Consider the following 144,179-nt stretch of genomic DNA (forward strand, 5'->3'; position numbering starts at 1 on the left):
TGGTGTTTAAACATACATTACAAGTTTAAAATTTGATATATTTTTATTATTAAAGTGGGGGCGCATATCTTTCTATGTATAATTCTACTGTATGTGTGTATGTAACTGAACTCCTCTTAAACGGTAGGACCGATTTTAATGATTTTTTTGTATGCGTTCTGGTGACGCCCTGGATGGTTAAGATTCAAAATCAGCAGATGGAGCTGCAGTTGGTATCTAGGTTACTTATCTATACACCAAATAACAGCTGGGATAGATAAATATTCTGTACATCTGTTCATAACTCAACTCCTAAACGGCTGGACCGATTTTTATCAATTTTTTGTGTGTCAAATGGAGTCGACAATAAAAAACAAACATTGATCGATTTTTTTTGTGTACGAAACGTGTGTACAGGACAACATTTTTTATTGTTCCAAATTAGGGCTGTCTGGAAGAAATCGCTTGTTAGCGATTGCCTGAACGATTTTAAATTGTTATTATGTGAAATGCTGATTGATTAGCTTGTTAATTTTTATTACAACAGTACAACACAGTAACTATACAGTATTTACAATTCTCTTAACCTACATACTAATAACAAATAAATAAATTAAACAAATTTTATAAGTTTTGTCCCTGTAGCAGTGTACTTTTAATTCTGGCAGCATAATATCTTCGCTGTATTGCGATACTTGTTCGTCTAGCGAAGAAATCACCAGCTCTGGGGTGGCCGGTATTATCGCGGCGCCAACTTAAATCATAGATTAGCACCAAAACTGAATGGTAAGACTAAATAAGGCATCACCACGTATAATACTTAACAAAAATTCGGGAAGAACAAAACTGTGAACTTCCACTTCTGTCCCTTCTTTCACTAAAACGACTTAGGGTCGAAAGAAAAGAGCGTAACGATGTTTAAATGGCCAGAAACGCAGTTGCAAGCTTTCTGGCAATACGAGTGTCCATTGGCGGCGTTATTTATTTAACTACTTATTATTACTATTTTAATGGATTGAAGCTATGTGTTATTGTAAACTTAAAATTATTTAAACATAATTTTAAACCGCCAGCGTGAGTCACAAAATTATGTGTAAATAATTATAAGTTTACAATAATACATAACATCAATCCGTTAAAAAATTGTTTTCTTTAAATGTGCAAAAGTTATGTTAATAAACGACATATTACCACTTAACATCAGTTGAACAATTTAGGCTTAGCGAAAGGAGGCCTTTACATAAAATTGTAAATCAGTAAACAGCATTTCTAATTCAGTTTAATATTCTTTTATTTAAAAATCAAGTACAGCTGCCCGCAATATATCTTCATAATCTTATCAGTGTTCTAATGACTGTCAAGATAATTTACATTTTAAAGCTCACAAAGCTTCACTAATGCCCATAAGGCATAAAGTTAAAAACTTGGTAACTTTATCAATATTTGATGTACAAACTTGTAAGAAAGGGTAGCCTTTGAGAGTAAATTTCCCGTAGTTTTGTTAAGTTTATTACATTGTGTGGTGATGCATTATTCATTCTTAATATTCTCTTTTGACATATGACATGACTGAACAATTACATATCAAGTCTTCGTCTTTTTCATACAGAACATTAATAATTGAGTGAAACTTCTTTAGAATTGTGTTAAAATAGTTGTGATTTCAAACCGGTTGCAACGGTGGCGGAAAAAGCGACAGTAAAATGAGACAGAAACATAAATTCATAAGATTTAAAGTGGGAGAAAATGAGATAGGAGATGATGCATTCGAACTTTTGGATTCAAATTATTTTTTGTATGTGTTGAGTGGCGCTTTGGATAGTTTAGATTCACAAATCAGTGTGGTAGATGGTGCTGCAGTCGGTATAAAGTATATACATAAAATATTTGCAAACGCACAGGCAATTTCAACCTTACAAACATATCAAATAGAGACGAGACGGGCCCCCACTAGCCCATAAATATATGTATTCGTATGGATATATATATTGGAAAATTTCTTAATGTATGTATGAATGTTTGTACAAAATATGTGTATAAAATAAAGTCCCGCACCACAAGAGTCCGGGATATTGGGAAATGTATGAATAAAAAAAAACACATCAAATAATTTTGCGTTTGATTTCAAAGCGAAACCAAATGCGTTCATAAAAAGGTTAAGTTACATCGCTTTGAAGTATGTCACTGTACATTTTAAAAAGCTCGACATACACGAAAGCGTTATCAAATTGATGGGCTATGACATTCAAGAGTCTCTTTTTATTGAAATCGCTGGCATGAGCTCAAACACTACGCTAGCAAAATTAAATTATGGCTGGACCAATTACAGTCGTTTTTGAACCGCACGATGGCTGATCGCCAATTTATCCTCTTAATGTCAGTTATAACATAACAATTCGTTTTCATTTTTATGAAAACTCTATGTTTTAACGTATAACTACATAGATAAGCTTTACTTAATAAAATTGTAGTAATTAAAAAAATGTTTGGGGTAATAATTAATCAATATGCAATAAAGAGGACAGATTTGATTGTTTCTTTGCACCAAATAGACTACAAAACTAACATACTGATTATTGATCCGTTTGAAATTACGATAAATGTGTGAAAAACACTCCTAAAGAAAAAACATTCACATATATGATGTCTTTTTGCTCCCAACTTAAAACTACACAGCTTTTACAATTGTACTTAAAGGCAATATGTAGTTTTTTGGAAACTCAGACGACGCATTACCCAATGCTTTTTCTCTTTCAGGGGACCAAAATCTTTCAAAAATCACTCTCGATTCCAAACTTTGTACTATACTCGAACTGAAACTTTACATATTATGTAGAATAAAATTATAGTAGTCTCTGCCTACATCTTCGAGAAAAAGCCGTGTATATATAAATAAAATAAATAAATAAAATATTCACGCGCGTTAAACCTACATTATTCATTGTACATACGCCACTTTTTATTTATTACCCATATATTTTAGCTCCGGCGATGACTGGGCACATGACGAGAGATAGCAGGTTGAAATGGACAATAATAATTACAGAATGGTAACCACGCGATGGAAAAAGTAAAGGAGGAAGATAGAGCAAAAGATGGGCAGACGATATAAAGAGTATAGGAGGCACAACTTGATCAAGAAGACCTACCATTAGAAAAGAATGGCAGCAGCTACGTGTCACAGGACTCGCTCATTCTCCAAAACGGGTCAAGTGGTGCATTAGAATTAAGTTTTTTTTATGTAACTTAAAAACGATGAAGGAAAACATCGTGAGGAAACCGAAATGTCTTAGACCCAAAAGAGTCGACGACGTGTGTCAGGTACTGGAGGCTGATCACCTACTTGCCTATTAGATTTAAAAATGATCATGAAACAGATTCAGAAATCTTAGGCCAGGACCGAAAGAGGTTGTAGCACCACTGATTTATTTTATTTTATGTAACTTATATAAGTGTTAGTATATTATACTGGGTGTCAGCAATAAAGATTAATAAATAAATATGTTAGGTCCATTTCAATTTTACCATAACAGTTCGGGAGGTTGATCGTTTTCATTAAATAATTTGTAGCATCATTTGTGTTTAACATAATCCGCTACAGCAAATTTTATTAATGAAAATTAGGTTTATTTGGAAAATAATGTTATGTAGAAAATACCGAATAATTTAGCCCTGTTAATGAAGCTTAACGTATTAGTGAATTAATTTGTTTAATAATATATACATGAGTTTTAATTAATATTTATTTAATTAACTAATATAGTAAATGTATTTGACTGTAATGACTATTAATAGTCTATCATACTCCTACATTCTTCTATTGGCGAACACCGTAATTGGTTCTATACTTAGGTAGAATTAAATTATGAGGGCGTCGTGAACTGTGCTTCTATGTTTGCTTTTTGTTGTTAAAACCAAAGTATTTTATATATTATCGCCTTCGTTCTCTAACACCGAGTAGATTGTGACGATAAATTCGGAGTATTTAAAAGCACCCCATCTATCGTTAATCAAATCAAGCAAATGATCCGTCGAACCGTGCCAGGACTGGGGGATTTCGACACAAAAATATTGCCGACTTACGATGATTTCCTTTCTACGTTTTTTCTCACAGAACCAATGGCGTATATAACAGGGAACATTTATCAAGCTATTTAGCCTTTATATCCATCTGTGTTGGGCTTCAAAAAAACGTACATTTCTTGTACAATAAGGCTTTATCAATACGCATGTTTCTTTATTTTTAATACTATTCCTAAAAGGCTATGTAATCTAACTTTAGGTGTGCCTAAAAACCGTTTGCTAGATTTTCTAAATATAATCACCTTTTTTATAAAAAAACGCCAGGGCCCAAACGTACCTGAAAATCCCATACATATGTGGGCTTACCTATTTTATTATTATAGGATGTTTTAAATTAATTCATTGCAACAATGTTCAAAGAAGCTGAGGCAGAAACACTGCATTTACTAAATACTTGGTCTTGTATGGTAAACATCGCGTAGCAAATACCTACTTAGCTGCATAGCCTAGGGGGTACACCACACCACAAGACGACATCTTGGGAGAAATTTCAACTATGTAAGTTATCCGTGCAAAGCTCCACTGTAAACGTAAATTATTGACACCGCTTGATGCCTGGAGAATTTCACGAATGACAAACTCTCGGTAAACGCGAACGAGGCTTCTCGCATAAGAGATAAACTATCAAATTGTTCAAACAAAGTCCGACGTTTCATAAAGTACTATAATTATTTCTAGTAAATTGCATGCATCAAAATCCGGCGCTTGTGAGATGATGTATGCTTATTGGTTATTTTGTCTCGAACGTGATCCTCTGTACAAGCACAATGTACTTAGTTACATGTAACATGGTTAAATTTATAGGAAAGTAATAATGTTTTGGGTGCAAAGCTTTAGCAGCGTTGGTGAAAAGCTAAATGAACATTGTTTAAATAGTACCCGTGTAACTATACAATTTATACGAGAAAACTTTGTGTTGAAATGGCATAATAATATTTAAACTGTTGGAATACGTCAAGGAATATCGAATGGAGTTTTTAAAAAAAGAACTTTGAAATGCGCTTAATTGTGATTGGTCAGCAGCGTTAGGTTGATCAAATACCCGAAGCATAGTTTTGTTTTCATAGTGAACTTTAAAGTGAGTTTATTATAGATTAAGATACCTTTATATCTCTCCGAGTACATTATACTACTTAATATCTCCGCAATATGCAAATTATCACATACGTAGTTTTATATTAGCTACTAGTATAATGCTGCTATGCTACATACTATACACATCACATCAAATACATTAGAACTTAAGCAATATATCAAAGGAAAAAAACTAAAGAAACGACCACAATATAAACAAAAACAAATGATGAATATAAACTAACACTAAACGATAAAAATAACAGTAATATACAAACAAACAAAATTAAAGCTTAAACCACATTAAGATTTAAGAGCCTGCAAAACAAAGTTACGGAATATTAGTAGACTGTTGTCAAACACATCAATATTTTCATCAATATTTGTAATAAAGTTGTAAGAGCGAGATAGCCTATTCAATGAACCATTAAAACTGGCAGATAAGCGAGCCGTAGGTACGTATAGTATAAAATCAATTATTTAAAACAAATCAATGATTATTTACAAGTTATTCGACGTCTCGACGCAGTTTAAATCCATTTTATAGGTTCACAGTTTCATTTTATAGGGCAGTTTTAGTCTCATATCTATAATGTCATATTGCCTGTTAAAATTTAGTTACAAACACCGATTACAATGCTAATCTAAGTGTTCGTATAGTCCCGTATGTGTATATAATATACTAGTAGATCTACAAACGTTATAAATTATGCTCTCACATCTCATCTATTTTGGCATTGGCACAAATACGATGCTTGTTGAATTAAACCTAAAAGGCAGTTTCCACAAGTTTTAAACGACTGAATGGCAAGCCGCCAATATTTGCCCCGATATCATCAACTCTCGATATATAATAATTTCGGAATTGTGTCTCAGCAATTGAATTTTAACCATTTCATATTGAATCTAGAAATACGCTCAGAATTCGTTCAAAATATTCTCTTTTACAGATATATATAATGTGTATAGAATAAGGCGTTTTACTGCATCCAGACTAAATAACGTACCTACCTACAGATTTGGATGCCGTGTCTATGGTAAGCAGCCGGTAAAACATCTATCAAGTAATCTACTATTTATAGGTGTTAAATATCAGGATATTACCCAGGTAACATTGACAATGTTTAGAAATTAGAAACGGCTTAATGTAGAAAATTGCGAATATTGTCATCTTAAAGTTCAAATCAGTTTTTTTTATTTAACAGGGGCATCGAGCAACAGGCTCACCTGAGGTTAAGTGCCGCCGGCCATTGTTACTCTTAATAACAGAGGGCTCACGAGTGCGTTACCAGCCTTTTAAGAACCTAAGCCTTTTCTAAAAGAACCTTAGTTGCATGGGTTCTGAAATACTTCAGTGGGCGGCTAAATATAATGATGGCGCGCGGTCAAACTGCCTAAAATTTTAACATATTTTGTTAAGAAGCTATTCATTGACCACATAATATACACAAATATAAGTAATACAGCATTGGAATAACACAAATGTTCGAATACCCGCTCAATACAAAGGGTGATTCATACCAAGTATAACTTATGGTCCCTCACGCCTCGGCTGACTAGTGACATAACTTGTCACTGCGCAGTCGAGATGATTGACAAACGGTTATATGGAAGGGCAAATTTCTGTTTTCAATTTCTTAGGTTCGGTAAACATTGAGATTACAAAGGGATGTTCAAACTGCTTTTATACCGCGTCGCATAACATTACAAAAAAGATATAGGAAGAGATACATAGTTACTATTTCGTAAATATTTTATGAATTCCTTGTTTATTGTTGGATATTCTATTTTAGTTTTACTATCTTGTCATTTTTTTTGGACAAGTGGGTATTTAAGAATTCTGTTAAGAAAAAGTAGTCTTAGTGTTACAACTAGTCAAACACAAGTCCTGTAAGACCTAAATATAAGTATTCGTGAATATATGAGTATGTTAATAGTATGTAACTATAATAGTATGTAAATGTATGTACGCACACACAACTGAGTGCGTTGTGTGTGCGTACATACAAATAATATGTATTTGTGATCGAGTGAGTGTGTTTGTTACTTTTATTTATGTTTAAACACTTATTGTTTATGAAGACTCAGTTTTAACTGAAAATATTATATTATTTCTATTCCCATATAGAGCAGATATAGATAAATCATTAACTAATCTAGTTTTTAAAGATGTGAGAAAAAGTCAGGTTTAAAATTTCTTGCGCAGAACTATTAACTATTTAATGGGTAAAATGGACTGTTAATTAAAATTTATCCTACCGTCTTCAGTAACTGTTAAACTAACTTTATGAAAGAAAGCTTTCATATAATTATAAAGTCAGGTAGACTGAGAGGCGAAAATAAAGCTCTTTACGTAATAAGAAGTACTTTTTCGTTCATAGAGTCATACATCTATAGGATTTTTATCGTTAGTATAAATATTTTTTTGTTATATATAATATAACCTGGAGTTAAATAAAAGCGCATCTACATTACACTCAAAACTCATAAGTACCAAATCGAAGGTCTTTTCGCGATATGAAAGGGAATAATGGTGATTTACGCACACATATGATTTCAAAATTATTTATTTTGTGATTTATGTATGAATATTATTAATGAGCATGTATGTTAATATGTTTGACATGATATTTGATCCAGCAGTTGTGGTAAGCGGGAAAATATAACTCTAATGTGTTTAATTAACAGACATTGACAGAAAAGTGACAAGTGTACATAAGTACACACACAAAAAACGTGTGTACTTATGTACATGCGTTAGAAGTTATATTTCTTGGGCGTAACAAGATAAAATTATTTTCAAAAAATTTGTTCTACGTTTGTAGAAAAAGCGTCACTAACAATAGAAAATAGGTATTTAACAAATTGAATCTTTTATTATAATGCATTATCTAGTTAAATAAAGTTTGTTAAATTTCACTAAAAAAAATAAAATATTGACTATGCCAACTTCAGGGTGTTGGCTTTTTTAGACGGTGTAATATCATACGCATCGTAAAAATATACGCTCGTCATTTTTCCCTAACGCGCCAAAAGATGTATAACTTCAACAAGTAACAATGATTTGTTGTCATAACAAAACCCGTGTCCCAGACTTCTGAGGTAACGCGAACTATCTGGAACCTGTGACATACACAGTAAAATATATACATTATGTTACATTAATTAAATAAAAACAAATGAAATAAATGTAAAATAAACTAAGTTAACACTCCCAAAATTTTTGTGTGACATTATTTTTCGTGTTTGTTATATATATAGTTTTACAACCACCTCAGTAAAACTGCATTATCACAACTTACATAAAACGAAATGCAAAATTAACAAATCGTTTGCGTAAATTACAACAAAAGTGGTCGGGTGCTTGGATCGTTGATTTTTAAGGTTCATTAATTCAGCGTTGGACTTTAAATTTATTATTCGAAATGTCACATCTTTCACCATACGCAAAAAAGACCGCAGCAACGCTCTTTTGGGACGATTTCCGATTGGTATAGTTAATATCATTATTGTTAAGATAATGAATTTCGCGGGCCCTACACTATTACTATTATTTATTATTACTACTATATATATATTTTATTATTATTATTTTTATGTATTTAATGGAACCCTTGTTTATTGAATGACAGAAAGTTTTAGCATCATCTTATAACATCTTTATTATAAACCTATCAGCGCCTTTTGTATAATACATATATAATTTATAATTTAAAGCCATGAAAAAACAAGTTGTACACTAGTAATTCAATAATTCTATTCGTCTTTGTATAACTCGTGCAAAACAATTATGTATTGATTTGTACAGTAGTACATACTACAGAGAGTAAACAAATTAACGAAAGTATATCCCACGTTTTTCTTTCAGCTTTAGCATAGTAGACATTTGTCACATAAGAACACTTATAATATGATAACGTTACAATTTTAAAAAAAACTTGGTAGAACTTAGGACTAGAACTTATTTCCGTAAATTGGGATTACTCAATAGCTGGACTAATGTCATGTCAGTAATGACTAAGAATGTAAGAACATTACAGGCGTTTATTAAAGATTTAGGTTGGCATCTGATAGCATTGCTGACCTCAGAGTTGGTGCTTTCCTCGCTCATCGAATAAGTGTTTCAATACATCGAGGAAATGCTGCAAGCAAATAAAACACTGCAGGGACAAAAATTTTAAATTTATTTTAGTGTTCTTATCTATTACTAGCTGAACTGGCAAACGTCGTTTTGCCATGTATATCATTTATGGTTATTGTGTGTGTGTGTTGACTTTTTTGTAGATATTTATAAGATCTACAATTACTTAGAATATTTTATGGTTCTATCTTTAAGAGTTTAGGCAGGGTACGCAAAATAAGTAACTTTTTCGGTTGATTTCTTACACCTTGTGTCCGAAAAACCCTAATATCTTACGGAACCCTATTTTTGTTCAAAATTAAATATAGCTTATATTACTCGTGGATAATGTAGCTTTTGAATGGTGAAAGAATTTTTAAAATCGGTCCAGTAGTTTATGAGCCTATTCATTACAATCAAACAAACAAAGTTTTCCTCTTTATAATATTAGTGTACATTATGTCATATCATACATCATAACTATTACTATGTTTGTTAGGAATATTATATACGTATTTGTATGTTTTTAAATATATTTATGCAATGTCACGTTATAGTATGTTATAAGTATTTTGTATAGTATTATCTCGGCTTACACTGCACACTGCGCCTAGAGGATAGGTGTTATACAATTACTCCATTCAATTATTTATCTATTTTAAGTACTTTTAGCAGGAAATATGTTTCTGTGTACTTCGACATCCGTCGTTCCACAACTGAGCGTTTTTTAACACAGTTAACAGACAGTTTTTGACGCACACCACCATTATAATTATGGAACCAGCTGCCCACTGATATATTCCGAACCAATTCGACTTAGAGTCCTTTAAGAAAAGAGCGTCCGAATTCTTTAAAGGCCAACAATGCGCTAGCAACCCTTCTGGCAATATGAGAATCCTTATTCGGCGATATATATAAAATAAATTTCAAAACAATAATTTTCACAGAGATATGTAGATTCTCTCCATTGGTCCATTCTTTACCAGTTAATCTGTAAGAAGGTTTAGTTCTGACACTTCTTTTGTATAAAATTAAAGGCAAAAGCTGCGAAGTTGACATTAAATAATATCTTCATAAATAAATAAGAAGAAAAGGAATTGTATAGCAAAGTAAAGATACCAAAGAAATATGAAAACCCAAAATCTTCGGATTACCCTTATACACTTTGTAAAACTCTTATTATTCCGGAGTAATTAATTTGAAAGAATGCTAATTTTTCTTTTAATCGCTTCTTTAGCGCCGCAACTTTTATCTACTTTGTTTGAATTACTTTCGGTCGAGCAGTTTGTAGAAAGTTTTCAAAGATTTTAAAAGTTACAATATTTTTTTTGTTTTGATGCCCACTGTCCCACATGATGCCTATCAATTTCTATTAGACCAGTGGCAACATTTGAGACGATAAATTTACAAAAACGCAATTTGTATCTTTATTCAAACATGAATATCTTTAATCATAGGTATAGCTTAACAAGTACATTTATGAACGTGAGGTTGACTTATGAAAATGAGGTTTTCTCGTTTTTAATTGTATTGTATTGTTGTATTATAAATAAAAATGGTCCATCGCATTTTAAGGAATTCATAATTAAATTTCACAAGGATCGTTTCTTAAACAAAATGATTACTCAAATTCAATAAATAAATTATGAAGAAAACGCATTATCCTAATAATGGGACTTTACAAAGTAGGACAGTGATTGATTTGGTTAGAGATTTTCAATATATTTTATTCTACGAGTAATATTTCACTCGGGGAAACATTGCAAGGCCAGCTGAAGCACTTCACACACTGGCTCTGCAATAGTTAATATGTTTCGGCTTTAGTTAGAGTGCACATTGTTGACTTTTAGCTATAACTGGTTCTCCTCCACTCTGCCGTTCCAGCGGTACTAGGGGCCAGAAGCTCGCTAACGTAATAATATTGTATTACGGGAAACAGGCTCAGGTGATGGTAAGTAGTACCTCCCTCCACAGACACTCACATTGTGAGAGGCCTCACAGTTGCGTACCTGCCCTTACTATCCTGCCACCCGCTTACTAGTAACTTTAATAGGGATTCAGAACTCACAGATTCCAGATATATAGCCAAAGCGCGACAAGTTAATTCTGTTTCTAGTGCGATTCCGAGAGAATATAAACGAAAAGATAAGCGAAAAGTGCGAAAAGTGAAGATACGTTGATAAAGTACTGTGTGAAGTGTGCATACTGTTAGTAATTAGTGACAGGTTTTTCTGGTTGTTAGTTTAAAATCCCTTTTAATAAAAATCTCTTGAACAAATTACTGGTGTTTTCTATCCGATCACCTGGCTCATAATAATAGATATATACATGGAGGACGGTATCCGATTTTTATTTCATTAATTTTTAAGTGAAATAAAAAAGTTTTACTTACGGTAAACATAGAAACATACAATTTTGTCTTATCTTAGTTGCTATGGAAGTTGAAACTTCGAATTGGGATCAAGAGTCAAAATATGAAATTCTATCACGTAGGTATCCTACAGCTAAACTATACATAGTGAACGGAATCATTAAACGTACGTTGGCTGTAATTCGGAATCTGAAACATGACAGGCAGATTTGATACAACAGTTTATGTTGCCTGTATGGTAATTTTGCACAGACTATATTAGGTATCACTAATTCATACAATAAGTTAACTTCATGTTTTCGTCTCATTTATTTGTTACGTGAGTAAGGACATTCATTTCTGTTTGAGTGATATAAATATAATATACGATGTGTATTAAAATAGCTAATTATTTATTTAAATTGCATGCATTCTAATAATGTTTTTCGAAACCGTATCTATGACAAAATTGTACTTATGGTCAAAAACATCTACATTTAACTACATATAACTAACCCAAAATTTATTATATCGCAGAGGATCGATCCCATAACCTCCAAGTTATCGCCAAGAGCGATGACTATTTTAGATGTCTTAAAAAAAATACATGATAATATCCCGAAAACATTTTTCCCCATATAATATTTTATATGTGATGTCAAGCGGCAATATTTATGTATTGGAAAATAAACTAGAAAACTAGAGCTTAGTGTTACGCCGTTATATAATAGATTGATCTAATTTATATCTTTATTAGCAAATATTATATATGATACAATATTACCTTCATTAAAATTATATTGTCTTAGGAAAAGATTCGACGTTAAAACCCTGAGCTTAGTAATCATAATTATAGCTTCTGTATGTCAAAAACTTTATAAATTCGAATTACACGAGTCATTCTTAACGTTTAGAATCGGCTTCATTTGGGGTTTTATCCATAAAAAGCTCAGGGCCTGCTACGATAGATGCTCTTCAGTGTCCACAGAAACGTATTAATAATCCTATCATGTATATTAAAAACAAGTAGGGTGTTCCTAGAAACATTTTTTTTTTATTTATTACATTTTTACTAAAAGTTAGTATCTAAACATAAAAACAAAGTCCTGTTAGTTACACCACTTATTACACAAGATCGGCTGGACCGATGTTAGTTATCTCTTTTTTGGTGGATTTTTCTCCGCTCCGAATATCAGAATAAGTAATAGAATATCGGATAAGTTATCGAATAACCACAAATAAATTAATTAATTATTCCAATGCAAACTGCATGTGGTGCCATCTGTTGGCAAAACTACGCGTCATTTTACATCGAATTCGTGTCAGCTCAAGAAATTCCGATCGGTGAAATTGGATGTGGAGATTCATAACCAGGGTATGATCTTGATAGAAGACATATGTTAAATCATAAAAAATGTTGTATATCAGAAAGTGCTTTAACATGCAGTATCGCAAAGAGAGAAGAAAACATTTCTGTACTGCAAAAAAGTTGTATTAAAGTTATTACCTAAATGAAATCCTTAATTAAGTTAAACAAAGTTAACACGATATTATTAGTCTGTTAGGCGGAACGAAGTTAGCCGGGTCGGCTAGTACTTTACAAATGTTAGGACCTTAACGATAACGTCTTTGACATACAGTGTACCAAGAATATTTAAGGCTCCAATGACGTCAAAAATAAAATAAAATAAATCAGTAACACTATAAACGTTTCAGTTTTGGACCTCAGATATCAATATCTGTTACATGATCATTTGTCAATCTAATAGGCAAAGTAGCTGATCGCGTTTCCTCGCGATGTTTTCCTTCACCGTTCGAGCAAATTTTAAATGCGTACATAGAAAGAAAGTCCATCTGTACACAGCCAGGGATAGAACCTACGACTTCAGGGATGTCTGGGATGAGGCTCACACTGGAGAAGCTAGGCCAACAATGCTCTCAATAATAAAATAACTATATCAATCATCGACAAATCACATACTGTTTAAGTAATAAAAAAAAGCCTTTAAATTCTGTTATAATAATTGAATAATTAATTTCTATAAAAGACAATTAGTACAAATGATACCAATGAAACGAGTGGAACCAATTTTCCAAACAAATTTTCGTTTTTCTGTTAAAACTCAATGTTCCGAAACTTAATTAACACACTTCTAGAAAATGAAAGCAAATTCGTATAATTAAACGGTTGAATCGCATGCAATTCAAGCGGAAATATACATTGAAAATTTTGGGGTTAATATTTTGTTTGGATCTTGATTGGACCTAATCTGAGTAAGAATTTAACCATTGTGTAATAATTCAATGGATGCTACTCTATGTTTGGCAGCAAATTGAAAATATTGCTTTAAATTTATTTATTTTCATGGCTACGCATTCTGTGCCTTAAACTTATAATATTTGGGTCTTAGACTAAGAATCAGAATAGAGACAGCGCTACCTATGGACTCCTTTAAATTAAAAAAGTAATACATTTGACATACGGCACTAGTTCTACAGGATCTTATCCTAAGAAATACCGAATTCTTCAAGATATAACCGTGCAAATTAATTGCGTACATGAAAAATCCTATTGTGTATGGATGTGGACAGGAAATACAATGAGCACCAATAAACAGCTTCAAACTTTAGTAAACTATTCATCTTCCAATAATTATTTATACTTAAAAAAAACTCTACGGGATATAATAATGAGTCATGTCGTCTATGTATTCACAATGCTTAAAAAGCCGGCAACGCACTCGTAAACCCTCTTACATTGAGAGTCTTCATAGGCGGCGGTATCTCTACTTTTATAATTGTTTTTACTTGTATCCTTTTTCTTTTTTGAATATGTTACCAGTCTGTGCAAAGAGTTTATTTATAGATATATAAATGTTCATGTGTATTTTCACACTTGTTACAGAAATAAAGAATCAACGACCTCATCTGTAACATAGAAGCCTTGAACCGCACTAGTTTTTACATAACAACTATATTTATTCTCTATAGCACATCAAGTTTTGCAGTCCCGATGTAGGCAATAAAAATTGTAATTTCTATATTTTTATTTAATAAAACTTCTGTGTCTTGCCTGTTGATATACATTTTACTAATGCAACATACAATTCATAGGCGTAATGTATTGTATATTTTGTCATTTAATTGAATGTTGTAATGTTCTTAATAAATTTCTTAAACCGTAAATAGATGAGAAAAAGGTCCGTAATAAATTGAATATTGTGAAATTAAAAGGTGTCTTTTAAGGAACTCAGACATAATGGTGATAGATCGAGGGTGTCTAGAGTGATATTATATTAAGGAAAATATTTATCATTTGAAACAGACGAGATAAGAATCATTACTAAATTTATTAACATTTACATTATGTGATGAGTACATATTTAGTTTTTACACTTAAATCTTCAAACGACTATTGAAGTCATGCATTCGCGGGTGAGTAGTGAGTTTTTCTTTATATGTGCGTTACTTGAAACACACTCGTTACTTGAAAGAAAACATCATGATTTAACCATTATGTCTTAGACCCGAAAATCAAAATCGTATCGTTGCTCCGCCTGGGATTGAACCTTCGACCTCAGGGATAAAGTCGTACGCTGAAGCCAACATTGCTCATTATCTTCCTTTATAGACTCATAAATCTTCGCTGTTGCGGTAGGCAAATAAGAAAAAAAGGTTGTAACTTAAATACCGATTAATCTGACAATAAATTAAGATACAATTTAGAATTTACTAAACTTTAAATGGACTGCATTCAGTTAGCCTTTAGCTAAACGACCCACTTCAGCGCAACTATCTAGCTATTCTACCTTCAAAACTAAATCTTATTTTAAGTTAAATTCTACTTGTAACCGCCTTCGAAATCCTAGTAATAAATTGTCCTTCGCCATAAAATGACTAGAATCTTATTACTGCTCTAGAATTTACTCTAACTAGATTTATAGGCAGTAGAAGCTGAAAAAGATTTTATATTAAAAGATTCTTTGTCAATATACCTTTATTTTACACAAACATTGCATGAATACATAGTTGGCAAGGCATAATTAAAGTAAACAATTTATCGATCATAACTGCTTAATACTTATTTTTGAATAAAGAAAACATTTATATAAAGATAAACAACGTTTGACAATGAACATTTAAACAATAGAACATCGTTCTATAACTAAATAATTTAATACATTACAACATTAACAACGACAGCTCTGCGCACAATAACTCAAAAAATTAAGTGTTTCCTAACCAATTCTACAAAGGATCCTTCAGGAAAAGAGCGTTCCAGCTCTTAAAGGGTTTGAAAGTGTCTATGGGCACTTAACATCAGGTGAGTACAGTTCAGTTATATGTTCTATAGTTTATTCCCAAACACAAAGCGTTGATACAATTTTCCATCTACAGTTACTACGTTAATTTTTTTACGTATTTTTTCATTCTACGGGTGTGTAGTAATCCTTACATCCTTATAAACTGGATAGGAGTCGTATACAAATGATACAACATACATCCAACTTTTTATTTAGATGTCATTATCCCTTCTGTCCCTACTGACTCAAAGTCACTCAAAAACAGTTAACAATAATTCTGTTAAGTAGTTTTCGGGTGTTTGTAGCGCCGTAGCATCATTATTAAGACATCTAACAAACGATTCTGAATACCATCTAATAAATTGCCTACGTCAAGGTGAGCTAATGAGATTCCAGGTTGAAAATAAAATTGAACATAGCGAAATCAGAATTGCTTTTCTTAATCACTTGGGGTTAAAGTTCCTTGCACTTCCGAGGCACTGTTTTCAATACACCTACAAATTGCTCCATTAAAAGTTCCCGAACTACCTTCAACTCCAATTGTTAACGGCTGAGTATACAATAACAAGAATATGACAACTGTTATGTAATTATTAAATTCTTGCCAGCAGTTTAGTTAATCTAACTACCTCACAGATAAGTTATTCACGGATAGCAATTCATTGGTTTAACTTAATCTGTTTGTATAATGGAACTTAGAATTTGTATTCTGTTTAACGAGGAATACACGTTTATTATCTGTGGTCATAGACAATGATAAGTACAATATTGCACAGTACTTATTAGTATATCGCGTGTTTCATATTTTAATAGTGCTTTCAAGATTTCATAATAATTAAATTGCTTCGTATTCTGACCTATGGCTATTTATATATCATTTTGGACTTGAAATAAAAAATCATTTTGTTTCAATAATAAATAAATATGAACTAGTTATTAAACTTTAAAGAGTTTTTCAGTGTTGGCCTACTGGATTTAGCGAGCGACTCTCACCCGATGTCGTAGGTTCGATCCCCGGCTATATATCATTGGACTTTCTTTCTATGTGTGCATTTAAGTTCATTCGAACGGTGAAGGAAAACATCGCAAGGAAACCCAAAACGTCGATGGCGTGCGTCAGGTACTGAATAGATTAACAAATTATCAAGAAACAGATACAGAAATCTGAGGCCGAGGCCTAACTATGTTGTAGAACCACTTATTTATTTCATTTAACTTTAAACTTTATCTGACTGTATTTGTGATTTGCCAACTACACTGATTTTGAAATGTCCATAGTCTGCAAGGTTCAATGCTAATTCAAACAATATACTTATACTTACTTAGACATCACTAACAATATACACGATTTTACTTAAATAATGTATAATAATAATAATAATAATTATAATTTATTTCAAGTTTGTTTCACAGGAAAAACTTATATCTAATTGCGCTAGTTATATAAACAAAATTAGTCAGGTTTATCTGACGCTGAACTAGGTGTGAACCTGTATTTCAGCATACATCGCCTAAACCCTTAAATATATTAGACAAAAACTCTTGCATCAACTACATGACTCATTGGCGAAACTTATATGTTGTAAGTTACAATCAATTCAACAAGATCTACTCATTGAGTTGTTACATTTTACTGTAAAGGTTATTTAGTCATTTGTAGCCGCATAATTAAGGTAGAATCTCCACGGAGTCCGAAAAATCATTAGGTATATACTCGATGCAGATATCCACCCCAAGCCTCAGGTCTACAAACAACCCCTGCAATATGCACAGGTTGCGTAACGAACCCACTCGAAAGCCCCTTCTTAAAAGTACTCAGCTTTCCAGAAGTCCGAAAGTGGAAAGTACTTTTCCATACTACGTTCAATTCCTAATTTGAACGTAACTCCAATTACAATCGCATTTAAAAGCTTCAACCACAAACTACTTGTTATTAAGAAGTTCTATAAAAGATTCGAGGCGTAGTGTAATCATCTAGCGGTAAACTTTAACTACGATTTGGCACACTTTCAAACATTCGTGCTCGGTACACGGCTATTTCTTTTTGTAGTTCGATTAAAACAGGCGGTGGCTCGGTCGGGTCCATTCATGTGTTCACGGAATATATTTCATAGAGTATGTGAAAATACTCTCGTTTTATTGCTATCTTTTCAAAGCCCGTGGCAATAAAATATACGTACATTTTGTCATCTTATTTTTGCGTCTGCTATCGTTGATTTAAATTTATAGGTTTGTGTTTATGCTATATAAAACGAAGTAGTTTTTGAACATTATTAGAACACACACGTCTGATTGAAAGGCACACCATGTAATTGTATATAAATATAAAAATGATCAAAGAAACGGATCCAATCTGCGGCGTATAGAATTGTAACGCCACTGGATTTTTTCTTGTTTATTTTTTATATTATATACTAAATTATATTACAGATTTTAAATAGATACTAGATTACATGAAATTTCTTCTAAATGTGGTTCAGCGTTTCGCGAATAAACGTCGCTGTTAGCTTGTTCAAGCTATTTCTAGCATACTAAGTAATGCTAAATTATAAACTTAATTGGGTATAAATTCAATATAATATAATAAGCCTAAAGGTAAACGGGTAAGATTACGAAACGAGTAAGTACGACCTATATCAAAAACGTACTGAAACATTTACACTTATATCAAAGTACGTACAATATTTTAAAAACTTCATATATACAGTATCAATAGAATATTAACTCTTTAAAACGTCCCCATACTAACTTCGAGTAAAACGTTTAGACAGTACAGTACCAACGACTTGGAATAAAATAAAGCTCAGCGAGGGAGCTTGAAGCGTGAATTGTTTATAGAAAGTTTACAGAGAAATGTTCTGCACTAAATATGTTTGTATAAATTCTACTTACCTGCCTCCATACGTTAGGTGTTTTGAATGCGAGGCCAAATTGACTCCATTAAAAGTTTTGAAAGCGTTCCGTAGCTTAGATAATTTACGGAACGAGTTATGGCTTCTATTTAAAGCAAACGGAGGTACTGAAAACTAATGAATTTATTCCCATATTCATATTTTAGCGTTGGTTCTTGGAGGCTTAATGAGTGACCGCTCGCAGACTAGACAGCCAATTACCATACATACTAATAAGCATTTAAGTTTTATTAAAATGCCTGCCTTATGGTTAAGTTTATTGGAAGCTAAAATAATTAGATTTATAAGTAATTGTTTAGTAAAGTATGTAAAATGGTCGATATTTCCGATTAGCTTAATTAAGAATTTGGTTTAGTACGATTCTATGTTATTTCAGGGTAGAAGTTTATTTATTGACTATAGATTAGAAGTGTTACTTATATAATAGTACTTCACTATTCATTTTACTAGTAAAAAGATGAATATATTATAATATAAATAATAATCAATAAATGATTAATATAAATAGAAAACATTTTGAGGTAGTTATTAAAATATTATAAGAATTACTAAAATTAAATAGATACATTGAATCAGATTGAGTTTGACTTTTAACAAAAGTTTCAAACTTTTGTCAAAGTTATCTAAGACAATAACAAAACGATTTCTTTGAAAGAAGGAATTTATAACAATTCAGAAACAAAATAACATTTAAAAAATTCTTCTAATCCCAATGGGATACTACCTTCCTTAATACTTATAATCCTAATGTTGTTCAAAATATAAGGAAAAAGGGAAAAGTTAAATTCTTTTGACATAGAATGGGTGAAGTTAACAGTTTGGAATAGGATGCGGTCGTATTACTGTGAAAGTCTTATAATTGATCAGAGACTCGCTCGGGACACAGGACGCGACAATTAAGGCAAGACAAAGTAATTAGGTCTCCATTCGATCTGTGTTACGCGTAGTTAAATTACGGGAACTAATATTATTTTAAGGAATGCTGCTTTATTAAATTATAACCAAAACAATTTTCTGAGTGTTCGTTGGATCAGTAATTATTTTATTTTGAAATAAACCTACGGCGGTGGAAATGGCATACTATGGGAGAGCAATATCTACTAAAACCACCTCAGGTCCTACAAGGCCGGGTTAGAGAGGTTCCCGGGTCCCTCTCACGTTTCTAAAAGGGTTTTGAATTGCCGCATTGCTTGCAATTTCCACTACCGGCTAGGATTATATAGATTCTGACCATGAGGTTTAGGTTTAAAGACTTTATTTCTCAAAATACCATTTATTCATGTAAGTCACCAAGTCGCCAAAAAAGAATTAATATACATTGAATGCTTCTAATTTTACATTTACTGCCAGTTCTCAAATCAAGGGCGTAGAACGGAAGAGAAGACCTGGCAATAAACTGTCCGCCACTCTTTTAAATCGCAAAGTTTTTTGCTTAACACAATCTTTATAAGGAGCTACTACCATTATACCATGTTCCATATGACATCTTAAGTAATAAAAAATAACAAAATAAATTAAAAACAAATATTTGTATCTATCAGCAGGAGGCAATAGGAGATATAGGAAATAGGAGCACGCACTTACATACTCGTGGGAACAACATGCAAATACATAGTCGAAACAACTAATATTACCGCATACACGAATTCAAGTACAAGCAAGTAGTCACCAGAAATGTCACTTAGGTACACGAGAATAATACTTTCTTATTATCATAACATTGTAGTCGTTCTTAAAATAATCACAATAAAAAGATAGCCGTAGGTACATGCAATAAACTTAAAAATAATTAGACCATTAAAAAGGCAAAGCAATAAAATATGGTTTAAACACTCGGCATCATAGTGATCATACACCCCTACCGCCGCGAAGCTGTGAGGCCCTTTACTCAGTAGGCACCTAGATCTTTTTCTTTAGCTAACCTAACTAAGGAGGTATCAACAAAGATATTTTTATGTCTCAGTCAGTCACCCGAAAGTTTATTTTTCGTATTTTATTTATTTTACGGTTTCCTGAAAGTAAACAACAGACATTTTAAAAAGAAAAAGAAGGCTTCACAAACACAATCGCAATTAAAACGGTCCGTGTAATTGAGCGCCGAAGTCGATCGCCTGTGACATTTAGAAAAATGCGGTTTGGAAACTGTTTAGACATTTCTAAAAGATTTTATACATTTTCATTCCTATTTTTATAAATCGCGCTAATGTTCCGAGCATAATGACGAGATGAACAATAATTGACGTCTTTGTTCTTGAAGCAAAAAATAAGTGTTTTGTTTTTCTAAGATTAGATAGATACTTTAACATGTTTGAAATTGTCTTATAATACGTAATCCTATTTTGATTGTTTTACCTGAATTAATGAATTTTTTTCTCTTAAGGCTAAAGTTTTATTTAAACCTAAACTAAAGTTATAATTAATTTATTGATTTGCGTGCTTATCGAACAATGAACAATTAATATTTAAAAATATAAAAGATTAAAGAAGTCATGTTATAATATTAATCTGTCAAAGCCAAATAATATGCAGACTTTGATTGGGCATTGAAGGAAAGCTCAAAGCATAGCCTTAAGTTTGACAATTAACGTTATACAGATAGGCTGCAGATAACTGTCAAAGATAATAATATTTATTATTTAAACGTTAACCGATACTGTACATTTAATTTTTCTTTTTAATAATTAACGGTGTTAAACAGATAGATATCGCCATTACTTTAACTTTTACTTGAATTTAGTATTTAATATTTCTTATTATCTTTATAAACACCTAATTAATTTACCAATAAATAATACAGGAACTAAAGTTGAATAATATGACTTATACAGATATTCATAGATTTTTATTAAGAACCATCGCTAGTGCTGGTGTAATAACGAAAGAAGATGCAGAGAAGATTGTTAGGAATCATGCTGGTAAGAATGCTCATGAAATATGTAAAACTATATTAGTAAATGTTCCCTTGCATACAATTATACATATATAATAAAAACAATTTATAAAACAATGTCTAACTTTTTTCTAGTTAATGTAAGAAGTAGGTGCTTAAATTCCCACCATTTATTTTTTCTTGAAGATGTATCAAATTGGAAATATTGCCTTGTAGACAAACTTAGTTCGTAATTTTTTTGTAAAGTTCTTTATTAAGTGTCCTGAGATAATGGCAATTCATTAGAAATTATTGTATATGTTAATTTTGATTTTCATTACACATATTATTACTTCTTATATTCTTTAGATGATCAGGAGATATCAATTCCTGCTTTAGTGGAAAAGATAAATGAAGAATTGAGACCTATAAAGCAACAAATTAAAATAACTAATGATGAACTGTCTGCTGAAGAAGTGCTTGTTTTCATGTCTCTTGGGATTGATGATGCTACAAAATCACAAAATTTGTTCCCTGCTGCTGACTTAGAGTATTTTAGGATTTTAATAGAGCAGATTGTGACAACTGAAAACCGTCAAATTGCTGGAATACAAGCTTTGAATTTAGTTGGTAATATGAAATCAACATATACTAAAACTTCTGCACAGGTGAGTCTTATTGCTTTTGTTACTAATACTAATATACTTATAAAAACCCGATAGTATAATGTTTATGAAGTTTTATGGTTTTATAGTCAAATTCAATGATAGAATCAAAATGTACACAGTCACACATAATCAGTGTTTGAAGATTGTATTGATGTTTTTTTTAATTTTGCATGAAGTTCTTTAAATAATATATTACTCGAATTTGTTTTGTTTAATGTACTATAATAGTAAAAAAATGTAACCATCTTACTTTCTATAATCCTCCCTTCAGGCTCTTATTTAAAGTTAACAATATATTTTAAAAAAAAATTTATACCAAAGTATAATTTTATTCTAGTTAATATTTTTAAAAATTACAGAAAGTGCTGGATACTTGGTGCAGAATGAAATATTTGGAGAAAGAAGACACAAATTATGTGTTAGGAGTAAGGACAATTCATGAATTTGAGGGATATCTTCGAGAAAACATGGCTGACTCTATTGAAGAATGTTGTTTGTGCAAACAAATTGTGTTACGGGTATGTATTCAATAATCTAAATTGTTTTGGCTTTACCATAAAAAATATTTGTGACCTATTAAAGCATGCATTATTTCTGTAGGCTTTCCCTATTTTTATTTCAAATAGATGAACCAGTTTCAATGTTTTTTTATACACAGGTACAATTATTTTTTTATACATAGGTACAGTTATTTTTTTTATACATAGGTATAAAGTCAATATAGAATTATACTTGTGTTCATGTTCCAGGTTGCAAGCATTGTGCAGTTACCCAACAGTCCAACAATCCCAATTTTTTTTAATTTAAACTGCGAAGATCTGAAAATATGTACTTAAATCAAACTAATAATATCTAAAACTAACTGATTATTATAATTAAATAAATAACTAAAAATCATATTACTATATATAATATGCATTATTAGAATGCATTACATAATTTATAGTTTCAAAACTGCAGAGAGGTTCAGGGTCTTCAGAGGTTTTATTAAAATATAACTTGTTATTGTAAATTCCTTATTTATACAGCTTTTGATTTATTTGGTCATACTGGCTTGCTCACTACTTCCATCACCATTATACAATTTATACACATGCATATATAAATTCATTGGAGTTTACCTACACAGTATTTTTTAAAACACAATTAAGTTTTCAATCAATGTATTTATATTGCAGAAGAATTTTGTTACGACATTTACTTTTACATTTTGTTTTGGTTTCATTCCTGTGTCTGGAAGTTTTATGTATATAAGATCACTTTTGAATATTTATCACAATTGCAAAAAAAAATAACCCTTTTTGTTGTATTTTTTTGTAACAAAACAATAAAACTGATTTTTAGTCATTTTGACAATTTGTCGTTTCAGGGATATAATTGCATTGGCTGTGGTAATGCAGTCCATACACGTTGTATAAACAAATATACGGAGAAAGTGAAGAAATGGCCTTGCTGCAAGATTGACTTCAGCCCTGATCAGTTGGATAAAATATATTCACAAAGGTAAACAAAATATCTAATACAGAGAGTTATTTTTCTTTATTTAACATAATGAAAAGATAATGTTTGTGAGATAGTGGCAATCTCTGGATCAAACAAACTGATTTTAAAACCTTTACCAATAGGAATCCTCCAACATAGACTATATTATATTAAGTCTAATAAAGATTTTTGTGGTGTGTTGAAAGGTGAATTCTCTAATAAGACCTATTATTATTACTATTATTATAAAATTTCTTTATTTAAACTAGGGGCCCGTCTTGGTTTTGCGGATGGTTTTTTTTTCATTTTAGAACTATAGTCTATGATACTTAGTTACTTCATAAAATTATTGAAGTAATTTCTTATGGAAGCCCCATCTAGTGTTAGCTAAAGTGACATAAGATACTGTTAAGATTGATATAATAGAACAATATAAAATTAAGTATTCTATCAGAAACAAAAACCATAAACAATAGATGAGGTAGGATCATGGTCGATAGTCTGTAACTTTCAATATAGAACAGAATTGAGTTTTGTAATCTCAGTTCCAGGTTATCACAGAGTCAGTCAAACACAGTGCAAGATGAAATAAATACAGATAGTTCACACGAAAATTCAGAGGAAATGACGCAAGAGATCTCCACCCAAGAGATTATACCGGAAATGTCTCAACGCGTCCCACGGAAACGTAAGAGAACAGATCAATAGATATTTGTACATATGTTATATAATTTTCATGCGATTTTGTTATTATTAAATAAAAAACAAATATACATTTATTATTTCATACTAACAGTCATTTTCACAGTTGCTAATTAAAAAATTACATAATTTGTACACACAAAATATCTCGCAGTAAAGTAAATAAATCAGATATATATATATCTCGCAGTAAAGTAAATAAATCAGAGGGTTAATTGAATCTCTAGACAGTTATTAAAGATCGATATTGAATTAAGTCGCATTCTAGCATTTTGATTTAAATAGAGCAGCGTCGAAAAATTTGAACTATCTGTCTGACCGAAAGCCAGCGTGTTGATTAATAATGTAAGGTTAGGCTAGTCTGGTTGCCTATGAACGTTTAGGAAACTCGTTAAACGTTTCATTCAGTCACTTGTGTGATGAAACTTTAGCGACTTGATTGAATATCTTTAATTAACTGTGTAGAGATTTAATTTACTCTCTGATTTAACTTCTTTACGGCGACATATATAGGCCTTGCGGTGCGGTATTAGGCGACTGCATCGCTATCAGGTATCGAACCTGACACATGCAAGGCATTGAACCCAAATCAATGCCTTGGTGAACCCCGAGATACCTAAGATATATAAGAGCTGCAGGGCTGAGGTATTTTTAGTGAGTAGTCTTGCATTTGAATTGCAAACGGCTTTAAGTCCAATTCATTCCGTGTCGTGGGCCTGCGCAAGCGCATTTTCACAGTGCCATATCTAATGAAAATAGTTTTTGGGTCAAATTAAGAAAAAAATGCATATGTTTTCTCTTTATAATATATTAGTATAGAATAAACATTAAATTGCTAAATAAACATTTTCTACTTTCCGTTGTACTAATTTCGCCGACTTTGGGTAGAAGTCTAGAAGATACTTCCATTCCTCTAACTTTAAATACACGATGTCTACTACTGTGCGCGCTCTAAATGAGAAATGGTGTGCAACTCCAACAAATAGACCCTGAAATGTTTTTTCTATTACTTTGATGCTACTCTATTGAATGTTTTTCTATAAAAACCAATGGATATTAGCGGTATTTATAAACGATTGTCACTCTGAACTTTAATGACGTCATTAAATAGTTTTTGGGGAAAATATTTTTTACTCTGAAACTTATAACAAATTCTTCACAAATGTACGTTTTCATTGTTTTAATTATACTTGACATTGAACTATGATTGAAAATAGTTCATATATTGTTTATTATAACAAATAGATTATATAGTCCTAGCTGAAAACGCGATCTTGAATTCTATTTGAAATTCATATTAAAGAAAATATTTTGTGCTTTACGAACCTGTGCGACGCCAAAACTATCTTCTGGTCCTAATATGTCATATATTGATTCCGTCAAATTGGGATGTACCGTCAATACTTCTACCTACATAATTAAAAATTAAATTAGGATTTGTTAATGGGGCAAACGGGCAGGCTCGCTTGTTGTTAAGTCATACGGCTGCCCATAGACATTCACATTACCAGAAGATTCGCAAGTACGTTGTCACGTATTAATGTGTATAGAAGAATACTGTATTAGGTCTATATTGATTATTTAATATGTGTGCAAAGAGCGAAGAGAGTGCATTCTATCCGTCACCAACAATGGATCTTCTTCATAGGGTTTGGTTATTGGGATGCTGATAGAAGATCGAGCGACTGTCACAGTCTAATCTCAGATTGTTTTCAATGTTGTGTATTCATCATTGGGCTCGCTTATTCCATTAAGGGTATAAAATCGCTTTATCAATCTTAATTGTATACTTGGAAAATTGGAATGATAATGGGACTAATAAAAGTAGACATATTCTCCAACTTATATTTTTATTGAATTCTGTGTCTAAGAGAGTACGACATACATAATACTTAACAATTATTTGGATTATATACACATATTAAAATAGAGTGGAGCACTGGCACAAATGAATAATAGTCTTATACTACACGGTCAGCTGCTGCGAACTATAGGCGCCGCCATATTGGCCTTGGCTGCTATGACGAGCGCCTTTCACTTTATCCCTACTCCGCGGTCGACCGTCACGCGACATGCGCCACACAGACCAAAAAGTTTTAGACGATGTAATGAAAGATTCACTTTAAAAGCATATTTAAAATACCCAATATCCCAATAGTTCTTACCTCTCCCCTATGGATGAAGTAGATGCATTGATCGGCATCGCCACATTGCACAATGTAGTTCCCGGGGAAAAACACACAATGCCTCAGCCACATACATAACATTCGTTTGAAGTCGTCGTCCGTTTTACTGAATATCACAGACTCTCTAATGTGGCTGCCATAGACCGCTTGCATTATTTGACAACGCAGACGAAATGGTAGTTTCGTCACTAATTTTGGCATCTAATAATAAAAATATAGTACATATATATATAAATTTTTGTATGAAAATTACCTTCTTAATAATAATTACATATTGAATTCAGTATTAAATTCAATCGAGGAAGGACACTACAATACTCGTTGTGGTACATTAACCATTAATCCGCCCTCGCTAGGTGGATGTTGAGGCTGTTCGGGGTATATGCCCCCTTCGGTTGGTTTATGGGTTCGCACCCTGCTGATACAGGGTGGTACGGGCAATATAGCCCTTGATGGGGGCTGACTCGCGCGGGGAGGTATAGGCTCGACTCGCTGCGTGCAGCGGATGGGGTCAAGTCCGGGGGGCGGGGTGTCAATCCGGTGGTGTGGGGTCAAGGAGCAATCTCAACTTGACCCTGGTGTCCTAGTCGGTGGTATCAGGCAGGCAGCTACGCGGCTCGCGGTCAAGCTCCGCCGGGTGAGACCCCCGGTAGGCCCGGGAGGCAATACATTAAAAAGTTTATCGGTAAACGATTTCTATGGCATTGTTTTGCTATCGCGTTTTATGTATCTTCAACGCCATCTGTTGCTAAATAATAGAAATGAAACGAACAATCTAGAGTCTGTCATAGATTCCTAGCAGATAAGAATTTTAGGCTTCTTCGTTTTAAACATTTTATTTGAGGCGTAGTAAAAAGGTGTACAATTATTCTTGTTCTAGCATCGTGGTTGATGCGTGATGATAAATTTCTTAACCAGCACCCAAAAATGAATATAAAATAGTATCTATTTTCTATTAATTTTTAGGTGATTTCCTTAAATGCACGAGAGTTGTTGTGCACATAGAAAAGACTATTGGTGCACAGCCGTGATTCAAACTCGCGACCTACGGTTGAGACGCTACTAGGCTTGCATATGAATAGTTAGTCATTTTTTAACAGTAGATAACTGTACGTGTAACTGACGTTCATCGTATTTTTTTTATTTAATGCAAGAATTTCTGAATACTGTTAACTTTTACAATTAATTAGTCTTTTTATTTTTTATCTGTAGCCTTCTGAATAAACTAGTCTAATCTATTTATTTCAAAAGCTATCTCTAAATAATAACGATTGCAGACATTTTACCTGTCTGCCCTGTTGCCTACTCCACAATTCTCGGACATAGTCCCACATCTTATTCATCTGGTGGTTACTCAATTCCGTATCTCTTAAACCATCTCTCAGTTCATTTATGCCTTCATCATATGCGATCCGCGATGAGGAGTGCGCCGTAATAAGTGCCGACGTTTCTGATATAAGGAGCCCTGAAATGTACGTAGTTACTCAGTTGTACCAGAGATGGCGCTGGCTTAAAAAATATTTGATTTAAAACTGGGTTATGAATGCCTTCAGCGTGTAACTCATCCCTGAGCTCGTAGATTCGAATCCAACGAACCAATAGAGGTTCGATGAGCGCATCACTCGTGCGGTGAAGGAAAACATCGTCAGGCAACTGGTGTTAGACACAAAAAAGTCGACGGTGTCACAGCAGGCCTATTTGCCTTTTAGATAAAAGAGACACAGAAATCTGAAGCCTAGACCTAAATGATTTTAGTGCCACTAGTTTTTATTTCTATTAATTTATACAGCTCGCTTATAAGAAGAAAAATACTAGAAGAAAAAAATAACAAATCTTTATAAATATAAATTTGTGCGTATGTTTCTAATTAAACTCCTCCTTAACCAACCAATTTCGATTACATTCTTCGTGTATTTATTCTAGTATTTAGGTCTGGTCCAATACCATGTATATAATTAATAATTCTATAAACGGCAAAATCATTTCAATTTAAAAAGCGCCATGATTCTGTAGACGACTTAGCGTCCTTCAAGAAAAGAGCGTACCACTTCTTAAAAGGCCGGAAACGCACTTGCGAGCCCTCTGGCATTGAGAGTGTCCATGGGCGGCGGTATCACTTCAGGTGAGCCTCCTGCCCGTTTGCCCTCTGTTATAAAAATATATATATAATTATAGTCTTTCGGTCAACACAACACCAAACAATCATAAAGTCCATACAAAAAAGCATACCTGTGCAAAATTTAATAACTATAGTGATGAAAACAGTTTCGATAACTTCGAAATCATTTTGTGACGACACATCACCCGTACCCGTGATTGTAAGCAAATTTATTATGTACCACAGTGATGCGACGTAAAGAGGGAAATAGCTTTTCTGAAAGAAAATGTAGACGAAATTCATTGCGCGTTCTGTTGTGCATTTCCTTACCAATTCGACTTATACTCCGAATTTTTATTCCGTAATTGTGACATTTCATAAATGTTGCTACTAAAAAACTTAAAGGGACAAATTTCACCCATTTGATAGCAATAAAACTAAAATGTTACGTATTTTTTATGTTTTACTCACAAAAAAGGAAATCTAAATATTTACCGACTCAAATCACCTAATACAAAAGTAATAAATGTTTCAACATCACGAACGATATATCGAATTAACGTTAATTACTTTATTTTATTCTTTAGCTGGCATCACTGCCTACTAATTTCAGGTTTCGTAAACCTTAAAAAATTATATCTTTACTTGTGTCTTTTTTACTGTTTGTGATGAAAAGGGATGTAATTATCAATGGCCGTAAAACTTTTAATGTAGAGCACTGCACTTAATTAAATAGATATATTAGCTAACAAATTAAATGCATTTATACACTCTGTTCAGACTAGTATTGAAATTGAAAAATCTGCCCGGCCAAAAAGGTTTGTTATCTCTAGCACGTCAAAAAATTAGAACAGTCAGAATTCTACAGAGATTCTAGAGTATATGGTCCTTCAAGAACAGAGTGAATCAATTTCATAATAATCCGGATACGCAATTGCGAATCTTTTGGCAGTGAGTGTGAATGGACGGTACATTAACATCGGACCAGCCTGCTTGTACCCAATAAAAAAATATCTAAAGTTTTATTTCATAATTAATTATACTACTATTTAACTACATAACTACCTCAGCATATTTAGCGCGTAGATTTAGCTCAGGCTTCGACATCCAGTTGGCTGACGTACAATGCACAGGTGTGAGGCAAGACAATTTGAAAAACAAACACGCGTTTACATGCGATAATATCGAGGCCCATATTGCAATTGTTCTGTTGAGAAAACCTCATGTTAATTCCGATTGAGGATTGATTGCTTTAGTTATTCTGATATGTATTATGATACAGCAATTGCTGCTAAGCCTGTGACTTCATCAGTGATGAAGGATATGTACGGCAGTCAAAAATGAGATCAGTTCTCGCTAATTTTATTTATGTACACTTTTGCACAAGGATTAAATAAATTGATATGAAATTAAAAAAACATGGTGCATCTGGCCTCATCGCTACTAAGAGTATTTCTTCCAGGCAAATAGCAACCCCAATTAAAAAAAACAGTATAAAATAATTATGAAGAATAAATTTAAGGTACTTTAATGTTAGGTAGAATTAAAAATAATAGTGTAGGTATATGCAGGTAGCATATAGGTAATATAAATAATGAATGAATTATGATTTATAAGTAAGATTTAGCGATATTCTTACATACGGCAAAAGCGGATTTCAACAAATGGAAACCATAACTCGTCTCAAAGAAATCTTTTTCAATTTTTAAAATTCGTATGAGTTGAGTGGTACAGTGGAATAATGTTATAGCACTTACAAGATATTTATTGTGAGTGCTTTCCCTAGTTATAGCCTGCATACCATACACGTTATACAGTTGATTAATCTAAAGTTTTAACAATTTCTAAGTTTCTTCTATAACCTATGTGATGTATCGGCAGAGCAAGTCACACAACATTATTTAAACTTTCCCGATTATGTAATCCTGCATATGTATACAACGTAAAACAATTCAGTAAAAAGTAATCTAAAACATATAAACATTAAATCGCGCTTTTTATTGAAAAATATTGATTGCGTGTGTGTGTGGGTTTGTATTCCTTATATAACGTGTGACTCACTTTGTAGCGACTATCGCCTGTGTGGGCGAGCGATTTGTCAATACTTTTCATTTACCTACAAGATTTATATGGTAAATGTGTGTTTGTTGATAAAATTTTCTTTATGTGGCCATACTTATATTATTCACTCATTAAATATATCGAAGAAGAACGACCCTTTCCCAAAGAATTAGTTTTCAGGTAGTGACAGTAAGAAAAGTTATATAAATAACGATATAAGCACATTTTATCAACAGAGCATTAATATCGCAAAAACGACATAAGAGAAATTTAAATTCGATATAGGAAGCAATAGTATATGTACTGTAAGTTAAATTGTTCATATCTAAAGTTCATATATTACTGGAAAATAATAAAAAGTTTGGTAATGTACACTGAAGGTTTAGGCCCGAATACTCCGAAGCTCCATGTGTATCGCTTTCGATGGATGTACCTATGTGTTAAAATAATAATAATAATCATTATTTATTTCTTACAAAAACATACAAAACTTCATACATGATATGTTACTAATGTATGTAAATAATTGTCATTCTTCTTTTGAGGGATAGTTATTGTTTATGTGAGACTGATGCCTCCTAAAGGTTGGTTGTGCACCTGTGTTACAGGTCATCACCAATTCGGATCGACAAAAGATAATAAGTAATAGAGAATATATATATATATATAGTAGGTTGTAACGTTAACAAAATAAGAAATACATTTTTTTACAATAGTACCTATATACATAAGGAATTACTTACTAAGGACTTATTAATATTATAAGGAAACCAAATAAGGAAAAAGGAATGTATATAAAATGTATACTCACGTCAACTTAAGTAACAGATTAGCAGTCCCAATATTTATTTTTCTATGCTGACGGTAGGTAAATAAATAGGTTATACGAAAAAGCTGTGGGGTCCTCAGATAGCAAAATAGTGCATTTTGCATAGTTGGTGTGAGATTCACTGCGAATGCTAAGTAGGATATTGGCAGATTAGCTAGAAAATCTCGCCGACGAAGGTAGACTTTTGAAAAGTACCTGGAAGGAGGCGTTAGTTTAAACGGGTCTACGGAGTTAAAATATCTCGCAAATTGCTATTGCGCTGGAACTATGTCATATTAAAAGTGGTTTATTCAAATTCTTATACGTTTGCAATATTATTATTGTCACTAAATTGTTTAGTATTATTTTAAAAATATTTTCCCACCTTAACTAAATTATACCTACTTAAACTTATACATTATTAAGTAACCCTTCGTGCTATATACGTACTTACCGATATGTATATAACTATATACAAGTATTGATCATGCGAAATTACAAAAATATGTAGTTAATAACGAAATTAACATAATTTTGAAATATATATCAATTTGCAGAAGGAATCCTATGAACACAACTGATTCAACATAAATAATTTCAATAAATAATATATTATTCTTTGGCTGTGTTTTGAGCAAAGAACTTATCTTGATCGCATTGCCTTAACCTAATCTTAAGTACCAGGATCTAAATATAACATATTATCATAAAAGCAAGGTAGGTATATAAAATTGGGGTGTATTATACATTATACATACAAATTAGCAACAACTATTTATAGTCTGAACCTTAGATTTCTGTATCTGTTGTTTGATGATGATCTTTTGTTTTTTTAATAAGCATGTACGATCAGCCTTCTATACCTGACACACGCGGTCTTCATTTAAGGTCTAAGGTTCCTCACGATATTTTTCGTCACCGTACGAGCGAGTGTTAAGCGGGTGTTAAATTCATACAGAGAGGAAGTCCATTAGTGCACAGTTAAGTTAGAATCTACGACGTTAAGAGACGCTGCCACGAACAACGCTGCTTTGTCTAGTTATACTCACATGTGACGAACCTTCCTATGATTCAAAATATATTCCCCATATCGATTCATATAACCACTGTGAATATCCAGAAAGGTTTTGTATAAGAATATAACATCGAACACCACGCAGATGTAGAAAAAATACGTGTTCGATAAAAACGCCATTTGGTATATCAATATCATGAAGTCTACGTACGCGACCATTAAGAGAAGATAATCTAAAATTAAAATTATTTTTATGCGTTTTAAGATAGACTTAATCCTAAAGTTACATTAATATACGATAGTGTAACAACCTTGCTTAATATGGTAGCTACTTATTATATTTCTTTTTACAAGTACCCCCATTTTTTAATAAATCACAAGTGTCTATAGATTTGTCTTATAGCTATAATATTATATGCAGTATGCAAGATTCAAAAACAAAAGATCAACGTGTTCAAAAACAGTGATTCCAAATTTAAATTTACTGCCAGTTCTTATCAAAATCTTGGCGTGCAAAAGAACTGGCAATAATCTCTCCGTCAATCCTTTAAATCGCCAAGTTTGTTTCTTTACAATTTTAAGGAACTGCAACCTACACCATCACATTGAAGCAGGTTACAATAATAACTGTTATATAAATAATGTTATTAATAGAAAATGCATACCAATAAAAGTAACCCATATGCTGTCGGGAATTATACTGCTCCGGAACCATCTGTAGACATTTTTATGATTTCGCTTGTAAAAATAGTTTAATTATGACGCTAAGGAATCTGGGTTAAATTTTTAATTAGTAAAGCTTAGTTTAGCTGACTTCTTTATTCAAAATACCATTAGTATATACCATATACATCTCTCCTTTCCTATAATTTACGATAATTAACCAAGTTTTCGGGCGCTTTTTATGCTTAAAATATTTACCTATGCGGCAGAAATATTAATGTAAGCGCTGATGTATAATCCGCGCTATATCCTGAAGCAATAGATCGCGAACCGTGCGATTCTGCAATGCTTTTGTCTGGACTCTGCAATTAATTAATTACAGTAATATTTTAATTAAAACTGGTTTCTTCGTTACGTAGACACAACTCCACACAGAGACAGAATACGTAAGTACTTAGTTAAGACTGATCTAGGCCCATATATTCTGAAGATATTAATATTTCTATATAATATATATTTATATAAATTATTATATCTTTGAATTTATACATATATTCTGCAAAAATTTGATTGATTGATGAAAAAAATTGCAATTTGAGATACGATTATCTCAAATTGCAATTTTATTTTGACATCTTGCAAATAGGTATATCAAATATTACGAATAAAATAATTGTCAGCTGTAGAAATGAGATTTTTTATGGTCAGGAGGCTCATGTCCTCCGACCATAAAAATCTTATTTCTTGGATACTAACACTGCTAGAAAGCTTGCACGTGCGTCAGATTTAAATTTTTTACATTCATAAATGTTCTAGAATAGTGTGTTCGACAAGGCATCTGCATCATAATTTAGGGCCTGGTGTATAAGACGGGATTTTTCAAAAGAAAAATAGAGGAAATTAAATGCCTTTAATAGTTTTCTCATAACCATAAACACACCTGGTGTTAGAGATTATTAGAAAACTCACTGTTATGAGGAAACTATGCCAAGTCTTACTTCTAAAAATATATTCGGCTCAATTCCATTCTCGTCTTCTTCTTCTTCAACTTCATACGAAAGTGGGTAAGTTTCAAGCTGAAAAAATACAAATGAGATGAAAATAGATACACTGTCCTAAGCAGAAAGAACTGGGTTCGAAAAATCGAATCAGTTCTTTGGGTAAAATGTTGTTATTGTAAATTTATCAATGTTTCTACAATTTAAATAAGGTTCAAGAAACAAATGCTTATACAATACCGATACTATTAAAATAAAACATTGTTGTACTATATCGTAAAGAAATGAATACTGCACTGATCATAGTTTTAGAAAAATAACGATTTTCCCTTAATTTGGCATTAGAAGTCATTTCTACTTATATCTGGTAGTAGTGTTATTCCATTCTTCGTATGATTCCCTCTACAACTCAATCAAAAGTACTAAAATACTTAACATGGAAACATGGTTTTTATATCGCATCGATACATTTTTAGACATGTATCTCAGGCACAGGCTTCTAGGGAAAGGTGGAAGGCACTAGACCGCGCGGTAACTTACGCTATGGACTGACCAGATCAAGTCTGCAATAGGAGGTTCACTCAATCAGTGCAGCATGACCTCTAATAGGCAACAATAATGGCGAAACGTGAAGCGCATCACATCTGCCCTTTCTAATACCACTACTACATAGCGATTACTACCTCTCTGTCAAGAGTGTACCGGATTAAAGAAGAAGAGAAGTTTTCCTTAAAAATTACCTCCTGGCTAGTCCTGGCCGATAAAATTGTTGGCAATACATAATCTTTTCGTGCTGTGTCCACAGAATACTTGACCTTTCTCAGAACATTGGGATAACTCTGGGAAAACAAATAACGAGATTTTACTGTTTTATAACCCACTGGAAATAATTGCCTCCTCTATCTTATTGTATTTCAATTTGAGCGGTCCTTAGTAACTATCTTATTAATTTATTGCATCAAATAATAAATGTCATAGATTATACATTTTATAAATTAAATGTTTACCTTTAGTAGTGTAAAGAATTCGTGTCCTTCTATGTACAATAAGTCTAAATTTCTAGAGGCCGTTATATTAGACATTGTTAGGTACTTAGAAGCGCCTTTTATATTTCCAAATATACCTCCTGGACCCATGCACGCCTCCACTTCATTATCGTCAGTTATAATATCCACCTTAATTAATTAAAAAGGGTTTATATATAAAGGACATTAGGTCATTCACCTTTAAATACAGGGCTTTATATTTGTAACTCAAGTTTATTACTGCAGCTTGTTATGGTAGTGGCGGTCACATTACCTTAGGGAATGGTCAAGTATTACGTCACGCAATTTTTGGAGTTTCTTGACCCCCTCCCCTATGTAACGCGCCCTAACGTTTTTTGTTCTCAGTAGTAAAACGTTTCGTTACCTCTTAGTGATCATAGTACCTAAAAGTTACCATTTATGTGGTGGAAAGTATCGGAAAGTCGAAAATAATATTAACAATCACGCATAATTCAACATTAACATCGTAACGTTTTACTCCAAACCAACCCCCCCCCCCATCTCCTAATTCATTTGTTAATACTTGAACACTCCCTTACCTGTTTATTGCTAAACGACAAGTGTACAAAAATCTAAGTCAAGACTAGCGTTATAATTCGTAAGTGCAATATGTATATATATATATATATATATATATTACACGCACAAAATTATGTTAAAGCAACAAATATAGCCTAACTGTCAAAGCAAGTGCGTCTTGCCGGTTAATCTCTCAAATTGGTGTATAACGTTATCAAAGGCTTACCTTCCCGCGATAAATAATGTACATATTCTTGATGACCTCATTAGATCGCATGATCATGTAGCCTTTTTGAAAATACCGCTCCCTCAACTTCTTAGCGAAAGCTCTAAAGAATGAATACTCAACAGCTTCAAATAACGGTATCTCTCGCAGTGTCTTTTCGTACATGAATAAAACCGCGTCTTCATTTAAGTTGGCATGCAGTTTGCCCAATATTTTCTGGTGCTTAATAAGGATAACGGGTTATGTTTTTGCCGTAATTGCTAAAGATACTGGTCGTTACAGTCACTAAAAATTAAGTTTTATTTCTTACCGACCATCCGCCTGTTCTTTTCCACTGGTATTTCCAATAATCAATGATTGATTTCTTCAAAATGAATGGCACCTTTTCCCTGGCCATGAACAAGTCGATGTGTTTGATATTCTCTTGAAACTTTGTTATGACCTGATCTGCCATGGCTTTGAGGGATGCAATGCGAGCATAAACGTATCTAAAAACATCCTATAGCTTAGCCCACGCGTTAACATTTAAGTCGTGACTATAATGCTATGTAAAAGAGACCGGTGATTTGGCTATGGCCAATTAAGGAAGCAAGAAGTTAATAAAAACGGCCCACCCGAAGAACAAAACTCCATGTACGTTGATGCAAATCGAAAGGAGCATGTGGGCGGTATCTTGGGCAGTGATGTCACCGAAGCCGGCGCCGGTGAAACTCGCAGCTGACCAATAGTAGCTTAATAGGTATACTTTTTTAGGTGTTAGACTTTTGTCTTTGAAAATCTTCGCACTGTCAATCCAAGAGCCTACAAACAACTATGTAAAAGTGAAAGCGTTTCACACAAACATCTTATAAAACACTTATTTGTCGAATCAAATCCAAAGGGCCTCTGTGATGCTTTTATTTATAGTATTGTCTTTTATTGCCATAACTTTTACACATTAAAAGAAACACACGCTTTCAACGGATTGAAGCTATATATTATTATAGGGAAATTTTAAGATTATGTAAAATAGTAATATCTAGAAAAAGTCTTTTCTTTAAACCTTTTATTTATAATTTTTATAGGAAGTCTGTTATAGTGCTATGCGGTCAGAAAACCGATCCGAACAATCCAGGCACTGTACTTTGTCACCCAATGGGTCAAAGGTCATTGAATCTAAAGTAATATAATCAATTATTCTATTAATAAAATAGTCTATTTCATACTTTTTATTTCATTAAATTAATATAACGCTTATAATAATCATAATTCAGGCGTTCACGATAGTGTGTTCACAGTTACATTTCAATATTTCTTACCGAAATGACAAACCATATTCCCGTCAGGATTAAAAACAGTTTCCATAAAGAGTCCAGGTAGATTTTCTAGGCGTCTGATAAAGTCTTCTTCGTCGTATGCCACTATAAATCGGCAGGACGTAGTTATAAGTATGGAAGCATATAGGTTCAAAAAGAACAGTGTTAGCAGCAGAAACTGTACTACGCTCATTAAATATGCCTGAAATTTTGATAACAATTTCAGAAACTGTGAGGTCATTACAAAATTTTGCTTTTCTTTTTTTTATAGAACAGGGGGCAAACGGGCAGGAGGCTCACCTGATGTTAAGTGATACCGCCGCCCATGGACACCCTCAATGCCAGAGGGCTCGCGAGTGCGTTGCCGGCCTTTTAAGTATTGGTACGCTCTTTTCCTTGAAGGACCCTAAGTCGAATTGGTTCGGAAATACTTCAGTTAGGAAATAATACTGATTCCACTATAATGTGAAACCATCACATGTCAGTATTGGTACTGTTTTTTTTTCAAACATAAACTCTAGGTTCATTATTTACCTCTCGTTACAAAAGTTCGTTAGAAGGAATGACGTGAATCGTAGGAAAACATAGTAGGTTCATCTCAGGGTTATATTATCGTATCTGTCAAAAACCTTGTCTAAATTAACCTAGGTTTTGGATAAAGGACACGCGGATTTTCGGTGAGGTAGCAGATATTAAAAGAAAAAAGTGGTGTCTAGATCTGAGTTCCTAAAAGGGCAGGCATCGTAGACCATGGACACTCATTTTGGTACGTTGCCACTTGCCGGCCTTTGCGAGGGAACAAAAAAAAACACTTTTTTTAAATATTATTTTCTTTATTTCGGAGATAAATTTTTTACCTCTTCTATACCGAAATATACATAGTTTCAATCCTTATAGATATATGGATAGTATTTATAAGGATCAACTTATTTGGTTCAACCGAGTACATTTATTATAATGTACATATTAGTTTCCATTGGTTCCGAAGGTCTGATAAGAGCCGGCAAGCAAACTAGGTTACCATCTAAAAGTAACAATTTTAAAAAATACTGTGACATCGGCTATATGATGCCATACGCGACTAATTTCTTAATCAATCAAATTGATGTTAATTAAGGGGCAAATAAAAGCTCACCAATCCATCTTAAGTTTTGTCATTATTTTGTGTTAATCGAATTATACAGCTCATAATTAGCACCAGCGCTAAAGACCACCTAGTGATAACTGACCAGTCATAGTTTGTATTAAAAAGATCTATCTATCTACTTTCGTTTTATATAATTAAAATAAGTATGGAATTAATTATTGAACCTTATAATTTGAAACTTTGTTGTTTTCCGTTTGTTGAAACAATAATTATTTAGAAGCCTTAGGCGCAGTTAACACGGTATACTGTGGTACAAAACGGTAAGATGGTTGTAAGTTCAACCGACCAGTTAAGCCATTAACGTTTAGCCGTTTCTTGTCGCGGTCCTGTGGTCATTTTTTTTAAACAGTTTGCGGTTGGTACAGAGAGTAGATCCTATTTGGGACTCGCCTATTTTAAAGTAATAGTCTGTGCTCAAATGTTTATCAAATAAATGACTGCCGATGCATTTGCAATCTTTATTGTTTAAAAGAAGCAACTTTTAAAATACCCTTTTTAATGCGCCAATCGATTCAGCCCAAAAAACAGCATAAAGTTTGTATATCTGTAGAATATTGACCATTCGGAAAATGCAATGGTAAAAGTGCGAATTTACGCCGTGATCTTCGTCTGTATGGCTCTCGTTATGTTTTGGAACAAATAACTTCCAACACAGATACCAAGGAAAACATGTTAAGAAGTCTATTGCAAAGGATCTCTGGAAGAAAACATAGGGTATATAAACAAGTTCTCTTTCCATTTAAATTTCGCACCAATACCACAGATTATATCAAACTTGTATCTATAGGATATGTTATCTGGCCTAGAATTATGAATAGTGTAATAGACTAAAATAAAAAAGAGTTGAAATTGATGGTCTATTATTTGCGTAATCGTGTAAAAGACTATAACTGAAATCGAGGTAACATAAAAATCTGTTACCGTATTGCAAATGCTTGTGTATTTTAATGCTTTTTTTAGAAGATTTTTTTTACGCAGGTGTTACAAAGCGATTGAAGATTAGTATCATACCGTTAAATAGTTCTTTGCAGTTAAGTATGGATGATAAATAAGCTGATTCTTTGAGCCGTAATAAGCCACATGCAGCATTATATATAAGTCTACATAGCATACTGCTTCCAGTGTTATCATAATTATATTAAAACTTCCACACGTCGGAGCCATTGATACTACAATCTGAAACAAGAGGTTTATAATTTTAAGATAATTTATTTCAAAAAAAAGGAACAAGAAGTGGAACAAATGAAGATACAGTTGTAAAAAACAATGCATATTTATTTAAAAACATTTCAAAATCTTGCATTGTTTTCGCCTTTCTCTGTACCTATTGTCATATAAAATTTATGTATATTGTATTATATAATTTAATGAAATTGTATCAAATAATCTTAATATTGAAATACATTGGAAAATTGACGAAAATAAAAGAAAAAAGATCATGCATTAGAAAATGTGCCAGAATATTGTAACTGCCGAACATTAAATGTTCGTCCCGTCAAGATGTCTACCCTCAAATTAAATAATTTATTTAAGGGCTTCGACAAGATATATCCACAATATTCTGATATTGCGTATTAGATTTAAAAATAAACAAGCAATGAAAAATAATTAGCATATGTCTTGATTGTCTTATGTTTTTTTGTATTAATTTCTTAATATTTGTTTTGTATTAATTGTATTACTTTCATAAAATCACAATTGTAGCCGGGTGAGCTAGTACAATGCACACAAATGGAAAATTAATGGTACTCCATAGGCCATCACCAGCTAACAAGCTTTGTAGCACATAACATATTCGAAAGTTCTAGTTCTTACTGGAATTAGCAAACTAAGAAGATACGCCGTTATAACTCGTATAAATGCCCAGGTTTTCAAGAAAGCGCCATCAGGTTTGATAGCAATCGGGAGCAACAGGTATGGGGAGATGTTGTTCAGTATGTGAAATTCTTGAAAAGATTTAAGATAACTTTCGTTTTTGCGTTGGTAGTATTTTTTCACGTTTATAAATGAATCTGAAAAAATTATTAAATTTGTCAAGGGCCTTTTATTGATGTTGTGTACCAGTGTGAAGTGGGGCACCTATTATTTCATTTAAAACGTACAAAATCTATATCTATATTTTCGTTCTAACTAAATACCTATATCTGAAGCAATTAGGTCAATAAAGTTCAAAATGGTGGCTAAAAATACGATTCAGCCTTTTTATTTATTGATAAAAATTCTTTATAAACAAGAAAGTTGGTGCAATATATTATATGCAACTATTAGTCGGTGATCACAGCCAAGGTTACTAAGGCATTATAAACTTTATTTATTATTATATAAAATAATATATAAACGTTATTTACTTATTCATAAAATATAAAGCCAACGTGTTGCTGTCTGTAGTACGTTAGTTCGTCTGTTTAAAATTGTGTTAACATTATGATGTCAGAAGTGAGTACATTAGTTAAAACTGAGCTTATTGATTTATTTTTTATGAATAAGAGTAGTAAAATGAAATTAATTTTTCAGAAGTTATCTTGGCTTATGCTTTATCCGCATTATCATACGAAGCAGCCATGTATACAAATGAAAGCCTACATCAAGTCATAGCCACTAATGTTTTTTTTTATCTGCGGTAATTTGCAATCAGCCCTATCTATGGCTATGAGCGAATTCTGTGGTGCTGTCATGTGGTGACTTCCCATTGGAAGCATCTACTCATGCCACTTATGTAAATTTACATTTCTCACCATTAAAGAAATCTTGCAATGCATTCGTTAGTAAACTCGACAACCGCTTTCCTACCAGCACATTGTAGTGTTTCAAATATGCGTCCGTATTCTGTGATTTCGCTTGTTGTTCTATGCTATGCAACTCGTCCGATGTCAGTAAACCCTCATGCTCCTTCATTTCAGGAAACAAATTCAGTGCTGAAGTATACGCGAAGTGGCCGATGCTAATTAACTGAAAAGGTTCAATATATCTTTAATTTATGTTTATTTATTTATTTAGTAATCCTACAGCAAACATAAATTATATATAACAACAAACAAATACACTGAAAATATAGCCAAAGATGGAATACATGATACATTTTACTAGAAAAAGATTAAGAAAAGGGAACAAACAAACAAAAAGTATTTAATAAATTGGTTGCGTTGTGTGATGATGTAAAAGTGTGGGTATGTACGTGATGGTTAGATGTTGTTAGATGTTGTGCTTAATTAAGGTTAAAGGTGATACTAGCTTTTTGGTACTAGGTACCAGGTGGGTGTTTAAAGCCCTTTTACATCGGTTTTCGTTAGATCAATAAAATGTACACACATAGTTTGTACCTCTTTGCCAATCACTATTATAATTAACCATAATTTTAAAAATTCCTTTGACGGCGAACTACGAAGAAATATTTTAAGTGCAACGATACATTAATTAGATTATTTATAGAGAGAGAGTAACTATAAAAAAACGTAACAATAATTCACGTATCTGCACCGACGTTTAATTTGTAATAATGAATAATACAAAAATTTAACAATATTTTTTTCTTCAATTCTAAAATGATATATTCATAGATAATAAATAACATTTCCTTACTTTGCAATGTGTCAAAGTTATTATGGTGCTAACAGCAGGCACTCCATACAAAAGCACAAGCAATCCCAAATGATTCCCGGGGCCGATGACACGTTCCCTTCGCGTTTCCCTCAGTTCTTTGGACGTGACGATACAGTAGCCGCTCTCAATTATATACAATTCCCTTGTAACAGTCCCGCCGTAGTACACTATCTCCCCGGGAGGTAGGATTATGTCTCTTGCGGCTGTGGGTGAAAGCGTTAATTTCCTTTGTATTATTATTTCTAAATTGAGTAAAAACCGAGCGGGTATGTTTCTAAGATATAAAGTACATAAAAAGCTTCCTAATATGCGCATAAGGAAGACTAAAAACTTGATGATTCAATACTTTACAGTACAAAAAAACTAAAAATCTCTATTTCTGCCTTCCCTAATGACGTCATTGATATTGACGTTCTGTGCTGATATATGTTTTCTGACATGTGTTGAAGTTTACACTAGGTACTTCAACTAAGTGTGGTGAAAGTGTGATGACGTCATCGACAAACGAAAAAAATTATAACACAATTTTAAAATAGTTATTATAGCGTCCCCGCCGTCAAAGTGACTGCTGTGGCGATAACAACGCTTTTTGCATGCAATTTCGATATAATTCTTTCAATATCGATAGCACTGTTTGCCTTGGAATCACGCGGTACTTAAACTCATATTGATTTCTGGCGTATACAATTTTAATGAAACTATGTTCAGATAGCTCGGGAAAGAGAAAGATGGCAAGCTTTGGAGACCTTTACCGGAGAAGGTTCCTGATACATATTTACTTTTAAAAATTGTTACTAATACAGAATAACCAGATATAAGTGAATCAGGAAATAATTTTAAGGCTAAAAATAAAATTAAAATGAATAAATGATCAGATAGAAATCTGGGTCAAAATTTGCCCCCGGCAAGTCAATCAAAAGAGGGACGGACGTACGATTCTTTTTTATAATCAGTTCAGGCCATCTTTGACCCCCTAAACCTTGTTGTAAATAACATTAGAAGCCTGCGATTGACAACTCAATGTATTTAAAGAAAAAGTAATAGTGATATAGTCTGTATAAGATGTTGTTAGGTGAGTTAAGACAGAAGATCCCTTATATAAGGACTGAATAAGTTAAATAATGATGGTATTAGATGGATCTCACAACTGTTTTGAAGACCAGCGTTGCGAGACTTGTTTTTTTACAAGTCTTTGTTGGTATAATTATCATCTCCTATATTAAAAAAATACTTATAACGCTTACATAAACTTCGTTAAACTAATAATCGCAACAGCTAACATCTTTCTTTCAACATTCGATTTTGATTCATGCGGCAGCTGGTAATTAGGTTTATAATTGACGTAAGTAGGTCGAGCGTGTAAACCGTGTTACACCCAGGCTATTAAGGCTTAATACAAACGGAACGGTTAAAAACAGATCCCATTTCTAAATAAAGACTATACCAGGTTTAAGAGATTAAATAAAAAAAACATAAGTATTGTTTTCAACCTAACGTACATTTTATTACAATTTCTAAAGTTAGAACAGCCGTGTCAAGCTAGCGAATGAAGCGAAGTGAAGCGAAGTGAAGCGAAGCGTCCGAATCACGGCTGCAACAATGTGCACTGTGTGCAATGAAAACTCACTCGTGTGGTAAAGGAAATCGTGCAGAAACCGAGACGGAAACGCCATGAAGAGAGGACTTATTAAGGTAAAAATATCACGAAACAGATGCAGTAATCTGAGGCCAAGACTCAAAGGTTGTAGTGGTACTGATTGTTTGTAATTCATTAATAAGATTAATAATGTTTTATTCAGTATAAGTTTTATAAATTAACACTTTAGTTAAGAATAGGTACACTAGTCTTTTATACAATTAAATTGTTTCGTGTATGCACATTGCACGTTTTATTTAACACATGTTAAAGAAAAGTTTTACTATACATACTTTTCTTGAACATGTGTTCAGGGTGACGTGGCATAGGCCACCTCTAAAAATATCCAGTCAGTTCTCTCATCCAGTCTTCTATGATCTTCTCATCTAATGGGTTATTATATTATTGTTAAAGTATAAATACGTTGTAACTTATTTCGGTTAACCGTAGCAACGATTTTTATTTATTTTTTGAATAAAACTCTTGTACGAAATGTTATTTGCGTTGTTATAAACTATTAACTTATTGATTAGGATCTTATTTTTCCTATTGAATTCCTTCAATCTATACCTCTCCATCTGCATAGTAGTACCACTTAAGATATCATAATACATGACATTAAATATATTAAAATTATTAATGCGTGTCAAATAACCGCCTATTTATCGCTCAGTGTATCGCATACTTACTCTCAGTTAACGTGTGTATGTAAGCTTTATTTTTCACTTGAAAGAATTGTATTGACGTCAGCGTCTTGAACCTAGCTTGATGAAGCACTTTCTTTCGTAACTCTGCTGGTACAACTGTTTTCTTGAGCCAACTTTCGTCGGTTAATTCGACTCCCTGAAAATCATTAATAAACTTTTCCTTCAAGTCTATGCAATAATTAATCAAATTCTCTTATTTCATGGTAGGAAGTAGGCAGTAGGCACTTTGAATAAAACCACTTTCCATGGACACTTGCAACGCCGGAAGGCTGGTGGGTTAGTTGTCCAACTTTGAGGTAATGGTATTCTCTTAATTGAGAACTCGTAATTCGTATCTGTTTCAGAAAGAGGAGGTGCGCAACAGAAAGTTCTAGAAAAGGCCTATATTATGAAACGCCAGGTCACGATTCAAAAGTTGGTAAAAAAAAAATATATACTTATATATAACGGTAATTCACCATATTATAAGCTGCTTGCGATTTCATTCGGAATGTAATGGACTTAGATATTTCTGGGTTACAACTCCTACATACAGTTACGCACATTGTCGTCAAATGATGGACACATAAGCCGTCCGTGAGTAGTTTTATAGGATTATATTTGCGCGTTCGTTTTTATTTTGAATCAAGAAAAAAATCTATCGACACGGCGTTGTCTGTGGTTATATAAATATGGTTAACCAAACATTTCCTTGGCAACATAATACTGGTAATTTAGCACAAATTCCGTAATACTAACTGAATTATATTGCCATTGTAGTTCATAGAACGACATTATTCTTGATTTTATCGCTGAATGCATATTATTTTCTTTCATAAATCTATCTATTGTTAGGATAACTTCTAGAAATGCAGTTTTTGTTCTGGAATTAAAAATATTACATAAAATATTCTTTTTTTACAAATTCTTTAATTAGGTTAAGGATCGCTAAGTAATGACAAGACCGCTGTTTGCACCATGTTTTAGGTTCATTTCATCGTGTGCAAAAAGTGTGAATTAAAAAATAAAATATTTTATGTAAATTCATCTTCATTCGAAGGTCGTGTGTTTTACTTAACAAACCTATTCTGCTTTTTCTCACTTCGATTCCTAGGTTAAAACACCATTGATACACGGCACTCTTAACATTTTTTTTCATATTTTTACAGTTTAGTACAGAAACAGAAAACAGGTATATTATTACACACTAAACAACATTTGAAAACCTGAAGTCCAATGACATCTGTACACAGCAATTTATAATATTTTTAAATTCATAAATACTATTGTGACAAATATGTATCTACATGAGAACACAGAATTATGTATGAACCATCTGCCTTCTTGCCCCATGTACCAATAAAATAAGGCCCATGCCCCAATATAGTGAACACACCTACCTAGCCCAATGTGTAACAACAGCTGAAAATTCGGAAATACAATATCCGGTCAATAGGACTCCGTACAAACTTAGAAACGCAACAAATCCCATGTCCTGTTTATCGCCAGGATTAAAATCACCATAACCCACTGAAAGGAGTATTGTTGTTGCGAAATATATCGAAGTCAAGACGTGGTACTTGGTTCTGAAAAATATTAAAATATTATATTGACGGCTGTGTGTGGGATTCTTCTTTTCCTAAGGAGGAATCCACCTACGCTGAAACAGCGTCTTCACAAGGGACTGTCTGGTGCGCCAAGGGCAAAGATGTATTTATTAAGGAGGCAGTGGACTCCGTCAATTTCAAACCATTTTTCTTTTAAGTTTGACATATTTGACCAAGCTCAAGATGTGACATTGTCTTAGGATACGAATTAGAATATGGACCTTTAACACATAGCAATTACTAGCCACGTTTTAGAAACGGCAATTTGATAAATGTATCAAAGTTTCCACAAGACATGCTAATGACTAGAAAGTGGATATATTACAGATATTTTAAATATATAATTATTATTCTGTATTCTGTATGACATACTGATAAGAACCCAGAGGGCCTGAAGCCTGGTGAAATATAGGTTTATGGTTTAAAGTTTGTAACAGACACACATCTGGACTTGAATCTAATATTCAGACTAATTTTATGAATTCAATGAATCCATAATTTATCGATAATATATCAAAATGTATGTCAAATGTCATTAGATAATGCTAGTTAGCTGTATTTCAGTATTTGTAAATGGTGTATGTGGATAGACCTTTGTATGAAAATGATAGTTCAACTTTGTCAATATTCTATTTTAAGATTTTAACATACACCACTTTTAAAATAATAAATAAGGTATTTGATATGTTTTAAACATAGACATGAATATTTTAATATTATTTGTACCATTAATTACTTATTTAGTATATATATTCATTATTAAATGTGATTAAAAAAAGCGAAGAGATTTCATTATATCCGTCGGCAAAAATTGAATTGTCTTCGTAGGGTTTGGTTATTGGGATGCAGAAAGGAAATCCATCGACTGTCACGGTCTGATGCCAGATTGTTTTCAATCTGAGATTGTGGATTAATTATTGTGTTCGGTCGTAAGTCACGAAAATACAGCTTTATTACATATAAGCAATGTGTAAAATTTCTAACTTTGTAGACATCACACCATGCCTTTGATCTTCACGAATCAAAGCTCTCGCAAACCACGAATGCTGCGAACATCTATTCACAAAGCAAGATTCCATATACAATATGACTCCTGACCAATAACATAGCAATCCGATGTATACACAATATTTTGCAATCTGAAATCAAACAATAATATTTACAATGAGTGTTTATTTTTAAACATCTTAGATATTATAACTATTTGCTTTTAATATTTAATGATTGTGATTTCAGGCGAACTATATTACTATAAAGAATTAAGACATCTTAAACATTATCAATTTAAGTCTCGTAATCAAACATTCATGAATGTAAAACGGAAATTAAAAGTCATTTAAGCAGTCGTGCGTTCGAATCCTGGCTATGCACTTATGTATTGTGTGTGTAATGTTGGCGTTAGAATATAGTACAAATACTTGCCAATATGCCATAAAACAGAAGTGGTAATTGGCGGCGCATATAACAAGATACACTGAAAAATGGTGGACTTTAAAGACAACTGTTTGGAAAGGACCAAGGGGAATAAGAAGAAGAGGGCGCACCAAGAAAAGGTGGATAGAAGAAATAGAAGTGATAATAGGAAGCGAAACGAGAAAAAAACCATGGATAGAGTCAGTTGGAAAAAGCTGGAGAAGGCCTTTACCCGCGAAGGGGTTCCGACGATACTGGATTTAGCTAAGATAAAGGATATACAACAGGATAAATAAAATAATGTTTAAAATGTGAAAAAATATAATCTGAATTTTATCTTTTTGTCATGATTGGAAATTAAACGGGCTTTATTATTATTATTATTACTTGCCCATAGAGAAAAAAATTTAAGAAAAAAGAAATCTGAGACAGGCACAGGAGAAAGCTAAGATAATAAATTATAGGAAACGAAATTGTATAAAGCAATAAACCATCTATTATGACAGTTGCAGGTTCAAAATTCAAAGTTCAAATACATAGTATGTTTGTTGTTATTAACAACTATATAAACTTACCTTAACAATGATTGTATTTGACATAACTTTCTTTTCCAACTCTTCAAAGAAACTAGATATTCTCCATACCAGACAAAGCTTTACGCCTTTACACATATAAAAGAGATGATTTCTATACGTATCCAAATATCCCACATTTGTATGAATCGTCACAATATACTCAAAAGGTATCAACGACACTAGATCCATATAAAACCCAAGTGTATTCATACGGTAATTTAATATGCCGGTAAAGTTTTTGATATATTTTTTCTTCGTCTTCACGGCGGTCACGATTGACATGATTACATTTATCATCAACGATATCGTTATACATATTTCGGTGTAAAAAAACATGCCGCCTGGAAATTCCCTTTTAAATCCGATAAAATACGGATACACTATGCATATATAGGACACTATAAAGAGCATGAATAACTGCCAGTATTTCACCAAGTGGCAGTTAGCTTCTAGAATCCAAGGAAAGTTTCCGCTAACGCATGTGAATGCAGTGGATCGCTTCTTGATATGTTCGGATAGGATGTAGAGATCCAAGCAACTCTCGTCCAGGTCGGTATCCATACCTTTATCTTCCGTAAAACCTGGAAAACAATGCTTTTAACGTGTATTATATAATTGATGTTAAGTGACACTGAGGGCTAGCAAGTGCCAAACTTTACAAAAAAACCCTCCTTTCTTTAAGGACATTTTAATGAGAGATTAAAAAATTAATTATATCTCATATGAAATGGTACGGCAATAAAGCCTACATGAAAGTCTTATAGTTATTATTATTCTTCTCCACGATTCTTTATTTGAACTAGGGATTACTTTCATAGTACTGAGAGCAAGAAAGGTTCGTCCAACCTCGAGAAATAATTGACCGGAGGAAGCACATGTATGAAAATCGTTACGAGCATAATAGATCCGTAATGGGTCGGTTTCGCTTGCCGTGGAAGCCATTAAGGGAATTCTCTTGACTAAGCTATGCTGTGATTGGCTAGAACGCCCCAGTGGCTAAAGTCGAGAAATTTGTATATTCTTAGCGGTCGAAATAACTTAGGGGGTATAGAGTATGATGTCATCTGTACGCTACAGTTTACCGGAGTAAAATAATTTACACAATTCAAATCAATTCAAAAATCATTTATTCACGTAGGTAACCTAATGTACAGTAAAATAAGAAATATGGATGCTTCTAATTTTACATTTACTGCCAGTTCTTAAATCAAGGGCATAGAACGGAAGAGAAGAACTGGCAATAAATATAATAATAAATTTAGTAAGACGATGTTTTATACGGAGTTGCGCATAACAAGGCTGTGCTTAATACATTTAAACGTTTCATATGTAATAGTGTATATAATTGGTATTACCTTGCAGAAACCTTAATTTATCTTTCAAGCGTTTGATGCTACTTTTCTTTTGATCTTTCGATGCGTATATATTTAATGTCAGAGGTGGTTTCGAATGCTGTTTCATTTTCCTTGTGCGGCTTCTTCCAATTCTTTCCAACATTTCACTCCTTATTTGTACGCTTATATCGGGGTAGGTGATCATTAGTTTGATGAAATCGGTGTGATTGAGGATCTGACATTCAACATAGGTCGCCGCTTTAACGGTACATCTTGCTAAAATATAGTCACGATATTGATAAGACTGATGACTTATAATATATGTCAAATTCAATACGTTGTTGACATACGGCAGTTTCTTACACTTAGTACAAAGTCTAGACTGTGAATTTGTGTATTAGAACCGCTGAGACTCAAATTTAATGCATTAATAATGATTACAATTGTTTTATATTTTAGTTATTTTATATATTTTATTTGATTTGCTTATAAGGCTTTAGACCAGACAGCTCGCTTATCGACAAGTTTATTTATAAAAAGGCACATGCAAATAAATAGGTATTTAAAGTATCGTTTACTAAATACACTAACATAAACTATTCAAATATATATTATTGAATATCGCCTAATAAGAAATATAAGTTACTAATATCTCTATACAGTATTTACTTTTGAAAGCTCTTCAATAATATTAAGACATTTTTTTAAATATTATATGCAATATAAATATATAGTAAGTACCTGGATGGCTGAGCTTTGCTCGGTATTTTATTTTTTTTATAAATTGTGTTTTTGGAAATTATTTATAAGTACGAATTACATACTAATAAAATGATGAAATATGAACAATATAGATTATATATGCTGGAATAGCTTTAGTGTTGTTGTGTCGTTAAAGCAATTTAAAAAAAATAGTATTATTATTCGCCCGGGACTACTCAAACACCACCTTTTTGTTATTTTCTATCATTTATTCCTAGCTAGATCGATTTATCGCCCCCGAAACCCCCCGTATACTAAATTTCATGAAAATCGTTGGAGCCGATCCCGAGATTCCAATTATATATATATACAAGAATTGCTATTTTAAAGATATAAGATAAGATTTAAAGATATAACATTACTAGTAGTTATTAGTAGACGTATTTGTTTCGTTATTATTAAAAGTATGATTCGATGTACCTGGTACATTAAAAACCAAAGATATTTCACCAATGCACGTTTCTTTACCAAACGAGATCATAGGGCTTTCGTCGTCCTCATCAGAGAGTAGTTCGAGTACCCCATTTGTGATACAAATCTGAAAGAAAAATGTTCCGTAAAAACTACACATACATAATTTGAGAGAACCTGACGACGTCGAAAAACACACTTAGACATCCCTTAATTATAAAATCATGTTTATATAATACAGAGGTTTTATAAACATGACTTCTTAAGTATAGTTTATCCTTCCATAGCTATTTCAAAGTATATATTTTGAGTGTGACAGTGATAGGGAGTCCCTATTAGGGACAAATCATTCGACGGCAGCAAATATGTATTTATAAATTACAGAATCTTTATGTGCATACGATTCTATAAAACTTTTTGTAATGACGAGAGTGTTGGCCTAGTGGCTGCAGCGTGCGACTCTCATCCCTGAGGTCCTAGGTTCGAACCCCGGCTGTGCACCAATGGAGTTTCTTTCTATGTGCCCATTAAACATAGTCTCAAAGGGTGAGGGAAAAATCGTGAGGAAACTGGCTCGGTCTCGCGATCCAAAAAATTGAGGACATGCGGGCATAGGAGGCTGATCACCTACTGCCTATCAGATTGACAAACGATAATGAAACAGATACAAATCTCTGAGGCTCGGACCTTGGTTGTAGCACTGATTAATTTTTTTATAATTTTTTGCACAATTCTTCCTAAGCAGCATTAGGAGCAGTATCTTCTAGTACTAATTAATCTAATCTAACTATGCTAATCTCATACGGGCACAAACGTCCGTTCTTGGCTGTTCTGTTCTTAGTTTGTGACTTTTTGTTCTGGTAATAGCGCGATGCCCTATGGGGAAGTTATAGGTCTATAGAAAAATACTTATTAAATCATACTTACCATGAAACTTTTGTTTTGGTTGTGACTGTAGACAATATCGCCTGGGAGATAGAATTGATGACACATCGCTAACGAAAGCCTTCTTAGGAAAGGCTCTGCCAGTTGCCTGAATACCAGAGAGCTATACAAAGGTACTGCATTCAGGTCGTAACATATTTCCATCAACAAAGGCGCTGGTAGTAGCTTTATAAACTTAGGCTTGAATACGCCAGACTTTTGGTACCAAAGATCCTCATAGTATCTATGAAGGGAATATATTACCTTTATATATATACATTTTCATAAATACAAGTGGATTTAAAAAAATCCTTATATAAACATCAATATAAATAGTCTACCCCTGATGCCTATTTGCCTTATATTTTATGTGTTATTAGCTGCCCCCGCGGACCTCGTTTATTTTTATGCATAGGCTACCTTTTTAGTACATACCAACACGGAACAATTTTCTATGCTACCTCAGAGGGTTTTGTATGATTTTTCCCGATATAAACCTCAGGGTTCAAATTGTAAGTTCTTAACTAACAAATAAAAAATAAGGGATTGATTGTAGAGGGTAGATGAATATTAAGGGTTGTATGCTGTATCATAAAAACAAAATACAAAAAAAACATTCTAAAATATGTTTTAAAAAACTGTTGTCCTCTTTATCACTTAGAGGTTTGAAAGTTAGTAGCCGATTCTCAGACCTACTGAATAGGCATAATAAATTTCATAAGAATCTGTCGAGCCGTTTCGGAGGCGTATATAATGTTAGTTACATTGTGACACAAGAGTTTTAAATATATAGAGATACCTGAGAACACGTTTTGTCGTATCTTCGTCCATATGTATCAATGACAGATGGTTCTGAATTCTCTTCAATTTGCGTACATATTTGGCTCGTCTCGTTGTGATAGTAATAAATTGTGAAGTTAATGAACCGACAAAGACTATTGTTGTGATGAAGAAGCCTAATAAAATTGCGAGCGTTGCTATTATTCTTTCTAACGTTGACACCGGATACAGATCTCCCAAAGAATTGGTTGTTAAGATCATCACAGACCAGTAGGCACAGACGAAATGCCAATCTAGGACAGTTTCAGTCGGTAAATAAATTGCCCCAATTGACCAAGAGGTGCGAATTTTATGAACGTCAAACGATCTATATGAAAATAGATACCACACACACGTATAAGTATGTACGGAAAGTAGAAATAGAATTAAATATTGGGCCAAAAACGTAGTCCATTGATTAGTTCCTGCTTGGGAAGATTTGTTATATGAATACTCTATTATTCTGTAAGCCCTAACTGTAGCAATGATTGGAGAAATAGCATGGATATCCAAAAACATTCCTTGTCTGAAAAAATACAGAAACGGATATGGCATGGCCAAAATGATATCAAAGATGACTCTCTCAGTACAAGGCTCGACAATGTTCAATGTCTTACGCCACTGCCGGAAGAACTTCAAGCCAAACAGAACACTGACATCGATCATAAATATTAAGTTGAAGCAAATAAGCATAATGACAACCCACAAAGGTCTTCGCTTTACATGAAAAAACGTGTACAGACATGTATCAAACATGTAGGATGTGAATATTACGGACAAAATAAAAACATTCCATATTGGATTAGAATAAATAAGCAAGAAATAACGCAATCGATTTGTGGTGATGTCAGATTTAGGCTCTTGAAGTATCGCGTATCTTTTTTGTCGTTTCTGTTCGTCCACTTCTATTATAATATTTTGCGAGACGTCTTCCGAATAACGTTCGCTTGCGAGCGGGTTTATTAAGATGCATTGCTTGTCTTTACCGCGTCTGTATTTATAAATGTCTAGGCTTGATCCATCCATATATGAATTATCTAACGAGAAAGATATATGTTACATTCTACATACTTTCATACGTTCGGCATTTAGTGTCATGAATTCTTTTATAAATTTAACTTATATATTATATGTTTTACATTGTTTAAAATCAACATTTTCTAATGTAATAACTTAGTAAATAACCACTGCCGTACACATAGCATTACTTTAAATGTGAAATTAATAATAAGTAATTCATTTAAAGACCTGTGCAACGGTTTTTAAAAACACAAGTGTACTTATTTAAAGTATTTTTATTTAAAAGATAAACTTACCCATTTTTACTGGATGTTTTTCATCTAAGTCTATGTAAATCTTGTTGCGTAAGAATTACCATCTTTGACGCCTGCGGTGGGCTTAATGAAGGGCTATAAATCAAGGTGGTTACGACACCCTAGAATTTAAGTACATAATACTAGTAGGCATACTATTCAATTAACATTATTAATAAAAGCTTTTATAAATTTAACTCCCAACGGCAAAAACATGTTACATAGATTTTTGTAATATTGTTTTAAGACGCTACGCTTTCATCGCGTTTTGTAACCACATTTAGTCAACCTTTATGTACTTTTTAAGTTAAATGTATGGTATGACGTCATGTATATCTTTCTCTACTTGGCGGGCACCGGATTTAGAAGTAGGTAAAATGCACACAACTTAAGCCCACGTAAGAATATATTATAATATGTATATCGCAAATGTAACAATCCATATTTGACTTGCATCTCAAATCATACAATTTTGGCTAAATTGATTTTGGAAGAAAAAATAGAAGTAATTATTTCCCATTTGAGCAAAACTAGCACGTAAAGTCTAAAATTGGAAGTATATATTTTTTTAATTTTTTGTAACATTTACTTTTACCGTAATCGTCTTGTGTTTTAAAATAGATAGCTTGTAACATATACCTTAGATAAATATATATATAGATAGATTTGGTGAATTTTAATAATTAAATTATTACACAATCAACAATAATGATAAGTGGCAGAGAGTTGCCAAAAAAGGGCTCACAGATACACTAGAAACGGATGAAAAAGGAAATTTGTTTAAATGTAGTTTCACTGAATAGAGGCTATTATTATTAATAATTACACTTTACACCATTACACAACACAACCAATTTAGGCTTAATTAATTAAATTTAATCAGTTAGTTAATTGTATTAAATACTTTGTTTGTTTGTTCCCTTTTGTAAATCTTTTTGTTATATAATGTATCATGTATTCCATCTGTGGCTATGTTCTTGGTGTATTTGTTTGCTATTATATGTATTTTGTGTTAGCTGTAGATAACAAAATAAATAAATTAATTAAATAAAAAATCTGTCCATCGGTGTGTTTGATTTTAGAAAATTAGACAATTTACCTATAACACTTTGGAACTTATAAAAGGAACAGATTTCCTTGAAAATTATCATACTCCTTAAGAGTCCTTGAAAGTGTATCACTGCAAGGAATTCACTCACTTTTATGAGCTGCTAAACAATTCATTTTTCAATGTATGAGAGTTTTGAATGTTCTCAATTACGACTAAGTACGTTTGTGCAGTGGCAATAAGCATGTCCGATACCAATAAAATGATTTTATGACAACATTTTTCACTCCTAAATTCTACATTTCCATAAACAGATGATCATTATGCGACCTCGCACCACCTACGGCAACCCGCTCTAACTAATTATACCTAGCGTTTGAAAACTTGATTCGACGAAGATGGCAATACAGTATTGCCATCATTAAAAAAGCTTTACTAAGAATCAAACTTTCACTAAAGTAAAACCTTTAATTAGTGAATAACCTAGCTAGCCTTTAATTAGCCTTCTGTATGTCTAGATTTTCCTCAACGTAGGCATTTGTTGTTTGATCTTTTAGCTTTTCTGAACGGAAATATTATTTAACATTATTTTGTGTACATTCATGATTTTTAATGTTAAATTTCAGTTTACTTTAGATTTTTTATCTATTAATGCACTTGCCTGTTTTCTGTTTCATATACATAAATTGTTTATCTATGTAATCTGTTTTGGCTTTTACTATTGTCATAGTGTAGTGTATTATAATATGACTGTATAAGTATAAGGTGTTAGATTACTTATAATTAAATAAATAAATATTTTTTGAACTTGACTCATACTAAGCTTGCCCGTATTACTGCTGATAGGTCACTCTCTTATCTTCTTCTATCATGCGTCACACAGCAGCCGTAACGAATGAAATTGAAGAAAATATGCATTCTCAAAACCCAACGAACTTACAAAGATACACAAGACATGGGAGCTGTACCCAATTGAGTAAATAGATAAATTCCATATCTGTTCGGTACTGGAATCGTTTGAGAAATTGACGAAATTCGTTTTTAACCAGCCAGCAGACTGGATCAATTAAAATCACCCAAGTTGGATACGTTTTATCAATTTCGTTAAACGGATAAATGGATAATTGACCCCTATATGTTCATGGATCTATTGAATTAGACGACGTAAGAGTTTCCACGCTCTGCAAGGCCCTTATCTAATGATAAGCCTAATTTAAAGGAATCATGAAGGGTTATGAGAAAAACTAAGTACATATAAATTAGAGCAGTGTTGGCCTAGTGGCTTCAGCGTGCGACTCTCATACCTGAGATCATAGGTTCGATCCCCGGCTGTCCACCAATGTAATTTATTTCTATGTGCGTATTTAACATTTGCTCGAACGGTGAAGGAAAACATCGTGAGGAAACCGACAGGTCTTAGACTCTAAAAGTCGACGACGTGTGTCAGGCACTGGAGGCTGATCACCTACTTGCCTATTAGATTTAAAAATGATCATGTAACATATTCAGAAATCTGAGGCCAAGACCAAAAGAGGTTGTAGTGCCACTGATTTTTTTAAAGATTTATAAATGTTCATATTAATGACAAAATAGATTAAGTTTTTCGAAGGTGAATTTGATATGCAGTATACGCACTTATGCGTTAAAAATTGAACAATTATTCCAAATCGAGTTGTAAATGCAATTCAAACGTAGGTCCTTAGAGTTGAATTTACAACAGAGATAATCCTGCTGGCCAGTAAACAAATGACGTCCTTATTTTGGCAGACAATTAGTCATTTTGCTATCTTATGACTTAATTAGGCGTGAGTTGGCCTCATGGTTTCGTGCGAGTCTTATGCACCAATGCTCTTTCCGTCTATGTACGAATTCAACACTCGACAAATCATTCGACAGCAGATTGCAAATATGTATAAAAGATTACATCTGAAAAAATTGTTGCCCTAGTGGATTCAGCATGCGACTTTCATCCGTAGTCCTCATCTTCTCTGAGGCCGTAGGTTTGACCCCGGACTTAAGTATATGACATATGTGCTCATTTAACATTCGCTCAGACGGTAAGGTAAAATATCGTGAGTATACCGGCGTCAAGTCTTTCTTTAAAAAATCTTAAGAAAAACGAACGATCATGAAACGGATATAGAAATCAAAGTTCCGGATCAAAAAGACGGTTGTGCCATTTGTGGTTCTTTTTCATAAATAAATAATTAAAATATGGACTCCCAACAACTTAATTAATCTAATTGTAGTATTGTTATCTCATACTCTTTCGTCTCTTTTTTTCAAATTGTGTTTACGCTTCGATGAAAAGAGATAGGTGGACTGAAGGGCTGCGTTTTACAGGTATATTTTGACGTTCTTTCTCTTTCCATTCTACACGCCACTTCAAACCCACTGAACGACAGTGTCGTGAATAAGTAATTATTTTTAATCGACGCATACATTTAATTTACGATAATTCATGAATTCTATTCGAGAAATGTGTGTGGTTCCATTAGCCTCAATAATCCCACGGAGTATTGGCTGGTTTAACCATCTTCTGGTCGTAAAACAAATAATATGCATCTTCTAAAAACAAAAGCTTGTAAAAGTACCCACACTAAAAATGTGTTAATGGTTAAGTAATGTATACTATTTTGTCAAACATTTAAAAGTCTATATCAAGGTATTCTGTTGGCCTTTATCAGCCAATTTCAAATTACATTTCGAATATGAGGGTACAACTTAAATAATCTAGAATTAGAGTGACTCTGTGTGCCCCGTTGGACTAATTTTAATCAATAAATTAAAATTATTTACAAAATGTAACTTAAACTGATATACTTACAAATCTTTAACCACATTAGAAGTATACTTATCTAATAATGATTTAAAAAGGTTATTAAGTATTGAGTGTGGGAAGTATCTATTAAGTCCTGGATCGTCAGACCTTTGATTCAAGGCAAGGCCAATCAATCGTTTGCTAATTAGTGTAATCCGCTGACCACATACTGATGCAGTACAAACATTGTATGATAAAACAGGTAGCCAAAGAAATAGCTCACAATATTTTCTTGATTACAATTAAACCTATTTTCTATAGTTATTAAAACTTGCATTTTATTAATATGTATTGTATTAATATAATTTAAATTATACATTACATCGTATTTCATGATTTTTATAAATGTGTAAACAAAGTACCGCAGGCTAAAGTCACAGATATAATTCGTCATTTGTTTTATGACCGGTTAATGTAGTTGAAACTAGGTTAACTAGATGGCGCACATATGCAGACATCATAACGTGCCAGAGCGAGAGGGGTCGCGAAACGTGCGGGAGAGAGCGAGACCACTATATTTTATTTATACGCCTACGCTGTAGATAGAAGCCGCACGCGCACAAAAAATGTATTCAACAACAGCGCAGGCGCAGCTATATTCACCCACAACTTCACTTCGGTTAACTCCGTCAATCGTCATTTAGTGGTGATCAAAACGTCGATGTGTGCGGTAGTGAAGTTAACTTTTCTAACATAACATTTCACAAAATAACACTAATCTACTACTAAAGTACAATAACGTATTGACGGTGTTAATAGAAACATTCAACGTGTCTAGTTTTCTGAATAGTATTCAAAATGTGTGATAATACCAATCCTTCAACGCAAAGTATAGCGGACTACTTGGCTCAGTTGCTCAAAGACAGGAAGCAACTCGCTGCGTTCCCGAATGTTTTCATGCACATGGAGCGACTTTTAGATGAAGGTAAGTCTTGATCATAGATAAGAAACCGCAGAGCTAATGAGTTAATGACCTCCCAAAACATGTTGAATCTAGTACGGTGTGATTTAGTCACCCGGTCGATAAATGAAATGCACATGATATTAAGTTTATTTTTGTCTTCGCTCCGCCGAGTTATGGTCCAGTGAATTTTGTAATGCGATCCTCGTCTCAAAGAGTGAAGTAAAGCAGAACGTCTCTGGATAAGTTGCGGTCGGACAGCGTTTCGAAACATTCAACTTATCGATTTAGTTATGAAATGTTTATTTGATTCTAATTAGGAGTGAATGTCTCGAAATGAGGGCGCGTAAAGAGAAGGATCGCATGTCCTGTGGGGAAACCTGTTCGTAGGGCCGAGGTACATTCCGCGTAAGTTAATGGAATGTCGCCACATCGCGTAGGTACCGTAGGCGCCGTTTTCAGCCATACGAGATTTGTACGCAACTCAGGCGCACAGTTTTGACCGCTATCACCTCGGCTATTCGATTTATTACTGGTTGGAATCGCACGGTAGATTTCTAACACCGCCGACTGATTTGTAGTTACCGACAGTTCTTGTTAAGACTTTGAAAATAGAATGCCAGTTTGAGTTTCGTTTTCAATAATTTAGCAATATTGAGGAAGTAATGCGTGTAATATTGTTATCATTACATGTATTTAAACACCCGTTGATAAGGAAAACAGCAGTTTAAGAATTATATATATTCGTTGTTAGGTTAACAGGTATACATCTCGTAATTATTAATTATTATGATTTAAATGTGGGTAAATGATATAGTATTATTTCAAAAACATACAATATGTGACGAAAAATAATACGTTTTAATATGTAGACATATTTTGTCTATGCCTACTTAGAATATTAGTTTCTTTTTCTAATTGGATTTTTGGCTGAAATTATTACTTTTGTACTAATAAAAGATTGCAATTATTCATTCTGTTCTCTCATTATTATTTCTATTGTTACAAGGTTCCATTGATGGAAAAAACACGTGATTACCGCTAATAGCTGAATTAACTTGGAATTATTTAAATGATCCTCATTGCCTAACACAAAATGACAAATGTAATAAGCATATGCCATTGAATATCTGACTGGTCCTTACAATAGCTACTTCTGTCCTAGTTAAGCTATAGAATAAAAACCTACAGAAATACTGTTTTTTTTAAATAAAACTGTATTTCTTGTTTGACAATTCGCAAGTGAAATTGAGATGTTGATAAACGAAATCTGCTTTCACGTGTGCGCAAAATAATAACTCATCATATATATTTTTACTTAAATTATTTTAATGCTACCGTAAGCTAAATTTAATTTTCTCAGTAAATCTACTGTAATCCCAATCAGTATTGACGCACTGGCCATTCTAAAATCATGCAGTCAAGTCACGTCTCACCAGTATGGCTTGACAGTTGACACCTCCTTAGAACATGTCATAATATCGTAACAATTCACACTGCTTTGGGACTGAAGGCCTGTGAATGTATTCTTGCTTTACAATCGACTAGTTTTCTATATATGTAATGTTTTTATAGATTGAAATATTAAGGCTTCATTGTCGTTGGATTTTGTCAGAGAGTCAAAAACTTGTCTATGACTGTAAAGAATTCAGTACCTAACGGTGGAATTTTCGAGAGATATTAAAAAAAAGGATTTATTAATACTTCTAATCAATCAATTATTTTCTACTATATTGATCTAAGTATTTGCTTATTATTTTTAGAACAATTGGGACATAATTTTCAACAGTTATTTAAGAGATAAAGGTGTTTCACAAAGGAGCCATTTAACCTCATGAACTAAAAGGCTTTAAGTATTAAATCTTGAAGAAACTGGTATTCTTTTTCTAATCTGAGCATTTTCGTTGGGGCTGCCAAAGTACACAGTTTCAGCAAAATATTTGTTATTACCCGAGTGTTCTGAATAGTTTCGGACTGTTTTGCCATAATGATGTCATAAAATTGATATAATGTCGCGAGCAGCTCTCGCACTTGTTATATTTACTCGTATTTAAATAAGCCACTTGTGATACATGCCAGTAGCATAAAGCTAGAATCATTTTGTACGCATGTTTTAATGGTACAAACAGTCAGCTATTTATATTGTAAAACGTTTAATATTCATTACGGTTAAAATTGCGTCATGATCTATATTTGGACTTATTTCTTCTTTGACTATGGACTGACTCGATCCGAGTTAGTGTTGAATTTCCTCCATTTTGCACTTGTCTATGGAATTCGCATAAGTGAAGGCACTTACTTGGTTGGTCCAGCGAATACGAGTTCGTCTTCGCTTTGTGATTTAGGTACGTTTTCATTTGGGACTTTCATGTGCTATTTCAAAAACACGATCTTAATGTACTACAATAAATGTAATATCTTATGGCTTTTTCTATAATATATAATGTGAAATACCACCACTGAGGTAGGGTTCGATCCCCGAAAATGCACCAATGGACTTTCTTTCTTTATGCGCATTTAACGTTTGCTTGAACGATGGATGAAAACATCGTGAGGGTACCGGCTTGCCTTAGACCCAAAAAGGCGTGTGTTAGACACAGCTGATCACCTAGTTGGCTATCAGATTGACAAATTATCATGATACATAAATCTGAGGCCCAGAGCTAAAAAGGCTAAACTGATTTTTTATTATGACATGAATAAAATGACTTTCATTCGAACATGGTTAATCCCTACCTAGTTATAATAAAATTTGTTCAAAATTTGTTGATACAAATTTGTTGACACTGTTTTACTTATATTAGTAACCATTTTTTCACGTTTGCTAGAATATCTATAATTCTTATTCAAACTTAGTGTTGCGATGCGTATAAACAATAAAAATTTCGCAACAACGCCTTTATGAGTCTCTCATTTTATTGTAATTGCGTTAAGTTCGCCTGGACATATGCAAGAATACTTTTCATTTACATAACACGAGTTGTTTAACATTTGCCTTAAAAAGGCTTCGAATCTCATTTTGATAAGTTCGTGATATGGTTGAGTCATTGGCTCATTGCGAAATTATACTTTTATAATCTTGATTACATATTAACATATCGCAATTATTAGTATAAGTATAATTGTAATTTGATTATTGTTATTAAGCAAATGAAGAAATAAAATTGCATGTAAAAGAATGTAATAAAAAATGTTTATTATTTTAACGTATGGATATTTCTTATTAACTTTGAATTTATAATAATAATAATAATTTATTCATTGGTAATGTATTCAACACAAATTAATAATAAGGGACTATTAGCTCTGTCAACACTTATGAGCTTTAAAAACGAGATATTATAAAACACAATGAAAGTATCATTGTATGTAATTATCCATAAATTAAAGAAGATTATCTTGATCCTTTTCACCGTTATTTTACGAACATTAACGTCTTAAAAGTAATTTGTTTGTTATATTTAGTAAATAAGTTATATAAATATACAAAACACTATAGATATCCTACTGTGGTCATATTTTGAATCTTTGCCAAATGTATAACCGTCTGCTCCGGTTGCGGTGTCTTATGGAGTATCCACGGAATAGATAAATAAGAGTGAAGGAAATTTGTTCGCTGAATCACAGTAGTGCCTGTACGGCATGGTTTAATATGTGTTAATTCATTTCCAGCATAGTGTTATAATGCCTATCGCCATACTTGATTTACCTACCTCGACACAAAAGTAATTGAATTAAAATTTTCATTGTAAGCGCAAACTAAGCAAGGTCCTCTTTTGGTTGAAAGCACTAGTGTCAGGAAACTTTAAAGCGCTTAAGAGTTCATAACTATATAGATTACAAAACTAATAAAAATGTTAAACAGCAAAATTGTTTTTCGATTCAAATGCATGATGTTGAGTCTTAGTAGTATATCATAATAAACTAAGGTAAAAGGTTTTCTACGTGATTAACAAATATAAACAATTGAAAATCTAGAACAGTGTTAAACATATTTATGCTTATTTGTTTACACTCTATGTATCGATAGGTTGATACAAAAACAATAACTGTCGTAAAATAACAATCTTCGAACAATGTAAACACAAATCAATCATTCAAAACAGTTTACATGATAAAATATGACATAGATTGTCCAATTTAGATAATACATCAATGGACAATATACTTGATATTGGCAAAAGTGAACATACCAGATTCACTGATAATTTTTATCGTTACACGCACTCGACTATAGATTAAGCACTGATAACATATACAACTGAGTTTAATAGCCTTTTTACATGTTCATCAGCAAAGATTACTTCACTTTTTCAAAGCTAAGTACCGATAAGTTGATTGTGCAATACTTAGCTATTTAAAATTAAATCAGGCTCGGTGAAATCATTGTAATTATCCGTTGACGTGTAGGCGCCTAAACCCTGGCGTAAAAGCAACTTTGCTGGTTTATTATAAGGTTGTTTTGTTAGATGTTAGCGCCCACAATGATGACCAAATGAGGGTAGTCGTGGGCAGCGTGGAGGTGTGGAAGCCAAGGCTGTTCTAGTCGTTTTTCAACACGTGACATGTGGGTAGATTAGTTATTATTAATTATGAATTAAAATTATTGTTTTGATCGCTTAGAGTCTCTGGTATATTGGTCTTTGACACAATATTTTTTTAAATATAATTCATATAGGATCGTAACTTTAAAAAAGTACACTTTTTATTATTAATTTTGTAGATAATATCAAATTGTGGTAAATATAATATTTAAAACATACATACAACATCGACTGTTTTTCATCCTTGATCTAGATTAAGTCTGATATTTCATAATAACATTAAATACCTTCAGTTTAACGTATAATATTTTGAGTCGAGCATTTGCACCCAAAGTAATTTGTCAAGCAAGATGTAGTTAAATCTAAGAAAAATATTTTCTAGCGATTCATTATCATCTCGGCCTCAATAAGGCTCTATAATCATAGAAAACTGGCTCAGGCAACAATTCTTCGTCCGTTCCCACGAAGCCAAGTAGTACATATCAGTGGTAAATCTACGACGTGAACATTTTTAACGAGATCAGTTTTCTTGGATCAAAGTCCACGCATCTAGAGAATGCATACAATACAATATTCGGCGCCAGAACTATGCACATGAATGGGTCACCTAGATAGTTCTAGAATGATTCTAAGAACCATTCATAGTATTTCGATCAAGGAAAAATCTAAACGGCTATTGCCGAAGTTATGGGCACAACCGCTTCCTAATTTAGTAGAGATTTATTTGAAAAGCCTAAATTGAATGCAAAAATCTTAGTAATGTAAACGAAAGTCGATTGCCAGTCGTACTTGAACGCCCAAAGAATGTACGGAAGGCTCGCGTGGGCAGAACTTTGAAATGAAAACCGACTTCAGAACGACAAAAACCTGTCTAGTGGGTGTGACAGAACCTACGCAGACTGCGTTTACGCACTTTGGTGCCGTAATATTTGGTCACCTACACAACTTTTACCGTCCATTGTTCTCCAAATTGACTTTTATTTAGATTTCATCTTTACTTATTAAACCCCGGGTTTTTATGACAATTACACAATGGTTTAGCAATGAATGCTCCATCTGGTGCTTTTTAATACATTAAGGGCTCTTTTCTCGGATCCGAGTGGAGTGGGGTCATAGTAGCGGTGCCACTCGAAACCGAAAATTTTTATTGTATAAAAATATTAATAAACATTCATACGTATTTTCAAATATCATCAATTAATCAAGATTCGCCATAAAAAGTTTTGGTATCCGTCTATTACTTTGTATCCATTGTTTAAGCATTCAATGTGTTAAAGGTTTAGTTTAACTTTAAGTAACTCGGCTGTAATAATAATTATAATTACTTAAGGACTACAAAACTATATGTAATTATTACTTAACTTAAAATATCACTCCGTTATATACTTTCGTATGTTTATTATCTATATTTATTGATATTTAGCTGAAAACACAAACACAGAATAAGACAACACTCAAAGAACACAATACCTTGAACATGCGTGTACGCAGTAGTATTACATGTTATTTTTTAAATTATTTGAAAAACTGTTTGCTCTAGTCGGCGGATGAAAAGCAACGGAAGTTCTCTTTATCTGCATCGCAAGCAATCATGGGTGCGTTCAGCGGACGTCCCGAGATTGGCAAGAAGGCCATAAAGAAACCGTGACAAAGATTATTTTAGCAAACTTTACAGCGGAAAATAAACGTCTGGTTTGCCAATATACTAAAAATTATTTGTATATAGTTAAAATTGTTTGTATATATAACAATAGTTTTAAAATAAAATTAGTATTTGGTAAGTTAAGTTTTGCTTAAGTATTTGGGTCAATAATTATTTTAATATGTATGTTTAAATGTAATGTCGTTGAAATGACATAATCGTTACAATATTTGCGTCTTAATTTCAAGGTGTTTATGTAAAGTATGTAAATATTACAGTAAGACCGGAGTCGAATAATCAATCCACTTAATTCATCGAGTTATCTGATAAACAGATCGAAATAATTACCTATTTATCTATATTAAATTGCATAACTCAGGGCAAAGATTATCTGCCGTAGATCAGTTTAAGAATTAAGTTTTAATACAAATGTTATATTAAAAATCAAAGCTTAGATTTTTTACAAGCACCTAGTACCTATCGGTAACATTAGAGCTGGCACTTTATTAGTTCAACGATAAGTATCGCAATGATAAGAGTGATTTTTTACGATGCGCGCGCACACCAACACCTAAATTCGACATCGAAAAGTTAGGTCTAGGTGGAAATCTGGATATGGAAATCGATAACTATGATCAAGTTATATATTATAAAGTAATTTTATATTTAGAACACGTAACAGTACAATTAAACAGTGTGAATAAATAAATATTATTTTGGTGTTTAAAAATCAATTTCATATACGACGGTGATAGTATTATACTAATAATTTATTTAATAAAATAAAATCTTTTTGGTTAACTTTAATATTTACTACTGAATTTTAGTTATTTTCCATACACCAAAGAAGTATAACTTCTAACGCGTGTACATAAGTACACACACTCTTTTTTAAATTATTTTTATTATTACTTTGTAGATTTAGTAAATATTTTTCTCTTTGTTCACCTTAAGTACTTAGCCCACTTGAAGTCTGTAAGTTAAACTCTAAAGCTTATTCTATCAAAAACTTTTTTTATGATGATTTCTAATAGAGAAGTAGGTGATAAGGCTTCTATGCCTGATACCGTCGAAATCTGTTGATTTGAGGATTTTTCATAAACTGTACGACGACTGTAAAAAGTCCATTGGGGTTCGAACCTACGACCTCAAGGATAATCGCACTCTGAAGCCACCAGTCCGACAATGCTAATTAACTTTCTGTAACATTCTTATTATTAATAGAATTGTAAAATATCTTCAGTATAGTTTTACAAATTAATTAAATAGAAAAAAATAAAAGCAAAAGGATTCTACATCATTTATCGCCTTCGATTTAAAGTCTAATATTTAGTTTAAATAAAGCAGTGCATTGGTATTTCTAACATAAACAGCGTTTGACCTAAATAGAACAATGGAAATCTCTGAAAATGTTCAAATTCGTGTTGGTACATAGAGATAATTTTTCGTCGGTAACCTTCATGTGACATGGGTTTAAGTTACATGTAAGTATTTAAAGCATTGTGTTGCCATACAATAGAAATAATAATGTGCTTTTCAAGATCGCGATGCAGTTTTGTTAAAATGTTTTTTTTTGTGTTTAATACGATATATACAATACGCTTTACTGTGATGAGTGTACTTTACTTACTACTACTATCGCTTTTCTATATATTTTTTTAATATAAGTCAGATGACACCACCTTTCTTTATTAAAACTAACTTTTGTTAAACAAATGTTCAACTGATTTCTTACACCTAATACCTTTCCACAAAATTGTACGCTTAACTTTCCACGTAGTTTTAGTTTTGCCTACAATCATGCTTTTATCCTTTTTTTCTTCCAAAGAGTAGTATTTATTTCAAAATAATAAAGCTTAAACGGTCAAACTGTAATGCTTCATAAAAGTTACTCATAGACAATTTATATTTCTATAATAAATAAAATTGTCGTATAAACCTAAGATATGTCAAACGCAAGACGCAACGTTGCACTGTAATTGGTCAAAAAGACGCAATACCTTGTTGCATATCAACTTCTATTGGACTGATGCTGTGAAGCGTTGCCGTCGCGTTTTACATTTTACTTTCTAAGCCCATTGATTGGGTCCCATTTGTGATTCGGTTCGTACGTTAAAATAAAATAAATATATTGACAGCTTGACCTGTTTGGCGATAATTTATAACAGTGTCATTAATAGAAATTGCTTGATTATTGTGCATTGTGCTATTTGGCCTTCGCGGGATTCTGCACTCCTGCGCATATAACCTGTTATGTTTACGCGAATATTAATGATTTATTTTTAATCATAGATTATGCTAATCGGCGTTAGATCTTGTTATTATGCTAAATACTTCTTGTTATTTTTATAGGACTTTTAATATTATCATAAGTGGTTATATATACATGAATAAATTAAATATAAAAACATGCACTAATAATGCATCATTCAAACTTCATACAGCTCCTAAAATTATTTACGTCTTTGTATCATTAATCCAAATATCGACGCATTAGTTTCCTAAATTCAGGCGCAAGTATTCTATCGGTGTATTTAACTTTCGTAGTTAGTAACAATTGCAAATTTAATGATTTAACCATAATGTAAGTACTGTTTTTTTTAAATGTCATTGTGTTATTTTAGTAAATTGTACTATAATAACATTGTCGTATTATTTCATGCCAAATATCTATCGCAAAAATATTAGCACTACTTTAAAATGCACTATACGTACCTACTTTTAAACGCGGCCCGCGAACGTTTTTGCACGCTCAACTCTGGCTCTTAACATGGTAAAGGTTGCTCATACCTGCCCTAAACAGTACGAGCTGGTAAATGTTGACATAGAAAGTCCATTTGTGCACAGCCTAGGTTTGGATGAGAGATGCACTATGAAGCCAATACCCTGCTCTAGAACATTTTGTATAGCATACGTCGCTCTCTTCAGTCTGTACGCTTTAAGATTCACAGACGAGACTTTTGCTAAGTATGTCTCATATTCTGTAAGCTAGAAATAAGAAAGAAATTGATTCAATTGTCTAGACGTGCTTTACAGCCTCTGAAAACCTGTACAAATCATAAGAAACGAATTCATTGTATTTAAATTTCCAATTAAAATTCCTATTTTAAAAGTTTTAACGTTCCAAAGAGTATTCGATCATGCCATACACTCGGGTAATTAATGGTGACTTAAAAATAAATAGGTCAACGACCTCACCCGTGTCGAGCTTTCTTTCGCTACACTTCCGGCTTGTGAAAATCAAAACAGTCCGATTATAAATGTGATACGTCTAGTTTTTCAACTTTCTCTACGAGATAAAAAGTATTCGGTGACAAAAACATGGCACTCGCGCAGCAGCTAATAGGTTTAGTTTTATTTATAAGAATGATGTTTTAAATAATTGTATGGGGAAAGTAAAAGAAACTTTTTCATATGGCTTTTCAAATTATAACCTAAAAATAAACTAATTCTAAAATTTAAATGAGACCTATTATTTTTCTGTTTCTTTTATTGATTATATCTTATTAATGGCTAAGCATATAACCCGTAGTTCCTACTTCGATTCACAGCAAAATATGTATGATGTATCAATAACATCAGTTAGTTTGATATAATTCTAGTTCAGCGAAATTAACAGGCACTAAAAATTAATAAAAAAATTATATAAGTTATTACTTTAACATTTCAAAATATACGGGAAACGATACCTGGTTCACATATTCTATTAAATGGTGATCATTACAGTTATAACGATCAATCAGAAATCAATTTAAGCGTCCATTTTAGGATGTGATTTTCATAACCTATTCGAATTCAATGATCAAACCAAACGTTACTAATAAGTAACCAAACAGTTAAATGTTGAAAGTGCCTCTGTTGCGAAACATGTGTGGGATGCGGCGGCGCCAGTATTGATGCCAGAGTTTACCTCACCACAGTTGAGAAAGCCTCATACAGCCTACATCCAGTCACGCTGGGTACAATAATGAGAATGTCTAGTTTAACAAAAAAATATTCAATATTTCTAAAATCTAAGCAAGATACTATTATAGGTATTTTTCAAAGGCACTAATAGGCATTTACATAGAAATCTGCCAAAATTTTGTTGCTATTATATTAATCTAAGTCTAGAAACTAATTAGAGATAGAAGAGGATTAGGAATAAATTACTTAACTCACACATAATTTAGAGCTTAAATACAATAAATATCACTTTTATTTCTGCACTAAAATCAATACATATTCATAAACATTGTCATATTCATAACATTGAGATTAGATAAAAATGATATTCTTCAATGACCAATTACAATACAATTACAATAATAATAATATTTTTTTAAATAATTTTACCATTAACAACTTTGTAAGCGACTGTGTAATATCCTTTTTAATTCACCTTAGATAAAAATAGCTATTTCTACAGCCAAGGGGAATAATTAAGTAATGAAATTTCAAATTACAAGTTACATTCCATAACAATTATGATATTAAGAACTTTTTATCTATTTCCATAAATTCTGACAGGATTGTAATTTTGAATGATTCTATGTTCTGTGGAAGTGTATAGTGTCCCATTCATTTCGCATTAGGCAATTGGTGAACCAATGTTTACCGATTCATTCATGCCTACGTGCAACTTAATACGTTACTTTGACATGAATGCTGGCTTACTTTGTAATTGTTTTAGACATTACGTCATAAGTTATCATTTACAGATGCTTCGAATACCTCACATACACCATCGGGTTTCTAATTCTAGTACATAATAATTATATATACTTGTGTACTATAATTATATAAAATTAAGAAGGGGTTTTAATTAAAGATTAAATTACTACGCTGTGTATATAAATACAAATTTACTATTAATACAGCGACAAATGTCAGTAAGTGACTAAATATTGAAGATAATTTTAGATGTTTATTTTAAACTTATATGTATTATAAATTTAAAATCCATTTGATAGATAATAACTTATAGTAAGTTGTAAATGTTGGTGCGTTATTATATTTACATTTATTTATTATTTGTTTAAAATTAAGATACTTAAATGGTTAATATTGTTGCTGGTGAAAACATATTAGTAAGTAAACTACAAATCGTACTGATTATCAAAGTATAATTTTATAATGTATATTATTCCAATAATTTAAAGTTCAAATTTAAAATAAAAGATTTTTTATCAATTTCCTAAAACACTAAAGAATAGATACATCTTATTCTAGACCATAACCAAAATAAGTGACTCATAGGACTGAAGTTAGCAATTTGTCATTAGCTAGTCGGATAACTATCTCCCTCTCTCTTCCTCATTTATCGTATCTTCATCTCCTTCCTACAATAACCTAATGGCTCGCCCACGACGCGACATCATGTGTTAATTTCATTATTTCTACTTACATGAGCAAATATGTAATTAACAGTACTTTCGCGTGCGTATTAATAAATAAACTACAGCCAATCCTCAATCTTGAGATGGTGTGTAATGAAATTCAGTTATTTTACCAATCAAGATCGTTGCTTCAATAAAAAACATACGCTGATAAAAAGCAGTGATTCGTCACCGGCCTTAAACCTAATAAAAATCTAATTGTCTACTTGTACAGACGCAGCGGTCTCCACGCTCAGAAGTAAACATTTTTATACGAAATTAAATGTAAATCTAAAAACGAAAATGACGCTTGTAAGAAAACTAGATGTAGATCTGGAGTGTTGCCAACATACATAATTAGGCGATTTATATTGCACATTTTGCGAATATCGCGCTTATAAATTAGCTATATTAATAATTCTAAAAAGGTTTTACTAAAATCTTGGATTATATTTACATTATTGTGTTTCTTTTGGACTTCAAAAAACGTTTACAGCGTTTATAGTACTTGAATGGGTTATTGTATTTCGTTACTTTATAGGGTAATGGTTTTAAGTTAATCCAGCCTGCTCGTTGGTAATCTCTTGTTATACGAGCGAAAGTAGTGTTGGTCTAGTGGTCAGAGTGTACTACTCTTCTCCCCGAGGTGAGGTTTGAACCGCAATGAACTTTTCTTTATTCCTATGACACTCGTATGGTAAAGGAAAACATCGTGTCCAACACAGCATGTTTTCTGTGTCTGACAAGGCCAATCTGTGCTTGCCTATTACATTTTATACCATAAAACAAATACAAAAGTCTGCGGCCAAGATCAAGGGTTGTAGCCACAGAATTTATTTCTCTTGGTACAGCTTTACCCACGCGAACTTAGTACATTTAGATAAAACTCTTGTAACGGACCTAAAACAAATTGTCGATTAACAAAAACTCGTTTCGTTCAAATCGCAATACAGCAATCAATATTAATAATCTAAGAAAAAAACTTGCCAGTATATCGCCCGCATTTTTATTATCGACCACTCCTGCATTATTTGATAACTGTACGGGTCCTATTGTTAACGATAACCCCTCAAATTACCGCTAAGCAATTAGCAATTACTATATTGACTTTAAAATTGCCTATTATTCGCGCGAATTTGGTGTTTAATGATTTTTAAACGGTTTTTACGTTTGCTCTAAATATATGGCAAATTACCTATTGTGGTTTATACGAACTAAAATTGATAAAATTATTTTAAAATTGGACTGACATTTCAAAATAATTTTGTCAATTATAGTTTGTTTTACAAGCAAATTTAATATGTCATACTACGATATTATATGTGATGTAGGTATAACATTAAATTTGTTTCTATTAAATTATTTTTATTACACTTTAAAAACTAATGTATAGTAGGTACATAATATAAAAAAAATAAGTAACGTAAAATTTAGATTGAATGGATTGAAAATTGGGTATGTAAAACAGATTTATTGAAGTTGTTAAAAAAACTGATTGTATTTTACGGTCATGGAGTGAATCCTTGTGTAGCATAACAGACGAGGGTTGTCTGGGACCGGAACTACGATCATGAGCTCAACCTGTCTGGACGCGGAATAAATTTAACGCAAAACGTATTCACAGATCCCACGGTCGCATTCTTGATTCGATATTATTAGTCAAAAATGTTCGATAAAGACCTTTAATTAATATATTTACAATGTGTACAATTTCTGCTAATAAATGATACATATTTCACGTCAATAGCTATAGCACGCTTTGAATTTGCCGTCTTAGACCTTTAACATCTGAAATCGTTAATTGTATAGGTTTATAAATATTATTTCAGTACAAGAAGACACACCTATAATTCTAACCGACTACTGGATTGTTATATAAAATATTTGTAACAAAAAAAACTCAAAAAGTTCTGCTTCTATATCAAATTTGTTCTCATTTGCTTTCTTCAAATTATTTCACCATTGGAAAGTTAGTTTATTTTTAAATATTACATAAAATTTTAATAACAAAACATTTATCAATAAATTGTTGCCGTTTAATAATTTTCGTAAATGATCATTTAAAATGTGATATTCATATGAAATGCTTTAAAAATTATGATATTCGTAAAACAGTATACAATTTGATTTCTTTTTCAGGTATGTCATCATTCTAATTATGTGTATTTCCTGACGGGTAAGTACCTATATTTTGTTAATGTGAGGGAAATTCATTTACTCAATCAAAGCCAGTTTATACTTCATACTTATTAAGTATGAAATGTATTTTCCCCCAAGCGGTTAAACGCAAAACCGCTAAGGATTTAATCGTTATAATTTTCATGTCATTCACAAGAAAAAACACAATTTAACGAGGATAATTATTATTTAATAATCCTGTAAATGTCATTTTTACGATTTAGTGTAGTATTTTGGTATATTATTAACCTATGTAGTAATAAAAATACTAGCTCAAAATGGATAAATAAAGGTTTATTGCTAGCATCATTCCCTTCCTGTAATACGATACTTATTCGTTAAGCGAGGCTTAATCCTTTAATTAGGACCTGTGCAATTAAACCCCACGGCCCAAGAATCTTACATATATTATATTAAACACAACGTATGTTACAAGTAAGGGAATTTGTCATATATACTTTATGACTTAAAAAAACGAGACCGATACGAGTTATATGGAAATGGCGCCATTATTATGCAAAACTACTTGTATTTTTTCTAACAATTATTGCATTCCAATATATAGTTTATGGAAATATAATTGTTCGCATATAAACACACCTTGTCGTTACCTGTTAAGATTTCCATTAATAATATGTTACAGTAAAAAATCTGTGGTAATTGGTCTAAGAACCACATATTCACTCCCACACTTGGCACATAGTTTAAGAGAGAATTGTTAAAAGTTATCATGTGCGGAAGCATTTAACCATTAAGATGACAAGGCGAGGTAAGATTCCAGGATGGGTGCGCCTAATGGTCTAAACCAATGAACCAAATATTGTGAGGTTCAAAATATGAACATCCGGTACTTTATTTAGTAACTGAATTGGATAAATATTTACGGGTTGGCTTTCCAATTTAAAATAGGTATTTAGTTACCAACTATTTCCGAAACTCGGTTATGTATCCTATACTTACAGATTACAACATAAATTACCAGCAAATTGATAAAGGCTTTGTTCCTTCAAATTAAATATTATATATTATAATCTATCAATTAATCAATCTTAGAACTGTGCTTTGCAGTCATAGTTATTTTTAGGCAATGTAGTTACATACTTTTACCCGTACGTACGAGTAGGAGTAACGATCCTGTATACCTATTGGCTATTTTTATATGCGCTATTCACATCGAAAAAAAATTTTGTCAGTACCGTATCTCATATGTAAAAACAGTCGCGAAGTATTTTTTCAATGTGCATCCAAAATATAGTAAATTTAAGCAGCGGTATCTATCTTCAAATCGATGTCTGCATTTTATAAAAATTTGATATGAATCCAAAATTTCAATCAACGCCCATTAATTATAAGATCGAATACCGTAACATTGTAGGGGAATTAATGATTATGATTTATTTTATATATGGGAGTGTTCGTGAATATTTATAGAGCGGTTGCTTTTTTAAATATGCAATTAGTGATCTGATGTCGAAATTATTAGAGTAGTATTTTCCATAGATCATTTATTTAATTAAATTTATTGACTCACACTTACAATTTATGTCACTTCAACGATTAAAATATTACTAAGTTTTATACAGTGTGTCCCATCAATGTCATGCAATTTAAATGGCAGTAATAAAAATCGTGACAGAATCGATTTATTTTGGTTTCACTTAGAATTGGTCCTTCAAGAAAAGACCGTACCAATTGTTAAAAGGCCGGCAACGCACTCGCGAGCCCTCTGGCATTGAGAGTGTCCATGGGCGGCAATATCACTTAACATCAGGTAATCCGCGTGCCCGTTTGCGCCCAGTTCTATAAAATAAAAAAAAATTGGGACATTCTGCATATTTTGGAGACACACTATGTACCTACTAAATGTAGATGTACACTCCTGTACGCCAAGTCTGTCTGCCAAGTTGTATGTCTTGAGAAAAACGTCTTACGTTAATTAAATTTCTTTATGACGTGCTCATAATACCAATTATAAAACTGACAGTTAAAAAGGCATCTTAATTTTATTTCATGTATTCCATTTTTGAATTGATCAATTATTATTTACAGTGTCGTCTCTTTTTCGTGTTAAATGTTGTGTAACTTTAGTAATTCTTTTTCCGTAATTTATATTAGAACGTATATACTTAAAGTTGGACAAATTTCGAACAAAACATCTAATGGTTGTTCACACAATAAAGGCGCCAGAGTAAAGCACGTACCTTCCGCAAATAAGCGTTCTTAAGTATTTTCATAGGTTTTGCGTGTAATGGTGTCTTTCTATCACTTCTCTCGCCTAAATAGTTCTAAAACTTTATATATTACATTTGACTGGATACAAAAAATTCGTTATCAAATACATTTTTATAAAAGCAATAAAGATTTGGTCCGTAATAGTAAATTCGACAACTAGTTCAACTTTACTTTCTAATTAAGAACTCGATTATCATCAGTGACAAAATTCTTCCGGTTACTGAACACAGTTATATAAAGATGCAATGACGCGAGACGTTTCCGCCGCGCCCTGTAAACAAATCCCACTCATCACCCCTTTTTAGCTATTTCCATGAATGGGAGCGCGTTTAAATTGAATCGAATACATATAATATTTTATTAAAACAGGTTTTGGATTCAAAAGGCTTATTTATCCTTTCAATTGTCTGCTTCGTCATATAAAAAGATATTTCAGGTATTTTATACGTTTAAACTAAATATAGCTTATTAAGATCTCTATGGTACTGAAATTTATTTGATTGAAAATCATGCATTTCAATTCCGAATTGAATTTGTGAAAGTGCGTCATAACACTCTGAGACAAAAAATATTTAAATTATTTACTCTTGTATAGATTTTTCACATTATTAAGAGAATAATTAAAAGCTTGATTGATCAATATTAAAATATACGAAGATACGCAAGTAGACGATTGACAATCTTCTCTAGAATTAACATAAACCATTTATGGTAACAGAATTAAAAATGCATTCCTGTTGTTCATTTCCTCTATTATACACTTAGAAGGAAGTTAAGCTTTAATTTAAAAGAGTTATGTTAATTGTACTGAATTTTAAGTAGGTACTGTTTTATCGGAGCAGTGTTGGCCTAGTGGCTGCAGGGTGCGACTCTCATACCTGAGGTCGTAGGTTCAATCCCGGCTGTGCACTAATGGAGTTTCTTTCTATGTGCGCATTTAACATTTGCTCGAACGGTGAAGGAAAACATCGTGAGGAAACCGGACATGTCTTAGACCCAAAAAGTCGACGACGTGTGTCATGCCCTGGAGGCTGATCATCTACTTGCCTATTAGATTTAAAAATGATCATTAAAACAGATTCAGAAATCTGAGGCCAAGACCTTTAGATACTTTTTATCGGTAAAGGACATTTATTATTTATAAATCTATATCTATAATTTGAATAGTCAGTTCAGTTATAATTTCCTGCAAATAAATCTGACAAAATTCTTGCTAAATAATGTCAGCAATTAATTATACGTAGCATATTTTAGTATCACCAGTTTTCTCTTAAAATCTCGCTCGCCATTGCGTAACGAATGCGTCGGCGCTGAATTTCGTCACCGCGGAAAACGCGCTGGCCCATTAAATTGTTTTATTATGAACCCGACGCCATGTTGTATTTTTGGCTGGTTTAGGTGTTTATCTTTTGGGACACCGTCCAAAGAGTAATTATTTTGGACTGATTTAATATATGCCACTACTCACTCACTAGAGGTTAGGTTAAGAAACGAAACTCAGCATTAAATATGTCGCAGCTGAGGTGATTTTGACTTGAACATCAATTTGATTGATGATTTTAACAAAGTTTCACTACGTCTTAGTTCTGGATCACAGCTTAGGTATAAACAATGAATCTACGCAAAGGATTCCAGGCACAGGAGGCAAAATCAATGAAAAATTAATTAGTGGATGAGACGTAATCAATATAGATTATAGCACTATGTGTCATATGATTAAGCAATCGTACATAAAATATGATATGTAAAATGAAAGGCCAAATGGCAGCAAAACCTTAGGTATTTAGATAAATAGATTAGATTAGATTATCTATGCTGATAACAACCATAATTGTGTAATTAATTATGAAAACTTAAATAAATCTTTAAATTTCGAAGCGAAGGTATCTAAAATAATATTAACTGTTTCACCAATGTTTATTACTGGACTTCAACAAATTTGTACAATGTAGGTAATAATTTTATAAATGGCCATATTGAGGTAAGTGGGTTTGTTAAAACGACAGATCGTGCACTACCTATTATGGAAATTGGTAGGTTAGCAGGCAGACATATCACGTACACTCTGTATGCCAATCTAAATAAATAGCTAATATAATTTAATTAATAGTTGATACAATTTTCTCTCGTGGTACTTAACTATTTTTGATCAAACTCCAAAGTTATAAACATACATAGTTCGCGCTATGTATTGACTCATATCCCTTGCAATTCTGATCTTCTCTGGTCAAAAGCACGTAAAAAATATAATAATATACAATATTAATTTCAAGAGGTATACGTAGATTTTCTTAATTTCATTATTTCCTATTGCAAGTTCTTTATATTTTGTTATATCAACCTTCGTTTGGCAAAGATAATTAGATTATAATGAATCAATATAATCCTATTAAATCAATCATTAACAGGAAATGCACTATTACCAAGTCAAGGATTATCACGACGACATCCTTTTTCGAAACGGATCTGGCCTTTGATTCTATAGAATCGCTGTGAATTATAAAAATAAATTTTAATTTTTAATTACACGCTAAATTAAACCACCTCATTCAATAACTGAAATTAGGCAAAAGTCTAGTTTCCTAAGCAACTTAAACCTTATACACCATATATATGTTTGAAACATATATCTTTAATAAGCCCTTTATGGATGATGTTTTCATAGCTCATTTCTTTAAATGGTTTTCCAATCGTCAATAATCGATCAACAGATAGTAATTTATGTATTTCTGCCTCGTGTATTTATTTATTTATTTATTTATTTACACTTTGTTGCATTACATAAAAGGAAAATATTAAACATAATTTAATGACAAGCAACTGGCGGCCTTATCGCTTTAGAGCGATTTCTTCCAGACAACCACTGTTAGTAAAGGAAAAAAACCACTATGAGTATATTAGATAAGGTAGGCAAGAAGTGCAAAAATAAAAAGGGAAAAAAAAAAAAACAAAACATACTTAACAGAAACAAAAAGAAATAAAAATAAACTAAACTGATACAAGTTACATAAAACAAAACAAAAAGTAAACAGTGCACATGAATCAGGACAATCTAAGATGAAAAAGATCGCTCTCACGTCAGTAAGTAGTTAGTGGTATGACATGGACAGGTAATGTTTATAAAGCAGAAATTTAAAGGAAGATAGAGAAGGAGCTAAGCGAATAGTGACGGGAAGTGAATTCCATAGCCGAACTGCTGAAACCTTAAAGGAATCGCCAAGAAAAGAGGAGTTATGAGATGGGATTTCAAGGGTATAGTTTTCGGAAGAGCGTAAACTATAGTTATGTGAACCCAAAAATTTGAAATCATTTTTGAGATAAGAAGGAGTTTTAGGATTGAACAAGATGGAATATAGGAGATGGAGAATATGAGCATCACGTCGCTGTCGAATGGGTAACCAACCTAGCCGCTTACGGAACGCAGAGATATGATCATACTTTCTTAGACCGAAAATAAATCGGATACAGAAGTTTTGGAGACGATCCAGTTTGTTTAGCAATTCCTCGCTCATATCGGAGGAGCAAGAATCGCCGTAGTCCAGTAAAGGCAGGAGGAGAGATTGTGCCAGTGAGGTTTTAGTACTAAAGGGAAGGAAATTACTGAGACGTCGGAGGATACTAGAGGCACCATACAATTTGCGGCTAACTTCTTTGACATGCTGCTCCCAGGATAAGTTTTGATCAAATAAGACCCCCAAATTTTTAACTGCACGGCTTATATTTAAAGTTACGCCGTTGATATGTATAGGTGGTACAGTGGCCCAATCAATTCTCGTCGTGAAATAGGGGCTGCCAATGATTATGACTTTACTCTTGTTGGGATTGATTAGAAGACCAAAATTTTTGCTCCAGTCAACTATCTTTGCCAGCTCATAGTTTGTGGAATGTATGGCCTGCGGGAGATCATCGAGACTTGATTGAACGTAGATTTGGAGATCGTCAGCGTATAAATGAAAATTAGTAGAAAGACGGGACGTTAAAGAGTTAATATAAATAGCGAAAAGAAGAGGAGAAAGTACGCCACCTTGCGGTACGCCAGATTCAATGAAACTCCATTGAGATACGCAATCGCTTGTCTTAATGCACTGGCGGCGCCCATTAAGATAGTTAGAGAACCAGTTAACAGCATGTGAAGAAATATTTATAGACCTAAGCAACTCCATTAAAATTTCAAAATTAATAGTATTAAAAGCGTTGCTGAAATCTAGTAGTGTGAGAATTGTGAGTTGTTTGTGGTCCATGCCTTCGCGAATATCATCGGCTACCCTGACCAGAGCAGTAGTCGTGCTATGTCCAGATCGAAACCCGGACTGAAGTGGACTCAGTATGGAATTTTTGTTAAGGAAATCATTTAATTGATCATGTATAAGGCGTTCAAGTACCTTGGATAGAAAAGGCAGAATTGAGATGGGTCGAAAATCAGAAAAAGTACTAGGATTAGCCTTTTTGGGGATAGGGATGATAAGTCCATCCTTCCAGCAAGAAGGAAATTCACCTGTAGAAATGGAAAAATTAAAAATATGTGTGATTACAGGAAGTATAAGAGAGAGAATAGGTATGATCATAGCGCGACCAATCAGGTCAGAACCAACAGCATTGGAATGAATAGACGAAATACCAGATTCAACGTTCTGGCAAGAAAATTCAGCGAATGAGAAAGATGGAAAACTAGGACGAGGGAGAGATGATATATTCTCAAGTGTTAAATCCAGATCGATATTACTTAGAGTAGAGTGAGAGGTAAAATGTATATTTACATTAACATTTGTCTACAATACTGAACTTGTTTTTGTGCAATCCATTCACTTTTTAGTATTCAGTGACCATAAATGTGACGCATGACATTGTTCTAGTCTAGATCAGTTTGTGATAGCGATTTCCTTATAAGGAGGCTATATGATGATTTGTTAAGAACATAATGAGACTCAATTGGGTTAAAATTGTACAAGTGTTAAATACGTATTCAATATCCAATGAAGTTAGTCTAAAACTTAGCGCCTAATTGATATGTATGATATTAATGACGAAGAAATAACGATGACGATGCTTGCAGCTGTTATGGTATTATTATTAAAAAATATTAAAGAGTATTGGAATATGTATATAAGTGTTGGAATATGCTTCATAAAGCAGTAGATGCTCAAGTTATTCTTGAAAAAAATTCATTATAAAATAATATGGTTAGAATAACTTTATTTCTCATATGAATTATGTACAAAAATTCGCTTACTGAGAAAACATTATAAACTAAGATTAATAATTATTATTAAAACGCACAGATGTAGGTACGTATATAAAATTTACAAAGCAAAAAAAGCAACAAAAATGTAGGTAGACATAATAAACTCGACGGTAAAATTATCCAAAACCGATACTACCTTGAATGTACCCTTCATACGGCTTCTAAATTTTGACGTAATTAAAATGTAACTTCACAGTTGGTTCCACATATTTTCACTAGCAGATCTGACACGGCCGCGCCGGCGCAGCGTGGGAGACAGGCACGTCGACCCCACGGAGCTAATAATACCCCGCTTTCACGCATTTGGGATCTCCCTTAGCTTCTTGCTACTTAATACAATGCTTAGAAATTCCTCGCTAGCATTTGCCACCCGATGTTGTTTATAATCTACAGTGGCTAAGATAACAAATGTACAATGGAAATTTCTTATTCTTTATTATCTTAGATTTCAGTATCTGCATTTCTTTTATGACTCTGTTATCTTTGAACTAAAAATTCTAGTGTGATAGAGTCAACGTCTTTATAATTGTAGAACTACAGTAAACTTATAGTCATAGATATCAAATGAGGCTGTCATTTAACTAATATTAATACTAATAGTATTTTGCCCTTTTTTGTGAAATTGTTAGATGCGATTGACTGAGACGGATGAGAACTTTAGTTGAAACAATAAAACTACGGATTTACATCATGACAGATCAATAAGATAGTACATTTTCTATTTTATTCAAAGTCTTTTTAAGTGAAATTTAACTGCATAGTAACTACAGTTTGCTCTATCTAAGCGAGTCTTTGTCAATGTACACATAGTGAAAATTATAATGCCGTCAAATCAGTCACATAAATGGAGAGCATTTAAATGTTTTAATGTCTTTGGCCTATTTAAACTAACCATATACGTAAACAAAGTTCAATGCCATCTTCAAACAGCGATAGCAATTGAATCAGTTCCACTTGCAGTGAATTAACATTCATTAACAACGCAACAGCTCAATGATAATGAGACTATCTCAGGTCTTCTGTTCTTCTAACGACGTCCTGTTCTATTGTGGGTATGACATCAGCTTTAACGATCTTATCGCCTTTTGATGGTACGTGGTCGTAATGAAAATGATCTTTATGTATTGGTTTCGTACCTTAAGCGAAACTCGGCCTGATAACTTTCCCGGCACTAGGTCAGTTCATGTCTCACCTAACGGTATAATCAGGTTGGCGTCCGTAACAGTTTGTGATTGCAGTTTTATTTTGATAAGGGACAGACGACTCGCCAGTGAAAAAGTAATATCAGTCCGATTTCGCCTTGAACTTGTATTGTACAATTCTTTTGCTATTACGAATCAGTTCCGGAATATTATCATCATAACTGTTGTTGAAATGGTGTAACTTTTTCTTTATATAGCTTCGGAGAAACCCAATCAACTTTAAATGTTTTATACATTTCTACTTGATACCACCGAAAGTGGGGCTCAAAGTTGCGTGCGATGCTAGAATTTCTATGTTAGCTATTAAATATTCAAACGAATATAATTATTAGTTCGGCTGTAGATCATCATTCATATTTAACTCCTATTCAGAATAGATTTCGAGGGGTGATGTCACTCTACAAGATTGCGTTAAAGATTAGTAATAAAGTAAACACAGCCAAGAGCGTGAATAGGGACAGCAATATAACACAGCAATTCTTTTTTAACTTATTTTATTATTCAGTAACTTTCACGAAACCGCCGATGGCCATTAACGGCGATTAACTGACACATTTTCAGATTTCTCGGTAACGTTGTCTCAATAAAAACGTTCGAACCATTAATAATATATTTTGAAATCTCTGTTCATATTGAATTTGTAAACAATTTTCACCCACTGCATGTTCGAGTCTTTTATGTACTACTAGATTTTTTAAATATGGAATATACGTATATTCTTAGTTTACTTAGGGCCTGTTTCACAATGTATGGATAAAGTACCATATGCAACACATAAAATGTTCGAAATATAAAAGTTCCGAATAAGATACTTCGCGTTTCATTACTAATAGCGCTATCTGACAGTCGTAAAACGCAAAAATACTGTTTATCCTACCAATAAGTAATAAATAGCTTATTTGGAACTTATCCGGCCATTGTGAAACAGACCCTAAGACATATATTAGACATACATTATACGCCGCCCTCTTGCCTCCGACAATATTCCAGCCATTTTGGAGCCAACAGGCATCGCAAGAGACGATGGCAGCTGGCCCAAGCTATTTGCTTTTGAACAAGCAAATAAGCTGGAGCGACCGCAGAGAAGGCGGAAAGAAATAAACGGCATAAATATTTCTTTCCTTCAACTTCAACGTCGTTTGGACAGTGTTGTTCAATTGTACAGGCATTAATTAAAGATTTAAGATGGCGCCTGGTGACCCCAAAGCTGCTTTCACAAAAAATTATTCTTAAGGAACTCCTAATCAAAATCATAATTACTATGTATATATTAAAACGACTATATCGATATATATGACGTGGAATAAGTGAAATACCATGATGATCTTATGTTCCAAAATAAACGTTTTTTTTTATTATTATTTTATTAAAAAATAAACTTAGCGTGAAGATTTAAAAAGCAAATAAACTATTCGATCATTTAATGATCTCATCCTATGACCGCTAAATCTTTCCATTCTATCAGTGTTTTGAACCGTGTCTTAGAATCAACTAACGCTTCTTACTACTTACCATAACAAAACACTTTGTTATTCTGTTGGCAACTTAACAGGTGTTTTAATACCGTATACCTGGAATTTTGTACGGATCTATTGTATAACCATTTAATAAAAATTGTGACTTGTGATATGGTATAAATAGAATACAAAAACGTTTTATTCACTCACTCACTCATTCACTCTCTCACACATTTACACCCACACACTTACTCATGCACGATGATAACGGTTCAAAAAGGAAAAATAAAAAGGAAACGGTTAAAAAAATAGGTTAAATAATGTCATTATTTTAAGTGATTCAGTTTGTTTATGGAAGAGCTGGGAACCCTAACACATTTTTACTTAAAAGGGTTTCCAAATCTTACACTTTGAAAGGAAAATGTACTTAAAATGAAAAAGACTTTTTATTGTTATTATATTATTATTTATTTAAAAATGCAAATTATTTGAAGAATACAAAATTATATAATGAAAACCTTCTTTACAAAGCAGTTTGTTCGCAGGCAAATTATTTGGTTACGATTTGACGATTCTGTCCAAGTAGTTAATCCAAAAAGAAGCTTCAAAAAATCTTGCAACGCGTTGGTTCAATAAATTATTATCAATGGATAGGTTTTGTGGTCTTTTATAACCAACCAGAACGCTTGTTTGAATTAAAACAAATATTAAAGCACCTACGAACATTCGTCGTTTAGAACAAACGTATAAAAAAAACGTATGAAAATAGATAATATAACAATTAATAAGACATCAAAAATAGATATGTAAAACATTCGTATTTTAATTTGCTTCAGTATCGAAACAATATGTTCTATTGTGATTTTTACACTTTCATTTTTCTATATTTGAATGTTATAAAAAAAATTGCTTAAATTACTATGCCTTGATGTAAATTTACTGAAATATATATTAATTAGTTATTTATTAGTTTGTGATATAATTTCTTTTGGGTTATTTTTATTGAGAATATGATTTTGTTCATTAAGAATTATCGCGAGATAAAATATTGTAGAAATTTATTTTTAGTGAATATATGGTTTATAATAATTATATTATGTTTGATTTTTATTTCAATAAATATTTTTTTTTTGTTTTATGAGGGTAGTTTAAGCGATGAACAGAAAAATCTACAGGCCCGACCCAGTGTGAAACTAAAACATTGTTTCAACTATGTCCTTCACGTTTTTTTTTACAAAAACCAACGAATTAAGATTATTTTTTATCTTATTAAGTTTTAACCTACAAATGAGGTTATCAGTTTAATCTGTATATATGTGATATTGTAGGAATGTTATAATCTTGGGTATTTAAACATCTAAGCGCATTCAAACATTCTAACAAAATCCTCTGTATGAGGTTTATAAGTTTTTAAGACGCTCAGTCAAGTTTCAAACCATATTTAATATGTACTGAAAATTCAAGAATCTAAGAATACATTGAACATTTTCGATTACGCACTATATAAATAGCATATTCAATAAACCAATGAACTGTAAACCCTGTTCCAATTCCGTTTACGAGCAAACCGCAATTCATAGAAACAGGCATTCATTGTGTTGCAGTGATGCTGATACCTTAACAAACACAGGGTGTTCATACAATTACGACAATACTTGTACCAGTTTCATACCGAAGTGTTTTTATAAAACTATAACGTAATGAACTTATGTGAAATTAAGGTATGCTGATAAGTTTGATTCATCTTAATTTATATACATCTCCTGTCACGATGTTTGTCCGTGATGGACTCCTAAACTACTTAACCGATTTAAATTGGCACACCGTGAGCAGTCTGGTCTAACTTAAGAGATGGGATAGCTTAGATCTTTAATTATAGTCGCAATATTATTTCATTGCAAATTATTTGTTTATTATTTGACTCAATTCTAACAGATGGCGCTGTGTTAATAGTACCAACGTTTCACATAAGATATCTATCTACCTTTCACATCAGTTCTCCTACAGGTTCCCTTGAATAGCTTACTACTATGTAATACAACAAAAACCTTAGCCACAGCAACGCTTGGCCGCGTCTGCTAGTTTTCTATATAATTTGGACGATAAAGGATTCGAAAGTCGTAATACCGTAAATAAATAATCGTTTGCCAATATATAAGTTAGGGACAAATTACAAACTTGATTATATACATATTAATGTCTATCTGCCTGCTTTGTCTTTTTATAAACTGACTAGCTATCAGGGTCAATCGCATGTGTAGAAAGTAAAATGAAAAACAATATCGCATCGGCAGTTTTAAGTAATAATTCAGTCGTAATAATAAACACCCCTAGCAGGAGTAGGAATCTTATGTTACAGAGACTATGGTTTGTATTTCACAACAGGCACTTACAAATTGATCACAGATGAGTATATTGTCTATAATTCATATACGGAATTTATAAATGGACTGAATTCCTTTGTTTGATTTTACGGCATGTAATCGTTTGATTTCTTCGTACCTAAAACCAATACACTAATTATTAAATAAAATAAATGAATGCTGATACAAACTATTCTGGTCCACCTCAGAATCCTTACGATGTTCTCTTTCCTCGTTCGAGCGAGTGTTAAATGCGCACATAAAACAAAGTCCCTTGGTGCACAGCCCGGGATCGAACCTACGACCTCCGGGATTAGATTCGCACGTTGAAGCCACTAGGCCAAAAAAGATGTTTTATCTGATTCCCTATACTATAAATAAAAAAACGTTTAGTAGATAATGATGTTTCATACACCTCAATAGAGGCGACAAATGTCCTTGAAAATACCCTTTAAACTCGCCTCGTGACATAATCTATGTAATATAAACAATATTAACCTGCAAACTCGCCTTTTAAGGTAAACGTGTTGATAGAAACAAGAATCTACGATAAAGTATATTATGTATGTAATTATAATAAAGTATTAAAGTGTGTAAGTAGATGGCTTATGCCTGTCATTTGCATATACACCTTTTTTAATGCAGGTTTATATGTTTATGAGTAAAAGTTAGTTGGTAAAAATTTTGACATAATCAATTGCACTTAACATCACCTCGATGGCTGGAACACTTCCACAGTCCGTTTCACAAGACATTTTCTTTTGCGAACTAGCGAACTGTGGAATCGACTACCGGCGTGGGTCTTCCGTGAGATACGACCTCCAACAATTCAAAATTCGAGCGTACTCCTCCCTTAAAGGCCGGCAACGCACCCACTAAAAATGGGTGTCTATGGGCTGCGATGTCTGGTTTTTTAGGCGTCCTGCAGGCTCGTTTGCCCCCTAGTATTAAAAAAAAGAAACAGTTGCGTTTTATCCATAGCTCATTTATAATTGATATCTTTTATCACACAAGCCTTGCGCCGCATCTGGGCAGCACCTAGCATACACAAATTTATTTAACACTAAACTTGCATTGCTATTTTTAGTTTTATCATCATCATCAATGGCTCCTCATAGGCATTAACCTTACGTACTTTTCGCCATCTTAATGTATTTTAGTATTAGTACTTAGTGCTTTTTGCGTTCAACTTCGAACCCATATTGTTTCTAACTCCATCCCACCAACGCAGCCTTGGTTTACCGGGTTTTCTCTTTCCATCAGGTTGCGAGTTTAGGCTATATAAGTTTAAAATAATAATTATCATAACCGTACAAATCTGTTTCTTTCTATCCAACTTCGATTTCTCTATTACAATGTTAGGTTCGATAAACCTCCTCTTGTCTAACTGTTGTATTATGCAAAATGAGTTCCATACAATTTGTCATCAAGTAATGTAGACTGAGGTTTCACAATTTGTCATAGGCACAATGCTCTATTCGTATGAAATACAACCGGTTGTGGTGAGCCGTACCTATCATATGAAAGCGACCATTTTCTTGATTATACATGAAGAATCTTCACGATGTTTTTAAATTTATACATTGTGATTTTGAAGTTTAAATATACTCACTAAAATATTAAGATACATTATTATACTTGATGTATAGAGACAGATAATATAATAACTAACATTAAAATGTAATAAGTAAAATATTTTAGTAAAAGGATTCCTTCATATAAGGCAAGGTTTTGAAGATACTGGCAGCGTTCCCACTATGAATCGCTAGGCTTATTTTTTGTCCGAGGTAGCTGCCAGCTCTTCGGTATCCTATGAATTCGACTAAGCTTTTTGATATTTCCCTAAAAAGCCTTATAGCGCAAGAACCCCACGGACCGACAGCGAATAGGACAAAATCATATTCGGAGCCTAGCCCCTGAATTGATTTGTTTCTTTTGCATTATGTTTTCTTACTAAACTTTATTATGTATCTATTTAACAATTTTAAACCAATATTTTCGTACAATACAACAATTTATTAGTTCTAGTTGCTACATACATATCATAAAATTTTCTCTAAGGATTTTTTATTTATTTTTATGCTAGCGATAATTTTCTCATTGTTTTAAAATATAACATTTATATGTATAAAATAAAAGCTAGTATTTCCATGAATTGGCATTTATAAGAACTTAGTAATCACGTAGGCGATTTTGCCTTCAATATTAAGTCTTGTGTGGGTGACCACTTATTGAATAGGAAGAGTGATTCGTAATTTAATTAGACGTAGGAGTAATTGAGTGCACTATATCAAGGTTAGATGTCATCTGTCACTTTTCGATTGTGACATTGAGTGTTTACGGAAAGGTTGTTTGAAACAAAATATTATTTACTGATATAGATAACATATTTTGTACAATGAGAAAAGTAAAAAATATATTTATCTAAAAATCACAAATTGCAGTTATCAAGTCAAGATTACTAAGAATTATATCTGTCACTATCATGTGTGGTCTGCAGTAACCAGAAAAGTGTTATTGGATATAATAAAAAACAAAATTAGTGTTGTTGCTTTTTGCTTTTCACGTGTATTACCTAATAACTGTTAAGTTTAGACTGGATGGTTTTATACTTAAATAATGTAATAATAATGGCTTATTTCAATATATTATCGAGAATGGTTATTATCTATCAGTTGATCGACTTTTCATCGACAATTCTCTTGAGAAACGTCAAATTCTAATTGAATTCTATGACAAAATATCACACAGTCCACAGAGTAGCAATAACGCTGTGCCACAGATTCAAGCAATTTTGAATAAAGAACTCGATATACATATATATTTCATTTAAATAGTTTACAATCACGCCGCTACTGTCGGCATTGCTTTAGACAAGCAATTACATCGGAATCACCCAACCGTGCCGACTGAAGTGGTCAAACTAACCCCTCAGCTATTTTAATTACTTCTCCTTAAGTTGCTTGAGTGTTTTATGTGTACTGTGTATGGTAATACGTATTTATCTAATGGCTTTTTAATCAGGAATCTAAAAGTATACAGGGTCTGGTTTACCTTAAGCCTATTTCGACTCAAGGATCATCGACAATTCTTACGTTTCTATTGCTTTATTAGCTGTGACTTCTGTACAAGCCTTTGCCGTTAGAATACTTCGCTTGATTGTAATTGATCACCTCTAAAGCGACATGATCCGACGTTTCTTTTTTTTCAAAAGTGCGTTTTAGCTTCCTTTTTCAAACGTAGATTTTAGCTGCCTTTTTCATAAGTTTTAGCTGCCTTTTTCAAAAGTGCGTTTTAGCTGCCTTTTTAAAAGTGAGTTTTAGCTGCCTTTTTCAAAATTGTTAGGCTACCTTTTCCAAATTTTGTATATTAGCTTCCAGGTAATAAAACATAATAATTTTTAACTGTCAGATAATTAAGACCCAATATATAATATATCAAAAGAATATGTTGAATTGTATACATGCTCTTTTGGATTTTATAATCATATATATATATATTGATATATATATGATTATAAAATATAGGTATTGACCTATAGCAAAATATTCATGAATAAACATTAGTTTTTGTATATACAATATTAGTAACGAATTAGGACATTTAAAATATCATTACGATAAATTGATTGACGTTGGGACATTAAATCTGTGTTTGTGGTTAAATACCGTCACCTTGATGAAGAGGCTTTTAAAAGTACATCATTCATAGAATTTAGGTTATCCATTTAAAATTAACTTGAGTAACTTTAGTTAGTTAATTTCAATTAACCATAGACGAATTTGACAAAAAATTTGATTGACGTGTAATCGTAAGACCTTTGAACTTTTTTATTATGTTCAAGCGCCTTTTTAATCAATTAGTGAGTGGTGGACCCACGGGAGGTCCGGTCACCTCTGCCCTTTGGCGGAGAATACCATCATTAAATATTATAGTAGGGCCTAGTTAAGAAATCTTATACAATCGAGCGTTAACCGCGCGTGTTCCATATTTACGACTCCAAAGTATAAAGCTCATAGTATTGTCTTTTATTAACATAGCTTTTACACATTTAAAGAAAACAATTTTTTAACGGATTGAAGATGTATTATTGTAAACTTATAATTATTTAACATAATTTTAAATTTATCCGACGTTACAGCGTGCGTGGTCACGGTGACTGAAGACAAAAGGTGTTGATTGTCAAAAAAGTATCACAGCTGTAGAAAAAGTTGTATTATCTGTATTTATTTCCCCGGAGTTGGTACTTGTGGTAAGGGTTTCAAACCCGTTCATCTTTCTTGTCGATTTATTTAAACGTATAAAGCTGTAGGTACTTTAAAAGAAGTTCATAATCTTGAATGATAAAATATTTTGTAGTTTTCATGTTTACATTTATAAGCTACTAACGTGATACATAAACATTTTACCCTATAGATACACCTTTTAGAAGTAAAATTAGTTTTTCTTATATTATTTAATATATCCGACTGTTCTTTTTAGTACTGTGCCATTGATTAATAGACCACGTTACTCCTATGTAAATGCTTGAAATATTTTGTTATTCTTCACGTCTTGTCGAACAAGTTGTAATTTAAGCACAAATATCAGATTGAGTCAAATTTAACATCATTTGTAAATACTTATTTTGAAATGCTTAATGTTATGTTCTTATTAAAACTAAATTACTATTAAAAACAAAACAGTGGCGCCACATACCTCGTTTTGACTTCCTAATGTATATTTCATGATCATTTAGCTTTTTCTAATAGGCAAGTAGCTACGTCAGCTGCCATGGGAGCTGTATGTTCGACTTCTTTGAGTCGCCGATTTCTTTAAATGTTTTCCTTCTCCGTACGAGTAAATGTTAAATTCGCACATATACCGAAAGTCCTCAACTTAGGTATGAGAGTCTTAAGGCCTATATACACGGACTATATACATTGCAAGAAGGCTCGCAAGTGCTATGTAAAAATTAGTATGCTCATTTCTTGAAGGACCCGAAATCGAAATAGTCCGGAAATACTTAAATTTATCTATTAAACCTAAATCGATTTAAAACGGTTATTATATATTTTGTCATAGACAAATTGTTTTGTATGGGCATTTAATATTCTCAACACAAGTATTTATTAATTTCGCTATTTACTGATGATGTAATTCAAAATCTCCCTTCTATATATACTTATATAATTTATTATAAATAAATAAGCTAAATGTTTAAATCAATTAAAAATTTTGTTTAAATTAAAGTTAATAAAACGTTTAGTAACTTACTAAGGCATCGTAAAATGTCAGGTTAAGTACGTAATAATCCTACAGATATTTCTGCCAAGGTAAGTTTTCTATTTAAATAATCAATTGCTTCATTAATGCAGCGTACTGTATTAATTAAATTCTATTGGAGTTAGAAATTGACCGTTTTCGACCATACATTTTTATAGTAATAAAAACTTTTTTATTAATGTATGTACACAAAGCCTTCCAGAAGCCAGCCTATAGCAACCGTCACCAACGAGTACATGCCTGGATTTGATCCAACCATATACCGTATGGAATACTTTACTGTCATTTGAATGCGCAACCCTGACCTGCGCCGCTATCAGACGGCATTCCTTCACAAAGGTTTTAATTTGATCCATGGAAGAGCGAAATCTTCTGTGGTTCAACACTTGTTTTTTTTAATCTTAGAAATAATTGTAAAAACGTTTTTATTTTCACAATAGATTTTCAAAGGTAGAAACATATTTTTTTATATGATATATGTGTATATACGTAGGACATACAACTTTAAATTTGTTATTTTTAATTATTATTCTTAACCCACGTGAAGAATATTGTAAAACTGTAACTTGTTGATAAAAATATAAATTAATTAACATACATTTAAAACTATGTATTCTGTTTGTTACGTCTTGTCTATGACAGAAACTCGGTAAGTCCTCAAACGTGGTCACTGCTGTCCTTTAAATAGCCAATTTCGTGGGAGAGATAATTAAACAATTGAAAACTAATTGCTGCGAAGATGGCGGCCGGTCCATTATTTTTAGACATCATGAAAAGGTGGTGTTAATTTGTGTCGCATTGTAGTTACGCGTGTTTTGGCTTCAGTTATTTATGACAGTATTTTATATTGTACCTACTTTATAATTAAAAGAGGTTTTATTGGTGACGGGTTAACGATTTAAGATTTTTTGCGTCTTAAACTTAATATTGTTATTTACTTATTCTTTCATAGACGACTCTAAGAAGGATTTCCTCTTATATAATAATAATAATAATTCCATTATACTATGTACAAATTATATAAACCTAGGCAGACCAAGTCACAGTTCGCTGGTTTAGTAAGAAATTATATCACATATTATGAAATTAACAAAGTTAATTTGTTTTAACAAAATTAATTAACAAAATTTTACGCGTAAATAAATGAAAAGTTCTAGTTTTACCCAAACCATCGCGACGGGACGCTGTAGCATACTCTTACGTTGTGAGCCAACATAGTACGACTTAATGATAGCCTCTTCATACATACAAGAGTCTATCGTATATAGCAGTGCTAAAATAGCTATAGTACTGAAACAAAATATTTTCTTGTTTGTGACTCATTTACTTTATATACCCTCCATATTACAACCATGCATATTAAATCGATAATTACCGAGTCAAGAGCTATTAGTATTAAAACATAAGTTTTATAACCACATCTTATAACAATGATACATCACCTGTATCTATTGTCAAGGCATCGCGTAGGCGGGCTTTTGAGAAACGACTTTGCATAAATGACCCATTATTATGCATTCGTCAAAATTGACTTTGATATCCTTCAGTACAGACAAACACATGAATAGTTTAAATTAATATTATACGTATACATAAAAATAATATTCTGCTTTTCAATAGTATTTTAATTAAGTTTGATTAAATTTAAAAGAAAATGAGAGAAATAAACATACCTATGATAAAATAGTAATAATCCTTTCTTGGTGGAGTCCTAACTTGAATGTATCTAAGTATGTCAAAAATTATATGATTATGAGACAGCTAAAGGCGTCATATTTCGCATTAAAATTATATATATGTAAACTATCAGTTTAGTTACCTTGTACCTACTGTCAACTGTCCTGGTAACATAATTTCACTATTATATGTACAAGTCAAGAATATTAAATACCTATATATATTACTTATAAAACTAATTTGTAACTTAAAACAAGGGTGCATTAATAACAAACACCTACCTAAGTTTTGTAATCTGTCAGTTGTCAGTTACACTTATCTGTCAGTTTGAAGTACAGTCATGTAGATGAAGTGTTATTAATGGTTAAGTTGACAAGCATTTTATTGCCTGTAACTGCCAAGTGCCCGAATTATCCATTGTCTCCGTGTCAAAATAACATTATGTATTATAATAGATTTATGAATTTGTGCTACATAACAAACCTAGTTTAGAGTATTTGTTTATAAGAAAATTCTCTTATGTTTCATCCTTGAATTGAAGAATAATCCAATTCGTCGCTGACGATGTAACGTATTGATCCAACAATGCAGTGTTAATGCAAATGTATAAAAATATATGCAAACCTGTGCAATTGTTTTTGATAAAACGTCGAAAGTGGAAGTGGGTGATCCATAGGGATGCCAATCACACTGACAAATTAGCTCACGAATAAAAGATTCAAGGAAAAGGCCGTCAACGACAGAACTTCTAACGAAGCCTCACTGCAGAGTTAAAGCTGAAATGACTTGAAGTGAAGTTAAAAGAGCTGCTCAAGGCTGATCAGGATAGTTTTTTAAGCTATGCGTCCAGTAAGTCGCAATAAATTCCAAAAATCATTCGGAAATCGTATATCTTTCTGATGAAGAATTTTGAGTTCAAATTAAGTCCGAGTCAAATAGTCAAAATAAATCAGATTAAGATATTCCATTTTCAAAAAGTTAATCAGCGCCAAATAGCTATATCCGTTTTAATGTCAGCTGACACTAATTTTAAAAATGAACAACGGATGCATAAACTTATTTAACGAGTAATTAGTTTTTACATAAAATAATACGACGAAAAAGATAAAACAAAAGTTTATTACACAAATAACTTTAGAATCTTTGGCAGCGCATCGAATAGTTTTCGCCACCGTAAACGCGTTCTATTTACACTGTTTTACAAGTAAACCGTGAAAAATAAATATTAGACGATAAATCAGTTAACTGTTGGTTCGGTCTAGCGGGTTTATAGCTATAATAATACCGCGGCTGGTGTTCGTGTCCAAATAGTGTCCTAATATCGTAGATTTATTTGAGTATACGATAGTTTTAGTTCGGGTAAGATTATGCGACTAACTTTCCGATAGTTTATTTGCGATTTTTAAGTATCCAAGGAGATTTGAGTGTTTTTATTACACATGTAAAAATGATGTGTTTAGTGGTGCGGAATCAGAGTCGAGACTTAGCGTTATACTATACGTAAGTGAATATTAATTACGTTTTGACCAGTTACTTACAGTTTACTCTAGACTCATGCAAATGTAGTGTCCATGGGCGGCGGTATCACTTAACATCAGGTGAGCCTCCTGCCCGTTTGCCCCCTGTTCTATACAAAAAGACTGAATCTTACCTTACGTCACGCAGATATGTCTATGAAAATTTATACGAAATTTGCGCGTGTAAAATAGTTCCGATCTCGCGGGTATATAACACTTAAATAGTACATTCATCGTGTACCCGCAAATTTTCACAATCAATGTTTATTGAAAGTAATTATCGTGTTCTCATTCGATGATACCCGTAGTATGCCAATACACATTATAGCCGCTTTCTCAATAGATTGGTTTAATATTCAACTGTTTACTTTGCTGTTCCGTATTAGAATTCGGGACTATATATTTATATCTATCCTTGATAACGGTCACTTTAGCCGGGAATCGAAATCGGACCCGTTACTACTAGTATAAGTGTAGCCACGGAGGTAAACTGCAAGACACCGCTTTCTAATTGTTAAATAATAATTTTAATATCGTTATACAATATTTAAGACTGTAATACAAAACAAATTAGCTCATATATACGTAAGTTTAAAACTAGATTTTTTTATGTTCAACATTTAACGATTCAATTACTGAGTCTAACAAATGTAATTAAAACATGGAGCCCAGTTTTTGCCTCGTGTCCTCAACATGTGGTCATTGAGAAATGAGTCAGAATCAATCTTATTCACTATTCTGAGGAATGAATGTCGTCCCACACAATAAGTTATCCGAAGTTCTTGAATGTATTGTATGGCGCATATTACTTTGTCAACTTCACACGTACGAGTATTAGGCAACCAATACATAATGGAGGTAAATTCAATGTCAAACTAATTTGAAAAAGGAGGTTTTAGTTTTAATCTAATAGGTAATTTAGAATAGAGATTAAAACTTTTTTTTCTTCATTTATAGAATCTGGTTAGACTATGGTAACTTATAAAATGGCCGCCTAGTTCCGGTCAAATGTTTAATTCTATGACGTTCTGTTTTTGACATATCTATGACAATATGAGCTGTTTGTTTTTGCTTTTATGGCAACAGTTTTAGAAAGCGACATCGTTCGCGGTTACTTCATGTGCCCATGTGCTGGTCTAGTGTTATACCAAGTCTCAATCCCGTCCGTAGCATTACGTTAGCCTTCAAGAAAAGAACCAATTCTTAAAAGGCCGGCAACGCTCTCGCCCTCTGGCATTGAGAGTGTCATTGGGCGGCAGTATCACTTAACATCAGGTGAGCCTCCTGCCCGTTTGCCCCCTATAAAAAAAACATAGTCAACTTCATAGACAAGTCTAAGTCGAATTGACGTTCAAGATGTACCTTGTTTCCGTAATACCGTAAATATTGTACGTAATTAGCGGCAAAGTACCATTGACACTTGACAGCAGGAAGTGCGTTCTATTGACTGAAAGTGAACGGCTGTTTGGATAACATTCTTAAATGCTCTTAAAATAACATTAGCCTATGGCTCCTTGAATGGGTAAATTTCGTGTTTGCTGTTTCACTGACTCATGTTATAAACGAGAATATCATTGTTTATTTATTCTGTGCTTTATGAAATCTTGGCTTAAATGCTGCGAGTATATGGAATATAATCCAGATTCAACAAATTTGATTTGTTACATATTTAGCCTGAAATTTATATTGAATAGGTTTTTTATCATAATTTTTACAAAGTTGATTTTACAAAAAATTTTATAGCACGCGAAGCGAAAAATTACTTTATTATATTTATATTCGAAATTATATTTTCATGCGAAATTATTGCTTCCGTAGTTCAGTAAGTATATATTTTTATTATATATATCTAAAATTACTTTAAAAATCTTCGACAATTTCATTGCGAACTAACGAACCATGTAATCGACTCCTGGTAAAAGAAAAGTGAAAAGTGTACTCTAACCTCAAAGGCCGGCAACGTACCCACTAAAATAAGTCTCTATGGGTTACAATGCCCATTTTGGGCGTATATTCTTTAAAATAAAAAAAATAATGCTTTTAGCTGTATAGATGGCGAATCTGTATGCTTTATTTCCGACCATGACTGCTGTAAAGTACTGTAAACTGCTCCAATATAATAACTCCACTTATTCATTCATCTGTGCAAAATATTAATTATAGTATCTCTGAGAAATATATTAAAATGATGCTTTTGCTTTCATTAGTATTTCCGTCAATGAATCTTGCGTGATAGAGGTTCACGCATACTGGCCATAGACTTTTACGCTTCGTTACTTCACGTGTGAAAATCCGCTCATTTCTCATTGTTCTTATTTCTTTCCTCATTTGTATTGTTTCGAATCTATGTACATGAACTTTCTTTTAAAGGAACTGTGTAACTTAAAACCTTTGTCTTGTCTGTAATATTAACAAGCTATTCCAATATAACGGCATTTTGCTTAAGCATGGCTACTCTGTGATCGGGTCCTCAAGCCTGAACCAATGGATCGTTCTATATGCGCGCTTAAAACTTTCTGATGAAGATAGACATTCAATGGAGCGGCCGAAGAATAATTGACGACATTTCTGTAATATGATGTTCAAAATACTCCAATACTAATATTAGCAAGAGAATACAAAAATACGAACAAAAGTATTAATTCTTTTAGTGTACCAAAGTGTATAAACATTATTGACTAGAAAATTGTGCAAGTGACGAGCTGTGGAATCTGATTCCAGTGGTCTTTCCTCAAAGATACAGAAAGGGCACACTACTCTCTTAAAGGCCGACAATGCACTCGCTAACGTGGGTGTCGTTGGGCTGCGGCAGCTTTGTTCTAATGGTTTGTCTCTTACAAACTTATATTCGCAACAGAACCTAGTAAATGTTTTATCCAAGGTATAAGCATGAGCCTTATGCAACAATGGATGGAGGAACAAATGCGTGCATAGCAAGCGTGCAAAGCATTATGTGTGCTTTATGAACAACATAATTCATGGAATTTTCGTGTGGATGAAATCTATTTGTCAGTTTCTAAAATAAAATCCTACCTCAGCTAAACATATACTTCAAGCTAGAATCGCTTCGTTTCAGACATGTTTTAGTTTCTTGTTAGTGGTGTTTATATGAATGTTCCGCAAAGCAACGGCAAAATCGAAAGTGATTCTGAGACTGAGATGTATTGATTTCTGAGTTACGCGTTAAATGATTCATTTGTTTTGAAACAATGTTTAATTATAGACGTGACCAGAATTGCGGGATCTCAAAAATCGCTCATTTTAAGGGTAAAATGGCAAGTCCTTGAATCTCAAGATGAAGGTGTCTTTTCTTGCTAAAAGAAACAATTGCATAAAGAGAGGGTGTGTACAGTATAGTTGATATAGTACGAGCATATTGCATTTTAAAGGCAGAGCATCTGACTTCAGTGTTTGCTCGTCCGTAATTTTTTGGTTTAATACATGCCGTGCTAATTGTTGTAAAAGTGAGAAAAATGAGAGGTGATGATTATTGAGAGGCAACAAAAAGACTGGGTCTGGCATGCAATTTCACCCCGGCTCGCCCATGAGTATCGTTAATAAATATTACCGATATAGCCGGGGCGTATCTTGCATAACGCGCAATACAAAGTATGATTTGATTTTATGTATTTTTGAATAATATAAGAGATGGAAAACGTCCATGGACAAAAAGGCAGGAGAATAGAATTAGAATAATAAAGTTTAACATATATTATTTTAATTGCTATGATGTTTCGTTACTGAGTCATCCATTGATTACAGATTTATTTTGAACGCATGACGTGATTTCGTAATGTGTCAAAAAAGTTTTAAAATGTTTATCTAAAGACTTTGAAGTGGATAATCTCATTTCCGGATTTCGTAAGCTTTTGAACAGTAAAATAAATAATAATATGCAATGTCATGATATTACTACATATATTCAAAATAGAACAATGCAGCAGCAAATTTTTCTTAAGATTTTGCAAACTTTAATGTATGTAAGCTCCGAGTCAATCATTAGAAATTAGCTGAAAATATTCACCAACCTCCATCCATAGACTATCCATAGTTGGTCTTATGTAAAGAAAAAATCTTATTAATAAACAAAAATAATTGCGTATAAAAAGAGTGACGCAGGGTTTATTGCGAGTAAATGTAAAATCAGAAGTATTTAATGTATATTTCTATGTTTGACGTTCATAAGTGTACATTGTGCAAGTGTACAATACTATTTTTTTATTCAGATAGTTATAAACCTATATGAATAAAAAAATAGTATTGTTATAAGACGATAATTAGACAATAGACATTTTATTATACAGGGATTTTAGTGGTAATTTTTTAGGCATATTAGAAAAAATCGGTACTGTAGAAATAAAAGTACCTGGAATTTTTTTGTTTTTAAAAATGGCCGATACTTTTATCCTATGATCATTCATATCTTTCGGATTAAGATCTTATAAAAAATAATTATTATTTATATCCGTAATGATCTTGGAAATTGTGGGATTAATTAAACATTTTGTATTTGGACTCAATCTGAAATTAATATTACGTAAACTGATATGTAGGTATAACTTGACTAAACTAAAACAACCTTGCTACTGATACATCGAAACGTTAAATAAAAGTAGAATAGAATTACAAGCATCGAATCTACTGCGGTTAATCTACTTTAGTACAAAGTATTATATTCTGAGCTGTAATTTTAACCTGCGGTTACAGGCTTGGGACATTTTGCGATTCAAAAAAATCTCTAAATCGTATGACTAATACAAAAATTAAATAAATTGATATTTCTACAAATACCCTCATGACGTCATCTTACGACGTCACCCGAGACCGCCTAGTTCGATGTAATTCTCTCAAAATCCAGATGATGTGTGAAATTTACTTGGGTTTGTAAAGATTTAGCAGTGTTGGCCTAGTGGCTTGAGTGTGCGACTCTCATACCTGAGGTCGTAGGTTCGATCCCCGGCTGTGCACCAATGGACTTTCTTTCTATGTACGTATTTAACATTTGCTCGAACGGTGAAAAACATCGTGAGGAAACCGACGTGTCTTAGACCCAAAAAAAGTCAACGACGTGTGTCAGGCACTGGAGGCTGATCACCTTCTTGCCTATTGGATTTAATGATCATGTAACAGATCTGAGGCCAAGACCTAAAGAGGTTGTAGCGCTACTGATTTTTTTTTATAAAGCTTGCTGGAGTTTAAGAAATCTTACCATTCGTTATTGTATACTCGTTAAGTATAGTTTAATATAAGCATGTTGCAACGATATTTTCTATTAAATACCAAACTATGAGGACTCCTTAAATTTTTGTTTAGAAAATCAAAAATAAAAAATGTACTAATCGGTCACGTTAAAGTTTTTACGTCTTGTTCGTGCTAATGTTGTCAAGGAAATTTTAAATAGCTTTTGAAAATACGAAGACTTGTTTAAAAATCTTACCAATCACTTTGAGAGATGTGAACTTATGATCTAGTACTTTGACAGCTATTGTCAAATTGTGACGGATCTGTCAACAAGTGATAAATTATATTTTGCCTATAGTCAAAGGTACAGAACAATATGCAGCATTAGTGACACGACCATGTTTTATGAATTCATTTATCATAAATTTGTATTCATTAATCATTGATGATGGACAAAACTTCAAGATCTACGTCAATATAAGGTCTTTGTCAGATACATTGACTTCAAGTGAGGGCATACTTGTAAAAACGTCATGTTATTCCTAGAGGGCGACAACGCACTTGCGACCATTCTGGTACTGTGTATCATGGGCGGGCAGTATCACTGAACATCGGGTGAGACCCTGTTACATTAAAAAAACATATTCTAATTCCCGCTATTTTTTCTCCCTGAATTTTTGTATAATTATATTCTTTCGTCTTCATTCATAAAAACTAAATTAAGTCTCATTAAATTCTTTAGACAGTCTTTCGTCTCATTCTGTCAAATTATGCTTACCCTGTAATGAAACGAGGCGGATGAGTACATTTGTCAAATGATCACTACAGACATAAATATTAGTTAAAAAGTCCAGTATCTATTGATCGATTGACTAAACAATCTAATTTTAACAATATTTTTTTTTTTTAATTTTAAGTTCGACGGTGTTAACTGTAAGTATATAGTTAAAACGTGCGATTAATGTACGTACGTAATTAAATACATAATCCACTGATCAAAGTAGCCCCGTACCGGGTTAACGGCTCGTGTACTCTCTTCACGTCCATATATGGTGTGAAAGCCACGCTGTCGCCAGACCCAGGACCCAGTATGGCCACAGACGAACCTGATACAAAAACATTCGATTTCATTCTGCAACTAATTATGCGTCATATAGAACATTAATTCAGAAGTATTTATGCGCTCCATTTTAACTAAGACACATTAGAATCGTAGTCGAGATTCATCTACGTGTAGATTAAATGCTTTTGTAGCATGCGGCACTGATGTGACATGACATACTTTTTATGCATGAGATGCTGCAAAAACAGATGGTCAGATGATTATCCCGGATATTATATGACTCACTATTACTTGAACAAATACCTAATACATTGTTTTTCGTTACGAAATTTCTGAAATCAATATGTATTAAAATGAGTTGTTTTATCGCGGCTTCATTACGATATCTTCTTTCAATTTCGCCTTTAATATACACAGCTGCATTGATATAAATGATGTCATTGTTGACCTGTCAATAATTCTTTCTAATCTCTGACCTACTAATGCCCTGTTTTGTGTCGTGTATTGCGGATAATTACCAGTTTTCCTGGACTCGTAATATACTTCTCGTAAATGCGAATTTTCAATGCTCCATTAAACTTTATCATTTCCAGTAAATGTTAAGGCGTCTTAAATTATAGTCGCTAATATGACTTTATTATCGTCCAGATGTCATAACACATCCATTACTAATACACTAATTTTTCTTTTCAGAAATTGCAAAAGTCCGCGCGAGTCTTTTCCAAATAAATGGGGTGAAGAAAGAGCCCCTCATTCTGCCAGAACCAGAGGGTATGCTCACCACACTGACTGAAAAAGTGTATGTGCCGGTCAAAGAACACCCAGATGTAAGTAGTTTTCGTTAATTTTTCATTCATTAAATATTGTGGAAACTTAAAAAAATTCAATACATTAAAAGACTACAAAATTACATCTAATAAAGCCATATACAATAATCATTTCGAATAATTACACGTAGATACCAATAAAATAATGATTACACTGGATAATGACACCAGTAATAACACGGAAGATACATGTTAAGAATTAAGAAATTAAATACGGATGGATTTAATGAATGAACCGAGCCTTGTAATGATAATTACAACAGTAAAGGCAAACCAAATAGAACTTGTCAGTTACATCACGTTACTCCCAGTAAAGCTATCTTGCGCAGACGCCATTCTAACATTTTAAAAGGGTTTTCTCTCGACGTCAATCAAGATAAGTGTCGCAGGTTGTGAGTTTTATTGCATGTAGGGACTAATTCGTATAAATAGAAAGACAAGGTTGTCAGCTTGCTACATTTGGTGACTTATGTCAGGGCGATCTCGTGGTATGATTAGGCTCGTAATAGTTAAGAATTTTCATCAACAAAACTTGATGTGATCGGAAAAAGATAAACTCTAGTTTGTTGTTCATTTGTGTTTAGATGCCGGTTATAGTTTACAGATATTATCATATCTATGTCTACAAAAAAAAAAAGATTTACATAATCATTGCCGCTTTGTTTATGACCTAAAAATAATTGAAAACATATTTATTAATTATATAGTAATGAGCATAATTGGAAACTACGAGATATGTTAATAGGTATTTTATTGATGCAAGATTTATGAATATAACAGAAAACGCGTTTTGATTTAATGATACGGTAAAATTCGATTTAATCAAAAGGCGTCAATAAATTGGTTTCACTTCATATAGCAAACATAATTGAATCAACAATAATACATTTAACAGTAGCATTCATCTTTCACATTCATACTCTTATAATAGACGCAATCTGTTTTAAAGATGGGCAAGTCACTGACCCTGTTATTTTTGGGATGTGTTATGCCAGACATTTCTGGTGATAAAAGAAAAATGTTAATACCTTTTACCATTTTGATCAGGAATATAATTAAAGAAACACTTTTTTAACGGATTGAAGCTATGTTTTATTATAAACTTATAATTATTTTACATTATTTTAAATTTTTTCCGACGTTTCCTGTGCTTTACAGTCAAAAAGTATCACAGCTGAAGAAACTGTAATATTAGCTGTATTTATTTTCCGGAGTTTATAATAATACATCGCTTCAATCCGTTAGTTAAAATAGTTAATACAGGAATATAATTGTGTGCCTTTTATACAAATTGCCACGAATGGCCTATCCTCGTAACGTATATCTATGCGTTTGTGTGTGTGAATGAGAGTATGTGTAATACTATTTTATTTGGTATAAAGAAAATCATTAGTATGTCGTCAAAAACTTTTTCACAGCCTTGGAATAGTTTTGGTACCGATTATTCAGTTACACTAATATTATCTACATTCAATACGTAGTTCGTTACTTATTAGTGAGCGATTGTAGGCGCCATCCACGATCAGCTACCATATAAGGCCTGAATACGATTCAAAAGCTTTTTTATCCCTCTATTTCTTTGTGTGAAGCAACATGTTTATATTTTATTCATCAGCATGGGACTGTCAATTAAATCTTAAAATTGAGGTTAAACTATACTTCGATACACGTAAATATTTATAAGAATCTTTGACTCGTATATGATTTTCTTCTCTGAATAATTTTCTTATTAATTCCTAGAACAAACAATATAATTGCGGAGAACAATAAATACATTAATCTTATGATAAATTGAATGGTAAATTATATTGATTATTGATCAAAGACACCGAACTATGAGATCAGATGTTGACGTGATGGAAACTATTCAGTTCTGAGAATTTGACATTTAAGAATTTACTAACATAGATTTCATAGACTCATGCAAATATTTATTGTTTATAAGAAAATTTATGTAGTCCTCTTAATATCGGTCGGTGTCCTTACCAGGGCAAGTAACGTTACAAACTAACTAAGTATCTTTTATTTTCATTCTGTTTCTGTTGTTCACAGTGAATGCTAGATTTATAAGACTACTAGACAAATCTTTAAGACGCTAGTATGTAAATTAACTAAAGTACTTTAGTATTTTATGTAATTCAATATCTGTTTATTAGTCTAAATAGACCAGAGAGGCAAAACCTAATCAGACTAGATTGCAATAGGTTTAAAGTTAAAAAAACTGATATAACAAGATTTTCACGGAGTATTGAATTCTATAAATGTATGTGGATATAAAAATTTATATTGAGAAAATATTATAAATTATATAGATTCTATATTTGTAAAGATGATTTGTTTTTTTGGCACTTTTTCTTAACAAACGCCATTTTGTTACGGTACCAGATTTCAACAAAACTAGAAATAGAACATGCCGAACGCAAATTGTCGAAACAATGGCTTCTGTGTTTGCTTTAACGCGTGGTTATAAAATGTTTATATATTCTAGTTTCACGTATTCAAATTCGAAATTTTACACACACAGTTACACATAATATGTACTGCTCGAACGGTGAAGAAAATCTTTGTTCCGTAGACCTGTAAAGAAAAAAAACAAGAAACATTTACTCTACTCCTCTGCCATCGTGTCCAGGGTTCTATCTCACAAATTAAAAAAAAAATATTATACATTTCACATACAAATTTGAAGCCTAGGCCTGAAAGCGCTTGTTTTTTTACGTACGATTTTACACCATTTTGACACCGGTTGGATATTTGCATGGTCTTACACAAACATCAGATATGGTATTATAAACTATAATTAGGTTATTTCATTATCACAACTTTAGTAAAATGACAGATATTGTACGAGAGGAATAATTTTAAACTCTCTATTAATTTTGGAAACAGTCGACCATAGACAGTTGAAGAACAAACAAATATACAAAACATGGTTTCTATATATGCTTCAAGCTGAATACTTATGTGTTTAGTTAACAAAATTTGGACTTTATATCTAATCTAAAATAGATTTTTGTACAGTTCCTAGTAAATTTTCTTCCCCAGGCCGCATTAAATAGGCCACTCTAATTTCGTCTTAATGACTTGTTTGTGCTCATATCTTCGTGTGATGCTCTATGGTAGTTTTATCTGTTTTTATGATTTACATTCGTTTTAATGCATAATATGGTGACCATGTATCACTAGGTATAACATATGATTTATGATATAACTTTACCATTCATAACTAATGATTCTTTATACCGCTTGTTTATTTAAAAATATGTGTTTTACGATAAATATATCAATGCCTATTGTTTTTTAAACCTTGAAACTAAATCTTCATTGTCTGTACTACTTATTATATTATATTTGTTTCTGTGAAACATTTAACATACAATAATCAAACTTTGTATTTTATTTTTCTGTTTAGTATAGTGACGTATCTATCCACTCCCTAGTAAATAGAAAAGGCATGAATGATTTTAACCTAATCTCTCTCAACCATTTCAATCTGGCATATACGCCATTTCTCCGCGATATACCATGTGCATAACTCACAAAGACGTTTAAGTGGTATCAGATAGAGTATTACCATAACAGTATCGTTGCATAGCAAATGTAGATATCAATTCCGCATTACATAGACTTGCTCTATGTAATGCGGGACATATTTAGTATGGTACAAGATCTACTCGTTTTTACTTTTATACTTTCTTGTGCTTACATATACCAAATTAAACACTTTTCATTACTTTGAACGTTTTTCGTTCTAATTCATATTAGTATGGACCAGAACAAGTATATAATGTTAAGTCACGTGACTTTATTTTGAAAAAATAACAAGGAATGGCGGTGTTTTAAGTTTATGAATAAGAGTCTCTTGTGTATTTTGAGTAAGATATTATAAACCTTAACTTATCATTGACCCGAGGAATAGCGCCTAACGTAAAACTGACATTTCTATAAGACTCCTAGGTCTGTGGGAGTAACGGTTTTTGTTTAACAATCGTATGTATTTCACATGTATTAGTTTGTAAGCCAAGAACGTCATTGAACTTCAGTTGAAAATCTCCGCTACCGTACAGTGATGTTATTAAATCCTTCCATATTTGTCTGTCCCGTTAATACCGCTTTTTGTGGCAACCGATACTCGCCAAACCTGTAAGCGCACTAAGAAACGAGTGTCGGCCATCTGGACGAAAAAATAACATTACCTGTCCTCATGTAAAGAATATATGGCATCGCCCCTTCTTGTCATTTGGAATTAGTTGTTTCTTTTCTAATTTCTCTGGCAATCAATACATATACTTGACTTCTTGAATTCTTATGATCATTGTTCTTCAGTTTTATTGCTGCAAAATTTTTCTCTTGTAAATTTTATTGTCCAGGATTTCTGGGGTTTTCTTTGCAACTGGAGTTGATGGAGGATGCAACTATCATCTAACTAATACCTAGTTGTATATACGTTAGATTATAAGGCAATACGACACACGGCTTTTAAGATATTCTTTCAAGTTACAATTATATCCAAAGGGTTGGTAGGAAGTTGGTTCTGCAGAAGTTGATTGTATTCTATTCTGTGTTCAGATTTCTCGCATAAATTAGTACTGTATAAGTTTATATTACTGATTTCTGTTTTTCTATAATTTTTGATGTTTTTATTAAAACTATCGTCTATGCAGTCTGATTCCCAGTATCCTATAATAAAACTTTTCATAGTATTTTAAAATATGTTTATATGAGCCAGAGGAAACATAAACCAGATCGATCGAATTGTGTCACATGTCGTAAAACTAGAGGAAGAAATAAAATGTTACCAATATGTTGATGCAAAACGTCCGCCCATTAAAAGAGCCAAACCACGAATATTTTTATATTTCCCTTGTATTATTAGCGTAGAGAAAATACTTTTTTTATTGTTCTTATAAAACATGTTCAAGAAAAGTGCATACCAATTCTTAAAAGGTCGGCAACGCACACTCCCTCTAGCATTGAGTGTCCATGGGGGGCGGTATCACTTAACATCAAGTGAGTTTCATGCCCGTTTGCCCCCTTTTTTTAAAAAAACTATTCTAATTGTGACAATGTACTAATATGTTAATTTTAAATTACTTGGATTAATTCTAAATTTAATTCGTTAATATTTCTGTATCAATATAAAAAGTTATCAATATGTATCACATATACATAATTAAATTATTCTTTATGCGAATCATAGAGTAACTTTTAATATTAATATAAGATTTTCTGTGAACGTGACCTTACCTATAAAATCACACACTTTTATCATTGATGTTGTAACCAATAATGTATGGGCAATAATGCCCTGTCTAAATATTAAAATATTCAGACTCCACGATTAGATTGTTAAAATTTAGGATTTCTAGTTCAAAATACAACATAAATAAAAGCTACATTATGAAATCAAAAGCTTTTAGTACGTATAGCTATTCTTTAACCTTCCATGTTAAAGTTGTAAACATAATATACCGTTTGCAAATTTTTGGCCTAAAAAAAGTTCGATGGTGACTCACACATTTTCATGACGCTCAAAAGCGATTTTATTGCGATGTTGACGATTAAATTTTTTTAGAAACTTATATTTTTAGTGTTGTCCAGTTGTCTTTTAATAGTGACACCGATATTTGATATCCCTTACATAACTGGCCCAAATGTAACGATTTCATTGATATCTTTAGCAGGTCTAAAATTAAAAAAAAAACTTGTAAATGTCATTATTGCGTAAGACAGTAATTGTTCCTGGATCAAATAATTGTTACTTCGACAGACACATATCCTGTAAAAATATGAGCCTTTTCGTCTTAAAGAATAAATCTGTAGCTGATCTCATACGCATAATGTGTTTTGTGTCATAATAAGTTTTATACGACTACTTCTTCCCCAATAATGTTGATAACGAATCGAGAGACAAAATTCAAATTCTCAACAAGACTTTCGCACGTTGAGAGAAATCTAATTTTAATAATTATAATTATAAAGATGCAGATATGTTGAACCCCATGCCCCAATGGGGACTTGTACACAGGAACGAAGTCATTCCTGGTTCCTGTCATCCCCAGTCAGGTTAGTCTTACACATTATCGTGAGTTGTACTCTCGCACTCGTTCCCTAGAATCAATTCTTTGTTTAGCCCATTAACGTTCTTAATATAAGAACATAGAGAGGGCCCTAGCAAGCTGATAACATGGTCTGATGAGGCAAAATTTGAACAAAAAAACGGCAAATCTGCTGCAATCACTGTTTCTGAAGCACCTTACTTTATGTAATAGCCGGCATCGGTCTCCGGTGTCGGTAACTTTTTAAAATAAATAAATAGTTCTAGTATTTCTACAATAAATGCCGGACCGAACGACAAAGACGATATCTTTTAGAACAACATACGGGTTATATTCCAAAACCAAATGTCGCGGCTGCATTCTATTGCATTTGGTAGGTACTTAATAACAAATCGGCTGTAACGACTTCCGGTTTTTACGACCAAATATGAGTCCCTTCGTTATAACATATTTTAACGGTATATGTGTTACATGTCACACATATACAAAACGTCAAAAGAGACATATGCAAATGGGTCCAGTAGAAACTGAGCTGTTTATTTCTGTAAACCATTCATACTGCAATATTTGAAATGTGTTTTTAGCCAAATGTCTCTCGGACAAATCCTCAAAACTATTACTACGTGGTGCCAAAGAAATTGTAAGTGTGAATGAATAGTTTCAGCCAAGCTGTCGGTGATTCTTTGATAAATGTATGGGCTATTCAAAAATTAAACAAATAATTTTCTATTTATATTACACTAGAAAAATTAATATTCTACAATATGTGATCAGGCCTCTGTATGTACCTACATATAATCCATATACATTAGTAACCAACTAAGTTTAAGGCGGCAAATGATGAGAATTAAATATGCTACATTCCTGGTACAAGCGATCGGCTGTTGGTTTTAAAAATACCAGCGAACTGCACTACACTTTAAAATCTCCACATTTCAATAAAATAGAAGGCTGAAATCATAACAATGACTGAATTTAGAACGCTGAAGGAATAAATCAAAACTGTTTTGTTTTTAAATCGTATAATGTAAATATGTGAAATGAAAGCATTGTATGTAACCATTGAGAAATGCTGAAAAAACATGAGTAGGTATTTCCGTGGGAATGCTAAACAATACAGTCGTGCAGTGACTTCGGATTTGACCTTTAAATTGATTCAATACTTTCTTGTGTAACGGTTGTTTTTATATGTTCTACACACATTTGCCTAATATCCTATAGCGACTGTGATATGCAATTTAAGTGATATATATGGCCATAACTAAATCTCCACCAATGTTCTGACTTTCTGTGGCAAGTGACACTACTTCCTTGGGTAGAATGCCTAGCGAACCCCGAGGGCCCATCTTAAGGGCGTGTGATGGGGTGAGGTGTTTTTTTTTAGTGGGTAGGGTCTCGCTACCCCTCTGAATAGCAGAGGGTTTTGAGTGTAGATCGTGATCCAGCCCCACATTTCCCGCGTCAAGTTCGATATTCTTAATGCGGGCCTGCATTAGAGCATTTCCACCTCATTTAAAAAAAAAAAAGGTAACACTACTTGTTTCAACTTCTTCTTCTTTTGGTGCCTCTCAATTACTGAAGGTTGGCCATCAGTCTCTATCAATCGTGTCTTGTTCTGTGCCAGATGCTGCTTCAGTTGCTACTCTACTAACGTTGAGAAACAATTTTTAATTATAATGTACAGGATTGAAAACTAATATGGGGGGGGATCCTAAGATTTTGATTTCCAAAATAACACTAGTTTATTTTTTTCACAATTAAATAATTTCGAATAAAATATCACTTGCGTTACTACTAGCTTATCAATCTGATTAATGACTGCATATTAATTTTGATGGGTTAAAACCTCTTTTTGCATACAAATAATGTCAATACAAAACGTCATCCAAAGCTATAGCAAACTAGTATTGAGAATTTTTATAAGAATTAAAAATCGGCTACAAAAGCTCATAATTGAATTGAAATTCTTCACAGATACACAGAAATGATTTAACAGCGAATATTACCGATATTCAGCTTAAATACTGGACTCAGCTGACATTGCTACTTTGTCCATGACCTATCATTATGGTAACCAATTACTGGCAAACGTATCATTTCGTTTGAATAAGTTTTGTATGCCATTGTCAGCAATGGGGAAATATGTAACGACATCATTATAGTTTGTTTGATTATAAATTTTCATTTAAAGAATTCAAACGACATTCAAACAATTATTATATTCAATTGTTATAATAATATTAATGCAATGTACAGTGACTAAATCTTTTTCTAAATGAGTTAATCTATGGCCTGTAATATGTAAATATTGCCTTCGAAAAGTTCTTTATATTGATTATCACAATGGATTACAATTTTTAGATTTAGGGACCCTTTTGAAGTAATACCTGTGTCTTCCATTACAGTATATTTCTTATTGACATTATATATTATTGTCTAAATTAAAAATACATATGTCTTAATCTAAATTTTATACCAGTGATATTTATAAGTGTACTGTATATTACTGGTATGCATTGCATTTAGATAAATGTGTCACGTAGATTGTGCATTGAACATTATTTTGAATGGGCACTCCTAGATTAAACCATTTGTACAAATAGTTTAACTCTGTCAGTGATATGTGAATAAAATTATATTCATAACTTTATATTTAACTACATAATATGTCAAGTGTAGAACTTATTTACCCACATTAGATTATATTAGATAGATTACCCACATAAGAACTTAATTCATTTTTTGATAAAGTAAGCAACTGTCTGTCTCTCAAATTCTCTCCTCTCTCTATGCAAAACTTCTGTTTTCGCTATGGCGGAAAGAGACAATGCTATAGTTAAGAGCTTATTACTTGAACTTTTGACGTTCATAAGTGTACATTAAGTTTTCTAAATGACTTTTGACTTTACGAAAAAAAGAGAGATGTCCAGTAGAAAATGAAAATAAAACTTATAGCGGAGAAAGATTGGAAAATAGTAGCGAACATGAGAGAAAAAATTGGAGGTCCTTACTCCGTTGGATGTTGCGTACTAATAGTAAATACAATAATAAAATAAACTTAATGTAATTCTCATTGTATTGTAATATATACTATTTTTATTTTATTTGTTGTGACAACACTCGCACTCGCACATACCATGTATAATAAATTCCTTATAACTTCACGTTAATATCTGCAGGCAGGTTTTCACAACCAACCAACCAAGCAACCTAATACAGCGAAAAATTAGTGAAACTCTTGATTTCTCGTGATTCAAATCTCCGATGTTTAGCGCTGAGGCATTTGGTATAGAACACATTCCGTTGAAATCGCATATAAATCCACATTTTGATGTTATTTTAGGACAAACAGGCGGTCGGTTGAATAGTGCGGATACATATTTATGGTACACACACTACGATTTTCGCCTCTAAATTCATAGATTAACATTTTTGGAACACGAGACATACATAGATTAGTCGCGATTGAATTTTAAAATTAGAAGGATTTTTAATGGACCAAAATATTTGGTTGGGTTAAGTTGATTTTAAAAAAAAGTGTGTGTACTTATGTACACGCGTTAGAAGTTATATTTCTTTGGTGTATGGAAAAAATAACTAATATGCATAATAAGTAGTGATTAACGATAAATATTATAATTCAGAAAAAGGATTTTATTTAAATAAATAAATTATTAGTAAATACTATCACCGTCGTATATGAAATTGATTTAAAAACACCACAATTATATATTTATTCACACTGTTAAATTGTACTGTTAAGAAACACGTGTTCTTAATGTAAAAATACTAGAATATATAACTTGAACATAGTTATCGATTTCCATGCTAGAACTTTACGATGTCGAATTTAGGTGTTGGTGTGCGCGCGCATCGTAAAAGTTCAGTCTCATCATTTTCTCCATCGCGCCAAAAGAATTATAACGTCAATAAGTGTAATACCGTTTCTCTATGCACAAGCCATTAAGCGAATACTGGGAAACGAGTAGCTGTAAATAGTGTTTAGCGTAGAGCATAGAGCAATCACCATTGTCATGAAAATGTTAACTATCGCTGAGAAAACATGGGCGCAAAGCCAACTAGTGCGACGTTTCAAAACAGTTTCGCGTTCAGCGTCCATTTTGTTCTACAAAAACAAGATATTTTATAGACGTTTTGAAAATAACATCTCCAGTAAACGATATTTTTCCTACAAGATCGCTCCTTGACATGAAGAATATGATGTTTTATGTTATTTTTTAAACTATTACAATACCAACCGAGGCATTGTTGGAGATGGACGGCGACAAACTTTTCTTTTTTTTTTCGTAGGAAGATGGGTTACGCATACCCTCCCGCGGCATGGTTACCTGGTGGTGAAGGTTATGTGGGACTCGCTACTGTGCAATCCCACTAAAACCCCACGGCGCCACCAACAATCGCCCGAGGCAGACGGCGACAAACTTGGCCTTACCTAACATAACATTTCCGTGTCTCGTATTTCTTGACTATTGTTTTAAAATCCTATACACAAAGCTTTGTTCTTGTGTAATTAATGTGCTAAATATACTAAATAGTTTAGCGAAATTCATTTGAAGCGATTCGTTCACTAAGTGTTTTTCTAATTATTTTGCCGTTCACAACACAAAGGGTGTTGGATCAAAAAACTGTATTTCGGTACAAGGAGCAAGACGTCTCGATTATAATATCTGAATAATTAATGATTCATCAAAACGGCTACCACTATTCAAATCTAATCTAAATAACACAAAATATCAACTAGCGAGATAAATATTTGAAAATGTCTGTTAGAGAGGTTATAAACCAAATTCATGTTACATTTGTCGACTGAAAAATAATGTATCAACACCGCCCTAATTTCATTTCATCCACCATTAAGCATCTTCTACGTTTCCGACGAATTTTAGTTCTGCACATTCATTTTAAAATCAAGCTCGTTTTTAAACGGATGCTGGCAAGATGCCATCTAGTCCATCCTATGAATTTAGTGATGGCTTCACGGTACATACATCCAGGATTGACCGATGCATTAAAATCAAAATACTCCATAATCAAGCGTCCAGGAAACACGCTTTGTATGTAATGAAAACTGGCAATTACTCCAGCAGTTAATAGCATTAAATGTAGCTCATGCTACAGCGCACGTGGGATCATTTCCTGATCTCCAACGATATAATGAGCGCATGATTTAAATTGATGGGACTTAATGAACTATTTTTACAGACTAGCAAAAGGTTTGAGTTCATTTCTCAACGTTTTAATTTATTTATTTATTTTTCCAGTTCAACTTTGTGGGCAGGATTCTGGGCCCCAGAGGTATGACTGCCAAACAGTTGGAGCAGGAGACTGGCTGCAAAATCATGGTCAGAGGAAAAGGTTCCATGAGGGATAAGAAGAAGGTAATGTCGACTTTCCTCATTAGATTTGCTAATTCTATAATTAGTATGCTTATGAGAAACATCGCCGGGGGCTCATGTTGAATTTTAAATTCTGTTTTTACAAGATGTATGCACTCATTTACATACAAACGAGGAAGTGTTGAATTGTGATTAGGTATTTATTCTTGTTATATTAGTATAATGTTACTAATATCCAGTCTCTAAGAGTGTTAACATTTCTTAATAATGAAACCTTACCATAAGACATAAGAAAGAGACATATATGTATTTGTTAGTATATTTATTATTGCCTAACATACATATTAACGTTTCATTCACATGCATGCGTAAAATTAAAGCGGTGTGCGAATAGTAGAAACTCCGGACTAAAACATTCTTGGCACCAAAATTGGTTTTTCGCAACCAATAATTTCTTAGTGCTATATAAATTAAAATGAAGTTAACGTTGCGCAGTGGCATGATTTATTTATTGGGTACATTCCAGGAGGATGCGAACAGGGGCAAGCCGAATTGGGAGCATCTAGCGGATGATCTTCACGTGCTGCTCACAGTGGAGGACACTGAGAATCGGGCTAAGGTGAAGCTCGCCAGGGCCGTTGAGGAGGTGAAGCGCCTGCTCATCCCTGTAAGTTATCACCTTTTTTATATAATAGGGGAGCAAATGAGCATGATGGACGCCCAAAAGGGGCAGTTCTCGCAGGGCATTCCATAGACACCTAAATGTTAGCTATCTACATCTATACATTATCGCATTTTGCTTCACATATATTAAGAATTTTGTGATACAAAACTAAAAAGCTTCATTAATGGAATTCAGATAAAAAGCAGCTTTTAGATGCCAAAACACATCGAACTCGAGCAATTTCAAAACATTAACTTTAAGCATGCCGCGTTTCAACAATGCATGAAGATAAATGAGGTATACAAACAACAGTTTTAGGTCAAACTAAATCTGTCTTTGATCATGACTTGTAATAATTACATGTCTTAGAAAAGGAAGTCACCAATTTGTAAGTGTTCAATCTTTTAAATTAGAATTTATTTGTGTTTGTGTAGCTTTAGTTTGACAAGAAATGTAAATGTTTTGACAATTTTGTTGCTATTTTATTAATTCAGAATAGTAAAATTGTTTCACTGATCTGTTTATTTGTTGGAGTTAGAAGTAGTTAGTAGTAGTAGTTTCTTTCTTTCGGAAAAAAAACGTTACTCATTGAGATTGGTTGAGTAATAAAAACTTGACAAATACTTGTATAAACTGATAATAATTTTTCAAATACAAGTTGAACGTTTCTGATAAACCGTCTGTTAATAGATTAATCTTAATCTAAACTCTAAATACTTAACTCTCAATTAATAATAAAATGAGTGATCGCCTAATATATACAGTTTATATAGTTATCAGAAGGTTCAAAGGGAGCATAAAATAAATATTAACTGATATTAGTGTCCTTATATAACTATTTCAAAAACATTCCAGCAGTATTTTTACCCTCAGTCATATTCTTACGTCATCATTTCCAGCAAGCTGATGGCGAAGATGAATTGAAGAAACGCCAGTTGATGGAACTGGCCATTATAAATGGCACGTACCGCGACTCAAGCGCAAAGGGTGTGGTACCTGTCAACGGTCAGTGCGTATTAAGTATGGACACTTTTATGTTTTGTTACTAATCTACGTTAAGATCTTACTAACACGGGTTTAAATTCCCTTTTTGAAAAGCGAATCATCGTATTGCGTCGTTTGATTCTGATTGGTAGTGTCTGTCGACCAATCAGAACCAAGCTATCAGGCGTTTCGTATTTTAAAAGTGTCTTCTAAACTAAAAGGACTACGTTTTGAAAAACCATACAGTTTTTTAAATTCATTTTTATAACAACAAAATGTATCCTAAACTAAGGTGTGTCTGGGAAATTAAATACTTTAAAATTATGACTTCATATGAAAAAGATACTGCATAAATATTGGTTTTTAAAATTAAGTTTAGTTTTGTCAACACGTGGTCCTAAAAATATCCTGAAAAAATATAATTCCAACGTATTCAAGTCTTATGCGATACATCTAGTCTAGTTTTTAAGAAGGGGATCTGCCGGGTATATAACTATACAAAATATTGTTACCATAAATTCGCTTTTGAAATCTTTGGTTCAATGAATCATCTAAGCTGCAATACGACTGACTAATTGATTGGCTAGCTGTTACGGTTGTTAACTAACATCTGTGATTTCACTATGACAAATGGCTGACTGGCCAAGGGTTTTCATGAGCTTTTGTTCCGAAGAATTTATTGCTCCAAATTATTTAATCTGATTCGTTATAAAAGATTAGTATACGTGTACTAGATCAACAATGAGTCACTTAGTGGTTAGAGGCCGATAAAAATACCGCTACCCATGGTACAAGAAGTGTGAGTATCAGTTTAGCTGTATAACAAACGGGGACTCCACAGCTGACGAGGAGTGGCGTCGCGTTGCCGCGGAGACTCAGAGGCTCCTCGCCCCAACGGGGGGAGTAGGCAGCGTGGCCCTGCGCTCCCAGGCGCCCCTCGGTGCGCCCTTGATCCTCTCTCCGCGCATGACCACTGGGCCGGGAGCTCAAGCTAGCCTGCTTAACGGTACAGGCGCGGGCGCAGCGGCAGGTCTCCTCTCACCGGGCGAGCCGGCGCACCAGCTGATCTACGCATCGCCGTACGCTGATTACGCCAACTACGCTGCGCTGACAGCCGCCGCCAATCCGCTCCTGACTGCGGAGTATGCTGCCGCCGACCATACTGGTGGGTTATTCGACCGCTAATCTTACGGGACGCAGAATAAATGTGTCCACAAAGAACGTTTAAAGAATTTCATTGATTTAGTGATATTATGCGTAACGTTTATTCTGCGACCCACGCGTTGTGATATTAGTTGACACTGCTCGGGGTCAGCAAATATATACTAATACAGGTACTGGGAACGTCGATACAAAAATATAGTAAAAAGCTAGGTAGGGTAATTTACGATGATATTGTAGAATAAATTAATAACTGCATGTTTCAATTTGCAGCTTGATTTCGCTCATCGAGTAAGTTAATTTCAATATTGGAATGACTTACCCGCCTAACCCTTTATCGCGATGCGCTAACACGTGTGAGTTGTATTTCTAGAAAATGGTAACACACTAATATGGAGAGCCAAGACCGCCGGATTAACGGACTAATACCAGGCTAAATTATTTGAAGTGTGAATTAAATGTTTTTCGTGGGGTTACAGCGTCGAGGTACCTTCTTGCTGGCTTTTGACATTGGCCGCATTCGCAGACCTCGATAAGATCCGACAGGCTTCAGTCACCGGCCTTCACAACATATTTACCGTCCTTGACAGATCTGTACGCGAATGCCTTTCTAGAGTCATAATATCGATTAATATAGAATAAGATTTAATTAAGAACAATTTAGTTTTAGTTCCGAAATTTGTACCTTAAACGTTATTTCTTTATCGTCTGTTATGTACAGAGTATAACTTGTTTAAAACAAAGAGTTATTTAATATATAGCAGATTTTTAATATTTACACAGAATTAATATATGTTTATTGCAAATGTTTATATGGTTTTATCGGATCGGGCTTTGGCAGTATTGTTAGAGGGCGTACCGGAACGATGTTTTACTGCCCGTAGATTTATTAGTTACCGATATGTTCACATAAGTTTTATCGATTACAACTTTAGTATGCCCTTGCTTGTAACAAAACTAATAAATTAACAAATATTCACATTTAGGGTTCACACTTGCATGTTTTTTCCAATTGTTAATAACATCGAGTTTCTATTAACGGTGAAATCTCTGAATGAAGAACTTTCAGCGATTACAAGCAAAAGGGACCAATTGCGATTTGAAACAAATTTAATTCTTAACTTGATTAACAGAACTCATCACTTACACGATACCTACAAAACACGATGTTAGAAGATATTTAGTTTACATTTCTCCCCAATTATCGATCGTTTCATTGAATTATTTTATTAGTGTAATCGTATTTATACACATACCATAGGTCTAAGTATTTTTAGTCTTCTGAAGATTTATATTTTAGCTTAGGAGCGAGTGAGCTATATAATTTAAATGATGTCATTTAAAACTATTGAAATTTCAAACCAGCCATCGTCTGTACCTTATGGAGGGTCGAATACCCAATTTTTTTTTCCAAAGCAATATAATAGGTTGTATAGGATAGAGCAGTAGGTTAGTTGATAGGATTTCTGCCAAAATATAACTTCGAAATTATACACACTAGTAAAAACTCTGTAGAAATAAAGTCAGCTCATGAGATTATATTTTTCACAGCATTTACTAATCACCCAGGACTAAATCCCGAAAAAGTTCATTCCAGACTGAGACCTCCAGCAAATACGTCATATTTGTGGTTGTCAAATCCTGGGTGGTAATAAAAAAAACATTGGTTGATGAAAATGCTCTGTTCAGACACAGATGATAAATATCCTGTGCCGCTAGGTGTCGTGCGGAGGGCGGGACGTCTAGCGCAAGTGAGGGAGCACCCTTACCAGCGCACTGCCTTACCCGCGCCTTAAATTTCCCGCCAAAACTTCTCACGCCGCCATTTTGTTGAAAAGGTGAGAAGCGCGCACGGAACGCATGCTTACTATGAATATGCTTGTTGAATCTATTAAATTAAAGAAAATAAGCTATGTTTGATTAAAAAGTAATTAACACGAATATGATTTAAAAGATTCAGTATTGTCTGTTCTTCGAAATCCAAATTTCGTTAAAATAGATAGCTTTGTTCTTTTATTTAATATTGAAGCTTTGTAGTAGTGTCTAGCAATCATGTTCGTTAGTAAGAATGCGTAAGCGACTTTGCTTTTGGTCTCTCTGTGTCTTATTTATTATGTACTTATTTTTAATTATAGTTCGTATAGGTATTATGCCCCTCACTACTTCACACTGGATCTGAAGTGAATCTGCATAATTTTAAACTGTGATTTTTATATTTCATTTTTATAGATTTTTTTTTATTACGTGTTGCGATATCAGGAACAACCGAGACCCGGTAAACGTTACCAAATGTTGTTTGATGTCACAACACGTCTGTAACATCTATTGTTATTTCCGGGTATTTAGAAATTTAAGTGTGGGAAGAAGGAATCGGTGTTCTAATATTGATTCACTCAATTTCCTGCCAAATAGTTCTCGAGGTGCTAAGTTCGGGTTGTGAATCCTTCTTTCCCGACCCCAGTATTAGTCAAAGGAACGAGCATTTATATGTGTGCCATCTATCCAGTATTAGACAATGCACCTCCTTTGACTCGATATAAACATCACAAGTTTTCTTAGTCAATTAAAAGTTTTTTTATAGTTGTTTCTATTTGCCTTAGATTATTACTTTCGTATTTGAAAGTTTAGTTTAAGATTATATTATGCACTTGTGTCCTTGTGGATTATAAAGGCGTATCTAGATTTATTTTTCACGCTTTATTATAAAATCGAATCGCTAAATAGATTTATGGAGATTTATATTGTAAAATGTTTCAATTGTTGATTGTGAATAGCAAATGCATTTTGATTGATATATGCAATAAATTGTCTGAAATTTTCGTTGGGTTTTCTTTTTAGCTTGACCGCGATATTGACATCTATTATAAAAGTCGATAAAGTTGATGACGTTGTCTATGGTATAGGCTTACACTAACCGCTCCACAAGGCCAAGTCCCGTTTGTCTAAGATATGCACTGTCATAACTGCTAAGTCACAACGATATGTAATTATTATATGAGTCACTAACATGCAAATATGTAAATCTTATCACAAACTTATTAACAAATTGAATGCTATCATATATACGATATTTTGAACGATGTGTTGAATAACTTACATACTTGCATCGGGTGCTATGGTTATATTAGAATATATAATGCTTGTTGCGCAGTACTTGACACGAAATGTGTCAAGCACTGCTATGGGGACTATTGGGCATTTAATCCTATATTGTAGTTCATCACACTAAATTATTATTTAACATCAACCATTAACCGCGTAAACTAATTAATTAGGTACCTGTTTTATTAACTAGAATGTTGCGGCACGAATGCCTGATAGCCTCCCGCTGTTAAGTTATTTATATTAAATTCCGTACACCTACGTCGATCCGAGATCCTCGGTATACCGCTTGTGCTAGCTGCATGCCCCGGTTTTATTATCATCGACGGTCTCTTGTTTGTGACAGTCCTCAGTTTATCTCTACATATAATCAATGATGTTTGGTAAGTACATACGCGTTTGATAATATCGAGAGTATGACTGGGATATGAAAGAAACAAATGACTGTCGAGCCGGGTCGGGCAGAGCACAGGCGTTAGACCCGCTCGCGATTGAGGCTACGTGTAGTCGGACCATGGCATTTCAATCGATACTAACATTCTGTTTTCTCTCTTCTCGTTAACCCGGCTAGGTGCGTGCTAAGGCGCCGAGGCACTAACAGAAGAAAACCGGCGTTTACCGGCGCGTCGTAACATTATCATCGGAACATCGTCCACCATTTAGCTATGTTGGGACTTTCACGTTAACATATGTATTTTTAGCCTAACTATTAACATATGCCTGTTATGTTTATAACATAATGATCTTTATTAACAATATATATTTATTGTGGCACACGCCATCGACTATATTCACTATTGTAATGTATTTTGTTGTCGCTTGATCTTAATGTTTAGCACGAGTATTAGGCTAGGTTTCCCTTCCTCTTAGCGCTAAATTTTTATTTACTATGATTTTTGCACTAAATATTTACGCTGTAAAACATAGTGAAAATTTAAACTTTCACAAGATTTTTTATACGTTTTTTTTTATATTTTTTTCTAGATTTTATTACATATTATGCTTTCAATGTTTTTAATGAAAACATCTGATCTATGTGGTAGTCTAATTTAGTACAAAGTAAATATTAAAAAGCAATGGATTTTCGAATCTGGAATGTCAAGATGGCGGTAGTGGTAGTAAGTATTCTGGTTGACATCCGGTTCTCAAGATTCGAGTTTTGACTTTGACGATTATTCGTGTACGAGTCGACTTTAATTTTGGCAAAATAACTTTATAACCAAAGACTATTGATAACAGATAGTGCATCTGTTTTATTATTAAAGAAGTCTTCCTAAAATAAATAAAAATGTCGGAGCGTACATGAATTGTCTAGTTACATAGATTTATTTTTATTTTTAGTGCTTAATAATTTATATAAAACGTGCATGCCATGTGCCTTAATACAATGTAAAATGTTCATGTTTTTTGGTTCTATACATATTGTTATTCTTGAGTAGTTAAGGATAGAAGAGATTAAATTATTGTTAACTTTACTAAATGTTAATTTTATCATCTAAATCAATGGAGTTAGAAATTAATCTCTTTATTTTCATAGGTTTTATGTTAGTTTGTATTTTGGTAATTTTTATATCAGCCACTGTTGCAATCTCGTTCGAGAATCTCTAGAACTACACTGTCTCGATTCTGATCCGCAACTTGGGCATAGTGTATAAAGCAATATTTTCATTAAAATCATTTATTAGTTAGTGCAATAGATATATACATTCTATGTTGAAACGATTTCATATTTTATATTTACGAGATCTGATATTGAGATTAAATCTTTATAGAGTGAAAATATTTAGTTGAATCAAGTTTATAAAAGTAATGCAATTGATGCCTTAGGCTTACAGTACACGTGTTCGCACAATATAAATCATTTTAAAAACGCTGTCCGTCCATTATTACTTCATCGTGTTAGTACTTAATTTGTTGGTAAATTCAGTAATCTGCAATACTAATTAAGTTTACCAATATAAATTCGGTTTATATAAAAATAAGAGATGCACTCTGAGGCCAACACTCATAACGGGTGAAAATTATACACATCGCGAAAATATTCCAATTTTAAATATGTTTTGAAATATTTCGATAGATGTTCGAAATTCAAATTTTATCTTTAGTGTCTATTAGAGTTGAAATTCAAATTATCAACAAATATATGCATTTACTAATTTGCGATGCCATACAAAAGCAATAGAATAAGAATGCAATTTGTCGTACAAAGTTAATTCACCATATTTTAAGTATATTAAATATACATATATATACAGCTGCTTAGGGCTTGCAAACGCAACGCGTTATAACTGTGCCATGCATGCCTAAATACGCAACAGATAACTTAAGTTAAGGGTTACTCAAATGTTGTATTTAAAAGGACCTAACAATTAAAAAAAATGCTCGATGACTGTTTTATACGGTGAAATAGCAATATTTTGAGATCTCTGATTGATGTAGTCTTTGAGTATGAGGGCATTAGACGTGTAAAACCAACGTCTTATTAATTGTACTTATTGTTCTGGGTTATAAAAATCAAGTGCCTTAATGAACGTGTAAATAATAAATATATATCAAAAAGTATTATGGAAATTAATTCTTAAAATTGTTTTCCAAAAACAAATTATCTATATTGAATCTATTGTAGAGTTATTTACGATTAAATTTAGTTAAGTGAGATTGTGCATATTACTTATGTGTTTACGTGTGTTTAAGATTTGGCATTAGTAAATATATTATTTCAAAATTTATGGACATTCTATTATTTCTGTTACTTAAATACACCTCTATTGTATAGCTTTAATAAAAGAAGATGAATACATACATATTAAATTTACAAATATGAAATCCAACGTTGAGAAGTCAATTAAAAAAAACCGATATATCATAACATAAGTTTGGTGTGAAACTATTCATCTGGAACTACAGAACCGATTTTGGAAATCCACCAATAATGAGACAGATAATTTGTGGTTGACATAGACAAGAATAACATTTTTAAATCGAGATAATTTACTAGAAAACTATAATTTAAGTATGCAAATGGAAATATGAATAAACACACGTCATGTAAAGATGGATAAGACCGCGATCACACTGTCGGTACAAGTCATGACAGATCCGATTTCGCTCTAGTCAAATAAACGTTCGATCAACCGATACCGGCACTATATCGAATCCGAACTGGAGCGATACGTTACTGAGAATACTCTAATTCATTCTCATCTAAGAATATTTTACCGGACCGAGACCGAAGCAAGATCGAACCGTGAATGGCGTCATGGTGTGAATCGAGCCTAAGGCAGCCTTATGCGTAATGTACTTAGTGTAAAATATTTGGTGTTGCGCCATCTAGTACAAAATAACTGCATTACTATGATGTCAAAAGTAGTGTCATATTAGATTTCTTTTTAAAAGCGAAATCTATTGAGGTGCTATGAATTACGTCAATTTAATCGCTTGCTGCATAACCTAAATAGTTATTCTTAATTATGCTCAAGTCTTTATTTTGATATTCAATGGCCAGTATATTATTCTGTGCTACAATTATTTAAGTAAATCTTAGCAATCTCTTTTACTCTAGCAAAGCAATAGCCAATATGTAATTAAGTTTAGAGTATTGTTCTATATGTTCAAAATCTGTCATAGATAAAAATAGTTTTTCAGTAGGTTCCTTTGTTATGGTTACCTCCAAGCTTTACTAAATCTGTGGAGTGTGGCTGTCACTTGTGTCAGTCAGTGTCAGCATTTAACAGTCGACGTCCTGTGAGTTGTGACTGTCCTATGTCAGTCCCAACACCCAACTAGGGATGTGACCTCAAGTCGAAAAAATCGATTATTTAATAATCGATTCTTTTTGTTTCAAGATAAATCGATTTGTGAAAAATCGATTTTCGAGGAAATAATCGATTTTTGTAGACATTTCGATTTTTTCATACGTAAAATGCTTGTTCGATATATTATTCATCAGTATTGTTTAAAATTTGACTTAAAAAAATAAAATAAACTGATAAGGGTAAATAATGAATAAAATGACAAATGTTTTAAAACTAAAAAACACAATAATTTTATTCTTAAACTTTGAGTTTAAATAATAAAAAAAACTAAAATAAATAATTGCCACAAATGTTTAGTATCACTTAACATTTGACTAGAATCGAAGTAAAATTAACTGATTAGTTTAAGTAGTAAACATAATGATAATTTTAAGTATCAAACTTAGAAAAAGAAAAAAAGTTTTCTTCAAGCTTTGAGTTTAAATAATAAAAAAACTAAAATAAATAATTGTCACAAATGTTTTGTATCACTAAACAATCGACTAGAATCAAAGTGAAATAAACCGATTAGTTTAAGTAGTAAATGAAACGATAATTGCTAGGTATAAACATTGAAAAAGAAAAGAAAGCTTTCTTCACACTTTAAATGAAATTAAATCAAAAAACTTAAGAAAATTATTGCCATAAGTCTTCAGTCAAAGAGTTTAAAAATAATAATTTTGGCAATCGCTTTCCTAAAATGCGGTTCCTAGTTTTTCTGACAATATTTCCCGCTTTCGAAAATAACCTTTCAGCTGGTGCAGAAGTGGCCATAACTGAGAGGTGTTTCAGAGCCAAGGCAGTTAACCTTGGGAAAGTTCCTTCAGAGCTTCTCCATAAATCGAGAGGGTCCATTTTAAGATTTGATAATGGTGCCGCAATATATAAGTCTAATTCTGAATTTTTGGTCATTGACGTATGAGCAGCCATTATTTTTTGCTGGTGTACCTGCCATATATCTTGTCCGTCGTTACAAAAATCGATTTAAAATGCCTAATTCATATAATCGATTTATTAAAAATCGATTTTTACAATTAATAAAATCGATTACAAAAAATCGATCGTAAGAAAAAAATAATCGAGTAAAATAAAAATCGATTATTTATTCACATCCCTACTCCCAACTCCCAAGTCTCAACTCCAAACTGAAATAGCTTTAAAATAATTAAAACATTTGTATTGTAGTAAATAGACTGAATTGCCAAATTTATGGTACCATCAAATTACCTCTTATATTGAAACCATGAAGGTATGAATTAAAAATAATACTGTAAGTATACATAAAGAGTTTTTTAGCTGCGGACAACATCATACATTGGAAAACATCTTTGTAAATGTGCAAGTAGTAAACTCAAATGATAAAATATTAAAAGCAATATCATATTAAGTAAAGTAGATAAGTTATTGTTTCTTTTACCATACATGGTACATCATTATTATATTAAAGATCAATATATACATTATTACAACACTATGAAGGCGGTGCCCCAACTTATTTTATGAAACCCATGTACCTTTAACAATATTTAGAATCTAATTCAATTATGTATTCTAATTATAATAGAAATATAGGATACTATGACCTACTTACTTACTTACATATAAGAATCATCTATTAATGTATTACATTATAAACTACTTATATCCAGTTTCCTTAAAGTACCATATTGCTAGCTGTCATATTTGGTTGGGGGGCAAATTAGTTTTTAGTTTACTATAACTACTTAAGCAGAAGCCTGACTCATACTAAAAATAAAAAAGTATTTATAGATGAATAACAATAAATACAGGTAGAAGAAATACCGAGTATAATATTGTGATGCCCTGTTCAGGATGTGTGATCAGTGAAGTTTTATCACTCTACTGATTTTATGTATGTAAAATAAATTGATATTTTTATAACCATCAATTGTTTTTTTATTTACCATAATTAAATATTTTATAAAATCAGTTCATTATAACTTAGATTGACTTTTCATTTAAAAAGGCCCATTTTAAGGTGGCTCCAACTGAAATTAATTATAAAACCACAGATAAAATGTGTAAATTTTATCTACAATTAATAATACTTAAATAGAAGAAATTAAATTTGTCTTTTTATTACTTAAATAAGATTTGAAACTTAAAAAAACTACAAACAAAAATTACGCTACCATGCAAAAATGTACAATCATTAATATTCTAATAATAAACATTCACTTGTTTATTAAAAAAGGAATGTACTTCTACAATGATATTGGGTTCATAATTCATTCAATACAAGTATTATTATTTAATATTAAGTGCAGATTGAAAAACATAACCTAGCGCGAACTGACTTCAGTAATGTCAAAAATGTATCAAATTCGCGCTAAGTTTCGACTCAGAATTTTACCCTAACAGCCATATAATTTGAATCTAAGTTCAGTAAATAGGAATGTTTCCACATTTATTGATATTTGCGATAAATAATTATGTGGAAAACTGAACTTAATTAAATTTAAAAAATATGGAGTGTCGCTGCATAAAATTTGCATTTAACTATAACTCTACTAAGTTTACAAAATTTAGTAGCTCTGGAAAATATAAGTGGACACCAACAACGAAAGCAATTTGAACTAACATGCCATGTTGTGCCATTAATACAACATGCCCGTGCAAGAAAGAAAGCCAGACGTCAAGTATGGATAGAGGTGGCATATCTTTTCATCGGTATATCGATAATATTATGTTATAATAATATTATAGTCAACAAATATGATCTTCAACATTTTACCCTCAATCAACAGACGATGGTGCGATCTTAATGTTTAAATTTTATCTACCCTACTTGTGTAGTTATTACGATTCAATATCAACTTTTGCCAGATATTTTTAAAATATGTTATTTATTTGATTACCTATTTAAGTACCTATAATGTTTTGTTTTCTTAAGAACTTTGTTAAGTAGATTTAGTATCACAGCCCTGATATGATCTGGTGCCCAGCTTAAGACAGCCGGGCAGCGAAATGCGAATACCAAATTTATTAGATGTAATAGTAGTTTGTAGTTATAATTATTTTTTTTATTCTTCTTCTTCTTCAAGTGCCTCTCCATTACTGGAGGTTGGCCGTCAGTTTCCTGAAACGCGTCTCGTCCTGCGCCAGATGCAGCAACTTTTTTTATTGCCATCTATAAAAGCAGCGACGCGCTTATTCAATCAAAAGTATAGTTTTTATTTTTTCTGAATAAGCACCATCTGTCGGCAACAATGAGTTTCAATGGTCTATGTTTACTGTTGTTTTTGGAGTTATGGTTCGAATCGAATAGATGGCGATAATACAGAATACATAAAATAAAATTAAGCTTAACGTAATTAAGCAAATTCATTGAAGTTTTAAATGGAATAACGTTAATATACATCGAATACGTGTAAATCATATCATATACAAAGGCTTTAAATAATATGCCTTTTTAATTGTCTCAAATAATTAGTGCAAGAAAACTACTAAGAAAAATATTTAAACTTACCAATTTCAACACACACAAAAACCATACCTATTATTGACTTTTTACTGTAGTATCAATACATTTGATTTGAGAAAGTCAAACTGACTGAAATTTTTCTTTATTAATAGTATGATTTGTGAAACAGGTGAATACTCTTTGATGCTTTATTATGAATAAGCTCTCCGTGTCTTTTATCTACAAACAAATTGCATTCCTGTTTCGTCGTAGTAATATAAGTCCTTAAATTTAAACGTTGTAAAAAGTAAAAACCAAATGCTGATCCTTGAGGCACAGTGGCAGTAGAATTCGTTAGGTAGCTGTTTTTTTGCATCACTGTTTAAACACACTGCCAATTTTAACTTTCGGGGTTGCCAGAAAATGGAATTTTAAATTTGCCATTCCCCACAGTACGGGCAAATAAACAGGCCATAGTTTGTAAAACTGCATCGTTTTCGAGTTGCATCCTGAAAAAATCAACACATTAACACCGATGTATTTCAGAAGTGGCATTTACGCGCCACTTCCTTTTGTTTAATTTTACAACTAATGGAGTTTTGGGAATTTGTGCTATTTGACGCTGTATCTAGTTCCAAGTACTATTTAGTAATAAACATAGCGAGAATAGGTATATAGAGACCGGACCACGCAAATTTGTTCATAAAGTCTGTCTTCAGTTACATAATCTACATTCTAGTAGTAGAAGAATTTTAAATTATTTTTAGGTATAAACATTATATTTATTTTATTATATTTATTTAGCAATTTGTAAAAAAACACTACTTATAGTACTTAGAATGAATAATTCGTTTAAAGAACGAATGGTGATCTTTCCTGGTATATTTTATTGATTTGGGTGTAAGTCATACCGAATTCTCGCGGCGTTTTGTGTTTCTTCCACGAAATTCCGCATTTCGCAATAAGTTTGCTCAACAAATCAAATCAAATCAATCTGATCAAAAAAGAAAATCTCAAATACCACAGATTAAAAAAACTTATTATAACTTTCCCCATTACTGTTATATTTATTTAAGAAAATATGTCTCTTCCATTATTTATAAAGCGTATTAAACATCTATTAGTGCCATAATAATTACTTTATCCCGGTTATATTGAGTTATTTTTCAATATCCTGGATTTAAATTGGACATGCTCTTCAGGTGTCACAAGTTCTTACCGGTATAATAACAAACTAGGCTTATGCATTAACGATAAATTACGTGTAATTGGATCGTTTAAGCTTTCTATAATAAATCTTCATCTTGTATAATGAAATTGTAAATTGCCCATCTACGAAACGCTTTGGATCTCAGATCAATTACTGTTTAAAACGTATGTGTTTTATAATTACTTAATATTTTTTTTTAAATTGTCATAAGTCTAGTTTATAAGTGTGGTAAAAACGAATTGGCTTTAAATGTGCGGTGATTGTTTAAATTTTGATTACACTTTTATAAGCTTTGCTGCCTTATATGTCAAACTTTATACAAAAAAAAACTTTCTGCAAAGTACTACTAAGTCAGAAATGAAACTTCTTTGTAAATTAATTATTACTAAGGTAAAAGCCACTTACACAAAGCAACTGACACACTGTATGTTGTAATATAATATTATAATCTAATATGTAACTAATAAACGAATAAATCAACCAATAGCGTGTATTTTTTCTCGATTTCTCCCCCCTCTCCCCCCTCTCTCTGTCGCTCTCTTCCTTTTCTTCGACTAAAACGCTGCACATCTTCGTGACGTTCTGTTAAAATGTTACCCTCATGTGGTTAGGCGCAAGTTAGTGAAACTTCTTTAGAGAAGTTTCAATTCAAAAACAAAAAAAAAGAATCTACTCCGTATCTTCGATACAGAAAAAAAAATTTTGACAGGGCGCCACATTTAATTTTTATCGACATAATACGGAGCAGTTTTACTGCATTGAACAACTGAATATGTTTTTTTATCTTTTAATGACACCATATTTTTCAACCACGCAATTTATACAAAATCTTAAATCTACTCTATACTATTTTTAACATTACTTCATTTTTAAAACATTCACATAGCTTCATCGCAACGCAACACAGTACATATAAGGCTCAAGAAAACGTTGAAAATTGTGGTATAGGATTGTGCGTGCGAGGGAGTCCTAGATGGCTTGGGGCAGTTACTCGTAAAATTGCAGTCAGCCCTGAGGGGAACGTCTCAAGACGCCTGCATTCTTATTTGTGTAGTATATGTTGTCGCAGATGCGACAATAATTCTAACATGTGATATCATATACTATTCATTAAGAGTTTCTTTTAAAAACCTAGTTAATACTATTACTCCCTCATCATAATAATGCTTCCCGCAATAAGCTTTGTAACTCGCAGACTACAAGCTACCAAATTAATCTTTAACATTGTATAATTAAGTGCTGTTACATATTTTACATATTTAAACCGGATTGCGATTGGAGATTTTATTATTGACGTTATTTAAATAATAAAATAAGTTAAAAGGCCGGCAACGCACTCGCGAGCCCTCTGGCATTGAGAGTGTCCATGGGCGGCGGTATCACTTAACATTAGGTGAAACTCCTGCCCGTTTGCCCCCTGTTCTTTAAAAAAAAAGTATTTGTGTGACAGTAGTTGAAAGCTTCTTTTCGTTAGTTCACATCGCCATCGAATGTGTAATGCTGAAGACGGAACACTGTACGCCCTCTGTAGGGGACATAAGACACGTGGAAAAGTTTATTTTTGTTAAGAAAATTGATATATGTATATAGTCAATTATATCAATTTTCGAACAATTTTTTTAAGTACAGCTAGAATTATTTTGTTCAATGGTTTTAGGGCAACAAAACATTTGCCAGTCGCTACCAGACGCTATCAGCTACAGAATGTCATCTGATTACATTCCATATACTAGGTTATCAAGGAATCAACCCGGACTTAGCCCCCGTCGAGGGCGCGGGGTCATAAAACTTCTTCCCCTTGCAACGAAATACACCAACACTTACTTTCATATACGTTTAGGTTTTCATTTGTAAAGAAATCATATTTTTGCGGAGTCTCCAAACATTAGGTACAGTATTAGCAATCTTTTTTACAAGTAGCAATTTATTGGTAGACAATCTATACTCTAGTTAGAACCAATTTGTTCCGTACCTGTCTCTGCTTAAAATTACATCAATGATTGCCTTATCGAATCGATGTATTTATTCGATCAATTGTTACCGCTATGGACAGTTCCGAGTCATAAGTGGATGTCGGCTTTTTTAAAAATTGCTACATCCTTTTCTCCCAAAGTCAAAACCCATTTTCAACATATTATTAAAATTAAATCCTATCCTGTGACGAATCAATTATTGTTTCACCAGGAGTCCAGGTTCTGTGTACAAGTTCTAACAAAGGCCCTGGTACCGCTATATGAGAAACACCCAAACTCAAAACACGAAATCAGTGATATAAGAACGTACAGTAGTTACATATATATTTGAAAGCTATCTTATGTTTTATGTCAGATCTAACTTTTGATTGAAATCGGTTAAGTAGTTTAGTGGAGAAACAACCTATGTTTATATTATGCGCATTATTCCTTGTAAATGAAGCTGGCTTTAATTTCTAGTTAGCCATTACGTGGCGTTTATTGGTGTTAAATTAATTAAATTAATCGCGTAGTTTCGTTTATAATAATAATAACGGGATTTAACAACTTTAAAATCGTCTTTATTGCTAGTACATCACATTTCATTAGTTCTACTTAATTTCTAATGTATCTGCGTAACACATCTATATAGAAGTAATTAAAAATAGTGTTGCACTATGATCTATTAGGTCTAGGTCAGATTTCTGTATTGTTTCTTGATCAATTGTTTTTGGTCTAATTGGAAAGTTGGCAAGCTGTCTGACACACGCCTTTTTCTTCGTCTTTTTCTTTGTTCTGTTCTCCTTTACCGAAAATCCATTGGTAGCACAGCCGGGACTCGAACCTAATATAGATGAGATTCGTACGTTGGAGCCACTAGGCCATTAATCATCTATAATAATAGGCGATTGAAATGGTCGTATTTTCTCAAAGATATGTATACATTTGGCTGTGTAGTGTGATGCTGTGAGGGTGTGTATGTGTACCCTTAGTCACAAAAATGTGTCACAATGAAATTTCTTTTTATAATACCTTTAAGGGCCAGCAACTGACATGTCTATGCACCAAAAACCAGAAGAGAGATGCCATGTAATTATTAACTAAATAGATGTTGAAATGTGGTGTCATTGGATTAATATTACAGAGATCTAGGCTGGACATTAGTCAAAGACTTCCAAGAAGATACATTATGTAATATAACTGTCATTGCTACGTTAATATATTTATAGCCGCCTATAATAAGAATGGAATCGGATTCCATGAAATTGTACAACGATACACGTATAAAAATATATTCTTCACACTTTAAAATCTATTTAAAAACATAAACTAATTAAATGTTATACATTATAAAATTTATACAGTATAATTATAAGGCGTAAATTAGATCATGTTGATGGTAATGTACCTGTTTTGTATTTTTGTTATTATTTTTTACTTTATTTTCTATTAGTTATAGTAACGTATTATTTCGTTTTTTTTTGTCAATTATTTTACATTTAATGTACTCCACCCGCTGTTGGTGTTTTTTTTCTATGTTTCACCTAAATAAAATAGCAATGTTAGGTTTTTGTTCCTTATCAATCATTGATTAATCACAGCGATAATGACATTCCTGTGATCGGAAGATCAGAGTTAGCATTAAGCTAATTTATTTCATTAATTTAGCCGAAAATAGTCCGTTACATTTCGTAGTTTTAATGTACCGTTAATAAGATATCTATAAACGAACGACTCTGTACGGACGTAAGATTCTATTCCAAGCTTCAATTAAAATTGTAATTATAAAAATGTCACTCCTAATTAGTTTCGGTTAGATATCAGTTACGCTTGCCAGTTATTTTTTAAGAATTTAAGTGCTTACAAATGCAGCTATTTGTTAATTTTTGGGCCATATTAAATTTTACGATTAGCTTGAAATAGATATTTGGTTTTAATTAGAGACTTATTAAAAATTACAATATTTGTAATTTGTAAAGTCGGATTATAACATGTCCGTTGTAACATTTAAGACTGGTGATCGGATTTTGTTTTTAGTACCTCTTAATTAACGGGAATAAACGGGATGGGATAAAAGGTCGGCAACGCACTCGCGAGCCCTCTAGTATCGAGAGTGTCCATGGGCGGCGGTATCACTTATCATCAGGCCCCCTGTACTATAAAAAAAAGATTAAAACTATTTATTATTGTTTAGAATAGTTGATTGTTATCAGAAGATTAACTGATATTATAGTGATTATAGTGTCAGTGTAAACTTTATAAAGTTCCTTATTTATTATGTATTTTAATTTACTATTACTACTATATATTATATTCTTGGAAAAACGTTATTAATATCGATTTATATTTAGTCTGTATAATTGTATATATCACGCATTAGTTTTTTTATTATATATGTACGTATATTTTCTTAAGATTTGTTGTTAACTACCGTATATATTTAATATTATAAGTATTAAAATTAATTATTTTCGTTAATTTATAAATATATTTTCTAAAATATTGCATGCTTTTCCTAAATTGTTGTATTTACTGCTGATACTCTAGTTTATACTATAGTAAAGGGTCACAAACATATACACTTTGAAATGGCCGCCTCACGATTCAAAAAGAATTTATTGCTTAGAAGAAACTCGTCGAACACTTTTTATTTGCTCGGGGCGTTTTTCTTCGTCCCTTTTTGTCTAGAACTTTTTAAATACGCAAGTTTTCCATTTCGCCCTTTTCCTGTAATTCGGAAAACTTTTTATTGTACTTTAATTAATTACCTACATTAGAAAGTTTCGCTAAAAAGAACATCGTGAACATTTTAACTTGAGTTTCACATAATATATTTAACTACGCACATTATCCATAATAAAAGTACTGATTCTGTTTTGAAAATTATTTTACCAATAGAAAGCCATGTTATTTGTAAGTGTTATATATTAATAGTTTCACCTCGCTTAAGATCTTTTCTTGGTCGGATTTTCAAAGTAAGTTGTGATAAAAACGGTCAAACAAAAACGTTTCCTAGGAACGATTAGAGATATATAATTGAGTTCTAGAGAAAAGTTGTAGTATTTTTTTATTTATTTTATAGAACAGGGGGCAAACGGGTAGGAGGCTCACCTAATGTTAAGTGATACCGCCGCCCATGGACACTCTCGATGCTAGAGTTAATAAATAATTAAAAGAGAGCTATAATTGAAGTACCTAATATATCTATATTTATAATGAATAAATATAACAAGCTTTAAGCACTAAAAACTAAATTTACAAAACCATAATTACAACTATAATATACGAGATAAGGAGCTCAGCTTATAGACAAAGCCTAGAATAAACCAATGCCAACAGCAAATCCTTGTTCGTCAACATACGAGTATTTTAGCTTCAATCGTATTTTGTTATTTATACAATTAATAATCCGTCTAAGGCGAGTTAGGAAGTAGTGTAAACAAAATGTAAAAACACATTAGAAGAAGTGATATATTCGAATGACAATTTAATGAAAAGGGTTCACTCAAATACCTATCAGTATAAGCCGGGTTTAGGCAAAACAAACGAGCAAATTGCCCGCCAGATCCTGATTGATGGATGGGAACCCGCAGATAGTCTTGAGCAATTAACTTAACAAAACGTATACGAAATTTGTAGGGAAATTTCGGACTAATGAACTGTACCACGTTGTTAAACTCTAAATTAAATGAAAACAATAGTTAAACTACCTTTGGAACAGCCTTTCGTTTAGTTTACACAGGAAATATTTGATTGTGTGCATTGAAAAGGCGCTAAAATAACAGAACCGATTTGAATTTTTTTATCATCTACATGATATCTCTGAAAAGATAGCCGTATTCTATTTTCAAAAAACATAGGGAAACTTTAATAGTGATAATGTATTTGTAAGAACGTGGTACAAACATTTTATGTGAAACAAATGAAAGTTTGCATATTCTGCCACACATGTAAGCAATTTTGTCAATTCCTATATTATCATATGTCATCATATTTACATAATAATTATGTATCTAATTTACATAATAATCAATTATTATTAGTCCACAAGTAGTAATTTACGTCAATTTTACTAGTAGGAAACTCTCGTATGAAGATCTTGAAAATGTAACCCAAGATGTGAATAAAAAATACCAATAAAAATCTAATAAAATGAACATCCAGCCAAGTGATATACGGTCTACAAACATCTAAATTACATTGATTTTAGTTCGAAAATTGAAGGAATTTAAGCAACAACCAACAAACAAAGTTAACTCTTTAGAATTTACCTGTGCAGGAACGTGCACGGTGCACGGAGCTTGGAGCGTATTTGCAAACGTCAACTAAATTTAAACCTTATTGGTATAAAAATATGGTTCCTTTTATGATTTTCCAGGCATGAGGCTTATAAAAGGGGTTGTATTATTGGAAATTCCTGAATGTCGAAAACGTCTGATATCAAATGTCGACGACGACGGTTTGAACTGCGATTGGAGTACGGACGTGTTGGCTTTCCAGTTACGTGAAGGAGCATTTTGTTTGAACATTTTCAATTTAAATACATCGATTAAGCGATTCTCGAAGTATCTGTATGCAATTTTGAGTCTCTAGGTCTACTTAGAAGTTTAGGTATTTAAGTTTTCCGTGCAATATTGACATGGCATACACATGCAGTCTGGCATGGGTTGGTCCGTATTTTAGCTTCATTTAAAATATTTTTTTTTGCTTGCCAACGTTCGGTACACTGGTACTTAAGAAAAAAATACACATCGCCTATAACAATATTTTAAATTATAAAAACCTAAGGAAAATCGATGTTAGAGTGTGAGGGCAGCAACTATGGATCCAAACCTAGCTCATTTATAAGAATGCTTAGTTTGGATATCGTTGAGTTTTGGCCAAAACTCTTTTTTTCAGAAAGGAGGGAATTGCCTGGAGTATCTAAAGCGTACACGAAATTTAAATAATTTAACTTAATTGAATTAAGGTTGCGTAAAGCATTATCTTATTCAAACCTGTAAAAATCACCGGATTTGATTTCTAGTTTAGAATTCAACTGCAGACTCTATAATATATAAAAAAGCGATTTTTATCGTTAATTGATCAGCTAAATGTTTAACGATAATATCATCGTCTATTTTGATATACTATACAACTAGAATAACAAATACTCGGTTCACTTCGTCTGTGCTGGTTAACAACTGTGTTACTGTAGGAAGACTGTACTCAAATGTTATCAGTAATATAAAACCAAACATAAGTAAAAAGCAAACAAAATGTAATCCCACCCAATAATAATTGAATTGCTTGGAAAATGCATCATGACTCATTGGTTTTACCAATAAATTATTCTTCTTACTTGAAAAAGAAGCGAATTTTTATATTAATTTTTAATATGTTTAACCCTTGTTTACGTTTGTTAAAGTTTGTTTTGAGCGGATTAAACTTTGGTACAAGCAAAAGGTTTTAAAGTATTATAGGATTTACTCGTAAACTTTTAATGTCTTCATAAAGCCTTTATAAAATGTAATTCGATGGAGCGTCTATTAGATTCTTCATTGTTTATTTAGAGATTTTTATTAACCCAATAAACAGATATATATATAATATGTGTTTTAAAAAATCATTGATTCCATATATCTGAAATAGCCAGGGTATCGGAGACTAAGCTTACGTACCGCTGTCTTGACAGAATGGAGGAGCCCAAGACACTTTTTGTGTCAATACAAGTCAATACCTACTATTTAGTAGGCCTTTAGTAGGTTAGTAACTTCAATAAATTTTGCTTCTTATGAGCATTTGCTTCTTGAGATTTTGTACCACGTAATTCAAAGTTTGATTCAGTTGTGGAAAGATTTACATATAAATTGGGTTTTATTTGATGATGCCTTTGTCAATTGCTGGCATCAAGCCAGTAAATAGTAGGTACTTTGAAAATTCATAGAAATTCCATATGTTGTAAGAACTATTTCCAAGCAAGAGTTTCATTATTTAAAGTGTATAGTGTGAGTTAAAACATAGTGTCAGTTATTACATTAATAAGGATGGGCTACCCGCAAAAAGGCAACCCTTTTTGTTTACCCCTCGGGTCGTTTCCGTACCCCAATGAAAATATATAGCCTACGGCATTTATACGTAGATAATGCCTTTCACATTGTCCGTGTAGAATAAATTGTACGAAAATTTCTATTAGGTTTTAACATGAAAATAGACGAAAAACTACTTGAACGAAAAACCAAAGAAAATATCTCGGACTTACTTTGGACAGTAACCTAACCTGGAAGCCACACCTAGAAAAAATCAAACTTGAACTAATCCCACTCACAGATGCACTACGAAATATAAGAAATTGTCTCCCTCGAAAGGTGCGATATCTTAATATATATATTTCTTGTGTGCGTGTGTATGTGACTGAACTCCTCCTAAACGACTGGACCGATTTAGACGAAATTTTTTGTGTGTGTTCAAGGGGATCTGGGAATGGTTTAGATTCACAATTTTGTCCGCTGGACAATGTTTTTTTAATTAATTTTCAATTTATTAGTTGTTGTTGATTTTGGAATGTTTTACATTGGATCCGACAGACGGCGCTACCATCGCAGTGTCAAATTTTAAATAATATTCGAATTTTAATTTTAGTCTGTCCCGAAATTTAAAAAAAGTTTTGTTATCATTGTGTTATATCGTGTGTGACCATGTGCTGGATCGTTAGATATTGTCATAACATTTGAATAATAATTTTCATCAAAATGGCTTATTAAAAATTGAATTTTTGAAATTAAAGACGTGTAGACAGGACAACGTCTGTCGGATCCGCTAGTCTTATCTATAATTCTTTGGTAAAGCCTCATATCGACTACCTCATTGAGGTGTGGGGTACTGCAGTGAAGTCTTATCTAGATTCAATTCAAAGAGTTCAGAATAAATTAATAAAAAATTTATTTAACTGTAAATTACGGACACCAACTGAAAATTATGAACATAAAACAAACGTACATATACTACACTTGTATTCTAATACGTAAAATATTAAATAAGGAAATTAATTCCAATATAACATTTGTAACAAAACAACAGACACGAAAGATTAACTTAAGACGCGCTAGTTACTTGGTGACGCGCCCTCCTAGAACTAACTATGGAAAAAGAAATCTGGAGTTTGAGGATGTTACATATTTACCTAAAATATCTAAATAGAAAAATAAACTGAGCTGGGAACCCTGAGACGGATATTTAACTACTTAAAAGGGTTCCGGATGAGGAGCAAATGATTATTCCAAAATGTTAAAGTTTATTTTAATTCTCAATTCAAAATCAATGAAACTTGCAATGTATTATAATTAAGTTTTGGAAATAAAGGCAATTACTTTTACTACTTAAAGGGTTCCCAGGTCACATAATAATGAATTGTTTGTTAAATGATGAAAAATAATATTTTAGTATATATATATATATATATAATATAATATATATAAGTTATAATAAAACCTAAATTTAACCTTACTAAGTACTTATTAAAATTCTGATCGAATTCGACGTCAGACTATCCTTAGTTCGGCCATCAGAGAACATTTATCAAGTTCGTGGTGAGTTTGTAAATCGATTTCTGGGAAATGGGGAAATGCAAGTAGATCAAGCTATTACTATATCGCTCGTGTTGACTAAGTAATATATCAATAATTGGTAATATATATTTTTATATAGAATCTGTCCTTGGATTTGTTAGCATAGCAAGCATTCTGATAAACAAGCTAGGTCTGAATATCCATAGTTGCTCCCCTCACACTTTAAAATCGATTTTTGTTTATGTTGATAAAAAACACAAAGATAGCTTTAGGAAATGTTGCTATATTCCCTTATAATAATACAAAATACATCGTAAACAATAGAAACTATGTACAATAAACGTGCAACTCGTACAAAACGTCTTTCAATTTAAAAATACCTTCAAACAAAATCTTAATTTATTACTTGGTAACCTATACACTATTTCTTTAGCAAAATCATGATTTTTTTCCATTACTATGTGGGGCAGTCTAAAGTCCAAAGTGTTACCAATGACCTTATATAATTAAATTTTTGCTGCTTAATGCAAATAGAGGTGAACGTGCTAGGTTTTGACGCCCATTGGTCTATCTTAATTCTATTTTTTCTAGAACAAACCATGCACATCTTTTGTAACATAAAATAAAGTTATTTTGTTTTATTGAATTGTTGAATTTACTGGAAAAATACTAATAATGATGAGACATCACTATTGGTATTTTTTAATTTTTTTTTAATCTTTCTATTTTTTTTTATTTTACTTTCATAGATAAAACTTTCGATGTTATCAGGTTTTTATTTATAAAAGATAAGTAAATTTATGCCTTTATTTTGGTAAATATTTTAATAATAACCTAATTGTGGATGGCTTTCGAATCTACTTTGTTTAAATGTCCGTATAATTTTATTGATCTATACATCTTCAAGTTGAAGTTTATAAATTGATTATCAAATAATATGAGTGTAAAAAGCGAAGCATTCTATCCGTCGCCAAAAATGGACTGTCTTCGTAGGGTTTGGTTATTGGGATGCAGATAGAAGATCGGCTGTCACGGTCTAATTGAAAACAATCTGAGATTGTGGATTAATGTGTGTGGATTGTAGATGATTGTGGGTTGTGGATTCGGGAGTAAAGCATGTGCCGGACGCGTTTTGCGTCGGTAAACTATTTCGCCGGGAATCGAACAAGTCAAACAAGAACATACTATACGCCATAAGCATAAGGCATAAGGTTCAAATGCACAAGAATACAAATAATAAAATAATTTTAAACTATATTCATTATTACAAAAATCTTTTCGAAATTTATTTTACTAAAAAAAGTTACGATGAAAATGAAAACGAGGAATATTCGTCGAGATTTTCCTTGTTAGATATATATATAGCTATATATAACAGCTTATAGCTGTTCTCTGATTTATTATGGAGGTCTTCGACAAAAAGCTCACCATCATAAGCCATTTCCACCGACACACAATTCAAATATTTTTTTCCTCTCTTCCATTAATCTTAATACTGCTTTCCATTGTTACAAATAGAAATGAAATGTTTTAGTACAAAGTCTATATAATTTATTAGAATATTTGTTTCGTTTTAATGCTTTTTATTGTATTAATATATTAAATAAAGACAATTCAAAATAAAGGTAAAGTTCCAACGACTTAATAATACATGGTTTATTAAATAAAGTGTAACTTTCAGCGTATGTCAAGAATATATTGAATTGTACAGTCATGTCTTGCGGCAGTACGGTGAGCAAAAATAGTTAATTATTATAAACCCTTTTTTTTGAGCTAAGTGTCAAATTTTTCTAATGTATTTCTTTTAATTATACATTATATAGTGTGTTGCAATCATAAACTATTATATTAATAGCTATTCGTTTATCGGTCGGTGGACTTAAAAAATTAAAATTACCATTAATAGACAATATGTTATGGGCGAGTTCGCTTTAAATATGTACCAAATCTTAGGAAACGTTTTACGATAATAAATAAATAAATTAAATACGTGGCATTATGTACCGAAAGGCAACTTAGTGACAAATCAAATATTTTTTTATTGTACACGTTCTAGTTGCACATGGCCTAAGTAAATATGTACTAATCCGGTGGCGCTTCAACCCTAGGTTGGGTCAATTTCTCCGATTCTTTGATCAATTTTATTTCATGGACAAGTGATATTCTGTCTGGCACATGTCATCGATTTGACACCTGCCGGATTCTTTACGATGTTCGTTCACCATACAATGGTGTACGACCGGGGCTCGAACCTACCATCTCAGGGATGAGATTCGCACTCTTAAGCCCAGTGGCTAACCGTGGTTTATTTAACTGTATCAATAAAAATACATTTTAGCAAACTATTTTTTATATATTTCGATCATATAAACACAATTTAAAACACAAATTCACATGCGTCATCTCTAGATGACTGACACGAATAATATAAAATATTTACTAACCAACAATCGTTATATGTAATTTATTGTAAATGAGAATATTTATAAATAGAATGCGCGACAATTGTCAATAAACCAGCCATAATGACACTAATTACTTCGTTATGTCAACATATACCATTATTCATTTTTTTATTAAACAAAAATGCTGGTTATTAACATAAATTGCTTCAATTAAGAGTAAATAATTAGTTTTTAAAAATGTATCCCACGTACTGTAATTAGTATTTAAAAACAAGTACTGCTGTCCCTTTCTTATACCAAGATAAACCTTTTGGTAAAAAGAGACAGTATTTATGAATCAATATCGGAAAATTAATATAACAGTACTTACTATTAAATAATATTCCTTGACCTAGACATATTCAAGTTATAAAACAACAGTTATTTTTGAAATTAAATACAATAACAAAAATTGCAAACATGCATTTACCGAGAATTTTCTAAATTTCAGGTATAATACACTATTTATAGGAACTAAACTAAACTGAGATTCCACTTTAATATCATAAGTGTCTAAGATTGTATGCCTAAAATGTTTTATTAATTGCCTATGATAAAAGAGCTAGTAGTTATATTAAACAATTATTCATATTTCTGATTGACATTCATGATTTATAACAACCTTTCAAAATTTCAAGCCTAAGATTATAAAATATACTTTAAACATAATAAATTAGCTATTAACAATGGTTTCAAAGTCTTCACTCGTCTAGACGTATATTTCGACTTCAAAGTTAAGAGGGTGGTGTCGTTGGCTTTTCATCCTGACTGTGACGTGTGTATAGCCGACCCCCCCATCAGTTATGTTGGCACTGGCGTGGGAAAAGTCATTGTCTATGGCAGCAACACCCTGGAAAAAAGTAAATATCATTTGGTGAGACAAAGTTTACATTGTCGTACTAGAAAGAAGTACGATAGTATGAATTTGAAAAAGGAACGCATTTTTTAATTGAACTGTTTAACGTGTATTTATTAGGCGTTCCGTTGGGAATCATATTGTTGCCATACATTGAATGTTACAGTCATCTAGATCTTAGATCTTCAAACATAATGGCAAGAATATATACATCTTTATTTTTCTTTTTTTTAAACAGGGGGCAAACTGGCCGGAGGGCTCGCGAATGCGTTGCCGGCCTTTTAAGAATTGGAACGCTATTTTCTTGCAACACCCTAAGTCGAATTGAATTTTAAGTCCGTAGATGAAACATCAAAAAGAAAATGCAAAAAAATAAAAAAAAATCACTAATTAGCAATTCCATGCACAGCAGATTCTTTATTTGAGAATGTATGGAATGCAATTTTCCTTTCACTAAAACCTGTTATACTTGATGTCCATCTCAGCGCAGGATAACAATCGGTCATTTTATGACGCGCCAAGGTCGATTCTTGTTGATCATTAAAATATTTTGCATTTCAAGACATTTAAATGTTGTGATATCTGTATAACATTAGTATAATTCATACAAAATGTGGCTTAACTAGTTCAAGGTCACTCAGAAATTTCATACAACATTTTCTAATGCGAAATTACTAGTAAAGTTACTTAGTTCATTTTGTACATTATCATATGGAATTCTCACGGTCATGTTAACGAATTAAAATAAGAACTGAAGCACGAGTTGCGATAAGAAATGCGGCCGCATAAAAATATTTTCTAAGTAGGTACACACAACGCCGTGTAACTAGGTATACTATTGTCAGTATCGCGTTAGGGTAAGCTTAAATTCTACCTTTATTATCCTTTTCTCCGGATCAGCGTATGTCAAGGTTTTAATCCTCTTCTTGAAGGGTATTGCAATGTCCTTTATCCTCTGGTGGAAAACCATTTTCCTATGCACCGTATCACCGATAATCATGTCGTAATTCCAACACTGACACAAACACGAAAATAAAATTAACACAACTAACAAACGCATATCGATATCATATCAAAAAGCATAGTGTCTCGCTGACACGACTGACTGCGGTAAAATGACAAGTATAATTAATAATCACGATAACCTTATGGTCGCGAGTTTATAGACGTCAGTGGACAAACGACAAAGTTCGAATTTCGAACTGGCGAGTTGACACGTTTGGCCGCGCTCAATTCTTTCCGATTACTAATAGTTTAATATGTTTTTGGAACAATTGACAATCGGTTTATTGTTCGCCATATTATGATATGGAAAATAGTGCGTGCTTTCTTATACAACAAATTCCTAAACGACGATTAATAGGACGTGATTCATAGACATTCATACTATACATAATGTTGGCCTCTTTAAAGTTTAATGGTTTTTGGAATAACTGTAACGTTATTATGTTAAATATTTTATTTTTAGCAAAGAAATATATGAAATATACTTTGGAAAAGTGTAATCTGACAGAATGATGAATAATGTGGTCAGACAGACAATTAGTTTTAAAGCGAAACAAGCGAAAAGGAGGAATTCGAAAAAACAAAAACTTGATACTTTTAAAGTGTTTTTGATATAATTGATGGGGCTAAACCTGTCATTACTTCACACCCTATAATTAGCTCAGAGTGCATATTACAATAATTACAGATTTATTATTTAATGTTTTGTAAATTGGTTAACATTTAGAAAACTTTTTTATAAGTGGCAGGCAGCTCACCTGGTATTAAGTGATACCGCCGTCAACACAATAGACACTCACACTGCCAGAGGACTCGCAAATGCGTTGCCGGCCTTTTAATAATTGGTACCTTCTATTCTTGAGAGAATCTAAGTCACAATTAAATTATTGGTTTTAGCTTGAGAAACGCAGTCTATATAGTAGATTGTAATTTAATAGAAACTAGAAAATATTATTATTTTAGACTTAGACATAACATTTATTAGTAACAAATTTTTATATAAAATTATATAAAGACCAGAGAGTTTTATCAAAACTTTTTGCGTTGTACGCGCGTTGCTTGCGACAATTCTAATACGCCATGTTAATCCAATTTATTTGAAAATTTAATTTATAGGGAAGGTATATAAAAAAAATACTGAAGTATTTCCGAATCAATTCGATTTAGGGTCCTTCAAGAAAAGAACGTACCAATTCTTACAATTCCGGCAACGCACTCGCGAGCCCTCTGTCATTGAGAGTGTCCATGGGCGCGGTATCACTTGACATCAGGTGAGCCTCCTGCCAGTTTGCCCCTGTTCTATAAAAAAAAGTTATTTCATGATTGTCAAAATGCTTGAAGAATACAAATTAAGCGTGTCTTAAAAATAACTAGTCATGGCACTCAGAAGTTTTGCTGTCTTGTATTTTTTCTGACCACAAACTCAATTATTTAGCCGGGAATCCAACTCAGGAATTTGAATCGTCAGGATTAAATGCCTGATAGAAAAAGCAATTCATAAAGGAATATATAAAAAGTTTGTATTATTTTTAATGTTACAGAATATATTTAGAAACAAACAGAACATTGTCTGTGCAACAAAGGAGTAGATAGTAAGATCCGTAAAAACCCGGAAATAAAAACAAAAGGCTTTCCGTCAAGCGAAATAAAACTCGGGCGAAATGAATTCTGTTCTTGTCTATTTTAGCATTATACACATAGATATCATTTCATTCCGAGTTCTGTAACCTCTGTAATTTTGACTCGCATTAAATGCTTGGAAACCGCTGGTCCTGTAGGCTCCAGTAGGACAATCATAGAGCCTTGACAAAATAAATTGGTTGCTGATTTAATTTTACATATTCTACGGTTTTGTTATTTGTAAATCTGTGACGAACATATATACTAACAATACAATAATAGACCTGTATAGTTTTATTCTAGGAGTACATTGTCTTCACATATTATTTAAGTAATGTATGCAAATATTGTAAATTATATTTTAAAAGAGTAAGAGTGTGAGTTTCTTGCCCTTTCTACACGAAACTATCTAGTGGAAGGGGCAACTAGACTGCTATCATTTTCCGAACGAAGAAAATTCTAAAATAACAGAGATCGTACTTATAATAGTCCAGCCGTTCTTATATATTCAGTTTATAGTCCAATCCAAGTCGCAGGTAACATTCGTTGCTATATGTATGCAAAAAATTATTACGCCATGGCTATTAAACTAAACCGAACTTAATTCGCTGTTTCGCTGATGATTGTTTTTTCTGCTATAACAAAAATTTCTAATAATAATTATTAGACATTTTTGTTTTTTTGTGTGTTACTTCAATTTTCATACAGTTTAGATGCATGATTTTGTATAATATTCCATAGATTCAGTATGTATAGTGTGGTAAACTTTAAAAAATAAATAAATCGAATCGTAGAAGTTATAGATCACTGTCGTGTAATTCTTACCAGGGCCTCTATAGCGTGGGCCAGTATACCATAAGTTTGACATACATTCTAATTAACTTAACTTATTATTATGACATGTTAATGCTCTTTTTATTTGATATTATAAAAATATTAATATGACATTTGCATGCCAATTTATTTATTTGCTGATTGTGCGGATTTTTATAATTAATCTATCTAATTGTACTATTATCTAAGCAAATAAACGATTTCATTTCATTTATTTTATGTATATTTCATTTCATTTCATCCTATTAATGAATGCTGAAATCATAATGCTCCGCGCACTACTAATGTGAGTGGGGTCTGATATAGGATTTTCTCGCTCACTGAATAAGAATACCTACTCAATGTAACAGGATAAAACCAAAGCATTTACGTTATACGAAATCCAGAGAGGCTTATTTTGTTCGATTTTCAAACTATAATTTTGTTTAGTTTACGTTTTGCCTTTGATGGTTGTTCATAATTACATTCCATTACGCACAAAACTGTTTATTTCCGAATAATTATACATTTGATGACTTGAATGACACTTGAGAGATAAGGACAGTATTTTAACAGCTATCTCTTATTTTTCTCTCTATTACACTTAATTATTTATTATAGATGCCACATTAAATACAGATCCAGACAGAATGGTCTAAAAACCAAGTAACATTTCCGGACGTAAGATGCGTTAATACGCATCTTTAGGTCCGGAAAGTTAGTTATTCATTATTTTAAAGCCTATATGTATTAACATTTTACGTCACTTTTTGTATGTTGATGCTGTAATTGAATTTACAACATCTGTTTAAAAGCACTCGAAACTAAGAGTTATTGCAATTTTTCAGTCGAAATAGTTTTGTTTAAAAACTGAACTGCTCTTAACATCTACATGTTATAGCTTTTTAATAATACTTTTGAGGAAGGCGCAGATGAGCTAATGATATTCACTTCGTAAACTGTTTCCTTTATACGTGCATTTCCCAAAATTTTACCGCCATGGGAGCAGGGGCGTTACCATGGCAACCGTCGGAGGCTCATGTGGGCTCCAAACTTTAAATTGTGTTACAAATATCTCAGTCTTGTTTGATCTAGGAATCTTAAATGCCAATAGGCGTAACTTAATAATCACCCCTCTGAATATGCAAATATTGTCATTGTGATCACAAAATTTAGATAATTATTTATTTATTCTATAGATATTACTGTTTGAAATAGTATCAGATTATATAACGTTTCTTTACAGAATAGCTGTTTGATTTAGGTATTTTTCGAGATGGTAAAACTCTATACTAGTGTATTATTATACTTTACTTTGAGGAAAATTTAAAGTTTCATAAGTAATTATTATCAATTTCATGCCTTTGGTCTTTGTACTAAAATTTTAAGTAAATGAGTTGAATTTAACATCGTTATATTACTTAGAAATACACCTCCTTTTTCTACGTTAGGTAAATATATTACCAAACATATATCATCTCCAGCCCTCCCTTATATATTTTCCAAAATGTTTTTACATTTGAACGATCAAAGGCTAAGGGATAAATTCAATCACAAAAAGCCTTTTATTAAATCAAATTTCGGCAACCCTATAGAGGCAATAGAATTATATTCATACTATAAAAATAGGACTACGTATGGAAAACTCGTGATATACAGTAATCTAAATAATGAAAGTGAAAGTTCGTCAAAAATAAAAACAATTATTTTCTATTAATTAATAACTTGTTACCAATATAGGGATTTATATAAGAGTAAACGTTAATTAACTGAATAATTTTTATGAGCATAATGTCTGTTTGTAATACAGTATTTGCAAGGCTGCAGGTTCTTGCTCAAGCAGGATGGGTTGTAGTGCCTTGATGAAGATTTTCAAGTAACATAGAACGAACGAAATTTTTTACGATTTTTTCAATATTGTGCACTATACTAAGTGTCAAAATTGAAATGTTTGCTGGTGTGTTTCTTTCAATTTTGTCACTTAT

General features: G+C 32.5%; 3 protein-coding genes across 10 annotated transcripts; 2 read left to right on the forward strand and 1 right to left on the reverse strand.

Annotated features, from left to right (window-relative positions):
• Window positions 1-21,480: 21,480 nt before the first annotated feature.
• Window positions 21,481-24,627, forward strand: LOC110999522. The gene is made up of 5 exons (XM_022268610.2): window positions 21,481-21,737; window positions 22,061-22,359; window positions 22,719-22,877; window positions 23,729-23,862; window positions 24,387-24,627. Exons 1-5 carry the CDS (start codon window positions 21,638-21,640, stop codon window positions 24,547-24,549), a joined length of 855 nt encoding a protein of 284 aa, XP_022124302.1. The 5' UTR covers window positions 21,481-21,637; the 3' UTR covers window positions 24,550-24,627.
• A 743-nt stretch (window positions 24,628-25,370) lies between these two features.
• On the reverse strand, window positions 25,371-32,157 carry LOC110999524 (potassium voltage-gated channel unc-103-like). Its single transcript, XM_045632463.1, has 8 exons — window positions 32,151-32,157; window positions 31,700-31,912; window positions 29,893-30,034; window positions 28,959-29,103; window positions 28,016-28,194; window positions 26,709-26,930; window positions 25,870-25,953; window positions 25,371-25,532 (listed from the first exon to the last, which is right to left on the reverse strand). The coding sequence occupies exons 2-8, from the start codon at window positions 31,819-31,821 to the stop codon at window positions 25,371-25,373; spliced, it is 1,056 nt and encodes a 351-aa protein (XP_045488419.1). The 5' UTR covers window positions 31,822-31,912; window positions 32,151-32,157.
• A 25,993-nt stretch (window positions 32,158-58,150) lies between these two features.
• On the forward strand, window positions 58,151-120,258 carry LOC110999521 (protein held out wings). Of its 8 annotated transcripts, none has more exons than XM_022268603.2 (8): window positions 58,152-58,479; window positions 100,069-100,202; window positions 111,544-111,660; window positions 112,145-112,285; window positions 113,182-113,302; window positions 114,108-114,431; window positions 116,117-116,265; window positions 118,101-120,258. In XM_022268603.2, the coding sequence occupies exons 1-7, from the start codon at window positions 58,353-58,355 to the stop codon at window positions 116,221-116,223; spliced, it is 1,071 nt and encodes a 356-aa protein (XP_022124295.1). In that variant the 5' UTR covers window positions 58,152-58,352; the 3' UTR covers window positions 116,224-116,265; window positions 118,101-120,258. The 8 variants fall into 8 exon arrangements, with proteins under 8 accessions (XP_022124296.1, XP_022124295.1, XP_022124297.1 ...); XM_022268605.2 differs by having other exon boundaries at window positions 116,147-116,265; XM_022268604.2 differs by lacking the exon at window positions 118,101-120,258 and having other exon boundaries at window positions 58,151-58,479; window positions 113,182-113,287; window positions 116,117-117,246.
• Window positions 120,259-144,179: the final 23,921 nt, after the last annotated feature.

This window comes from Pieris rapae, chromosome 19 (genome assembly GCF_905147795.1).
Source record: "Pieris rapae chromosome 19, ilPieRapa1.1, whole genome shotgun sequence".
Classification (NCBI taxonomy): domain Eukaryota; kingdom Metazoa; phylum Arthropoda; class Insecta; order Lepidoptera; family Pieridae; genus Pieris; species Pieris rapae.

Bases quoted from the DNA above. Each gene is read 5' to 3' on its own strand.
- LOC110999522 (XM_022268610.2), top strand. From the start codon at position 21,638: ATGACTTATACAGATATTCATAGATTTTTATTAAGAACCATCGCTAGT. The intron at 22,360-22,718 runs GTGAGTCTTATT...TAAAAATTACAG, and splicing joins ATACTAAAACTTCTGCACAG to AAAGTGCTGGATACTTGGTG. The intron at 23,863-24,386 runs GTAAACAAAATA...TTGTAATCTCAG, and splicing joins GATAAAATATATTCACAAAG to TTCCAGGTTATCACAGAGTC.
- LOC110999521 (XM_022268603.2), top strand. From the start codon at position 58,353: ATGTGTGATAATACCAATCCTTCAACGCAAAGTATAGCGGACTACTTG. The intron at 113,303-114,107 runs GTATGGACACTT...GGGACTCCACAG, and splicing joins CAACGGTCAGTGCGTATTAA to CTGACGAGGAGTGGCGTCGC. The intron at 114,432-116,116 runs GTGGGTTATTCG...TGCTCTGTTCAG, and splicing joins TGCTGCCGCCGACCATACTG to ACACAGATGATAAATATCCT.
- LOC110999524 (XM_045632463.1), bottom strand. From the start codon at position 31,821: ATGCAAAATGCACTATTTTGCTATCTGAGGACCCCACAGCTTTTTCGT. The intron at 28,195-28,958 runs GTATGCTTTTTT...CGTACATTTCAG, and splicing joins AGTTATTAAATTTTGCACAG to GGCTCCTTATATCAGAAACG. The intron at 26,931-28,015 runs GTAAAATGTCTG...TTTTATTATTAG, and splicing joins GTAGGCAACAGGGCAGACAG to ATGCCAAAATTAGTGACGAA.